Raw genomic sequence first — 144,179 nt, forward strand, 5'->3', positions numbered from 1 at the left:
ACGTTAGATATTCAAGGAAATGCCGTCATATTATCTTATTCATGTAAAATTTCTTCTTTGCCTATGACTCTTGATAGAAAATCATCAGCATAAATATCTTCATGATATTTTTTTTCATTGTCTTATTTTAAAAGTATTTTAATATAATTGTTATCCTAGAATGGGAAGAATCCTACCTTTTTCCAACAGGAGAAAAAAAAAATGCAAATTACAAAAGGAGAGGAAACAGCTAATATGCTGAATTGTCTGAAACAGACCTTTCTAGGCTTCTCAGTGTCGAGTGTTTTGAATTATTCATCATTTTGCTGTTTGACCTGTCTTGTTTCAAAGTAAAAGGCCAACAGAAATGAAAAAGAAAAGCAACAGGAAATATATAACCACTTCATTGCAAGTCACAAAAGTATGCCTATAATGAATTTATGAACTGAGTTAAAGAGTTTAAGAATCGAAAAAATATCTGTAGCTGATCATATCTGCAAAGTGTGAAAGAATTTCTGTGTTGAAAATTGTAAATAAGGTGAATTTGATTTGTCTATATATATTTGTCTATATCGACTATCTTATTGAGACTCTCCCTTGTTGTTTACAATTCATTTCTTAAAATGATCCTCTGAGAATTTTCAGTTTAATTGCTCTCTCTTGCAAAAGGTTTATGTAGTTTGAAGTGACAGGTGGTTATAAGCTAATAAAACACATTCCCTAGACCACAGCTTCTAAAGCTCCATGCAAAATGAAGTAAACTGGCTTTATTTTGCATTTTGACAGTGTTTAATCCTTTGTGGGTCATCACTCACACCAACCAAACAGCCAGCAAAAACTTTCCTAATATCATACAGCTCGGATAAAATTACCCAAGACTTTCAAGACTTCACTGAATTTGTTAAATTTTTCCTTTTACTATGGATATTGTGCTGCATGGAAAGTAACACCAGGAAGTCTTTTCTGATTTCTTTGTGCTTAATACTTTGAATATCAAGGTTGTGTACAGAATGGTTGGATTGGTTCAAGTAGCCAATGATGAAAGTCCTGAGTTAGCTGACATTTAAGTTCTGACAGCAAGACCAGATATTTTACTTAAGCACCAGCACTCTTAAATGGCAACCATTCATAACCCAATTTGTCAGTTAAACTTGTGTTATCATTCACTAAGTTACTAACTTTAAGAGCATGTAACAACTTTAAGAGCACGTAACAACTTTAAGAGCACATAACAAGTTATATACATTTTCTTTTTCCTAAGCATCAAGATTTCTGTTAGCTGCAAAAGTCTGGTGTATAGCTGTATGGTTTCATGATGGATGGGTAGGTTAAAGAAGGTTAAGTAGATACGAGTGTAAAGTAAATAAAAGCTTCTAATGGGAGCATTTCAATTGCAGACAGACATTCTTGATAACTGTTTACTTTAGCATTAACTTTGCCAGAAGTTTCTGTCAAATCTGGCAAATTAGGACTCTAAATTCAAGTGGATAGAAGGAATATATTCTATAATGTCAGAAATTTGACCATTTCTGCTAGAAAGAAGAATTAAAAACAACAACAACAACAAACTAAAAAAAAAACAAACACAAACAAACAAACAAAAAAAAAAAACAGAACTGGTTATAGGTGTTATTTTTCATTGGAGCACAGATGCTATTAGAAGAGTAGAGATGGGAAAATTTTCATGTTGAATGTCTCTGACATGACATCAAATACAACACAGGGCCATTCCTTAGTCGTTATTCCAGTCCTTTGTGGTCTCACTTCTAGTTTTCCTGCATAAATGTTTTTTGAACAATGTTTGTCATTAACTTTACCAGAAAAGTCAGTGATATTCTAAACCCTATGAAATATATAATATTATGTAACTGCCACTTATTTAATTACGAAGGTACATGGTAGCTTCCTATAAGTTTAACTTGCTTCATCTTGAGTGGGATCAAATTTAAATAAATAAACTAAACTAAACAGATTCTGTGCAGCTAAGTGTTGCTATTTTCACTCATTGTTGCTCTCTTCCATCATTTTGTTAGTGACAATGAAATGACTTGTATCTACATAAAGCATTTAGTAATCTGGTTGATTTCTGATGTTACTTGTGGTTTATTTCACGTCAGGACTCAAGCGTTAAGCCTCCGCAAATCCGACCTATACCAGCCGGGGCCCATTTAACTACACATTCACACCAGTATGGTGAATAGCTAAATGGCCTTTTATTGTGTGTGTTAGCAGTTTAAATAGGCCACTATCTACTTCATCTACACCCCCTAGGAATACATCATATGTCAATCATTGGCAAGGGAGGTCCTATCCACGTCACAACTCGTTTCCCTGGAAACGCCTATTACAACACTCTGAATAGTCTAAAATGTGTCAATGTGTCTACACTTCTAATGAGATCTATAAATAAAATCTGTTATCCCAATATTATTCCAGTGTCCTCCCAAATAAATAACTCCACCCCAAAATTGTGTAATTGATGACTAGGAACTTAGGGATTAGAAGTGGAATGTGATATAGGTGCATATAGTTAATCCACATACACTTATTGTAAGTATGGTATTAACTGAATCATTTTTTCCATAAACTTCTTTTTTTTGTTGTTTGTTGGTTTTTTTTGTTTGTTTTTGTTTTTTTTTAAATGCCATTTGCCTAGAATCCTTCTGAACTTTTCAATTTATTTAACAGCATCTTTTCCATTACTTTGAATAATATAGTAGTATAGTTGATAGAATGATTTGTGTGATTTGCGTGATTTGTGTCCTGGTAAAACCAGGACAAGGGGAAATGAATTTAAGTTGAAAGACGGTAGGTGTATGTTGGATGGCAGGGGGAAGTTCTTTACTAGGAGAGTGGTGAGGTCCTGAAGCAGGCTGCCCAGGGAGGTTGTGGATGCCTCGTCCTTGGAGGTGTTCAAGGCCAGGTTGGATGGGGCCCTGGGCAAACTGATCCAGTAAATGTGGAAGTTTGGTGGGCCTGCCAGGCAGGGGGGTTGAAACTTCACGATCCTTGAGGTACCTTCCAACCTGGGTCATTCTGTGATTCTGTGTGTGAGAGACAGAAACTAAGAGATACTGTAAAACTGCTTTTCTTTGTTCCCAGTTTCAGAATAAATGGGAATAAAAAGCTAGCATGAAGGAACTATAAACATAGGGAAATTGTCCTACTAATCTTAAATTATACTCTCAGAATTGTAATAACTGTGAATCCTTCATCTTTTTCCGTTGGTTTCTGAAGGAATTACCGACCTATCTGAAGAACTTCCTTATGAGGGTTTGAAACATCCTGTATTTCAGTATACGCTGTGAAAACTGCACTCACGTTCAAAACTGAAAAGAAGCAAGGAAACCTAGAAATGCCACACTTACTCTCTTGAGCTGGACGTAGGAATCACCATGAACCAAACTCCTTTTCATCATTATTTACTCATGGAACTTTCCATGAGATACTCTTTTTTTCACAACTGTATCTGAGACTTCAAAATTTATACTTTGTCCATGTTGGAGAAAACTGTCACGTGCTTTTCCAAGTCAGAAATCTGATAATACAGTGCTCTTTGAAGCAAAAATGTTGGTATTTCTTGGCTGAATTTCTCTTCTTCCACCTCTGTCTTCACCTTCCATCTCGATGATGGAAACCATCATACTGAAATTTATTAGTTTAAAAAGCACTGAGTAAACAGAGCATTTTGAAGAAAGCAAGTTTAACAAAAATGTTTTCTTTCAGTGTCTGTAGTGCAAATTCAAAGTGAGATATGAATGACAGTAAAATCTGTCATGTAGATAGCAAAAGCAAACTTGCAAATGTATTACCTTGAAGTTGGAACTAGGCTTTTTGCCCCACATGCACGTGTGCTATAATGTGACCATCCAACCTGGCCTTGAACACCTCCAAGGACGAGGCATCCACAACCTCCCTGGGCAGCCTGCTTCAGGACCTCACCACTCTCCTAGTAAAGAACTTCCTCCTGCCATCCAACCTACACCTACCCTCTTTCAACTTAAATCCATTTCCCCTTGTCCTGGTGTTATCGACCCTTTCAAAGAGTTTACTCCCCTCCTGATTATAGGTCCCCTTCAGGTAATGAAAGGCTGCAATGAGGTCACCCCGCAGCCTTCTTTTCTCCAGGCTGAACAAGCCCATCTTCTTCAGCCTGTCTTCATAGGGGAGGCACTCCAGCCCCCTGATCATATTCGTGGCCCTCCTCTGGACTCTTTCCAACAGCCCTCTATTGTTCTTGTACTGAAGGCTCCATACCTGGACACAGTACTCCAGATGGGGCCTCATAAGAGCAGAGTAAAGAGGGACAATCATTTCCCTATCCCTGCTGGTCACTTCTCTCCTAATGGAGTCCAGGATACCATTTGCTTTCCGAGCTGCAAGGGCACACTGCTGGCTCATGTTAAGTTTCTCATCCATCAGGACCCCCAGGTCCTTCTCTGCTGACATGGCATATCTTTCTGGGCTTATGTGTTCTGTGTTTCTGTTACATTTTGTCCAACTTAAAAAGCATATTTGGAACATTTGATGATTTTTTACTTTTTCTAAAACAATCCTTTTAGGCCCAATTCTGCTTAGCAAAATCTCATGCTTTAGCCAAGGTACGTTAGAACATTATGTCCTCAGAGGTGAGAGTTTGAATACTTTCTGATTATCACCAGTTGGTAACACACCTGTATTCAGTAAAGAAATATGGATACAATTATCTGCACTCAAGGAATAAAGCCAGGAGCTTTAGCTATAAATTCTGGTCTCCTAGGGGCATGTAACTCAGTATCTCTCATCATTGTTTCCATATCAGATAGTTATTTGGAGTCTTAAGATCTGAGACGTGCATGCTGTGAGAGGGACAGGAAGGTGGCCATGTGTGGAAAGGTCACCCAACAGGTATTAATGGTCATGCAGAAAAGTGTGTGCATGCATGTTGCCTTATCACGTTTGCCAGCGGTGCCATGCAATATGTCTCGGGGGAGAACTGTTGAAGTAAAGCAGAATGCATCAGTTAATGGTATACTGTGAAAGGGCTGTAGCTCTAATGTCATCTAGTCAGCAGACTACTACTGTGTGAGTCATTGGGGCACAAATGCATATACATATAGGTACATCACAGAACAAAAAAAGTTCTTCAGACATCAGACAGTAAAATGACAACAAACAGAATGTCAGGTTACACTTATTTTATTGTTGCTTTGTGGCAACTACATAAAAAAAAGTCAATTTCTAAGTGAGATTTTAACTCCAAGTACACTAAGCTAAATGCAAATGATTTAAACACAAGCATAGTAAAACATAAGGAAACTAAGAAAAGCACACATCAAAGGATATCACCCACAGATAAGCTACAACTGGGGAAGTTGCTGATTGCTCATATTCTTCATCATAACTTTAGATGTCCCCTTTGCAGCCCTTGATCATACAGCAAAAGCAATCCTGAGTTTTATCCCACTTCTATAGGGCTTCTGCTTTTGTTTGCCTAACCAAATGCTGATGCAAGAACACATTTTGCTAGGAGTTTGCTGGTGCATGAACAGCAGACAATTGTCTACCCTTACTCATGAGGAGGTCATAGATTAGACCATTCATGAGAAGGTTAACCCATCTGTGGCACCTGTGAACACTTTTCAGCAATCATTGTGCAATATATCATAGATTTCTTGGCGCATATTGGCCATGTAAATATGCTACACAAGCATTCTATTGTTTCATTATCCCAAACCATACCTGAGAAAAGGACTATCTCGCTAAAAAAGTACATTCAAGTTGAATATCAAAAGTAGAATTTTGACTGTAGCACATGAAATGAATCTAGTCATGCCTCATATTACATGATTTTACCACTTAACTACTCACCATGCAATATTAGAAACTCCAGTCCTAGTTGCTCATCTCTTCTTGCTCTTTCTGGAAGGAAAATCAGTTTCTAGTCCAGGTTACTGAATCTCATGAACTGAACATTGAACAGATAGATATACCTACATGTTTCCTTTGTGCCCTTTGTCTAAAATAAGTTTTGTGATAGTGCATACTTAAAACATATCTGCATATAGCATAAATAATATGTATAGCATGTATATGCATGTTTGAAATTCACAGTGATCTAAAAAATACCTTGACAGTACATGAAGTTACTTCAGGGACTGTGTTTCTTGAGGAGTTGACAAGATTTATTTATTTATTTAAGGCAGTGAGTACAAAGTAATTTCTTAAGAACTATTTCTGATTTATCTGAATTGTGTGCATATTTACAATGGCACTTACCCTACCATGAGAAAATCAGCATTGTATACAAACTCATGCTTATTAGAAATAATATTCTTTTGTCAGAACTGGAAAGGAATTGAAAAGGAAACCTGTTTATTTGTTTGTTTCATGATCATGTGGATACTACTGGAATCAATTTTGAAAATAAAGTATATAGGTAGCAAACTGTAGTAAGTAGGTCATGATTATTGACAATATTGTTTCTTCATATTCTCCATGGTTGTGTTCTTCTGTCCTTTGTGTATAATGGTTTCAGTCTGCAATTTCCACTAATGATGTTCATTATTTAAATGAGACAAATAGGCTATTGTCAGGGACCATGATCCTGATTACATTATTATTCTGACCTAGTGTAAGTATCATGACCTTTCTTGGAACTCTTGCAGTAAATGAAAGGGTTCAGGCATTCTAGGTGACATCAAACCTGTCCATAAATCAAGCTATCAGATATTTTGATAAGTTTTATTGAAGAACAAATGAATTTCTTAACATTATGACTCGTATACAAGACTCAGGTTAAGATACGAGACTAGTAGAAAATACTGCTGTAGCTTTTATTTACACTTTTTGTTCTTGTTGTTGTTGACTGTAGGGCTTCAGAAGTATCAGAAATGAATGATATATGCAAAAACCTACTTATTTTAAAAGACAGCAGGAACCCAAAATGATAAGCATAGCTACTGGTACAGTTCAGTTGTTCAATTCACTCAGTACTTTAACCCTTTTTATTTGACATAAGGCTATATGAAATTATTTCATACTTCCAAAAGATTCCATTACATCTGGATATGCAACTTAATATGAATTCTAAGGAAATCTTAGAAAATTCTTAGAAAATAAACTGTCGGAAAGATTTTCAAAATAAATTGATATCCTTATTAAAATATATATGAATAATTAAAAAAGTAGGTTATGTTTAAGATAGTTTTCTATACAAAAACACATATAAAAATAGTGCTTTTGCACTAAAATGAATCATTTAGATATACTTCTTTTCTGAGAGAGTAGCCAGGAGCTGGAATAGGCTGCTCTGGGAGATGGTGCAGTCGCCATCCCTGGAGGTCTTCAAGAAACATTTATATGTTGTACTGAGGGATGCAGTTTAGTGGGAAATATTGGTGATAGATGTAGGACTGGATGATCTTGGAGGTCATTTCCAACCCTGGTGATCCTGTGATTCTATTCTATGATATTGAAAAATCACTTTCTAAAACTTTACCTTTGTTGTAACTGTTATTTTTCTGCCACTAGTAGATTTGTATTTTGAGAAATAGTTATGTTGTCCTGTGTTTCACAGTAACTATGCTTTCTACTTCATTTAGTATTTGTGTGATGATCAACAATCAATGTTCACACAAAAACTGGAAAACTGCTGAGGGTTTACGTAAGGCCTTGCCACTATGGATCATTAAGTTATATTAGACAATAAATTAGTGTTAAAGAATAGGCAGCAATTAATGTATGGTAACAAAAGCAAAAGGGTTAAATGTGAATTAAAGTAGCACCTGACATAAAAAACAATAATTTTTACAATATTCATCCTAATACCCTTTTGTCATAGCTCTAGTAGTAAAGTAAAAATTGTTGCCCATCTAGTACGTTAGAATTGCAGACAGTTGCTCATGATTGCAGAAGAAATATTCTGTCAGTTTTCCACAGTCAGATGAGAACAAGACAGCTGGAATGAGTCCTAATCCTAAACTCTAGAATTATTTATATCCAAAAAATAAAAGCCTGAGCTGAATTTCCTCCTTTTTCATCCTCCACTTTGCACCATGTTGTTTAGTCATTTGGACTGGGAATGTAGAATGCCATGATTTTGGTGTAGTCCTTTTTTTTTTTTTTCTTCCTTTTTCATAACAAAATAGAAGGCATTACTTTTGGAACAGCCTACATATATAGTCACCACATTTTTGTTTCCATTTTCCTTTTCTGTCTTAGTAAATAGATTTATCCAGTTTCCTCCCTAATTCTGCTCCCACTTCAGGAGGAGTAAGCAGATGTATTTAAACCTCTCAACTATTAAACCACAAGAAGAACATACCAAGAATCAAACAGACTAAGTGGATAGTGCTCAAGACCACACTTTTGCCCAATTTGATTTCTAAACATGATTTTAGCTGTTAATGTACAAATACATCTTTCTTTCTTTCTTTCACTTTTTCTTCCAATCAAGAAAGATTTTGTTGCTTTTTGTTGTTGTTTCTTTTTTTTTTTTTTTCCAAAAATTTTCATTGTTGTTGTGAATTCCTGCTATTTTTTTTCTTGTCTTAGCAACTTTTGCTGGCCAAGACACTATGAAGAACTGACATTTCAGACCATGAGACTGTACTATAAATTTATTTGGAGATAATAGTCACCCTCACCAATGTAGTGTTAACCAAAGACACTGTCTCATAGTTGTGTGAGAAAAAGAATAAATAATAAGCTTCATTAAAATGTACTTATGTTTCTATATCCATGTGTTACACTGCAATTTGCTTTCATGGATTACATCTGAATCTTGTTTATGTCAAGCATCTCCCACTTGTCATCAATTACAGACAGCACTGCAGTAGTGAGACTATGATGTAAATATGTAATCCTACAAACGTAATCGCTTGTCAACATGATCAGTGCACTGTGCATCACCTGAATGGTGTTCATAGCTCTTGTCACTCCAAATTTAGCAGCAAAAACTTACACATCTAGAATTTCATCTCCTTTTTCTTCCGACATTCCTATTAGAGTCTGAAATATGTACTTTCTCTTTGTCCAGTACAACCCATGTCTTCTCTATGCCTTATCATGTTATTAAATCATGACCTTAAGTAAACAGCACCTGGTCATGAGTATGAAACAGATTTGATTCCTGTGAAGAAATCTTGACTTTTCTGCACAGACTGGCTATGATAAGCCACATAGGGATATGAAAGAAATATCCAGTTATTTGGTTTGTAATATGCTCTATATCAATAAAATAAATCTGCAGTTGAAATCTACTCTAACCTAAATCCTTCTAGATTTTGTAGACTGGTAGTTTACCTGGAGAAAAAGTTTGCAAAATCTAAGAAGTTTCTGACACAAACAGCATTTGAATGATTTTAAAATACTTTAATATACAGGAAATAAGAGTCAAACACTAACAGGGGCTGATTTTAAAATCCTTGATCTTTTATTGTTGCAAATTATAACAAAGTTTATGAAATCCAAAAAATCTTACCTGAATATCTACTTTTAGGACTTAGAAAAGCTGTCTGGAATGGGTAAATTTCTGTTTTCTGATGAAAATAATAGTATTTTTGAAAGTAACTGACTAACAGTTGCATATGCCTGAAATAGTTTTGTGTTTTGTTTTGTTTTTGTTTTTATTTTTTCTGGTTTCTAGAACCCATTGTTACATTTGCAATGATGTCTCTGCTGCAACAAACTTCATCTAGATGCTTATATCCTGGAAAATTAGAAATGCAAAGGTAACTTCTTAAAAAATTAAGAATCAGGAAAGGAAAAAATACACCTATTAAAGAGAAAAAGCGGTGGCTTTTATTTAGCTTCTCTGTCTTCAACCAGAATGCGAGGGAAAATGCCCAGTCTTGATTCTAGAAATTGTTTCTGAGTTTGCAAATGCTTTTTCAGATCTGAAGCTAGTGTGATAAAGTGCTGTTCTTTCATCAGAAAGAATGTTTGCTTACTATTTCATCATCCCCTGGAGGCACAGAGAAAGAAAATAAGCACATCAGTTGTCATTATGACAGGATAAAAATGGAGCCATCATATTTCAATAACACAATGCAATGAGCAGCCCCATCGAGTGATGAATTATGGACTCTCTCTTTCACACTCAACTATAAGTTAATATTATCTCCCCAGGATAATTAGAGTGAAGTTCAATTACTGACCCTGAATTACCGTGTGGGCCACTCCATGGGTTCTGACACAGCGTTTTACACATTTATCTTTTCACCTAATGCGCTAAATCTGCATTGCTCTGGTGATTAATCATACTGGGTCCCATCTAGCTCACACTATTCTTCTTATATGGATTGGCTGGTCCCTGGAGTCCCCTTGAGCACAATATAAGCAGGTCTATTATGCTGTGTTTTTCTACCAATTTATGTTCTTCCTCATGTTCTGAGATTGTGGGCACTTCTGATGTTTGCCCAAAAATGCTAATCATAAAAATAAAGACTCTTTCAGATGGGGAATTATCCATCTCCTTACCAGCAAGGTAACAGATAACTCAGCGAGTGCCGTAAAACAGACCTATAAAATTGCAATTGAAACAGGTCCTTTTATTTCCACGTGTAAAGATGAAAAGAGAAATTCATGATATGGCTCTGGAGGCACTGATCAATTTCCTGCAAGCTGTGTTATTCCTTTCCCTCATGAAGAACAGATCCAGCTCTTGATCTACTTACTCAGAATAAGTATCTTGCTATATTCTCCTGAATCTTTTTTAGGGCTGTGTGTGAATAGCCTCAAATATTTCAAGTAATAAAGGAAAAATTAAGTTTCTCATTTAGAACACAAAAGGGACAAATAAGTCTCTAGAATCAAAACTGCTAGCATGACTTCTCACAAATGTGTTTCTGTCAACATGTTATCTTGCTAAATATATGTTGGTGATTTGAGAAAGTCAGATCCTTCCACTTCACTTAAGGAAAATCCTGTTTTACTCCATGTGCAATCTCAGTGAAATGAAGGAGAAAGGATTATAAAGTGCAAGAGAGTCAGAGGATCTGGATAATCAGCTATCTAAGGGATAGAGATTGAGGTCATATGCTGAGAGGAATAAAAGAGAATGAGACCCTCTTATATCACCACCCGTAATACTTAAATCTCAGGTTGCAGGCTATAGGAAGAAGTTGTAATTCCCTTACCCACAAGCCAAAGAAGTAGGGAACAAGGAGACATGAGAGGCAGAGAACAATTTCAGCAAGTGATAACACATAACAAGACCAAGACATTATCATGAACAGCAAATTTGGGCTACCACAAAAATCTACACTTCAAAGTGAAATAGTAGGAAAAGAACTAGACTCAGAAGTGTATCTGATTACCACATCCTCCCTGGGTGTAACTTTCCAAGGTTTCATATCAATATAATGTCAGTGAACAGCTATGTTTGCTCTTAGAAAGCATTTTTTGCTAACTTAAAGCCTGATTTGTAGCAGCAGTTAAAATCTTTGCTTAGAAGTTGTTTTTTAAGGTCTTCAAAATTTTGAATTCTAATTAGGGTTAAACCAAGTTTTATAGGCATTTATGAATTCTGAATTGGTTTCTGTATTCCTGAGTTGGTCTCTTCAGGTCACAGTTTTCACATAGGCACCATGTGTTAAAAAGCAATAGTATCTATTGAAATGCTTCTACATTCAAAGCAAGAAAAATAAAAAATCTAATGTCTGACACATGAGAAGTGGGAGAAGAACAGAAGAAATGAGGATGGCAGGATCAAACCTTCAGGAAAAGCAAGCTAGAAACAAATTAAACTTATACATGAATGAAGCACTCATTTAGCATTTCTGCTGTGCCTGAATTGTACTTTTTCTTTGTCTGACCCACCTGAATTCTGATATTAAATCCCTAAAATACTTGACATAGGGAAGTATGAGAAATCAAAGCTAGTATTGTGACTAGTCATAAGCTTATAATAGAATCAGTATGATTGTGTGTTGATATATTACACCTGCTGAAACTTAGTGAATTTTCCAAATTACTATGATGGAAGTTGCTGGCATGCTCTGAATTTCACATTGATTTATTTTGCATTCGTTTGTCCTTCAGGGTCAAAGTGAAGTTATGGGCCCCGTCCATAAAAGTATAATCAAAGCAGCCATAAAGGTGGTCTGGATGAAGGAATATGGCTTTCATGTGAGCATAATAACAGCCCGGTACGTGGCAGGATTTTCAGAAGAGCCTAGATATCCTTGTTACTCATCAGTAGTCATTTTTTAATAACTCTCACAGCACAAAACAGTTAGAAACCTGACTATTATAGCATGGTAGATATCTCTCATAGTATTTGCAGTACTTGTGCTAAAGCTCTGCATTTTTTGCTTTCCTGGACTCTCTACATAGGAGCAGGTTCCCTTCCTCCTCCTCTCTCTGCTGGAGAGGAGCTAGCAATTCAGCAGCATCATACAAAGATTTTTGTGGTTCTCATGTGGCCTTGAAGACCGAAGTGTCCTCTGCAGTCCCTGCTCTGCATCAGGGGCAGAAAAACTAAGGAAATGCTATCTACACAAAATGCAACGATCCTCTTTTCCATCTTCACGTAGTAATACAGGAGTCTGCCCATTCCAAGTCACTTGGAGGAACATAACAAGCCTATCATCACTATTTTAGTTAAACATTTTGCATGAGATCAGTCCTTTCTTCAGATGATAGAGGGAATATTTTGAAGAAGTGCCATCAGGTTCTGTACTTCTGCTCGGTCTCTGCATTCCCTAATCTGTATACTGGAAATAGTTGACTCTCACATTTGTTTTCCTCAATATATTAGCAGCCTAAGAGTGGATTAGTCCAGATCTACAATTAGAAATGACAATTTTTTAATCATTTGAAAAGTAACAGAGATTTCAGCAGATAACCCTTTTGGACTTACTTTGATTTCCTGAAGTCATGAACCTCACTGCTGATTTTTTTGAAATATGGACACATAGTTGAGGAAAAAATAAATCCGCCATTCTCCTTCCTTTTTCCATTTTCTGTCCAGCAAGACCATCACTCAAAGTAGACCTCATTACTCTTTTAAACATATCACTGCCTTGAAAGGCAGTTAAAGATTAGGCCTCAACTGTCAACAAGTTAAACTTTCAAGAGCTACATCCTTATTTTCAATAGCCAGAAAAAAAATTAGCAAAGAGCATCTTTTGACTGAGCTAAGCCTGCAGAGCTCTGTGTTAGCTCACCTGACAACATTACAGCTATTTTAGTATATACTATTTTAGGTCTTAGAGGTACTGGAGTGAGCCAAGCAACCATGATGTGAGGAGTAACACTGCAGATCCAGGCACAGGATGAGAGAGATTGCTAATTGGGTAAGTCTGGCCACCATCTGGCAGCTGTAGCCTTTACCTAAACTGTCCAGATCCAGCTCTGAGTAGCTGTAAATAAAGTCTTTCAGCAGTCAAAGGTAATTTATATTAGATATTTCATTCTGTTAGTTAAAGTCCAGAGAATTTTATGTATCTGACAACCTTCTGTGAGCCAGACAGAAGAAGCAGAGGATGGCAGTTAAACCTGTACTGCAGCTATTTTGAAGGCATTTGAATGGCTACACCAACTGTGCAGTTACATTTTCAGCATGCACTTACAAAAGCAGCTGTTGAATTTCATCCAGTATGTGTTGGCATCTGAAAAACATACAGTTTTTATGCTGTCCTCCATGAGGTTGATACAGTTTGTTACAGACTGAAAAATCACAATGCTGCTTTCATAGTAGAGCTATGGACTTTCTTCCGCTATCTGCCTTACCACTTTTCCATATTTTTAGTGTATTCTTCTTGCAGCTGATTTTTTTTTTTTCCCTCACATTGTTTAACAGTCTTGATCATCATTCTGTTCTTCCTTTTTATTCGTTCTGAAAATACTCGCCCTGAATTTTCTTTGTGTCTTCTCATTACTTAGCCTTTTTTTTTTTTTTTTTTTTTTTTGTGCCTCTTTTCACTTGAATTTTTCTGCCTCTTTATTTTTGAAACCGAACAAGCACCTGTAGATCTGAAAACATACCAATATTCACTTAAGAGTACCCACAAACAAGACACAAACAAGAATGATATCTGGAGGCTGCCGTTTCCAAAGACTGTCTTACTCATGTAAGCACCATCCCTTGATAGATTCAATTGTCTACCGGGTGTGGGACCTAAACACACCGTGTCTGCACAAATCCTTGTCTAACTTGCTGCACATTGACTTTGGTCTTCACCCTTGACTACCCAGCTGGTAAATACACGTGGGTTATATTCTTTCCTAAGTCTCTAAACCAGGTGTTATTGTCTTGATTTTACTGAAACTACAAACGCTTTTGCTGTTAATAAGATCAGCAGCTATTCTTTTTCATAAACAGTCCCAAGGGTTTCTTTTAGCTCTGTATAGGGCCACTTGCTCAGCATATTTCCTCTTTGAATTGATCATATACTACCTGGACTGTATGAGCAAAAGTGAAAAACTGCCAAATTTTTACTTATTTATTTATTTTTATTTTGGTACAATATCTGTCGGTTGAACCAATCTGAATAAATATTAGGTTTGCATTTGTATTTCTTTGTGAAAAGGAGTAATTACTGCCTGAGAAAATTCAACTTTTTCTCATGAAAAAATAAAAAAAATAAAAAATAAAAAATAAAAAAAAAGATTTGGAAAAGTAGTTTTATGCTCAGTACCAACATAAATGTGGTTGCATACAGGCTGGGTGGTTCAGGTATTTTTACCCCACTAATAAATTTGCAAATAACAATATTCACTGAGTGTTGGCCGTAAGACTTCCCTTGGTCATTCAACAGAATCTGTGTTAAAATGGCTTTTATGTAGATCCACCATTTTTCTCTTAGTTTTATAACTTGTCAGTGAAAGAGTGGAAAAAGAAATTTTTATAAGCTCAAAAGCCTTTCTTCAAGGTCATTATTCCAATAATACATTTAATAATGCCTTCAGGGCATTTGTTGAGGGTTAGTTATAAAAACTGTTGTGATAACTTTCTTTTTTCAGACCAGAATGCCTGCAGAGAAGTGCTCTTCCTCTCCAGGAGGGATTCACTTTCACTCCCAGGTACAAAGCAGAGCATCACCTCTTAGGATGCTGTAGGGTGCTCTGCAGTCTTTTCTGAAATCTGATGCGAGTGCTCTGGTCTGAACTATTTCTTATGCCCTTCAGATGATGTTCCGGGTAGAAAGAAGAACCTTTTCCACAAAAGCAGGTACCATATCTTTTGCCAGTCCTCTTCTAGGTGCTAGTATGAAACAGATTCTGGTCCTGTTTAGTCACATTGCTGTGCTGAGTCGTACATGTCAAATTTTAATTCTGTAGTTAAGTCTGTTTCTTACATATATGCATACATCAACAGAAAGGAAAAGAAAAACATCCTACAGTCATTTGCTGTATTTTTTTTTTCCCCATAATGCAAAAATGCAGCTTTGAGTATCAGTACTTCCCAATGCAGAAGAAATAAAAGGGATTTTAACTTTCCCATTTTCATACATGTTAGCTTTATTACCAGAAGCATATTTATATTCCTTCACTTTAGGATACACCCTGACACTTCTTCAGTGAAATATAACAGTGAAATGTCTGATTCTTAAAAATCTTCTAAAAGTACAGGAAGTAATTATAATAAAAAAGTAAGTAACATCTAGAAATGCACATATACTATCTCCTTCATCCTCAAAGAATGGATACACGAGTTTGTCAGCTATTCAGATTTATTTTTAACTTTTTTTATTTTTATTCATCTCTGAAGCCGTATCAGGCTGGAATCAATACTACAGCAATTTCTCGAGCACATATTTTAAGAAACATTTATGTCATCATTGATTCTCTTGATTCTTTAGAACCAAGAACTAACCATAGTATACTGGCTTCCAGTAGTGTGCATTTAGTGGTATCTATCTGTAGCATGTTACACTTCATAGGATTCATTAATCTGGGAGAAAGGTTATTCTAAGCTGACGAGATGGAAAGAAGTATTGGAAAGGATTAGATCCTGTGAGATTTCTAAATATTTATTTATGATTGACTCTATGTAGAGTACAACCTAATGGACTTAGCTTAGTTAATTTATTCTTCAGTTTTCCTCAGGCTCTTCTTGTATGGTTCAAAATCTCTGCTAGTTTAAGCTAAATCACATATTACATAAATTGAGAGGCTGGGCTATTTGTTTGTACTATGCTTCATTTTTCTGCAGTTGAAAAGTTTGAACCCCAAACTGATGAATGTTATGGGGAATGAGTTCTATGCTTCCTTTGAAAATAAATACCAGAAAGGATACCATTTACCATCAATTATAATATAGAAAAGATTGTCCATGAAATTAGCCTAAACAATCAAGTAATCCTTTGATATTATTTCAGTACTGACTGGCATTTTCACATTTCAGAAAATTGAATTCAGCTTTATGAAACATATGTTTAAAAGTTGTACCCTTTCAATAATTATGCTATAACATCCCTATTTTATGCAAAGCTAACTAGATATTGTCATATTAAAATAGCAAATCCAATTCATTGCTTATGAAACACATGTTTAAAAAAATAAAAGACACACTTTAATTATTTCAAGAGTGTTCAGACTGGCTCACCAGCCTACTGAATATTGCATTTGTTTAAAACTCAATCATGCAAAATGAAGACTCGATTTGAAAAATTTTAATAAAGATAACCAGACTATCATTATATCATTTGAATGCTAATCGGTGCTTTCATTCAGTGTAGGGAGCAGCGATAGTGTCAACTTTGCTGGAGGCTCTTTATTTTGCAATAAAAACATTTACATTCTAATGATTTTATTAAAGCATAGTAGCTGTCAGCATCCCCAGATGACTCCCTGGCAAACTGTATCAGTTATCAACTCATATTGCCTTTATCAAAACCACCCAGTGGTGAGTCTAGGCCTGCCACAATGAGATGTCTATTGCTCGGAGAGCTGGTATTTAATCATTTCTTCTACAGTATTGTTCTGCTTACAGTGCATAAATAAGTGCTTCAAATAACCCCAGAGTGCTACTGACAATGAAACAAAGTATCAGTCCTATTTATCTTTCCCACATTCTTCAGAAACCTTCTTCACCACTTCTTTTTTTTCCCCTTTTTTATTATTTTGTTGTTGTTGCAGGCACTTTTTTATTCACTCTAACCTATCATCATTCAACAGCACTGAATTTCTTCATGATGAGCAGTAGGACTCACAGATAGAGTCAAGGAAGGTGATATTTTTTTGTGCTAGGAAGTGACATAATGAATACTGGAAACAAACGGATTAGAAGTGATCTGTGGACTCTAAGGCAATGCTGACCTTAACAGAGAAACAAAGGGGAGGGGGAGGACCAGCTAACCACTAAGTTGCTGTTTTATTTTTTAAAACAGAAAGAGTATTCCTGATGTAGAGAGAGAGAAAGAAAGAAAGGAAAAAGAAAAAGAAAAAAAAAAAAAAAAAAAAAAAAAAAAAGGGTGGTGAAGGGAGTAGGGTAGCAATAATCACAGGGTTGTAAACCTCCTCAGCAGACCTTGTCAACTTTCGGGTAAGGGATATTAAATATATACAGATGCATGCCATATACTGTCAGAAATTTCTTTTCCCATCTAAGAAATGCTGATCTAGGGACAGCTCTCTTAATGGTGATAAAAGTGTGTCAGCCCTTTGACACACATACACATCTGCTTTGAAAAGACTTTTTTTTTTTTTTTTTTTTTTTTCCTGTGACTTTTGCTTGCTTTGTTTTTCATATAGGAAACCAGGGAAGACTGGTACTCTGAGGACTACTTCTCCAGCTGGACTAACTAAAACCATCTTCATTTCACTGTGCAAAATATCTCATATTTTGATGATAGTGAGGATCTATCCTTGGATTGTATTTGAATGCCTTCTTGAAATTTTCTACAAAGCTTCAGTAGAGATTAGCTGTAAAAGCTTGTTTTATATTTGTGTTAGCACAGCTCACTCTGACTGATGGCAGAGTGACACTGAGCTAGTTGTGGGTTTTTGAGTTCAGTGTCCTAACATTTGACTTTCTGCTTAAATTGCTGAACACTGGTTCTGATCCCTGGGATATTTTTCTTGCAGAAATGTCATCACATCTTTTGGTTTATGGCAGCTTTTTATCCACTCCATCATATTATTATCCATTCTCCACTAAAATGTTTAGTATCAACATCAGAATGCACCATGCAAATCAATAACATATTGTTGTAATTACATTTTCTGGGTTGGCAAATCAAATACTTTATGCAGTATTTGGCTGAAATGGCATAAATATGCAAAGTCTATTGCTCTGCTGGTCTACTGGTAACAGATCTATTGTAAATCTAGATCCAGATTTTGTTTCTGACTCTGCTTCTGATTTGCTCTGCAGCCTTGGGCAAATCCCACTGCCTCCATCTGTAAAAGCAGATGATGTGTGATCAAAGGCACCATCTTAGACTGGTGTCTGTAATCACAGCTTAAAATGAGGACAGATTTTGAAAGGATATAGAGATAGAGAAGGGCAAAGAAAGTCAGCATTGCTAACATCTGAATGAGGGATGGATATGATGTCAAGACTTGATTGTGAGTGTGTCTGGAGCACTACCCAGGGTGGGAGTAAGCTGTGCCAGAAATATGCACAGTTTTGACCTCCATTCGTGCTCCTTCTAACTTTACTCTACAAATCCACATTCCATGATGAGATTTTAAGACCTGAAAATGTTCACTCTTTGAAATATTTTGCTTCTGCTCCCAATACATCCCCATTTTAGTAATGCGAAAAGTTATCTTCTTTTCTTACTCTAAAAAGAACTATGAAGTTCAACAGCATATACTTGCTTTCAGTGAAAAAAAGACAGTTGGCTCAATTCAAATGTATTTCACATTTTCCCATCTGATCTTGGTACAAAGCTTAGAGTTTCTATCTGACTCTGTCCTGCTCACTTTATACTGAAGTATTACTAACCTCACCTCTTTGATATGTCAGTGTTGGCAAACATGCAGTCTGACAAACAAGGTCCTGACACAGAGTCTTTCAGACATAGCAGTGGTACTTCCAACACCTGTCAAACTTATATTCATATGAAGATAGTGCCAGAACACATTGGGTTTTTTTGTGTGTTTGTTTTTACGAAGTATAGAGCATACCACCATTTTGGAAATAAATACTCCAGAAAAATACAAGCAAAATTTTATCAAAATGCAGAGTTGATTTTTGTTTTTGTTTTGCTTTGTTTTGTTTTGTTTTTACCAGGGAGGACTTTGAAATGTTATATCATTTTTATGTCTACAAAGTAGCACATTTGTCAATATTGAGCATAAGTATTTATATAGTGTTGTATGAAATATATTGTAGAAGTGATTGAGGAAGTACTACCAAACTGAATATCATGTTAACACAAAAATCATTCACTTTATTAATTGTCTTCTTTGCATAAAAGTTCCTATTCCTTGTTTTAATGTAACTTGCAAAAATAAAAATGAAAAATAACCTGCCAATTTTAGCTACCTAATGGAAATGGATCTTGAAAATGGCAATTTTAAATCTGACCACTCAGTGATCCTCAGTTTAGTTTGTCTATGTAGATTTTCTTTGGTGAGGAACTTATGTTATTCATTATGTTTTTAAAAAACAACAGCAACCAAACAACAACAAAAACCCAACACTTTTACCAGACAAGTTCTTTTCACAGATAACCTGACATGTTTCCTTCACCAACCTAAGTGTGCAGAAACTTATTTAAATACTAACCTTTCTCTCCTAGATGTACAATTTAACTTCTTTATCTGCAGTAAAATTTACCGCAGTATGTGCAACAGTGGGATGCAAGGCAGATGTTAAAATGCAGTAATCCTTTCCAACTAAGTTCCAATAAATAAATACATACATACATACATACATACATACATAATAGAAAAATTATAGAAATGTCTGTTAATTTTATAGAAGTCATGCCAAGACAATTCTGAATTTGGCAGTGTACTACTCTTCCACTTAAGCTACAGCCATCCAGCAGAATTGCATTTATATATATTTTTTAATGGACTATGCTTCATTGGCAAACTTCGGACTTCAAAACATGTGATAGGATCTGAGTTCTTGCTGTAAAACACAATGAATAATTGTTTTCTGTTTCTTTCTCTGACATTCATTTATAGAATAGAAAAATTGTAAAGGATCTTTCATAATCTTTACATTAGCAGCAAAATTCTTTCTTTTGTGCAGTCAGTGCAAGGATGGAAGAAATTCCAGAAGTTATATTTTCCTCCTGGGAATAAATCCTAAAGTATTCAGGGAAATGCAGTTTTCTTTGAGGAACGACAGGTCTTCGCAGAAGACAAGGCTGGTAAGACTGATCTCTCACCTCCTTTCTACTTCTGTTAGTCAAACAGACTATGATCAGACAGATCCTTAATAAGGAGGAGAGCCTGTAAAACAAAAGCTGTTCCCACTCTAACATGTAGCAAACCTAACATCAAAAAGAGTGGAATCAGGAGAGAGATAAGAACTGGGGCTCATTCAAGGGATGTCAAAAGAGACCACAACTAAGAGAAGAGGCCAAGTGTGCTATAGATCGTTATCTCCACAAAACATGCAAGTTCATTTTATTTGACATTAGCCCCTTCCTTCTGTGAAAACGTATTGCTTGCAACATGGAAAAGATCCACAGCCATACTAGCCAGTGCTGGATGGAGAAAATGTAGCCCGACACCATCTTCTAGGTGAACCTCACAGATATTTAAGCTTTATCTCTGTGTGATTTCAGAGGATGTAATATGAATAATAGCATTTATGTTTTGTAATCTAAAGAACTGTTTCACATGATGCATGATTTTTTTCTTTCTTCCTTCATTTATGAGGTAGTCAAAATGATGTAATTCAAGAACATGAATAAGAAGTAATACATTTTCTGTCTGTTTTCTGTTACTATTTTGTTACTTGCAGCAACAAACACTTGGAGAAACAAAAGCAACAGCAACAAGCTGAAGGTTTATGTTTTGTTTTGTTTTGTTTTGTTTTATTTACTTGTATTTGAATAATGTAATTGAAAGTAACAATCCTAATGATGCTAACACTATCGTATCTTCTGGAGTCTTTTTTCTCATTTTTGCTACTTTTGAACTTTCAGAAGCTCCTTTGACTTCAAATAGAGATATAGGTATGTCCATAAGTCCACAAGAAATACATACATTAGCTTAAGCAGTTTTGCATGTTTATTCAAAGAAATAGTTGGTCTTAAAATTGGCATAACTGCAGGTAAACATTGTTATCAAAAGCAAGTATGCAGGTATTCATCTTGAGTATTTTTGAAAATTATTCAGCTTCAAAGATGCTACTAAAAACACATCATGTTTGATAGTTGTAGAAAAGCTAGAAAAGCTTTAATTTCTTGACATATATTTTTAAGTCTATACTCATTACCCATATGAATCAACTACAAGGAAAAAAAAAAAAAAACACATGGATAATTAATTCATCTCTTAACAGCAGCCAAGCTATATCATGCTTAGTATTGGGCATTAATAGTTGATTCTTCATTTTGGACGGAGTCATGGAACCTTTCTATGCTGCTACTCAACTCTGAGAGCAAGACATTAGCAGGTAGTGTCTCCATGATCTTTAAGATGCCATGGAGGACAGGTGCCTGAGGACTGGAAGAAGGCCAGTGTTGCTCCAGATTTCAAAGAGAGTGAAAGGGGGAACAAAGAAAACCATAGGCCTGGCAGCTTCACCTTTGTCCCAGGAATAGTTATGAAACAGTTCATTCTGGATGCCATTTCTAAGAATGTGGGGGACAAGAAGGTGATCAGATGCAGTAAACATGGTTTTGACAAGGGGAAAATCATGCTTAACCAATGCAATAACTTTCTGTGACTGAATGACTGGCTAGGTAGATGAGGGGCTTCAGCAAGGCTTTCAACATTGCTACCCATATCATCCTTGAAGATAAGCTAAGAAAATGTGAGTTAGAAGAGTGGACAGCAAGGTGGATTAACAACTGGCTGAATGGCAGAGCTGAGAGTGTAGTGATCAGTGGCACTGAGTGTGGTTGGAGGCCTGTAGCTTGTGGTGTCCCCTAAGTGTATGTTCTTGGTTGGTCTTGTTCAGTGTATTCAGTCAGTAACCCAGATGAAGGCACAGAGTACACTCTCAACAAGTTTTCTGGAGATACTAAATTGGATGCAGTGGCTAACATAACAGAGAACTGCATTGTCCTTCAAAGAGATTTCAGAAGGCTGGAGAGATGGGCAGAGAAAGTCATGAACTTCAGCAAGGGTAAGTTCAGGGTCCTGCATATGAAGAGGAATAACTAGGGCTGGAAGCTCACCTACAGGAAAGCAGCCTTGTGAAGAAGGATACTGGGAGCCTGAGCAGGCTCACTACTATCCAGCAGTATGACCTCGTGGCCAAGAAGGGCAATGGTATCCTGGGGAGCGTTAAAAAGAGCATGGCCATTAGGTCAAGGGAGTTGATTCACCACTTCTACTCTGCCCTGGTGAGGCTACATCTGGAGTACTGTTCTGGGCTCCCCAGTTTGTGAAAGTTAGGGAACTTCTAGAGTAAGTTCAGCAGAGGGCTACAGAGATGACTGAGGGGCTGGATCATCTCTTCTATGACAAAAGTCTGAGAGAGCTGAGCATGTTTATCCTGGAGAAGACTGAGAAAAGATCTTATTAATGAGTATGAATATCTTAAGGCTGGGTATCAGCAGAATGGGCCTGGCTGTTTTCTGTGGTTCCTGACAGGACAAGAAGTAACTGGTTCAAACTAAAACACATAAACTTCTTCACTGTGAGGATGACGAAGCAATGGAACAGACTACCCAGAGTGATTGTGGAGTTTCCCTCTCTGGATGTGCTCAAAAGGTGCCTGGATGTGATCCTGGGCAAAGTGTTATAGGTGGCCCTATTTGAAGAAGGAAGTTTGGACTAAGTGATCCAAAGTGGTTCTTTCCAACCTCAAAAGCCTGTGGTTTCCTGGGAAGCACTTCACACATTCTACTTCCATTCTAAATCAATTCCAATTTGCCTTGGCTTAAAAAGTTTACGGAATCTAATACCAAATTATTAAGAAGGAGTTGCTCATTAGAGTTGACATACTGTTTTAAGCAGTTTTTAACTGAAAGCTGTAGATATGTAAAACTGAAATATATAACAGGGATACACAATTTCAGAGTTGTTAAGTAGTTATTGGAAAAAAAAATATTTTTGATGTTAAATGACACAAAATGATCACTTTTTAAACCTCTTTCCTGTTTCACCAAGACACAAAGTATTCAAATTAGTTTAATATTAAAAATATTTTTGCATGCCAAATTTTTGTTCTGCTGTCAGTGAACAACCACAAAATACTGCAATTCCATTGAGCTCTAGAATGATCTAAAATCAAGTATCTGAAAAAAACAATTTTTTTTACTTTTTTACATATAGTTAAACATCAGATACAAACCTTCCTCTTTCCATTCATACAAAATGGTCTTGCCAAAGTCAGGGAACTGAGCAATGACTGAAATTTGTCCAACCTCCACCCACTTATTATTTAAGTGGAATTATTTTCATTCTGTATAGAAAAGTTTGACCTTTGTATCATAAATACATGTTATAGAAGCAGTGGAGTGGAATAGTGTTTGTGACTGGAAGCGTTATTCATTATTTCTGTTTACTGTTTCCCTTGGCTGGGAAACACTGAAGAGGTAATAGAGTAATTTGGAACCATGTTCCCTCTTCTGAGCCTCTACCTATAGTAGCAAGGGAGTCTGTCATGGTTTTATGATGTTTAGTTACTGGTATTCCTCATCATAACATCATGTACTTCACTGGGAGTTAAAGTGTTAGTGCTCCAGTTCTGGGTACCTGCCTGGAAGGGAAAAACTACATTCCCCAGGGGTCTTTGCATCAGAGAAGAGATATAACTCCTGGCAAGGTCACCTGATTGCTCTTCTTGCTCTCTTCTCCTTTGCCTCTCCTGGCTGCTGCCTGTCCCAGCTGCACACATCACTTCATTGTTACTGTAAGGCCTACAGCTTTCAGATACTCTCTCATTATATTTGATTTGCTTCAGTTCTTATTATATTGTATTACAGTGTGTTATCTTGCATTCCGGTACCATATTTAGTAAAATTAAATTGTTTCTCCTCAGATCATTGCCGCTTCTTTTAATCATTTTGGGGTCCCCTATTTCCCTTTTCCAGAGGCACAGATTCTGTGAAATCCCTCCACCCCACTTGTCACAGAACCAGGCCAAACCAGCCCATAAACCATTTACAGAGCCTCAATGCTAAGTAAAGATTAGGGCATGACACAGAGAACTAGTGTCATGATTACACAGAGAAGCAAAGTTACAGCCAGTCAGGACAGATGTTCTGGGGCACGGTATGGATGGTATGATGTAGATCACACAAGGAGCAAAACGCTGCCTAAGCTGAATAACTACATAAAGCTCCTTAAGTAGCTCTGAGTAACATTTAGTAAATGAAGGAATGAAGAAAGATTTATCTTTCAAGCACAGATTTATCTTACAAGTGTTATTTTTAAGCACTTATCTAAAGGTCTTATTCCGCTAAAGCAGTATTTATAATTTTAATTTAATAATGTGATTAAGGTAACTGTCTCAATACTATATTAAGCCAACCTTAAAAAGACCAAAAAAACCCACCAAAAAAAACAGAAAACAAAAAAGTTTTTCTAGTAAGTTTAATGTTTTAATAAAATAGCATTTTAATGTTCAGAGTAATCACAAGCAGAATTCCAAATATATATGAAAAGCTATCTGTTGAAATGACTTTTTTCTTTACAATCCTTTTATTTTATTTTATTTTATTTTATTTTATTTTATTTTATTTTATTTTACTTTATTTTACTTTCTCTCTAAGCTTTTTAGCATAGCCAGATATGCTATAGGAAGCCCAGAACATGACACTCTAAACACATATAATCTAAATGCTGCTCTTTCACTTGAACTAATGTTGTACATGACTTCAGCAAATAATATTCATTTGCAATAAATCAAAAGATTCTACACTTTATATGATCGCACATAAAAATATATTAAAAGAAGCCATTAAGGTTGCAAAGTCAAGCATTCAAAAATTAAAAAATGCAGAATTAAAACTGCTCATGCAATCTTAATTTATTCCATCAGTGTATATATTTTTATGATGATAATAATATGATAGGATGCTACTTTTTTCTTTTTTTTTTTCCTTTTCTTTCTTTCTTTTTTTTTTTTTTTTTTTCCACAAGACCTTTGCTTCATAAAATGGATAATGTTTTCTTACGAATGACTATTCAATAGGCGGTTTTCCCCTCACCATTCAATGTGTAGTTTCCAGGACAGACACTCAAGGCTGTTTCGAAGATGGAAAGATGAACATCTTTCATGGCTTATCTGTAATGCTGATTATTCTGTTAAATGGGGCCTTACCAATGTGTGGGAATTCATCCCTCTGCAAAAGGGATAAGAGTTAGATTTATGTCAAAGGTACATCCAAATATAGTTGCTGAAATGGAGCGGTTTGTTGCCAGATTTTTTTCAAAGGGCTATAATTAAATAAACACTTCTATGCTGAAATGGTGATTTTTTATTTGCTGCCTCTGCAGCTATGAATTCTCACTGCTTAGGCTAATTGAATCCTTTGGTGTCTAATCATCAAACCAAGGACCTCCATGGAAATCACAGTGATCTCATAAAAATCTTCACATTTCTTGCCCTTGAACATTCAGGATTTCTGCAGCCTCATCAGAAACAATCTCTTGAAATAGTACTTGAATTTTCTACCTGCAAATCAGTGGAGTCTTAAGAGTTAATCACCTCAGACTGAAGGAGATTCCTCATATACTCCTCTGAGTAGCTCTTCAGTCTCCATTAGGTGTATTGACTACTTTATAATTAGCAGAGTACAAGGGGAACTTTAGCAACTAGTTAACATCTAGAAACCTAAACATGACTGTATTAATCTGCAAATTGAAATCTACTCATTTTCTTGCACAGTGCTAACCATAAAACTCTTATTTCTCTAGCTTCTGCAACAAAAGATTTTTTGCTACTCCTGAAGTAAACTTCTGAAAAACATATTATGTTAATTAACAAAGCTGAAGTGATATTTTGGAAACAACATAATGCCTATTACTGTAGCTCACATTTCCCTGGAAATTTCTGTTGTTCTTTTTCCTTCAGACAGGTAGTAATTCCAATTAACCTCTTTGTACTTAGCTAGGCCTAAGGCCTGCCCACATTTTCCCTTAACCTTTACAAGATTTCCTATGAATCTTTCTTTGGGATCCTTTACCAACCTTCTTTGGTCTCCTTTATTCTTCTATATCATTTCATTCCTGATAATTTTCAAAACACAAAATTTCTTATTCTTTTGAAGAAAAGAAAAAAAAACAGCAAAAAACAAACAAAGAAAAAAAAATCAAACAAAAACCAAAACCACCACCACCAACAAAAAATATATACTCTTTTCTCACACTGGAACCAACACATTGTCCTGTTCCTCATACTGGCTTATCAAGCCTTATGCTCTACCAGTCCATCACTATTTGTCATCCAGAAGTCATTCAAATTGTTTACTACTTTTATACTGATTACAGTTATAAGTAATTGAAAGTTCCTGTTATAGAGACAATTCAGAATGTTCTGTTGGTAGCTCTCTGGGTTTTTGGACTTCTTGAGACTGAAGACTGTGCTAATAGAGAAACTGACAGAAAAAATAACCATCACCTATGTGGGTACTTCTACAGGAGTGAGGTGAAGCTTTATGTCAGAAGATGTTGCAGATGGCAGAGGCATAATGAGATGCAGGAAACAGTAGCCCAAATCTACAAGTTCAGGAAAAGTCCATGAGCAAGAACGAGCATGGAGAAAATATATCTTTTCCACAAGCTATGGATAAATTTGTGAAGATTTGAAAAAAAAAAAAAAAAAAAAAAAAGTGGTATGGACTATTTTCCTGCCCTTGTTACCATCCTTACTTTGGATACTGATACGGTGGACTATATGGTTTCCAGTCCACAAGGATTCTATCTTAGGATAATAAAATGTTCCTCCAGTTTTTATAATACTTCTACAGTGATCTAATTATTATGGCTAAAATTTTGCAAAAACTATTCAACATCATGTATTCTACCAGGAAAAGATATTTATATATTTCATCTCACATAAAATTATGAGTTTATTTATATGTAATCAGCTCTCGTCACAGATTTCCAGTAGTTTTAATAATATGCAGTACTATCTACCTCTCTGCTAATTAATGAGTTTCAATGTATATTCTTGGCTTAAAGGTAAATGAAACCTAATTAAAATTACCATCATTGTGACATTTCCTGCTAAAAGTCGGATCCTGTATCTTTTAAAATCATTTACTCCAAAGGGTATAGCAAGTGGTTTAACATGTTCAGAAGTCTTCTATCCAAAGAATGGTTGCAAACAGTGCTGAGCTCTGGACTTCCTCTCTGATTTAAAGCTATAAACCTGGAGGCATTAAAAGTAACTTAATACTCATTGAAAAACAAAACAAAACAACACAACAACAACAACAACAAACCCTGCATATGTATTTAAAAGGTAATTAGTGAATAATTCCTTTTGTTATTTTGCTCCTTTCCTTTCTCATTGAACTTGACCCTACTGACTACAGGAAGCATTATAAATTTTGAAAATCTCCCATGAGCTGGACATTTTAATGAACTACTCACAGCAGTCACCTGTCAGTGGTCAGTGTATTGGAGAGAGTGAATGAAAATTTATCTTTCCTGCACAATATGTAGCACTACTTTTCACAGGAACCTGGACTAATTTAACTCCGCTGTTTTCTGAATTAACAAGGCTTGTCTTCAAACCTTTCAACATAGGAGCATTCTGTTCTGCTATTATTTTAGTGCCTGCCTTCCCACCCTCCCTCAGGACGTGCGTTATTTAATCCATCTGGAAGCTTAGTAACCAAGTTCCCCTGCTCTCCCTGACCCTAGTGATTTATGTTTCATATTTCATGCTGTGGTTGGTCTTTTACCACTTAAATCCTCCCTCCCTCTTTTGGCCAATCTTTTTTTTTTTTTTTTTTTTTTCTTCCTATTTCTTTCTTTTCTGTTCTGTTCTTTTCTTTCTTTTTTTTCTTTTTTTTTTTTCTTCTATTAGCTTTCTTTCTCATTACTTTTTTTTAAGAAAAAGAATAAATGTTTGACAAGTGGACTGTTTGTCATGCAAGCCATAACACAGTTACCGTTAGAGAGGAAAATAATTCAATCTGCCAAGACTTAAATGCTGATAGATCATTGGCTGTTGCTAGGCCAAGGGTTGTGCCACTCATAATTTTTCCCACCGATACAACTATTTTATGGAATATGACATACATCTTTAGGTGTTAAATCATCCTTAGAATAATTTGTCTGTCAGGAATCAAAGTGAAAGGAAATAAAATACCCAAGCTCAGAGTCATATTGCTAAACCTCATATTCCACAGAGGCTCTGGCTTGCACTTTAGTGTGTATCCCTATCTGTTTCTTTAAATAAGAGCAACATGGACAGAAAGGAACAGAGAAAAAAAGAAAGAAGGAAAGAAGAAAAAAAAAAAAAAAAAAAAAAAAAAAGCCAAGAAGGAAGAGGGGAAGAAAAGAATTTGCATTATGGATGCTGGATTCACAATCAGTCTCCCTTCACTCAATGTGTTCCGTACTCCGCATTCATATCTGCCTTATCAGATTTCATGTTTAATGTCCACCCTTAGTCCCCCGTCCCACACCCACAAATCTGAGTGAACACAATAGCACTGATAAAACGGAAGCAAATTTCTTCTATTAGTGACTGACAGCAATTTGAACAAAATGAAGTTGTACCATGATATCGTTATATATACAAGGTGCAAATAACCTAGTTTGAATAATCACAGCCTCTGTCCTTTTAAATGATTTTTCTCCCCCATTTAAAGGGAGGCCTTTGATGTGATAATATTAATTCCCTCTGTGCTTGGAGGAAGGAAAAAAAAACTAGGAAAAGCGGAAATTAAATGAGTAATGCTATGTCAGTCAATCTTTTAAACCAGGGCCTTATTAACAGCTAATCATTTTGTCATTTTGTCGCTCAAAGTAATGAATTTGATAGGGAGAGAAGGGAATGTTTTATGTTTATTTTTATTAGTTTTAAACAGAAACAGTTGTGGAAATATTATATTATTGAAGCTTGCAGAACTTAAGTGGTTTCTGTTCAGCATATCACTATTTTTCTTCTCAGCCAGTATCAGATTGCCATAATTTTGAATAATCTGCTTGTCTTTAAATATATATATATATATATATATATATAAATGAAAAGGATATTCATCTCAGAAATAGCACAGGGTTCCATGATTGGAGATGCATTATGCTTTTGTTAGGTATTTCTTAACATCCTATTTATTCAGAAGTATCTAAGTAATTAATCGCTAGCAGGGTAGTTATGCAGCTGAAAGGAACAATATATGTTTCTCAGCCTTCAGTGTCTGAAGACTGCAAAAAATACAGGGAAAATCCCATGAATTACTTTCTATTTCTAAAAGTGTGATGCGTGGTTTTCTTCTATATTAAAATTCTAAGGGCTAAGTCTACACGTTAAGCACATACTACCAGAACACATTAAAAATCTGGTGCTAAGGATGGATTTGCTATCAATGTCCCTGTAGCATTATCCTTTGAAATGGCAGGGGTGACCTCTGAATTTGAGACTCCAGAGGACTCTCAAATTAACTACTTTGAATATGGTGCCATTATAAGGCTTGATCAAATGTTGATTGGAGTCTTCCATCAGCAAAAATTGCCATATTGGGCACACAGAGAATCTAAGAAAACCACATCTGTAATGAGATTGCAAATTCTGGTTTGCCTCAAAGTTCCCTTTTATATACTTCCATTACATTTATGTACATGCCTACTAAATATATGCTTATATGTTAAAGGCTGAAAAATAGATCATGACTGTAGAGAATCACAGAAAAGTAGTTCCCAATCTCCAGCTCAAGGCTAGCTTTCATTTACTGTGACTTAAGTTTGCAAGCAAATCAATAGCTAGTAGCCTAGTGATATATCTGGTGATTCACTTATTCATTGACGAAAAAGTAATTGAGTGGGTTAGAGTACATGTGAAAATGCTTCTCTTGTACTACTAAAAATTCCATTTCATTTTTGCTTTCCAATATGAATGCACTTCTACATGGAAATTCCCTCTGCCAGAATGGAAGCATTTAACGCTTATTGAGAAACATATAAAAGTGGCTAAAGTAACCATATGTCTTAAAGCCTGAAAAGAAAATGCTGCTTGAAACAAATTATAAAGAAGTATTTCTAGAGATATGCTATTTCCAGACAGTTTGGGAAAAAAAAAAAAAAAAAAAAAAAAATCTGTTGAGAAGGCTGGAGACAATGTGCTGTACCTATTCAACTATTCACTATTTCAAGTAAAGGAAGTAAAGTACGAAGTAAAGTAGGAACAAAGTAGTTCTCACAGAATGGTGCACCAAATGTCAGAGATGGCCTGTGCTTGAGTAGTGGAGTTTTAAGAGTTGCTCTGTGCAGTAAGAGTTCAGATGTACCCACGAGTTAAAGAAATTTCTATGAAGACTGTTCCAAAAGTAATGCCTCATAATTTATTATGTCAGCTAGTAAATGTTGATGGTACATTGTGTGCCCCTGGTGGCGTACAGTGTTAGAACCGCCGCTTGCAACACCGGAGGGCCCAGGTTCAATTCCCCCCTGTGGCACAAGCGGTAGAACTGCCGCTCTGCTGCGCTAGAGGGCTTGAATCTTGGGAGTTGAACTCGATGATCTCTAAGGTCCCTTCCAACTTGCACAATACTATGATACTATGATACATTTTGTTGCCATGCAACAGATGACAGTGAGGGGCAGCAAAGGGGCAGCCTGACAAAATGGTGACTGACGTGGAAATGAGGATGAATCAGAGATATGGAAATGAATTTCACTGTGCAGAAAAAAATAGTACCCATTAATTTTCATTGACACTTCCTGAACGTTTCTGGAGACTAAACAGTGGATGTGAGCACAGTGAGTCTGTGGGTGTTGTGTTTCAGCGGTGGTGGCAACAACATGAAAGAAAAGCCACATTCTGGATTGCTATGTACTGCCATCTCACCATAGAATGAATTGCATCTTGATCAGCACATCTGTATAAATAGGCTAATGACTGTGACTGCTGAAAAAAATAGCATTTTGTAGCTGAAAATTTACCCCATCAAATAGGGGTATTGTGCTCATTGTATCTGTTGTAATGTCCGTGGAAATAAGTAGAAGGTAGTACTTTCAGAGCAATCTACATGTCTATGAGTTCCAGCCATTATGCCTGTGCAGCTTGTAAAAAATCTAAGATAAAATGCATCAAAGTCAGTGAAATAGAAATATATTAACTTGTTCAATCTCCTATTTTTGGTGGTCTAGGTATAAACACAGTTTTCAGAAGTCAGCTGACCGACACTATCTCGGTAATGAACAGGTACGTTAGAGCCCCAAACATGTTGATGTATTTGAACAACAACCCTTGCAGCTCTTTGGGTCAGTTGATTACCAAATTATCTTGTTCCATCAACATATAAAGTGGAAAAGGAATATGAAATTACTCATATCTGTGTAGGAGTAATTTTAAAATATATTGTAATTTTAAAATATATATAATATAAAATAATATAATTTTATTAATAAATATTTACATTATTATTATTATTTAATATTTATTAATAATAAATTTTAAGTATATTGTATGAGAATAAAGCATGAACATATGGTAATGGTTCTGCTATTTTTCATTGAATGTATTACTCAGGAATCTATGCTAAATATACGTAAGACTTTATTTTTATTAACATATTTCTATATCCTTATTGTTACAGAATTTGTGCCTTTGTGGGATATGGTTTCTGCCATTATTTTTTCTTCTGTTAACTGCTGCTTTAGGCTGCTCATTGGAGAGCAAAGTACAAAGTACCTTTCTTTTTTTTTTTTTTTTCCCCATGGGAAACAAAGAACTTTCATGGCATTTTCATAGCATTACAAAACATATCATTTCCTTACTGTATGTAGTGGTCAAAAAATAGCTGGATCCCTAATCTACATTATAGTCAGGAAAAACAAACAAACAAACAAAAAAATAACAACCCTAAAAAAAACCACTATTTTTCAAATTGCTCACTATATTTTTGTAAGTATATATTATTTTTTACATTCTATCATATGTGCATGTAAGTAAGGAAATCTGTGAACAGCTATGCACGTTCATGAGATTATTAGAGGTGCAGAACACAGGCAGGGATAAAAGATGCTACAGGTGCAGGAGTATTAGTTTTGTTTTGTACAGAAAAAATATAATCATTTTTTACTAATTTAATGCATTATTATTATTTTTTTTTAAAAATGTATCAAATTCAGCAAAAAGAAAGATATGTTTGGCATACATGCTTGAAAAGCTGGAATACAAATCTAGAATGGGGATGTGGGAAGCAGTATTAGTTAACTCTCATGAACTATGACACATAATGTGACTGTGAGTGAAACATTTCTAGAATATCTCAGTCAATAGGTTTAAAAACAAGAGATCAAATTTAGATTCTTAGAGTCTATATTTGTATGTATAAATAAATGACTTTATTTTTAAGAGTACTGAGTACCCAAAACAATGTCAACAACAGGTCCTGAGTACTTAGTATTTCCAATGATCAAACTGTTATTTTTGTCATCGAATATTGTTTTTCAGGAGCTTAGATTCGGGATTATCCTTCTGAAAATCTTAACCAATGATCCAAATCTGTGTCTAATAGAAATCAATATGGACTTTGTCTCAGAATATAGATCCATTCACTGCACCATAACATATAGACAGCCTGTGTAAATTTTGAAATCATGCCACTATCTTGTAGGCAAATGACTGAAACACTAAAGTTGATAAATCATAAACTGTGCTTTCTCCTGATACCTAGACACAGATAAAATAATATATATATATAGAGAGAGAGAGAGAATCTTGTGATTCTTTTCTCCAATACACTGAGTAAGTGGTAATACACAGAAAGACACCAAAAGCCTTGATTTTATAGAGAATAGCATTCCAAAATTCATATTCTTTGAATATACATTTTTTAGTCGGTCAGATCATCATTATGGATGACTTTCTGTAAAAAGCTAGGACAGAAGGAATATTTGTTCCCTACACTTCAAAGAATAATAGGACTTTTAATGCATGGAATTTAATAAAGTTTGTCAAACAGTGTCCTCAGGCTGCTCACATTAAATCAAACCCTAAAGATGTTAATGGAAGAAGAAACAAGGAATCATAATGAGTAAATACATAATTTGTTTAGGAAGAACTCTTCTAATTTTAATGTGTATGTAATGTAAATAATATTTCATATGGCATTTTGGGCTCTCTTTTTAATGTAAACAAATCACCATGAAATAATGAGAGAGAAATAACAACCATTTAAAATAATTTTACCTATCTGCAGGCATACCTACTACATGTTCAGACGCTTACCTATGTTATTCTCTAGAAAGCAGGAGGGATGAACTCACATCTGTCTTTGTTAAATGCTTGTTACAGCCTTAGAGTCAGAGTGCAGAATTCTTCTTGAGAACCATTACTTGAAGTGCAGTTCCTTAAAATTCTTTTGTGCACCTGTGTCACATTCAGGACACTCAGAAGTCTGAAGCAGCATCAGTAAGACTAATGTTTTTTGTGCTAGGCTGATATGTTGGTTGGCTATTTGAAGCTGATTACTTATTCTTTCACTAAAGTTGTTTTATTTTCTGTCCCAAACAAACAAACAAACAAATAGATAAATAGTGACAGCACTTATGGCTTTTATTAAACAAAATATATGACTTCCATATACATACAGCTCATTTCTGAGAACAAAACCATTTTATATTATGTTTTAAAAAGTGTGTGACCAAAGACACGTGAAGTTCTGGGAAGGCAATATGAGACATTACCTCTGAATATCTATGACTTTAATCTGAAAACAAGATACATATATACATATACATATATAAATTGAAAATATTTAAGTAGGTTCAGGAAAAAAAGAATTGTGACATTCCTAGTTCAAAATTTAAGATCCAACATCTACTGTTCTAGTATCACTGTTTTATTACTGTTCTGCAAGCCCTCTTTTGGGTGTATCTAGGTGTTGTCTTGAGATTTTATGTTGCTACTTTATTTAATAAAGCTATTAATAAAGTTGAATAGAATGTAATCTTAGTACACTGTTCCAATGGAAAAATAATGCAGTATCTTAAACAATTAAATAAGTAATACTCACACATTTATTTCTATGCTACATGAATTGTTTTCAAAAACATACCGCAGAATAAACATAGGTCATCCTCAAACATACATATTCAGATCATGGAAAGAAGCCATCATCATTAGAAATAAATTCAGGAATTTCCCATTTCTTCAGTCTATGCTAATTTACAGAGTGACCACTGCAGAGCAGAGTCCAACAGGTAAGTACACAAAGACTTCATGCTGACCGAGCAATGCCATAAACAGTCATGTCCTAGTTTTAGTTCATGGTAAAGGAATTCTGGAATGGTTCCTCTTTATTTAAAAAATAAAAATAAATAAATAAATAAATAAATAAAATAGTCAGATTACTTATCTCAGAAGTGGATGCTATTTTGCTTTCTTTTCTATACTTAATGTTATCCCAAAGGGATGCCTCTGTGCTTGTAAACTGAATGAGCGGCTAGCTATTCTTTGATCCCTGAGGGCATGTGACACAGCAGACAGCTTGCTCATACAGTTGAAAAACAAAGCAGTATCATCCATGTTGCTTCTTGGTAACTTTGCCTACATTATTCAGTCTTCTGAAGTATGACTGAGTGCTGTCTGGAAGGATGCAAAATCAAAGTAGGTAGTGTTCAAAACTGCATTTTGCTTCTATTTGGTTTAATAGCACAATGGTAGTAATTTGCACTTGCTAGGTATGACTGCATACATGAATTAACTCAGCACACAAACTGCAAGAAAGATTCACACAAGAGAATCTTTTCAACATTCTTGTTAAGTTCTGAAAATTTCTAAGGAATGTGTGAAGGTGAAGTGAGTCTAAGTGTGAACAAAAATATGTGTCTCTCTCTTTTTTCTGCAGAGAAAAGGGAAATAAATACCTTTCATTATGTTGAGAAGTCATAATAGGTGTTTTCAAACTTGTTTCCAGTATTTTTCCATGGAGCTATAGAATCATAGAATCATACAATGAGCCTGGTTGTAAAGGACCACAATGATCATCTAGCTTCAACCCCCCTGCTATGTGCAGGGTCGCCAACTGCCAGACCAGGCTGCTCCACGTCCTTCCTGTGCTGGAGGCCCCAGACCTGGATGCAGTACTCCAGATGGGGACTCACAGGAGCTGAGCAGAGGGGGACAGTCACCTCCCTCTCCCTGCTGGCCACCCTGTTTTTAATGCAGACTAGAACACAGTTGTCCTTCCAGGCTTCAGGCTCATACTGGTGGCTCATGTCCAGCTTCTTGTCCACCAGGACCCCCACGTCCTCTTCCACAGGGCTACTCTCAAGGAGTTCTTCCCCCAGTTTGTATAAATACCTGAGATTGCCCCTCAAGTGATATGCTATATAGTAACATCACTTTATAGTCTAGATTGAATAGTTGGAGACTTAGGGTAGATTCCAAGAATTAAACTAATTAAACGATTTGAGAAATCCAAAATAGCACCTTGATCATTTAGAAATATCTTTGTAATTTTTTCTCCTTTTCAATATTTATATTTTATTCAAAATTTTAATAGACAAAGCAGTAGGAAGTCCATAGTTGGTTTGGATGATTTTAAAGGTCTTTTCCATCCCTCACAATTCTACAATTCTAATTTAATGTTTAATTCACAGAATCACAGAATCACAGAATCACAGAATCACAGAATTATAGGGGTTGGAAGGGACCTCTAGAGATCATCGAGTCCAACCCCCCTGCTAAAGCAGGCTCCCTACACCACGTCGCACAGGTAGGCGTCCAGGCGGGTCTTGAATATCTCCAGAGAAGGAGACTCCACCACCTCCCTGGGCAGCCTGTTCCAGTGCTCCGTCACCCTCACTGTAAAGAAGTTCTTGCGCACATTCGTGCGGAACTTCCTATGCTGAAGTTTCAGCCCATTTCCCCTAGTCCTGTCCCCACGCACTACTGAAAACAGACCAGCTACTGAAAACAGACCAAATTCAATTAAGCTATTAAACACCTTCCTAAAAAACAAAAATAATAATTACATCTTCATGTCTTTCAAGGATTGCCTTGTATAGGAGCTAGTTCAAAGGACTATCAGAATACTACTAGTCTCAGAATTCTACCAGCTCTTCTGATAGTTCTCTCTCTGGATAAGGGAAAAATTTTAAGTTTGAGCTCCTGAGACTTAACAGTATGTAGTAGCGTTTCAGAGGCTTGGTCTTGAAAATCTCAAAGTCTCAAATTTAGTCTCAGTAAATATATTAATGTTTTTATGTCTTTCTAGTGCAGTTTGCCAGAATAAAGATCCCTATGTTGAATATAGTGATTTAAGGTAAAAAGAAACGTGCACAGACAGTGCAACTAACAGGTAATAAGATGTGCTGTAATAAGAGAAGCTCCTATGAAAGACTTCCTCAGTTTCACTAGTAGAATGGCAATCTGTACAGTACTGTGTATTACTGATTAGGTGTACTTGTTTTCCTTTGTTTTTTGCAAATATAACCCTCTGTGTGATGTCTGCTCCTCATAAGTCCTGAGGGATAAGGAAGAGGCTCCCTGCTACACTATTCTGGTCTGTGAGTGAAGACTGACTCTTAATTTAGCCGTAAACAAGGAAAACTGAATTTTCTGCTTCCCTGCATCAGGCACTTGCTCTTTTCTTTTGGTGTCAACTGTTATGATTACATCAGACAAAGAAATTCACCTCTATCTTTGCTGAGCATCTTGAAAGCATCATCTATAATTGTTTGTCTTGTGTAACTTCAATTGAAATAAATGGGATTTCATCTCAGAGTGGTCCAAGTTTGTGTTCTGTGAGTGTTAGCTTAAGGAGAATATATGACAAAAGCAGAATAAGTTTTTGAACTGAAAAATGATGTTGAATGACATTTGGATGTGTATTGGAGACAATTTTTATCTTAAACTTTCCTCAGAGTGATATTTAAACTAAGTAACACTGATTTCCAGAAGCTCGTTGCTGTTTGTTTTTGAAAAAGAGATCACTACTGTTGTTCTCTTCATAATCTTGCTTTCCTCTGAACAGTTACCCGGGGAATAATATGCAAACTGAAGTGAAATTCATGAACAAGCAATCAGGACCTACAAAATTTCCCTATCCATCTTATTTTTGAGTAGCTGTAGACCGCATGCAGGATGTTTTAATCACATTTTTCCTTTCTTAGAATAGATGACTTTTGTGTTTGGTACACACAGTTGGATTCTACTACAGGGAAGAGGCACCTAAAATTTATATGTTAAATTGCTCACTCAACAAGTTCATAGTCAGATAACTCACTGTCTCATTCTGCTCATCCATTTCTGTCTTTCAGGCAATTTAATCTGCAGTATCTTAAGCTAAAATTTTAGGCTTTACACAGAGCTTGTCTTCACTTGTCACTGCACTCCCCACGTGAAGTTACCTTGTAAAGTCCTGGTCGATTATATAGAATATTTTCATTTAATTATTTTTTTTTTTCTTCCCCTCTTTACTAAGTCCTCAATCTTCTCTTAAAAACAAACAAACAAACAAACAAACAAAAATAATAAATAAATAGATAAATAAATAAATAAATTCAATGTCACTTCTTTCTTGATAACTGCTTAGTAATACTGTCAAAACAAACGGGATTCATAAAATTACTGTATAGTCCAGGGGAAGAGCAGTGTCCCTGTCGGAGTGCACAGTGTGCAGTCAAGCACTGAAGAACTTTAGCCCAAGGAGTGTGCCATGGGCCATTGGCTTTATCAGCATATCTGAGTGAAGAATTTAAGACTCTTTCTATCCCCAGTTCCAGTTGCTTATTCCCACTCCTGGAGTTTATTCTGAACCTGTTTGACTTTGCTTGGCTTACAATGCAGCAATAACATACTGAGATGAGAAGTGGGAGAGAACAAATCATTAGAACAAATAAAAAGAGAAAAGAACTTATGACTCTACAACCTCAGACAATATTTTCTGCATACATAATGCACTAATGATACTCTGCAATATGGAGTTCAAAACAAAAGAAAGATTACTCAGAAAGTCCTGGAAGATTGTACCATAGGTTCCTATAATTCCTTCTGCATGCAGATTAATCTAGGCTAGAGACAAGGATGATGAAAGAAACACACTGTCATGAAATTTGAATGGAAGATTTGAGCATCTGAATGATCTGAGATATCATTTGTTTTTTGTACATGCAAAGTGTTTAGGCATTTTTTTCTTATTTGTTTTTCTTTTTCTGTGTGTGTTTTTTAGAGGGTGATTTTTTTATTTTTTATTTTATTTTTTTATTGTTTGTTTGTTTTATGGTGGTAATGGACTTAGATATCTATCTTTCATTTGCTTCACTTTTCTTAATGATCAGCTCATATATGAGTGAGTATGCGTGTGTGTGTGTCACAGTACTTAGTTAACTTCTAACTTCATTACAGACTAGAAGAAAATAAAGATATTCTACAAAAGCAGTATCTTTGCTTGAACGTGTGACCTTCCTGTTCCTGAATTATTAACTTAATTTGGTATGAGGCACTATCACATTAAAATAACATATTTATCAGACAACTCTTCCCAGTAACTTGTCATGAGCATAAAAAAATGGGATGCATATTCATATGAAGTCTCTGACATCAAGGCATTACCTTTTAAATAAAACTGGCACAGGCACAGTGTATTTTACTATGTCAGAGCAATTTCTTCTCCTCCCATGTATTATTCCTTATTGAACATTCTGCCCTCTCTTAATAGTGAACTTCTGCTATAAATATTTCAAATTTTAAATTTTGGCACTATTCTTATAACGCTGAATATAATGGGTTGTTACTCCTCTTCTGTGATGTAAAGAATGTTGTATCATGTGGTCTTTACTATGCCTGTTAATTAACCAGAAGTCTTTGTACAGCTTTTCATTAAAAGAGAAAATTCACATCTTCTTGTATACACCATTTACAATATTTTGGTTCAATTTAAGCTCTTAATTATCAAAGATGTCAAAAAGAAGTATTTACAAGTCAATCAAAGAATGTATATGGAAAAATCTAAAGTAACTTCATACTAAATTTGAGTCACATTAAGAGTGGTAATGACTTCAATATTTCTTTTTAACTGAAGACATTGCTCTAGTAATTTGACTTGTTTGATTATAGAGTCACCAATCTGTTTCATACACTGTTAAGGATATAACATTCTAGAATTGTATTTCATTTATATTATTAAGATGCTAACAAAATATTTTCTGCTCTTTAGATGACAATTCCCACTTTACAGTAGATGCATCTCAATTATTAATTGCTGTTGAGACCTTTACATGCTAAGCGACAGACCTATCAGACTTCACCCTGGCTTCTATATTTATAAATAATGTTTGGCATATTTCTGACATCAGTTTCTCATTTGCAGAGTAAACTAATAATGTAAGATGGAATGGAAAGACACAGAGATAATCCTCACTGACCCTTGGGGTCACCCTGTGCTTTGCTATAAAGATGAAAAGAAATGAGCTGCAGCTCAGCCCTTTAAATTAACAGTAAAAGATATCAAATCCTTAAACCATTTAACAACTTAATTTGAATTGGTTTTGTTTTTCTTTTATTTCTTGTGGGAGAAGGAAATGGGAAAGTCTGATTAGAGCGAGTTTCCAATTCTACCAGTCTTTGAACTAACATTTGGAAACATGGACTCACTTAATATTTAAATCATTTTACTGTATATTTAGTGAGTTTACATATATTGCAATATGTCAATAGAGCCATTCTGTGATAAATGTTATTCATACTGCAGTTTAGCTATAGATAGGACATTTTAGAACAGTTCAAATATTAATGTCACTAATGACTTCATCCTTTTTGGTTTCACTGCTTTTTCTATGGCCTCTTAAAAAAAGTAATGAAACACCCAGTGATTCTACAACAGGAAATTGATATTTTATTGAAAGACACTTTTCAGCCTTTTCATTTTTGAGCCTTTTCACTGATTCTTGACTATAATTTAAATACTTAGCTAAAAATTTAGTTGTTTCCATCTCTTCTCAGATATTTTTAGTATTGTTGCTCTAAGTCTCTATTATGCTGATGATAATTGAAATTGCTGTATTTCTTCTATATTGGTATGCAGTAAAAACATACTTTGGGATCCAATATAATCATTACTACACAGCATTAGATTATTATGTCACTAGTTTAGGATTGCTTTTGACTTCATTATAAAACCTGACAGAAAAATAAGATGGATTACATGGCTACCAGCTGAGCTAAAGTTTAAATTATTTTACTGCATCCTAGGGAATAAAGCTTCCTGCCTTCACAAATAAAAATAATAAAATAGAATTAAAAAAAAAAAAAAAAAAAAAAAAAAAAAAAGCAAACATCTGATCTAACATAAGTGTGAATAGTAGTGATAAAAGTAATTATTAGAAAATGTACATTGCATCTAGCAGAAGAGGTTGCAGTGGTGTGAGTTTCCAGCATGGAAAGAAGAGAGGTTTGAATATTGATCTCTTGAAGCTCCATTAGCTATATGTTGAGCATTGCTGACATCACAGATTGATGTCTCTTTAAACAGTGCCTCAGATTGGATCACTTGGGGAAACCAGCTATTGACTTTGGATGTTTGTGCTGTTCAGCCACTGGAGAATGCTGTCTTTCCATTTCCCTCTCCCTCTGTCTGTCTGTTAGTCTGTGTCTCACTTGAATTCATATACAAATTCACACACATACAAGCTTGTCCTTTTGTATTAGGGAATATTATTGTTTTGTTGTTGTTGTATTTGTTTGTTTGTTTTTCTGTAAATATGTGTTGCCAAAGTTGCATTAATGATTCCTTACTGTTTCTGTACATTACAGCATGCAGATTAAGATATTCACAATGTAAAGTACTGAGATCACATTTAGGAAGGTCTAAAGGAATGAGCATCATCTTGTCTGCTGAGACCTTCATTTCACCTTGTAAAGTGAGGCGACTGTAATAGCCTCTAGAGGAGGGTTGCAGGAATCAATAAAGACAAAGAAACCAAAGCCCTTCTGAGGTGCTGGTAGTAGTGATGTGTGTCTGTGTGCATGAGTGCCTGTATGCACACAGATGAAGAGAGCTGGTTTCTGATGAAAAGGGATGCAAATGTTAAAGGCATTGATCAGCACTCATCTCCGTTCAACCTCATGCCCTCTGTTACATCAATACATTGGAAACATAATTTGTATCAGCAGTTGTTTCTTTAATTAAGATCTCTCCCAAATCTTTCTCATTGATTCATGCCATTAACTTATTGACCAACTTGCTTATGCTGAGATGGTAGTTTTTGCTGAAAGAGGGCATCTCTCTCAGTTCACAATGCTAGTTTGCTACAGATGTCTTCTTGCCAACTAATTGGAAAATGGGAGCTCACTCAGCTTTGGCAGTGCTTTAACAGCAAGCCACAAACAAACAAACAAATAAATAAATAAGGTTACTTACCATCTCAGAACTTTGAAAACCAATGTAAAGTAAGAAGTATTTAATCTTTATAACATGTCCAATTTTAACAACATTTACAAAATACTATAACTACGGGATACGTGTAATCTCCAGTCTCTATATGCTACTAGCCAATAACCAGGAATGAAATGTTTGAGCTTGAACTGAAATGTTAGCAGGGATTAAAATTAGGGAATTAAGAATAATTTATGACTCATTCCATCAAATAGTTTGTAAAAAGGTGACAGTCAAGGCAGAGTGGAATTAAAATTGGGTAATTTTTTTATTTTATTTTTTAAAGAATATTTCATAAATCTTTCATTGTAATTGTGCATATTTCATCATTTTGGCTCATCCATTTATGTTAGCTTGTCATAAATACTCTAGCAAACAGATTTAGTGGTCAGTATGTTCATAGATACAGAATTTCTTATGGATATACAGAGTGTAAAATTGAGTATTTGGAGTAGAAACTTGACTCAGGCAGAATGAAAATCAGACTGCATAATTTTATCTAGTCAGAACACTCAACTTTGCACAAATTTCAAGTACTTATAAACAGTTTATGCAAGAATCACAAATGATAATTTCTTCAGTGAAATTATTTAAATATAAGACTATCTTATATGGACTCTGTAATCGCTTCTAGAACTTCAGGAAAGTTCAAATATTTTTATAAATGCTTCCTTGGGAGATTCAACAACTCCAGAGAAGAAAGAAGGAATACAGTAATTAGTACATCTACTGCTAACTACCAGATGTAGCATTCCAGGGACAGATAAGGCACACAAGGTACTCATTAAAGAGACATGCCTGATTTAACCTCACTTTTAAATCATATTTAAAGTGACCAGCCAAAAATGGCTGACTTGAGCTTTGTGTTGGGTGAAGGAAGCACAAAGTAGTAAAACAGTGGCAGGATCCCTGGAAGAGAAGTGTAGGAATTTGGGAGATACAATCACTACAACAGAGAGGAAAGACAGTATTGACAGGAGGCATTATCAGGAAATATCAGATGTAGATGTATTCATATTAATGCAATTAATCAAGTAATTTCTCATGTCTCTTAGGAAATTAGTATTTGAGCTGCATTTACCCTCTGTGCCAGAACTTGAATTGAGACTTTTGTTGCTTTCAGAAGTACAGCACCTCCTCAAGGACAAAAATGAATAACACACTGTAAATTTACTCTGGCACAATTCATCACTGACTGCCCGGATGGTCTCTTTTAAACCTGTTTTGTCAAGACAGGCTGTAACATGCCAAAGAACATTTTATCAGTAACAGTATTGATCATACTAGAGATTGATAGAAATACAATATGGTATAGATGCTGTCTTACAGTAAAATCTTTTATTTACCAAACTCAAAATTCTTTGTAGTTTGCATGACTCATACAAGTTAGTCAGTATAATTTTCATAAGTAGTATTATGACCTTCCCAGAACTGAAATTCATCTCAAGGAGATTATACAAAGTGCTGTACATCCCCTCCAAGTGGTCAAGGTGTATGTAAAAAGAGGATGAGATGACTAAACATATATGTATGGAAAAGTGTGACCAACTGAAAAAAAAAGGCAGGTAAGCTAAAATTAACCTTGTGTGGCTTTGAATTACAGAACTTGTATTTGTAAAAGATAGAGCTTTTACAAAAAATTGTGCTCTCCCTTGAGAGGTACTACAGCAACTAGAACAAGTCACGTAAATATTCACAGAGATATATATTTTAAAAGGGGGAAAATATGCCCTCTATTTTACAGAACACCCATTTTCATTTAAAATGTGTATTTACTTGGTTATCGCTAGCCAGACTACTAGAGATCTATGACTATCTCTCTCCAAAAGCAGTAATACCCAAAACTGGTTTTGAATGTTTGATTTAAGTTATGTTGACTGTATCTTTTGCAGCTTCCATGTGAGGGAAAAGCATGAGGCTCTTCTTGTCCTTCTAACCCCATTTCAACCAACTGCACTTTCATGGCTATAAGCTAACGAGTAATGTGCTGACTAGTGAGCTGGAGAAGCCACAGATCCCATAATGGCTGGCGACTGTCTTCTTTTTGGCCACCTCAGAGAACAACACATGACAACACAACTAGGTTTCAGACAGCATACAATTTCAAAAATTCAAGTGGATCATTAAATCTAGAGCATTTGACATATGTGATGTGAGAGTAGCACAAATAAACCTAATTTGTGGTGCACTTTTTTATAACAGAAAATAGATGTATATGCTTTTGGATGAACATTCCTCAGGAGCACTAACCCCTAATGGATAAGTGGCCTGGGATGAATTGAAAATGCTGTGCTCTCTGAAGTAAGGTTAACCAAAATTGCTTTCAGGTCTGTGTAACTTGAGTTCAGATGTTATCAGTGGGAAATCTGGAGGTTTGGCCATTTGCTTTGAGATGATTTCATTTTCTAAAAAAATAAAAATAATTAAAAAAAAAAAAACAACACATAAAATCAGTGGAGTAGTGAAGTAGTTTGGGACTGTAGTATAAGTAACTCACATGAATATTATGGCTAAAATGAGCGGAAGTCAATTCCATGGTAGGTGAAATGAGGCTTTCAGATGCCCTGGACAGAGCTTTAAGGTGGACTTTGAGGAAAATGTAATGCAGATTTCAATTGGCACTGCATTTTTCTATTATTTTAGTGTGTCTACAAATTAAGACAAGGCTTTATCAAATGATGCTAATTCATATTGTCAAAGCTGTTGCCAGAATGGGTGAAATCCTGGCAAATTACCCATCAAAGTTAATTTAGTTACTGGTGGATTCTTCTCTGCTTTCTGAAATAAGTATGGAACACAATTTTCATTGGATTATTTTCTAATCCATTCAGTTAATTTGGTTTTTGAACTGTACATAGGTACAGTGATGGTATGTTCTGTTGCATTTTTCAGACAAAATGGAAAATGCTTACCCAGCAACTCACAGCACATAGAAAAATAAAGGACTGCAAATCCCTCAAGTCAACAGATGAGTTTCCTATTTATCTAATTCTAATATTTTGGACATACAAGGAAATTTGCTATTATTAGCAGTAGTGCTCATCAGCCTTTGTAGGATAGTCCTCTTAGGGTGAGATGTACTAATTGTGATTGACAAGAAAACACCCTACTAGGGTCTATAAGGCTTGCTTTTGTAAGCTTACATAGTATGTTCATATTAACATTTTCAAGAGAAACAAGTCTGTTAGGTAAAATGAGAGTGAACTCTTTTGGAAGTAAGAATGTTCATTCCAAAGAAGAAATGATAAGATTTAAGGTAAACGACCAGTCTTCATTGCAAGGGCTTCTCTGTCAGTGTATCTGTAGGCAATTCTGTCTTGTTCCACCTTCCACAGGAGAGAAGTTTTGTCTCTGTTAAGTGTGCAGAGTTCTAATTAGGAAACACCATTATTTTTCTTTCTTTCGTCTCTCAAGACTATTACCAGTAGTCTGAAAAGCTCTGACATGTATTAATTTATACTGGTTATTGTTTTTCTTGTTAGTGAAGAAAATGTAATGCACTAAAAGCAATAGAAAACTGAAAGGCCAGATTGTAAAATTGGCAGACGTATAGCAAACCTATCATACATAAACTGTACCATTATGCAAACTTCTCAGAAGAGCATTTTCCTGGGAAAAAAAAAGGATTTATTTACTTGTCATTTTTTAGACTGAGGAAACAAATGGTCCAGACTGGCCTCTTTTAAGCATTCTGGATTTTATGAAGTACAATGATGCCATGTTTGCTTACTCTGCACATTACAGAACAAATGATAAGTTAAATATTAACGTGATAATTGATTCATTTGATTTTCACACTGATTGCACTACAGATTTTTTGCACAAATTTTTAAAAGTTCTGAAATATGTTTTTTGCATATTTTCTCCACAAATTTGAGAAAATACTGTGCATTAATATTTCCAACTTTCAGCATTCTTTTACAAAAGCCTTTTTGAAGCCTGCAGGTTGAATGGTAAAATATAGGACAGATTAGAACAGTGGTCCTAACCCTCTGGTCCTCTTGTTATTAAAAATAATCAACACCATCTGGAACATTGCAATGGGCAACAATAAATGTGTTGCTCAAAGGGTTAGCCATGACTTCTTCATTGGAGGCAAAATGCACTGAATTACATAAGGAATATGTTTGGGTAGAAAAGCGCTAATAAATAAATTGAAGATGTGGCCTAAACGTTTTCAAGAAACATTTTCAACATTTCAACGACTAGAATAGTTTAAAGAGGGTAACAGGACTAAAATGAAAAATCTTGCTTAGCCAGGCTGTCTCAGTCCCTTCAAATATACATCAAAGGGCCTAGGGAGTTTTAATGAAGAAGAATCTTCTAGCTGGTCAGGGCCTTGAGGTGTCTGTGGGGCTCCCAGTCTGTCAGTCCATCAGCACAGGGCTCAGCAGCCAGGGCCCATCCCAACATCCCAGTGAGGAGTAGCGCAGTGGGAGCATCAGGGGAGCCACAGCCCCAGGCACTGTGCTCATCCCTGAGGACAAGCACAGGCTGAGGCAGAGCCAGACAAGGTGCCAGTGTTTTACAGGCTGGTTTGTCTGAATCCATGACTAACAGGGTGGGGGCACCCATGGGCCCATGCCCGAGGAAAGGGATAAAGGGAAAAAGGGAAAAAGGGTAGAGATGGGCCTAAAAACAAAACAGCACCAACAATCTGAGTAGAAACAAACTAATTTACTAAATAATAGAATAGAATGCAAGATAACATTATAATACATATATTGAACATTTTCTGATAAATAGTATTTCACTAAAACTGTCCTGCTCTGCTTGTGTTGTAAACTATAAAACTGGAAAACAAAATGCACTACTTACTAAATTAAATAACTTCCTTTTCATATACAATGGAATTTGGTTTTCTTTTTCTAGTGATTAAAAATCTTAAGTATTCTTTATCACATCTTAATTTTTTGAATGAAAATAAAACAAAACCCTTTTTTTAGTTTGCCAAGCCATCATTCTGAGAGCAAAGGACTGCAATGTAAAGAAAGATTTTAAAAAGAGAGAGAGAAAGAGAGAGAGAGAATATTTCCTTTTATTTCTATTCTTATCAAAGGAACACATAACAAATGCTAAGAATTCTATATTGCCCTTGAAATTTATCTATATACTCAGAATAAGATATTAGATTTCCTATTGTTTCTACTGTATAACTGTTGATAATGTAAGCGTACTCAATTGTATTTATTTATTTGTATTTGTATTTTTATTTATTGTTGGACTGGATGATCTTCTAGGTCTTTTCCAACCTTGGTAATTCTGTGTTTCTGTGATTCTATTGTATCACCGTGATCATTTGAACTGAATGCATGATAAAATAGGCTGTAGGTTTTTTCAAAATGAAATAAAATATTATAAGATGCTACTGAATCTCATGCCATATGCTGTGACTGCTCAATTAGACTTCTCATACAAGATTAAAATTTCATTTTGTGAACAACTTTTTATGTAGTGACAATTATTTCAGAGAAGAAGCACATTTGTGTTTTGGAGTCAATGGGTTATATGAAGATGTGATTATCTTCCAAATTCCATATTGATTTTTCTAAAAGTTTTGTATGTTATTGGGATCTAGGAACACTTGTGAAAATCAGTTAATTTTGCAGTATCTGACACTGCCCCAGAACTAGCAGAAAGGTTGGCATTCATCTTGGCTAACATAAATACTTTCAGCATAGACTCTAACAATGAATTATCAAGACTTCATTTAAAGTCAGATCTTTAGAGTTTTCCTTTATAAACTGTAAAGAGAATTTAATCTTCTATTTTCTAAATAAGTTTCTACAGGAGTTTAAAGATAGTACGCTCTGTGTTTAAATTAGCTGTTGTGGGTGCTGGAAGTTTATGGTATGCAAGGGAAGACAAACCAACAAACAAATAAATCCATAAATGAGAAGTCCTTTGAGGATTAGTAAATACATGGACACCACTTTTAGTTCAGGAAATCTCTAAATTGATTTTTTCTGTAGACTGAAAGAGCACTTTATCTTTTTGAAATTTATAAAATTTGTAAAATATCTTCATATCTCTATGAAATTTGTTTATGTATCTTTCACTAGCCATCAACTTTCTGCCTTTTGCAGTGTTTTGCTAGTGAGCTGTTTGCACCCTTTCTTTTATTCTGGTCTCCTGTTAAGGCTTTGCAACAGTAACAGAGAGAATTGTGATTCCATCCTGAAACAAACAGAATAGCTAAAAGCTGGTTCAGGGACTGCACTCAGGGAGAACCAAGTAGTCCAAAGTGAAATTAGTTGAGTAACTATGACCATTATATGCAGAAATTTTATCACTTTAACATAATTTTTAGATTGCACTGAAAAACTTCCACTCTTAAGAGAAATTATTTCTATAAAAATTCAGTTTCTACTCTCTATAAGTAATTAAATATTACTTATTTATTCATGATAAAGTGTAAGTCAGACATACTGACTTAGTAGCTTTAAGGTTAGAGTATTTTTTTCAGATGCATGAGATGGTGCTTCAAGTCCAAATAGCTCTGTAACCTGTGACTAATTTCAGCAGGCTCCATAATGACAGGAAGCAAACAAACAAACAAACAAAACACTGTTCACTCTTAGAGAAATGAAAATGCTTTAAACATTCTTAATTTTACTTTCCTTTTATACAGTGGCTGCTCCAAAAGTAATGCTTCCTATAATTCCTATGCTGGCAACATTGGCAGAGGAGAATATTGTTGGTATGGTAGTAGAGGTTGAACCTTCTGAACAGTATTCCATTGTACTTTGTTGCCATGTGACAGATGGCAGCAGAGGGGCAGTCTGACAAGGTAATGTAAATGAAGCAAAGTTGTGTCACTGAATTCCTCCATCGGGAATAATGGCACACACTGACACCGACGTTCACTGACATTTGCTGAACACCGATGGAGAGAAAACAGGATTTGAGCACAGTGAGGGATGGGTGGTGTGTTTCAGCACTGTCAGTAGCAACAGTGGGTCACCTCCTCTGGTGCAGATATGTATGAGTGTGGCATGCAGACTTTTGTTCATCACTGGTAAAAATGCATAACTAATGGTAGACTATGTTGAAAAGTAGTGCTTGTAGCTGAGAATTTGTTCTATCCTACAGTGTTACTGTGCATTTTTTATCTGTTGGTTTCCACAAAATAAACAGGAGGTTTTACTTTCAGAGAAACCTACATAACTTTTTGATACCTTGAGCTTGATTTTGTTATGCTTTTGTTTGGAAAAATGGTTGTGGATATTTCCTATGATTGCTTCTAAAAGATGATACGTGAGTACTTTTTTAATATGTGATATTTCATTTATATTGTTTTCCAGACTACACGTACTGTGAAAATATGAAGTGGGAGTATATTAGACTTGTGTAGTTTGGATGAACAATTGGATAGAGTTAAAAATAATTATGTATTTTTGTATTACAAGAAAAATAAATGCAGTTGTTTTATTCAAGACAGTTTCATATATTTCATATGTGCTTTACCCTAATTTACTTAATACTAATATACAGATATCTTATACACATATTTGTTTTGCATATGTTTTAGTCAGGGTGATAGATTCTAAAGTCATAGCTACTTATGGCACTCCAGTTCATCTAACACAGTTTGAAAGATGGTGTGTTGGGTAATTAAAAAGGAAGTATTTTTAAACTTATTACTGCATTTTGTTTTCTCTGTGTGATTGGCATTTTGGATATTTTATTGGTCTTTAAATGAAAATATAGTAATATGTAGTAATAACAGAATGAGTTTCAACAGGGCCAAGTGTCAGGTCCTGCATTTTGGTCACAAAAACCCCAGGCAACCCTACAGGCTTGGGGAGGTGTGGCTGGAAAGCTCCCAGACGGAAAGGGACCTTGGTGTGCTGATGGACAGTCGGCTGAATATGAGCCAGCAGTGTGCCCAGGTGGCCAAGAGGGCCAATGGCATCCTGGCTTGTATTAATTATTATTGAATGGTGTGGTGAGCAGGACTAAGGAAGTCATCCTGCCCCTGTACTCAGCATTGGTGAGGCCTCACCTCGAGTACTGTGTCCAGTTTTGGGCACCTCAGAACAAGAAGGACATGGAGGTACTGGAGCAGGTCCAGAGAAGGGCAACAAGGCTCGTTAAGGGCTTGGAGAATCAGCCCTATGAGGAGAGGCTAAGGAAGCTGGGGCTGTTTAGTCTGAGGAAGAGGAGGCTAAGGGGAGACCTTATTGCTGTCTTCCAGTACCTGAAAGGTTCTTACAGCGAGAGTGGGGCAGGTCTCTTCTCACTAGTGACATGTAACAGGACGACGGGAAATGGCCTCAAGTTGCGCCAGGGCAAGTTTAGGTTGGATATTAGAAAGAACTTCTTTCCAGAAAGGGTGGTTAGGTACTGGAATGGGCTCCCCAGGGAGGTGGTTGAATCGCCATCCCTGGATGTGTTTAAGAGCCGTTTGGATGTGGTACTCAGGGATATGACTTAGCAGAGGTTTGTTGTTGTGGTGTTGTTTTGTGTTTTTGTTTTTTTTTTGTTTTGTTTTGTTTTTTTAAGAGATAGGCTACTGGTTAGGCTGCAGTTGGACTTGATGATCTTCAAGGTCTTTTCCAACCTGAGTAATTCTATGATTCTATGATTCTATGTGGCGTTTTGAGGTCTTTAGAATACTATATTCTGCCGTCATGCTTCTTTTACTCCAGATTTAAAAGTCTCTTCATTATATTTGAGACATTTGGGGCAATTATGCATTCGTCCCAAAAGTAAAAAGAATGTTGCAAATATCAGACAACAACATTTCCTTTTTTTCATGAAGAGTAACTTAGGTAATTGATCAAATTTTACTTTCAGTATAGAATTAAGCCAGAAGAATACTAGATTTTTTGTGTAATAACTTAAAAAGGAAGGCTAAAATACATTTCTCCTTTTGTCATTCTGCAATTTTTTTGTTATTCTCATTAAAATACAAGCCCTTGACTTCTTGCTCTTTTTATCCAATTAGGCAATAACAAACAAGAAAGTCAGTTTCTGAGGGAAAACAAACAAACAAAAACAAAACAAAAACAAACAAACAAAAAAACCCTGTGAAAATTAAATAACTTTGAAAATTAAAATTAGTTTGTCAGAAAAAAATGGGGCTTTGAAACATGATAGTAGCCACACTAGCAGGATTTGGAAAATTCTAGATATAGAACTTATCATGTATCTCAAGAAGGTATCATCTACATGAGCATCCTTTAAATGAAACTCCTTAGAGGGCTTTGCTGTGGTATGCTGCCTCAGTTTTCAAGCAGACTGTGGAAGAAATCTATGCATGGCATACTTAGGAATACATTTAGCATCTATCAGGATTGCTTGAGAGTTTCAGAATTGAAAAGAATTCAAAGTTAAAAAAAATAAAAAAAATAAAAATTAGATTCTTTTAGATCCTTTAGATCCTGTGCTGACAGTATAGCTTGACTAAAATAAGCCAAAAATCCGGAAAACAAACAAACAAACAATTTTTAATTTCACTAATGTTGAGTACATACTACTTCAGAAGAGATTTTGAGTGATTGGATCCAAGTTTCTCCTCAACTTGTCTTGCAGTGTCAGATCATCTGCAGTTGACTTGATCTGTAAAGAAAACAAAGCAAAACAAAATGAAAATGAAAATTAAAAACAACAACAACAACAACAAAACAGATTACATTCACAATACATATTTATATCAGCTGTCACTGAAATACGTGTAAGTTTAAAGTGTCTTTTCAGAACAGCAATCATCTACTCAAGAGAACTGCATCCAGGATAGTCAACCTTGTAACATCTGAAAATGCTTTTATCCTACCTATTTGTCATTGGCTAAATAGTAGTTAAAAGGAACACAGTATCTGGAAATGTTGGCCATACACATAGGGATTAAGGTCACTGCATGTGTAGGCTAGGTCATATCAGCATAGATAGCTTCTTGAAAAAGGATATAATATATAAACATTGAAAGAATAACTAGTATTGCACGAATCAATGCAGACAATGAGAGGGGCCTAAACACATAAATTTCCTTGCTGTTTTGACTTTTTGGTGTGAAGAATACTTGGTGGAAGACAGGAAGCAAATGAAAGATCTATTTTTGTCATAGCTTCAAAGACCAAAAACTCTCAAAATGTCTCCTCAATAAATCCATAACTATATAAAAGAATATCTCATAAAATTTATAGAATCATTGTAACTTGAGAACCCTTGCAGAAATGACCTTAAATTGGAACCACAGATTCTACTGAGGAAGCCCAGTGATTTTCAAAGCAGACATAAATACATGTTTCAGAGTTATGGGTGCTCAAATATTTTTAATTTAAAACAGAGAAGTTACCACTCAACTATAATATTATCCCAGCTCAGCAGCTCTTTTACATGCCTAGCTACCACTACACTGAATAAAGCAATTCCTAAAGATAGTTTCAGAGCTGAACTTCAATACATCTTTGTTTGTTTGTGATCATTTGTTGGTTTGTGTCTTAAACTAACAAAAAAATCCCAACTGGGCATGCCCTTGTGCAGGTGCTCATATTTGCGTATTATAAACTTATCTTTGCAGAATTCAAGAATTGAATGCAATATTTACTTTTATTTTTGTATAAATCTTTTCACTTTAAGTGCACAGTTGATCTTGTTTTGTATAAGTTTTCATACCTTTTTTTGAAAGTGCATCGTCTAGTATATTTCCTTATATTTTCCTTTGTGTATTTCCAATATTATAGTTTATATGCTACAATACTTTAGTTAGTTCCCTTGATATAAGTTTAAAAATTGTCATGATCAAAAGCTTATTCTAATCAATGTGATTTCTACCTACTATCTTTTTGGATGGATCTGGCCCTTCATGACTGCTTTGTTCTCACTGCTTGTCTGAGTGTAAGACCATGGGTGGTAAATGGTCTACCTTATGGATTCTGTAGGTAGGCATGTACACATCCTAACAGATTTATTTAGAGTACTATTGCAGATGCCTCTTACGAGAGAAAAAAATATCACTAAATAGTAAAGCAATGCCAGGTCTTATTTGCGGGTTCTTTCTTTATTTTATTTTTTTTTTTTTAATGTGTGTGGTAGTTTTGATGGATCCTCTTACTCAAAATCCATCAGCCCATCTGATACCACTGAAACCTGTGAAGTGTTAACTCTTAACCTCATCCTTTTGGAAGATGACTTAAAATGGGTAAAAGGATGTGTGTTATGTGGAGAACGGGGATATATATTAAAAAATAAATAATAGTGTGATAGGGATAAAGGACGGGGGGGCTGATGGCTTAAATCTCCGTGGGCCTTGGAATCGAGCCTGTTTCAGTCAGATTGTGGCCCTGCTAACAAATCCAATAGCAGCTAATCTGATCATCTGCTCTCTAGTTTTCATGCTGTGTTTTCTTCAGAGTTCCTTCTCCTAGTTCCAGTCTGTGACAGTGTGATAAGACACAAGAAATTTAGTCATCATTGCTGCTGTAAAGGAGCTCAGAGAAGGGATTATGATATTCCATAACCCTTACATTAGACACGGACGGGGCAGCCACTGCTGTGATTACAGACCCGAATACTGCTGTTATTTTTCCCCCCTCCCTCCCGCTTTTCACTTATTTATTTATTTATTTGCTTGTTTGATTGTTTGTTTTGCTTATTTTTTTTTAACTGAAAGCTTTAAAAGATTAGCTGAGAAATAGTCACCATCACAATCATCATCCTAAATCTTGTTGTGCAGAACTCAGAAGTTGTGCATCTCAGAAGGTTGATACCCTTCTCCCCAACATGACCAAGATAACTCTCAAGCAAGTTATCAAAAACATTCATCCGCTATTCAGTCATTATTAGGAAATTCAAACACTGTAAGCTGAACAAATCAACATGGAATGTAGAGATGATGCCACAAGGAGTAGCGATTTGGGAAACACATAGTTTACAGCTGAGGCAAGTCAGAGATTATACTGCTTTTCCTGATTTCTGCACATGGTAAAAAATTTACAAGGAATATATTATTTGTAGCAGTTCTTGCTTCTACTACAAAGAGGCTTGCAGTATTATTGCTAAAGCCACTTAAACTTGTGTTAATTGACATTTCAGCACCAAGTCTTCTTACTTCATGACACTGATCCTTAAAAGATAGAGCTCCCTGAAAACAAAGTAGGAATTATTTTAACAACAAAGTCATACAATAATTTAGAAAATAGGTGACAGTGAAATTCAGATTTCTCTCTTTCACAGAAGTTGTAAAATGGTCTGGAAACACTCTGTTGTTTTTACTTTTGTTCGTTTGTTTATTCTTTAAATCTAAATTGAGAGATAATTCATCTTGGCTTAAGCTGTTTCTGAAAGACTATTTCTTCTATTTCAAACAGAATACTTTCACTGACGTTATTTGCTTTCCAGCATTATTATAAGGAAAGATGCTGTATGGAAATGCAACCCATATGACTCAGTGAGGAGAAGGAAGGACGGACATTCAGTTTAGATTTTCTGTGTCTCTGGACACATGTGGTATGTAGTGCTACACATCCCAATGAGGAGGGCCAGGCTGATCCAGAAATAGAGGCATGTATGTTACCAACTAGGTTCAATAGCTGCTTCTGAAGATGCATCTGAAGATTTCACTGTGGATGAAGAGGATATACCCAGTCACTGCCAAACTCTGAGTGAGGAGGAAATGTTTTCATTACAGGAGTGAAAGTTGTGTAGGCATCTCTCTGGCTCTTCATGGGACCAAAAGAAATGCCTGTTGTGAGCACTGCACACTCAGTGCCTATCACAGAAATCAGATCACATTCAAGGCTTTTGCCCGCAAGCGAAGGCCAGTTGGACAAAGCTGTAAACTCTGCTCACAGTGGAGGCTGCCGGCCAGATGTCTGAGGATGGCTTATACCTTTAGATAATTCAGAAAGGATTTCCACTCTATTCCAAATATGTCTTGCTAATTTGATGCTGTTTATAATAGTTTCTGTGTGAATTAATTTTATTTCTAATTGGAAGACTTATGAGGTACTATTTATTTGAAAGTTGAATGGATATAATTAATTTTGATTCATCAAAGTTTTGCATACAGTTACTGTAAGGTTTAACTCAGCAGCACTTTCTGGAGATAGCTAATACTCTCTTCAAGAAAAAATAAATAAAAATAAAAATAAATTCTGTGTATCTTTTCACAAAGGTTTTCTTCCGAGACACTGGCCGCACAAAGGTAATTCCAAGGCACACTCAGGTTAGCACTAGTACTCACTTTTTGACAAATGCAGAATGGATTTACTTGCATTTTCTTTTCATGGAGAATATAGGAAAGATTAAATAATATCAGAGAATAAAAATGCCTGGGAAAAAATAAACTGTGATAACAAGACTATGCAAACTCTTCTGAAAAAAAAAAAATAAAAATAAAAAAAAAATAAAAAAACTAACAAAGAAACTCCCCCCCAAACAAACAAACAAAAATCCAAAAGCATAACCAACAAAAACAGCAAAAAAAAAAAACAAAAAAAAAACAACTCCACAACACAGAACTGACAGACAGCTAAAATTGATGGCAAGATTTCCTATTAATTCAGGATATTTTCTATTAGGAGATTCAACACACTTTGTGGGCAGAAATGACAAAATAAATGATGTTTAAATATTTTTTGTTAAGTGTGCAATTAAAAACAAAGGAAACAAAACAAACAAAAATCATGGAGCATGTCTCTTTTTTGCATTTTGAACTTCTTTCCTGACATTTATTCCCTTGAATGTGACTTAGACATTTTAATTTTATTAAAATCTTTTGATATTTCTAAAGCATATTTTCCTGTGTTGGCTGTGCCACCTTAAATACTTCTGACATCTGTAATCAAAGTGATACAACACAGCAGATAAACAGTTGGTCTAACCCTTTAAAATAAATAATAACCAAAACTTTATTTTTGTATTTTTTAAAATATTTAATTTGCTTTCCTTTAGCCAAGTGAAAATATATTCCAGAACAGATATCCAGAAAAGACTTTGAAAGTGGCCTTATTTGGTCTTGAGCTGATCAAATTGGGAAATCAGCCTGTCAGAGGTCAAGGTTGTAGACTACTTCCTGTTTCCTTTAAAACTAAAAGAAACATAAAAAGACCCTTAACTTTTGAGCCATCACCATGGGGATTTCAGAAGATGATTGAGCCTGGAACAAAGCATACCCTTTTGCTTCTGGGTATCAGGAAGGACTTTAATGGTACCATGACATTGATCATTGAATTCAGGGTCACAGTCGTGTCAGTGTTAATGAATTCCAAGTATGATTGCACAAAATATTAGTATACAGTAGAAAGGAAGAAGTACAAATTATAAATGCTTTTAGACATTCTTTATAACAGCTCAGAATAAAGCTTTATATTTTCCCCTTATGGTAAATTTAGATTCTTAATTGTTTCTTTCATGTTGAATAAATCTACATGAACAAACAGCACGCTCAAATTCTTCTCAGACTTTTGGTATTCATCACTGTTTTAAGTAAATTTTATAAGATTTCTAAATTTATTTAATCCTAAGTAAAATGCTGATAACACTGTAATCTGCATTGAATTTCTGTCTTGCTGATTTTCTCTGAATGTAGTCAGTTCACATTTGTTTGTGATTTGCACATATTCAAAGTCAGATGAAATTGGGGCAGAGCTGTCTCAGTGAAGCCCACAATGACAGAGATGTCTCTTGCTACAGGAATTTGCAGCTACAACTGCCTCTATTCTCTGTCCACTCTAAATATTTCAGTAGGTCACAAAAGGAGCCAACTACACAGTTCATAGTTACAATGCACTGGAGTTAGCTTGCTTTTTGTTAACTAAGAGAAAGTCAATATTTTTTTAAATTAATTGCTATGAAGCATGTATTATGTATATATTGGTCATTTAAAGAAAGTAGTTTCTGAAAGGCTGTATCCTAAGGACTTTTTTTTTTTTTTTTTTTTTTTTTTTTTTTTTTTTTTTTTTTTGTAGATGACCTAGAACTATAAATCATAAACCCGGAAAACTTATGGGGGATTTGAAATCACACTTGGTCTTGTTGGTAGAATCTGCCTCTTTCACTGTTAAAAGCAGTTTTATTGTTTCTTACAAATCACAGTACAGCTGAGGTACACAATTCAAGGCCTAAGGTTCAAGTTGCTGACCTGTTGGCAGTGTAAGCAATGTTCTGTATCAGAAGTTAAAGAGTTGCTGTCTCTGACACAAAATTGAAATCTGTTTTTTGAAACTATGGCAAGTAGAGACCAAGCCAGTGTGCTAGCAGACGTTTGCTTGTACTTCTACAGATCACTGCAAACATTATCAGATATTCTAACATTTCTAAAGGGCCTGTGTAATTCCAATAAAATCTAGATCTAGAATCCCTCCAAAGAAACAGAAAAGTTAGATCTCTCATCTGAAAATAACTCTAGAGAAATCTTCTCTGCTGAGATTTATCAGATGCAGTCTGAGTAATGAAGTTTCTCCAGCAACAGCAGTCAGATCAATGCTAACTCATGACATTTTAGTTCCTATCTAATTCTATCAGCAGACCAAAAATTAAACATGACAAAGCAGTTAAATAACTTCCATTGTGAAAAGTAATAATTAACTCTAATTATTCTATCTAATTCAGGCCCTTTCTAAAATTTCCTGCTATTTGTTAGCAGACACCAGCTAACAATTTTCAAAGTGCTTTTAATTCCACAAACCAAATTCAATCAAGCCCTGTCAGATTATACGACTGTCCCTTAAGAGCTCTGGGCCCCCCTAGATCTGTAAAGACTACATGGAAGAGAGAAGCTGAGTACTAACATTTGCACTGTTGGTGAGTAGAATACCTGATATTCCCATGCAGTTTTTGAGGTTTTAGTATCATAAATAAATTTAAGAGAAAAGGGGAAGGAAAAAATGTGTTCTTCTAAAACAACCAGGTAGGAATTTAATTAATTTATTTGGAGGCTAAAGAATCAATACAGTAGCATCCCATAATAACTGTTAGATTTTACTGTCAAGTGCACAGCTAAATAGGCAGCACTAAGAAAACAAAGTAGGAGAGTGAATGAAATTTGCAATTTATAAATGTGGTCTAAGACATGAAAGAAATAGATCCACTACTTTTGTGAATATTTCTCTACTCAGAGTGTCCTGACTGTATTTTCTTCATATTTTAAGCAGAACTAAAAAAACTGATAGGTAACTTGCTCAAAAAAGTTATGATTGTAAACTATATATTTTCAGTATTTCACAACAGGAGGTTTGATTGCTATTCCATGAGAAAGTATCTGCACTGAAAGGGTTCTTGGAGCAGCATCTTCAGGTGGATTGGAAAAAACTCCTCAAACTACTATTTTGCTCTACTGGCAGTGACAATACTCAACCACCCTTCACTTAACTACATACAAAATTTAAATAGCTACATGGAACTACATGACCATTCATGCAGCAACAGCTTCTACTGACTATCTTCAGGAGACTCTTGGAGGGCAGCCTTTAAGACACTGACAAGAGAGTTATCGATGGATTTATGCATCTGTTAAAAAAAAAAAAAAAAAAAAAAAAAAAAAAAAAAGGAGAGGTCCTGACTTGGGAAATTTTTAGAACTGACCAAAAATTGCCCTTGGAGCAATGGATGTAACAATGGATTACTTAATTGCAAATGTTTATCCTATTTCTCAGTTTCAAGTTGGTCTTTTGTCCCAAACCAAGCTATTAATTCATCTATACACAATATTTATATCTCATTTATTCGAATGACTTAGTTAACTATTCAAGTGAGATGAGTGTACATACAGGCAACATCCTGATGCAAATTTACATTATAACTGAAGAATAAATTTGATTTTATACATGCATCTCTCACAATCAAATGGCCTTGCCACATTAAGATTGCAAAATTTATCAGCAAATTCTTAGCAAGATGCATGGCTATGGAGAGCTGAAACATTCTTTAGAAAGCATATAGGAATCAGTTCTGAAGATGAAAACAAGCCTATTTAAGCTAACTTGGAAAAGGAAGTCTTAGGAATTTTAATAAACACAATGGCAAAAGACTATTGTAAGTTATTTCTTGCACAGAGATAGAGGAAAAAACAAAGTATCTGAACTAATTATCTGTGAATTTGCATAGAAGAGATATTTGGATTAATTTGTAAAAACAAAGGAAAGAGAGCTTTTCCTGCAGTATATGGCATATAATATTATATACCAATTTTACTCTATGCTATTTCCAACAACACTGTTCCCAGTTTTGATTATTAGCATATTATGAAGGCCACTAGGCCTTCTCATAATGCTCATAATGCCTAAATCAAGCAAGATTGGGTCTTTATTAGTATTTATGGCTTCATAGCATTCATATCATGAAGAATCACATCGGTGTGAGTGAATTGCATTCATTGGATTTGGGAGGTTGAGTAGAGCTCTTGATTCAGAAACTGACCAAACTTTATGATTTCTAGAAACATTAAGTAACTCCTAACATAACTTTCCTAAATTATCATGAGGATTTTCCATCATAATTACTTCCACCAGAGGTTATTTGATGAGTTATTGACTTCTCTATAAAATACTTATGTCAAGAGATGACATGCTATAGAATTTCAGGGTAGTTTTTTTTGTTTGCTGTATTATATTATTTCTGAAGCAGCAATGTTTGCCTCAAAAGTACATTCAAATAAACGAAGTAGGAACATACCTCAGTTGTTTAGACTATCTGATAAGGTATTGAATTTGCATGAGATTTGTATTTAATGTAAATTTAATTAGCTTTCCTATAGCCATATATGATATAATCACTGAGTGTCAGGAAAATTTGCTACCAGAAAGAAGCTAAGAAACATTTTCTCTGTTGTTTATTTTCACTGATCAGAGTTGAACTGAAGACAAAATATCAAAAAAGCATCAAAACGACAGAGAGATGAAACTATTATCTGCATTCTGGTGCAAATACATTTTCAAAATTGCTTTCCAGCCACGGATGTTTAAAGATTGGGGTTCTAAACCTAGAATATATAATTATTTGACATATACTGTAGGAAAGTATGATTTCCCTATATCAGTTGCACAAATTTTACTGTATGTTTTTTGCTATTAGTACAGGTAACTAGGGCCCAGTTTTTATATAAGTTTCCATATATTACCATAATAGCAGTTTTATGCCTGGTAGTTACTTGCTTTGTTTTTCATTCCCATTTTATAACAGCATGCCTAAAGCCCATCAATATTCAAGTTAGTACTTTAAAATGAAACTATAAATTTCAATTTGGAGAAAATAAGCCCTTATTCAGGCTCATAAGTTTTAAATAACACATTACCATTGGCTACATTAAGTTTGCATTTCTAATGTTATTTTATGCATTTGACAATAGATGTTCCACTCTGCTCAGGAGTGGAGAGCAAATGCATGTGAAATGTAAGTCTGCTTAAAATGTAGGAATTTATTAGAGCTGTCAGTCAGCAATGACATGAGAGTTAAATTATTTCTGAAGATATTTGAGTTGATTTTTGCACTTTTCATTGTCTTTATCCTCTGAAGGTTGAGTATAAATAACTCTTTTGAAAGATTTTCTTCCTAGATTGGTTAGAGCTTCCTAATAATAATAATAATAATAATAAAATAAAAAATAAAAAAATCTGAAAATAGAGTACTAGATGCACAAAATTCTTAAGGAAATAGGAAATAGCTAGATAGTATTTGAAGAAGTTTAATTATTTCTTTCCATTAGTCCCTGAAAAGACATATTTTTTTATTCTGTTTGTTCTTGTTTACCTTACTTCCTTTAGGAAAAATAATGATTCATTCATTTTCCCCTTGAATGGTGTGCACTGATGGTCAAGGGGTGTCTTTTACAGCAATTAGAATATAAACTGTTATAGAAATTAGAATAAATTCCTTCTGTTACAATACTAAAAGCACTAAAAGCAAGGAAATTGTGTGAAGGCATTGCTTTTCCTGGCAGGAGTGATTTCTATTCTTCTTTACAACTTTTCTTGTTTATCGTGTGGATGGGCTACGAGAATTGATCTGGAGGAAAACAATTCCTTTTCACTTGACTCATTTTTTGTGATTTTCTGGTGCTACTTAAGCTTATACTGTTCTACAGAAATTAGAATGAAAAACAATTAGCTTCCATACGAAATACTATATCTGTGACCCAGTACAATAATTCTAACTTCAGTCATTCTGGTTCTTAATTTAAAGACTTTTGCATGACTAAAGTAACAAACATAAAGAATGCAATCACTTTGCAGTCTCCTAGAGATGGGGAGCTATCTGCATAGCTACTATGTGCCGTATGCCTGTAAAAAAAAATTATGGCATTGCTTGCTAATTAGTTAAAACAATTTATTCTCAATTCAAGTATCAAAATGTAACTAAAAACTTAGTGAGGAGGTGTAGTGGCAGATTTTGGACTTTTGCATTTGCATAAATATGATCATGCCAAGAAGAAACTTCCACAGTGCTGGCACTATCTGTACTTTATTGCTGTGTGATGACAGGAAATTCCTATGGTAACTTGGACTGCTGAGATGTTTTCACACGCAAAGGTCAAAATTCTGTCATGGCTTGAATAGATGAAACTCCACAATATAAATTTAGCTCGAATATAACCAAATAAAGAAAATGGGTGTATTTTCTTCCTTCAAATGAATATTTTTCACACAGTGAGTTACAATGAATACATAAATTTGTCATGCATTTCTCCATTATAGGCATAACACTGTTGCCAAAAAGGGTATTATAACTAGAAAGCATACAGTAGTAGCTCTGAAGTAGCTAGAAATGTCTTGCTTACAATTTTAATAGAGGAATTCATCAACAAAAATCCATAACAATTTTGAAAATCCCAACTGCTATATTTGCTGTATTTACTGAATGTCTGTATCTTCCCAAGGTCACACGTTTGATTTTCCATATGCCTTGACCATTTAATGACCAGGAGATTCAGGATTTGTGGTTTGTGGCTACAGTAGTCCAGAGTTCCTGAGCAAGACATACAGTCAACATAGTGGAATAATTGCTGTGGTACAGAAGAGGCCCCTGACCTTGTGCAAAAGAAAGTAAAATTTACCAGTAAGAACTTGTATTCCTAGTTCAGCTTCTTCGGAAGCCCAGTCTCTCTGTAAGCTGTTTTTGCTTGCTTTTCCATCTGAGTGTATGGGTGGAAACTAGCAGAAAAGTGAGCTGGCTCTTCAACAACATCGACTTTGGCTTTACGGACTTCAACACAGCTACAAGACAGTATGCGCATATCACACTGGCTGAAATCAAGATCCTCAGAAGAGCTATCCCCTTCATAATGCAGATTCTGTTATACAAAGGAGTGATCCATCCATTCATTGAAATAAAAGGAAAATCACAATAATTATAAGATCCAAAAGAAAGGTTTCTAATAGTAGACACTATTTAGATACAGCAGTGGTCACATCAACTGTTCAGTCTAAAAAGCATCTACAGCCAGTGTCTTGAACATCTGAGATATCATGGTTAAACTGTCGCTCTCTCCCCAAGTCAAAATATGTAAACTATAGAGTTAAACTACAGAGTGCAGGTGAAATCTGGAATGAGGAGCAAGAAATTAAATTGGCAGGCACAAGATAGTGTGTTATGTGACTCAAATATCTACTTATAGGGAAGCTATATGTTTTAACAGACTCTGATGAAACTAAGGCAAAATTGACCAATTCAAAGCTTCATCTTCAGCCTGCCCTACTTGAATCATTCCACCAATTTCTCAGCCAAACCATTAAATAGAAAATGACATTACTCACATATTGTATTGCAAATCCATTGTGTCTGCAAAAATCTAGCTGATTGTAAATCAAAACCCTTTGTCAAGCAGTGGAAACGAGGGTAACTTGCTTCAAGTGATGGAAAAACAGTGTACATAGGAATTTGATAATGCCAGTAGTAGAGGTTACATCCATTAGGATAATTTCAGCCCATTTGAATAAACAAAGCCACTGCTCCAAGGAAAATAAAATAATAGATGCTGCAATGCAAGTCATCTTACATGAATACTCATGTTTTTGATATTTACTGGAATAAAGAAGGCCAGGAAAGCAAACTGACTATTTGAATCTGTATGGGTATTTTCTTTTTCTCCGTGTCTTGTTCAACAATGCTGTCTGTTGTGACACAGTTGATTACTACTATCACTTAGTAGCCCAACAGTACCTATGTTTGCTTTGAAATTTTCCATTGTCACAGTTTCTTAGGATTACTAGTAGATAAAAAATATAAGTATTATTTGGAGAACACGTGTGTTGCTGCAGCAGCAGTTCAGCTCCTGAAAGAGCTCCTGCAGAAGATCTCCTCTTCATCTGAAGCATATTTTTGCACATATTTTTCAGCCAGTCCCCAGATATCAGCAATTTTAGTCACATTAGACTGCTACATGGATCCCAAAATAAGGTCAAGGAAAGTGGGGCTGGTGTCCTGAATCAGTCCTAAAATTAAAATGACACAGTTCTAGAACTAGGGAGAGTCAAAAAAAACCTGCAGAAGCAGAAATGCTGTGTCATCTTTTCATTCTTCTTGCTTAATATCTTTTTTACATATTCCCCTCATAAATGTGAAATATTACACTATTTTATTTTATAAAACTCAATCTAGAATGTAAAAAATGAGAAGACAAAAGCTGGAAGTCTTGTGAGTTTTCTGCAGGTTTGAGAATTACTGTGACATGGAACAGCTGTCTGTGATGAACATGTCTATGTTATCTGGAAATACAGTGTGATACATCATTGGTTTTAAATGGCCTCATATATTAAATTTAAAATCACAGATCTCTGCAATGAATGAAGCACTGGAATATAGATATTTTTCAAGCACCCTTTGTTATTATTTTGTCATCCATCGAAACAACTAAGATGTGTAGATACAACTTTATTCTACAAACCATTCTTAATTATTGTATCGGTGACGGTAAATTTTATAACAATAATTGCTGTGGAGAAAGAGGAAACAGCACTTCATTGATATCTCTCCCTAACCACTTTCCTGAACAACACACTTCCCCAAATTATGATATCTGATCAGTCTCTGCATCTAGATAGACGTGCAAGTATGACACTGTCATCTTTGTCTTCCTCACTGTGTGCTGTTACTTGTCACTTGTTAATAGCCTCATTTGCCATTCAATTAGCTTTTCAGAAGCTTTTGTTGTTGTTGTTGTTGAGTTCTCACCATTTAAGCAAATAATTCTGAGTTCAAGATTTACCTTGTACTGTGTATCATACCTTCTTCTTCAGTCCAAGAAGCCTCTTGTGCTCTTAACAAGTTTACTGCTATTCATTTTAAAAGGAGAGTGAAAACTCTGATTTTTTTTTTTCTTTTTTATTTTGTTTTATTTTGTTGTTGTTGTTGTTAGGGTTGCTTTGTTTTATTTTTCTTTGTGATATACCAAAATTGAAATAATGCAGATTTTGTTGTTGTTGCTTGAATATGTTCTCTTGGGCTGCAGTTTTCAGAAGGGAAAGGTTTAAGAACAGACTGAAGTGACATATTTACAGTGACATATTTCATCTAAACTACAATAGGGAAATGATCCCATTAGGTCACTTCCTACCACACTCTTTCTTACATTGGAGGGGTGTTGCCAGGCAAAGTGAAGATGTAATATACACAGCTCCTAATCTACACTGTGTCTATTATTTGAATAAATGACATACATGACCCAACAGGACTTTCCTTGTACTGAAGCAAGAGATACTTTTTTTGGAAAAAAATACCTATGGACTAATATTACATTTATAATATAAAGGAAAACAACATGCAGTAGCATTAATTTGGCTTTATTATGTTTTCTATTTCCACTTTGACATGGCTCACTACCTTATTAGCAATGTAAAGATAAGAATGCCAAAGTGCTCATTTTATCATGACAACATTCAGTTTTGAAACTAATCTAAAATAAAACCCAGGGTAGGCACAGAAAACTCAATTATGAAACAAAAGGCATCCAGTATGAAATTAAGGTAGTACATTCCATGTTTTATGCTCTGGCATTGTGGATTGTTACAGGGTTTTTTGCTGATAAACCTCAAAAAGATCACATAGCCAAGAGCAGCTCTAATGGACTGAATCTAAAATTATTCACTTTCATCTACTGAAACAAATTGGTTTAATATACAGTTGTTTGTTCTCAAATACATTAAAAACACTCGTGCCAAACAAAGTTATATGCTGTGGTTGTTTGCCTGGTGCATTTTTGGGAGGTGGGAGAACAGGAGAAAGAGGAAAGAAGGTGGGTGGAGTTTTCCCTGCACTTGCCGACATCAGACTAGATAGCATTAAGAAGATGTAACATACACAATATGCATGCAGTGTGTCTGAGTTACACAGGCGTAAAGCTTTTTCCTTCCATTTTTTAATGTTTGACCATGTGTAACTAAAATGTTCTAACCTGTTGGGCATTGCAAGATAGTATGCAAATAGGCCAGCTATTGACAAAGGACTACTGTAATTCACTTTTTTGTTAATCAGGGTGTGATTATCATTCAATTCTTTTGAACTCCATCCAGCTTGCTATTCTGTCTCAACTTCAAGCAGGTGTTTTGTTGTTGCCAGTCCATGAACACAGCCCTGCGCCTGAGTCTTTCAAGTGTGCTAGCTGTGCTGATGAATTTTGCCTGCAAACTTTCCTCAGGCAATGAACTGACTAGTGCAACATGCTCACAGCAATGTTAATCTAGCTCAGGGACATGCACTACACATGAAAGACTATTTTTACCCTAATTTTTAATTGATATATTTTGCCCACTGCAATTCCTCCTCTCCTTATCCCATCCTTATTTCACTCTCTCATGCTATTTCTTTTGTATCTGTTTACCTTTTCTTCCATTAATTTTTTTTTTTTTTATTTTATTTTTTTTTTTTTAAGATAGCAAATGGATTGGAGTGAAATGAAACTACAGTAGCTGGCAGACACAAAGCAGAAACAAGGGGGAAGCTAAATAAAATATGAGAGTGTGGATGCTCAGCAAAGAATTCACCTTTGATTTTAAAGATTAGATAAATTGGAAAAGTAATAATCAGTAAATTGAAAAGTGTGGACTATTATGAATTACTATTGTGACTAGCATAACAAATCACTTTTATTTATTTATACTCTCTAGATGGTGCAATATTTTATATTATGCAGTAGCTTAGAATGTCTTCCAGAAAAGGGTCATAGTGATACATTTTTACACTGCGGCCCTAGTAAGAAATATGTGTAAAGTAATACTATTTGATGATATTTAACATAAACTGTTTTGAATATCAGAATCCCTCATACTTGTTTGGAACTTGCCTCTTAAATGCAATTTGATGAACATTTGATTAATTTATTTATATTCTATATATTTACTTCTATATACTGATTTTTATGTCTAGATGTCTAGGCACATTTCCCTTTGATCTGCATAAGTAAAATAGAGAGCTCCCTCATATTCTCTGCTTCCTTGAAAAGGAAATTTGCCCCAGACATTCTTATTCCTCATCCCAGTTCATGGCTGTCATTTCTCTCCTGGTTCAAGAAAAGAACACAACTGGCCCTTCCAGACCTTGCTGCATAGAGAACACTAATGCACATGCAGAAGAACCTCTAGCTCTCTCTGTAGGCAGTAAGGTGGGAAGTGGGAAACCTAAAGTGGAGGACCACTTTCGATGTGTACTGTTTGTGAAGGTCAAAAAATAAATCTGCTTTATGGAGAGGATCAATAGGAGGGAATGATTTGTAATACAGAAGACGAGAGAAAATCAGTGGAAATGAAGTGATAGCACTACTAACACAGGCAGCACAGATCTTTCAAAGAAGAATGATTAAGTATGAACAAGGGAAAAAAAAAAAAAAAAAGCTATGTATTATGTAAACTCAAGAAATAAAAACTTCATAACCTTTAGATACTATCCTAAGGTTTCCTGAAATGCTCGAAGAAGGGCTATTTAATTCTTTGTTGAGGGCTGTTTGTTTTTAAGATATCTCAAGAGCCCTATTGCTGGAGTGATCATTTAATCCTTTGCTTTTAGGGATATATTCAAAAATACTCCCTTTTTTGTTTTTTGGTGTTTGTTGTTGTTGTAGCTTTTGTTTGTTTGTTTGTTTGTTTTTGTATGGTTTTAGATGTGTCTTCTATATTTGAAAAAAGTTAAATGCTTTTGAGTTTCTCAGGTACTTGGAAAATGGTTCATTTCCAATGAATTTTGGACCTGAATTGTTAAAATCAGTCAGAAACAGAAAGAAAAAAAATATGCTTAATCTGACACTATTTGGATGATATTTTAAAATGTTTTTCATGATTAATTCAACAGAACTCATTATATTTACCTTCACATCATATAAATTGTTATACATTGTATAGTGTTGTCTATGCTGTTGAGTAGAGTACATCATTGCTGATGAATGTCATTTAGTGACTGATCAAAGTACACTTTGTCCACTAGTGTCGATACACGTCTTTTTTTCAATTGAAATAATTTATATAGTGACTTCTGATGAAGTTTCTATTTTAATAAATTCAGTCAATTTCATGAATTGTTTTTCAAGTGTAGTATAATTTCAAAATATAGTGAACTAATCCTATATACGTTAATTGTGATAGAAACATACTCATGATTGAGTAAGTGCCATTGTTAGAGAGTGAACCAAGCCTTTTTTTCACTTTAACAGCAAATGAAGTCAGCAGGGCACTTAAACTTCACTTTTACAGTACTGAGTATCTGATAGCCAGTCTGCTGGAAGGCACCTTTGTCCACAACTTCTCATGCTTTGTGCCATGGTGGTACTACATCAGGTAGTGAAATAAAAGGTATCAAAAAATGAAGTGTTCAAAACAGCCACTCTTTTTGCATGTTTTGTTTTGTATTGCTTTGTGTTGCATATTACATAGATCGTCTCACTAATCCGCCACACTGTGGAATCACGGCCCAAATGTCAGAGCATACAAATAAGCTTTCTCATCCCATTCAAGTGCTGTGGCCCTGGGTTTATGTTGGAGTGATGCCATAACATGCTGTTTTATGATGCAGCTAATCTGATCTGACAGCTAACTGCCACCAAACAGAGCAATCTTCCCTCTTCCCTGCCTTTTTCTCCCTGGCAGTGTGTGCCTGCCTCCTCCTCTATGCTACCAGTGGTGCCCAGCCAACTCCCCAGAGGGACAACTCAGTACAGTAAACTGACAACAGAACTATTCCTTCTTCTTTGCTTTCATCTTCTAAGTGTCAGCCTTCTGACAATGCTCCTGTTTCCCCCTAGACTGGCTTTCTGGACAGTCAGGTGAGCAAACCTTCCCACCAGGGGCAGGAGACAGGAATAAGGGGAAGCAGGTGATCACCAGCACCTCAGTGTCTCCTCTGTACCTACAGTCTTCTGAGAAGTATAGACACTGTTGATCACCCAGTGCCTGTTGTGGAATATTCACTGTTTGTACAGTGAAAAAAAATAAATAAAAAAATAAAAATAGCATTTTAAATGCTAAAGAGCACAATTATTAGTTGTGTGCAGCAGAGTGGTCCCAGCATGGATGTGGAAGAATCAGACTACTGTATCAGCTACAGTCTTAGCTATTATAATCACACATGCTCTTTATTGTTTTGAATTAAAATCAGTCAATCAGTCAATCAATCAAGAATTGAAAAAAAAAAAAAAAAAAAAAAGTTTAGAACTTCTCAAATAAATGTTTTCTTCCACTGAGTGCATTGTTCTATGAACTAAGCCCCAAGTTTATAGACATCAGCATGGATTTGCTTACTCTGAGTATTCATTAGGAGTTTCTCCAGAGGTCTAAGGTGGAACAGCCCATATATGAAATTGCCTCTCATTATGCATATAATTACTACAGGTCAAATTTCTTTCTGTTTCTCTTTCATGAAAAAAAAAAAAAAAAAAAAAAAAAAAAAAAAAAAAAAAAGAAAGAAAGAAAGAAAGAAAAAGATACATAGGTTTTTCAAAAAGTTTGCTTTCACCTGTTTCACTTTGTACTTAGCTGATTTCTGCATCTATCGAGATTTCTTGATCAACACTCAGGACTTCCAAAGCTTACCATTGGTTTACTTAAGGTTTCCTAAAGATTTCTTCAGAGAACTCAAACAGAATCCCAGTTTGAATGGTATACTATTTTTTTTTTTGTTTATTCAGAAATAGAATTTTATGCACTTCTTGGAGGAATAATTACTATATACAAATGCCAAGGCTTTATTTTTGGAAGAGTATTGTGGTAGATGTTAGTATTGTTTCTTATTTCTATTTTCTTTTTTTTTATTTTCCTTTTCTTTTCTAAACTCTAATACTAGAAAGTTATCCACAGTGACTGGGGTCACAGACTAGCCGATGTAAAGTATAAATCAGGAAAGCACAGATTTTTAGACTTTTTCAGGGAAATGGAGAAAATGTGTCAAAGTGGTTTGCTTGTGATCTTCATCCAACAGGTGGAAGCAGAGTTGTTGCTAATACCTAAACAAACAAGAAATTATATAATAAGTCATCTAAACAAACAGTGACTGAGAAGTATATTTAGTTAAATGAATATTAGTAATGTTTGCTGGAAAAGCTTTCATGATAATAAATTTCACAAATTTAATTATATGTCTCACTGGTCTCATTTCTATAACCAGGATCATTAGGAAGCACTGGAGAATAACAACAATAACAGTAATAACAAAAATAACAATAATAATATCATAAAAATATATCTCATTGTCATCAATGGATTTCTGAAATGGTTATTGGAAAATTCAGGAGGTTATTTTTTGTTGCCAGTTGTTGCTACTAAAACAGTATTTCTAGTGCTCTATATTCAAGGCAAAAAGAAAGAAAATCAAAAAGGAAAATGGGCAGAGAAAACAGAACAGAAATTGGAAAGAGTTTCATAAAGAGAGCAAAAAAGTGTTGGAAATTTGGAAATATGTACCAACTTCAAAACCTGGTTCAACATACAAAGAGATGTGCATTTTGAGCAGTGTAAGGCCCTCAGAATTACATATAGTACTGTCTGTGATTAACTTTTCTATAGTATTTTATTATCTTCAGTGTTCTAATGTTGTTATAATTTTAATTACATAAGAATGGGATTTTTTCCAACATACATATTGCTAAATATTAATGTCTATATACATAGCTCTGATTTTTACAGATATATCCACCACACAAATTATTTTGTGTTTTCATTATTAAAATACAGCACAGCTATGTGAGAATGACTCTTCACAGCACATTTTCTATTGCTTCTTCATATTCTGCACATCTGGAATAAACAGTTTGTGCAGGAACCAGAAATCAATCTCTTTGTATCTTTAATCTTTTTAAAATATTTATTAATTACTGAGTTCACTTACTGAACAATATTGCTAAGATGTATTTACTTAGGAAAGATTTAGAACTACCATCATTTTAGTGCTAACTTGTGGTTAATAAGCATTCCTATTTCTCTAAATAAAGACTAAGAAGTACGATGGGAAAACAAATATTAGCATATCTAGACTGAACATGGCTTGTAGACTCCCTGGTGAGTAGTGCTTCTACAGCCAAGGATTATTCACACCATATACAATTAAGTTTTCCTTTAAGACTGATTCTTTTATACTGCAGATAAAAATGAAAAACTACACAAAGTCTTCTAAAGAAATATTCATGTATCTTCAGCAAAGAAAAGAATGTAGTTCATCTCTTGCAAGCTAGCCAAACCTTGGGAGTTTTATTTTATCTGTAAATGTCTATGAGCAGAATTTGGTATACAGTTTGACCTCTTTGATTGTATTTTGAGGTTGTTATTGTACTTTGCTGTCGGCTCTTTAATTAATCTTGCCAGCTCTGTAGTATCACTGGGGCAGAAATAATTGCTTAAATATAAAAGGACCTGTTAAGGCAGTCACATGGGAAACAGTGATTTGGTGAAAGAGAGCATTTCTAAGATTTACTTATTGACTGTTTAGTAAATAAATCGCATGTTTTAATTGCTCTGTCAGAAGGATCCTTCAATGAGGGAAAGGTGACTGGAGCTGAATATGGGAACACCACAGGACAGCTGTTTGGTCTGGCAGAGGGCTCCCTGCACTTGTACTATATATCCAGAGCGACCTTTCAGATTCCATGTACATAGTAACAATTAAAAGTACACAATGACTTGACAATGTTCACGGTGACAGACTGCAGGTTGGCTGCTTCCCATAACAGCCTCCCAGGCAGAGAGGAACAAAGAGCCCGGGCCCATCTGTACGCCGCACTGAATGCCTCATGTTCCAGAGAGCGCTCTTTGTTTCTCCAAACGCCCCAGGAAGCTCTTCAACAAACAAAACTCAGAGGTCCAGAGGAGCCCAGTCAGGACATTAATATGATAATGAATTCCGGATTACTCTGACAGACGTGACAAAGAAATAGATCCTTTTGATAATAAGTTATCGGGTTTATTAGAAGGAATTTGTCTGACTCCACCACTGTTGTAGATATTTCAACAAAGTCAACAAACCCATACGGGACATTGTTCCTGTTATCTTCTCTCCCTCTCCTTGGAGCTATTCAGAAAGTCTAGTCCATGCTACTGATTTAAGGATTCTTCCATTGCTACCTGTCTGGGAAGCTGTTGTAAACTATCTCCTCTGTGGTACCAAACAATGGGAAATGGCTGTATTTCACAGGCAGTTCAGAAGAAAAATTGTAGTTAATTCAGAAGTATGACTTTGCTTTTCAACTAATACTCCTGTGCTGAATTAGGCTTGGTAAGATTAATTTCCAGTCATTCCACCCAATGCAGTAAAAAAAGCTTCCTTTTTGACCCATCAGAATAAATCTGATCTTGATTAAAAGAACATTTGTGTTGATTACTGCCAGTGGGAGATTAGGTGAAACTTTACGTAACATATAGCCTCTTGATTCATACAATCTGAGAAAACTGCATGACATTTCTGTAATTTTCAGAAGTGACGTTCATTGCAACTCTTTTCTTCCTTTGACTTTAGCAGAGATTGTCATAGCTTTTGGAATGTGCTTCTACACTACATATGGCTATTGATTTCTACGGTAATTATTATATCTTCTTGGCTGAATTCTCCTAAAGGCTCTACGATAAACTTTTGTTGTTGCACAAAAGATCAGCAACAAAGGACATCAACTAGCTGCAGATAAAGTAGATGGCTAAGGTCAGCACTGTGTCACACAAAGTACCAAAATCGGGTGGCACCAGCCATCTGTAGTTAACAGCTATTATATAAACATAAAGGAATGTGCCTTGTGTTCTGAATGATGGAAAAAAATTGGTCATTAGCCACTCGGGAACTCCTGATTCCCCCCACAGCTTTCCAGCTGCAATCCAAGTGTATTTAAATAAAACTTAGCGCACTTAACAAGAAGTTTGATAGAGTGTTAACAATCCTCAACTTCACGTTGAGCTGTTAACCAACAAAGTAGTCATTAAATGCTGGTAATGACTGGGTTTCTTGGGATTATTGCTTAATTATAAACTTGATAGAGTGGGTCCTGCCTTCTGACTTGGGGGACATTTTCCATTGCAGAATTTTAATGACACTCTTTTCATAATATACCATCTCATTTATAAACCCTTAAATATAACATGAATATATGTGTGTATATATATATATATAAATATATTTAGCATAATGCTGCCTTTAAAAAAAGTTTATTTTCACACTTCACAATTATGTTCAAACAGTAACCAGTCTTGGATTCACCTCAGACAGTGGAATAGAAAAGCACAACTGCTGGTAACAGATGATTTCTCAGGGAGTATGTCTTTCTCATAGAAAAAAATAAGCATTTCTGAAAAGGAATTCTGCATTTTTATTGACTGAGTCTAGAATTTAGATAGCAGTTAATTCCAAAAAAAAAAAAAAAAACAAACAAAAACAAACAAACAAAAAAACAACAACAAAAAAAAACAAACAAACACGAAAGTGTTGTAAAAATTCAATAACTTTTTTTTTTTTTTTTTTAAATATATCTCTTATTCTTCTTTCAGAAACAGCTAAATAGTATTCATGATGTACAAAAAAATACTTTAGCAGCCATGACCTTGAAAATTCACTAGCTTTTCTGGCTACTGTGCATTAAATAATTATTTCGCAAATCTGTAGATTCCATGACCTCATGTATACAAACAATCATAGAAATATATTCAGGGAAGTTTTCTCCTCTGGGCTGGTATCTAAGCATCTAAATATGTATTATCCCAGTCCACAAGGAAAGATAAGGAGTGCAACGTGCGATACACGGACTTCAAGTCCCAGTATGTGAGATGGCTGTGCATAGACAGAAGGGGTCCAGGGAGAAAAGCAGTCTTATTTTTCATTCTTTGTTGGTTTCCTCTTTGATTCAAGTCATCATATCTCACTAATACATACTAGATATGCCAGAAGTCACTGAGTGGCTCTATTTTGAATGTGTGAGTATACTGAACTTATTCATTTCCCAATAACAACAACAACAACAAAAAAAAAAGGTTCAAAAATATTTAACATTAATATAAAATTCTTAAAACTTTACAGCCACTTAATATTTTCAAGCAGGGAACCAACTATTTAAAAACAAACAAACAAACAAACAAACAAAAACGTTTCATCCTTTGAAAAGAGTCTTGTTCTACAATTCACAAAATACTGAGTCCTCTAATGCTAAGTAGCTAAGCAAACACATACATCTTCAGTCTTTTTCAGACTGTTCATTTAGGTATTAAACAACAAGGAAATCAAACAGGATTCAGTCTTTAGAAGCTATTAGATCAAACATTCTTTGAAAAGAATAACATGTAGAATATATTTATTTGTACAAAATTTTAACTGTATGTTGTACTGATAGATAGTTCCACAAGTAATTTGTCTGCAAAAATGCATTTATGTATTTTAGAATTGTTTAAAAGATGGATAAAAAGTGATTATTCAAGTTATTGTATTAATTAATTATGGAAGGACAGCATTAAAGAAGAATAGCATTTTCTGCCAGGACAAATAATATAACTGAGAGAGATGGAGAGGACTTGGAACATGAAATTTTGTTTCCAATTATTTCCAATTAAAAAAGGGTTTTCTGGAAATCTGAAAGGGAAGAGACACAAATATCTTTGCATGTGTAAATAATCTTCTTTCTTCATTCATAAACTCAGGCTTGTGTCCACAGTGGCTTGTTGGCTCAGTTCATCAGAAAGCCTGCAGCAATTCCCTGAGCCCTCATTTGTAGACATCACTTTGGCAATGGAACAATGCAGCAGATTCTCATTCTAGGGATTATGATACTGTATATAAAGAAAACATAAAAAGATTTACATATATTCCATGTAATTTCCCCTATTATGTTTTAAGCATGAAGCAGATTTTTAAGCTTTTCTGTCAGTAGATGTGTCACAAAGTATTTTTTTTAAGATCAAAACTTGTGTCATATTTTGTTTTCAGAGGTAGCATATATCTCAAGTATCACATCAAATAGTTGTCCTAGAAGCTGCAGGCTGGGAAAATTGGAAAAGGGGAAGCTCTTCTTTTGGGGCAGAATTACTTATCCTACTGAGTGAATTGGGATAAAGTGAATACTGTCCCAACTTATTGTTTACATTAATGACACACTTTAAATGGAGCACAGCCTAGAGGAGGAGTGCAATCACTGATGCTTGGCTTTGGGTCATGAAGGAAAAGGAGCAGCGGTAATGAAACTGTACTTTCACTATCTGTGAGCCAGGCATGGATAAGGAAATACTGTCCATTTTTCAAAGACTTTGAACATGTTATATTCCTACAGTTCTCCAGATGTTTTGAGATAGCAGAAGCAGAAAATGAGAAATATATCTAATACCATAGCTCATAACCAAAAATATCTATGCTTAATCAAACAAATGTGCTAGTACCATTCTGCTCCAGATGAGAACACAGTCAAAGAGTTCATCACATAACAATGGGCAGTACCTGATCCAAGACAGACTGTCATAGAGAGCTTACTGGGGAGAACCAAAGCCCTGTTTACTATATTATTGGCTGAGATCCTAGCAAGCAGTTACTCAATTTTTGGGAATCACAATTTCTGGGTATCCAACCACTGTCTCTCTACCCATGTCTTGCTCATGCAGGCATGATTAAACTTAGAAACAGCACAGTTGAGAAAATTCCCAAGCAACAGCTTAATTTGAGACCTTGACTTTAAATTGGAAGATCAATAAATGCCTCAATAAAACTTTGTTTCAGATTCATAATGGAAAAGCTACAAAGAGAAGGAACCTTAAAACATGTTTCTGTCACCAGCAAAGTGTGAGAAAAAAATACCAGTGTGTACCTGAATGACAAAAGACGATATCCTGGCTACTCTGTGATCTAAGACACCACAAAATCATTAATTTAAATTAAGTAAGTTCCATCGCATTGTGCATGAATAACTCTTCTCTGAGAAGATTTGAGATCTTTAACAGAACCTTCTGTTTACGCAAGTGCTGTGCACAAAATGCAAATTTCTTGAACATGACAAGACACAATGTATGTTTTCATGCACATTTTCACAGACTAGTATGGATCAAGAACACTCTAAAGGAGGAGAAAATACATCTGCATCTGAGATCTGGGAAATCGTGGTGAAGTGAAAGGCACTACCTGGAGCAAGCCCGATTACCCCTACCAAACACTGTAGCACTAGATTTAGGAATTAAAATGAGGTAAGTCTTCAGAGCCTGATCCTGGATGAAAACAGACTGCTTTTTTCCCAGAGGGCCTACAGACTCACACTGAGGGTAAGAGGGAGCAGCAACAGGGCTGGCAGTTGTGTCTTGAGACTTACAAGAGAACCGCAGCTTTCTGGAGCAGAAACAGGAAGCCTGGAAATTTACCCTAAATATCTGAAAAGGCTACCATAAGGCTGATTCAACCCACCATGCTGCTCAAGTACTTTGGGATGGAATTAGTTGTTCTTTTCTGCACCTGTTGGCGCCATTAGGTTTGGCATGACTAATTGATCCATTTGTAATAGGAAAGTGATTTTCAGACAACTATAGTAAAGTGAGATTAAATGCCATTTAAGATAAATCATGGAAGTTCTAATTTGTCTTACAGGATTTCTCAGAAGATAAAGTCTCAGAAGGTAATGACAAGATCATTTTCTTAAACATTTGAGTCAAATAAGGAAATCTCAAAAGTATCACTCACAAACTCTATATTTACAGTAACAGATGGAGTTGTACAAACGTGACAGGGTACTTATGAACACGCATTTTCTATAAAATCAGCTAATGTGGTAGAGTTTTTATTTACTCCTCTCCTTTGTGCTGGTACAGACAATTTATCATTCAAGCATATTAGTTTTGTCACCTTAAATTCAAACTGCCAGAAGTCCTGGAGAAGTAATCAAAAAATTGTGTTCTCATTTAAGTCTTATGTTTCACATTACATCCAGCAGCACATGAAATCTAAATTAAATAATCCAACTGCAACTATAATAAAATAGGTCAAAGGCAAAAATAAAAATGTTCATCCTTTCTACATTGTAGAATAAGATGTGCACATCTTATACATTCCATTTTAAGAATTTTGTCTTGCATGTTTTTTATTCTCAGTGAAATACTAGTAGTACTAAATCTGGGCCAATTATAAGTACAAGTATCTTTAATGTTAACTGTTTTCTAGCTTTGTCTGAATGCTTAGAATCATTATTTAACTAGATCTCAAAGAAAAACAGTCCTACGTTTTAATCTTCTGTAAAATATATATATATGTATTTTTATTTTTGTCTTTACTATTGTACCATATTAACAATATATGTCACATTTTCCTATCATACACAAAAGAATATGTTAAGGGGCATAGAAAGGAGAGGAATAGCTTTGTTTGTTACCTGTGTATTCAGATCTTTATGAAAGCATCTCCCAAAGTTGCCACTTCTCCCTGCACCATAATGATATTGTACAGTGCCTTTTGGCTCTAGCACAATGTGTTATGCATCAGTGTTTAAGAGCATATTGTGCACCATTATTGCCCTCTCTCTAGAGGACTACAAACTGCATTAGTTTGAATTACCAAATCAAAACTTTATGTGCAGCAGTTCCCCCACAAGGGCTTTAGCATTTTTATGTCATAATCCCTCTATTATCCCCCTCCTCACATGCTTTATAACCATTAAGTTATTGAAAAATTCTCAACAGATGTCATCTTAAGATGAATGTTGCTGTGCCGACTGGTATCAAGGCTGGAATCTGGATATTGCTCAACTTTACTAAAAATGTCAGGGAGAGAATAGTCAGCTGTAAAAATACAAGATATGCCAGCAATGGTTGTTTTCATGTCAACTGCAACATGACTTGTAGTGTTCACAATTTTAGCTTCTAGAAGAAGCAGTTTTCATTTGATGGGTTGGCAGTAATGGCTTTAGATATGTAGCACAGAAAAAAGAAAATAATTCAAGGGCTTTTTTCCCCCCTCCTTTTATGATAAAAGCAGATTCATGCTTTCGTCTGATTTAAGACTCAGGCCTTACCTTTTAGCATATATTGTTCACATTGACAATTTGGTTGAAACTCTTTTTTTTTTTATTTATTTTTATTTTTTTGCATATTACTGATGATTATATTTTCTATTAGCTCCTAAAGGATTGAAATAAGAAACCTGAATGCTACCATGGCAAAAATAACAAGCTATTATTATCTTTCCTCTCATTCTGTAAGGGCATTTTTAATTTTAAACAACACAAAGACATTAAAATATACACTGTGACACAATTTTGACTCACCTTAAATTTGAAGCAAACATTGCAGAAGGCATTTATCTTTCAAAGAGGTGGCAGTATAGTATTTAAATAAAAGGAGATACATGCTGTTTAGATATCTATCAAAATGTGACTCAAGAACGGAGCCAGGGCTCACATTAGTAAGAGTTTTAGAAGATAGTGATGTTTTATAGTAAATCATGTGCTTTGAAAGTAAGAGCTGTACCAAGCAGAAGAATGGCAAAATATACTTCCAGTTCATTAGAACAGCCTAGCAGTTCAGCTCTTATATTCAGAGGTGATGTGACAAACTTGATGAGAGATTTTAAAGAGATATAAGAATCTCATAATAAAGCAGGTATACTTTGCTACAGATGTGCAGATGATGGCAGGATGCACAAAGCTGCAGTCAGGCAGAGAACCTGCATATTGCCTTTCAAAGGGCAAGAACCATGTATTCCTGAAAGTTTAAACAATTCCTAGCAGGAATCCATTAACCTGCACATTCTTTGACAATGGAGAAAACAGCAGTTTTGTTGCTGTGGTAAGAGACTGCTTCTGGAGCAAGTCAGAACTGATTGTTCAGGTTGTGCATGGGCAATATAATTCAGTTAATGAAATATTTTTCCACAGACACTATGATATGATAAGCACTGCAAATATTCTTCAGTTTCACAGCATTTCAGCTGTCTAGACTACAATTACTATGCAAAGTTTGATTTCTGGATGTTTCTAGTTTTCCACTTACCATGGTGTATCCAAAACACTCCTCCCACCAATGGGTTAGCTCAGAGCTTCCACTGATGCTAAGATCAGAATAGGTGATGGGATACATCAGACAGAAGCCTGATCAAGCCAATCTTGCATGTAAGTAATTAAAGTGAAAATGCTGAACGAAGTCTGCAGAAGGCAGCACGAATCTGATTGTTCTCTGTTAAAATGTTATTATGAAAGATGATGCATTCAAATTGCCAGATATTCAGAACCCTCAGCAACTCTCAATTCCCAGAGTTTTGATAGGATTTGCTGGCTGCTGTATACTTTTAAAAGTCCACATACTTTTAAGTAAATACTGAACGGGAAGTTCTGGAAGTAAATGGTGCTGAACTTCTATTTTTCAAAGTGTTTAATCACAAGAATCCTATCTTTTATTTAACTCTTCGTGGTCAGTACACAATGTATAGTACTCCTTTCTGTTTTAGAAATATTCTAGTTCATCTCAATTACAATGTGTACTCTGCTTTTGTTCTGCATTGTTATTTTAAAACTTATGCCATATGAACATTTTTGGATCTTCTGAATATGTATTCTACCTGAAGCTCAGTTCATAAATTGAGCTGGTTAGTGTATTCATTTATATGCTGTGATACTTTTCCAGCTCAAAGCTTAAATATTTCATTGCAGTGCTGGTATCAGATCCGAGGAAATACATTTCTGTGTATTTTGCAAGAATCTTCTAAGATTTTCTCCACATTTATTTCCACAGTGTTTTTGCTACAAGGATGGACAAGTTCTGCTTCTCTCTCACACACTTCCTGCACTGGATTTCGGTAGTATATTTTGGTACATTAATCTACTGCTAACCTCAATAATTTCTATTAATTCATTTTATAAAAGCTCATTAGATCAGCTGCACTGAGGAAAGTGATTATAAAGACGTTTGTGTTACTCCAGTGCCAATGAGAATTAGAATAAAGGTTATATGCAAAAAATGTTGATATTACAATAGAATGTCCTTAGTTTAAAGCCAATTAGAATGTATTTCCTATATTTCATTTACACCACCTTCTGTGACACTAAGGAAATGTACTTTTGCCGTCAAATGACTCCATTTACTTCCTATTTTACCTGCACCTTATTAGGAACTGATCTATCTTTACAAGATACACATTTTCTCTCCCAAGCAGTTTTCTATCTTCTTCAGCTGTAATAACAGGAGCTAAATAATATTTAGAAAATTGCCATTTCCTTTTGTTATGTCTTCAGTCCTTTATCATTGTTTTTAATGGGACAATTTAACCTTTGAACTTGTATCTCTATTACAGATAGAGTCAAAAAGCCCTTAATTGAAATATTCCATGCAACTTGACATTCAATATTATTTCTCTGCTCCTCTAATTATCCTTTTAACTTTCTTCTGCTTATTTGTACAAAACCTCCTCAATCTGTCTTTTTACCAGACTGTTTATATATTTTTCAAAAGCTTTTCAATTATTTGCTCATTCTACTCTTTACATACTACATAACTACATTTGACCTCTGTAACCCTCCTCCATGTTTAGATTTAGCTGAGATGAATTTAAGTTGCAAGCTTTGCAGTCATTTCTCAGATTATTTCCCACTGCTCTTCAGTAGTACTTGTCTCTCCATTGGAGACAATCCAAACAAAATCTCTTTGGAAATGTCACACAACATCAGACTTTCTAACAGTGAAAGGAAAGTGCAGTTCTAGAAACAGAAACATGCTGGTTTGTTTCAATACAGGTTATGAGAAATTAAACCTAGAAACATGTATTCCCAATGGTGAGATGGTCCCTATTTTCAAGCTGGGTTGAATACACGTTCCATAAAGTACAAAGTAAAATTAGGCAGAATGATTTGAGCACAGTCCAGAAAGCCACTACAGGCATTCTGTGTAATAAATTTCAGTTGTTACTCTTCCCCTTCATTGTCAGAAATTATGCCCCATCTTTCTCTGAAACAGTTCTTCATGCTTTCATGTTCCCAATGACAGGAGCAAAAGCAGCACCTGCTCTCAAATCTACACTGGTCACTGGGGAAACCATGTTTGACAGTGACTCATAGTGAGGATGACTTGAGCCACCATCCCTGCCATTCTGCTACTCGATTTGCAGATAACAACTGAAATTTTGTAACTTTTTATCACATATTCCTATTTGACATTTCTTTCCAGTATCTTACAAGTAAATTTCTTTCTGTAGATTGTACGCATTTTCTCTGGCCAAGAATAGATTTGGTTAAGAATGGAGACTATGGGTCTTATATTGTTTACATCTAGTGCACTTCTTTGAGTTGCCTTCTCATCAGGTGTCAGTACAAAACTTCTGGATGTTATTGTTGTCCATGGTGCAAGTACTTGAAAGCCATCAACTTTACTGGGTTTGTGAGGTGAAGATATTAAAGTTATTATCTAGAAGCAAAGAAGTTCTACAGAAAATATTAGACTGTGAGAGGCATCTAGGATCTTCTCCAGAAGACTAGTGTTGAATCATGGAATCATAGAATAAACAATGTTGGAAAAGACCTAAAAGATCATCCAGTCCAACCGTTCACCTATTACCAATAGCTCCCACTAAACCATGTCCCTCAACACAACATCCAATCGTTCCTTGAACACCCCCAGGGTTGGTGACTCCATCACCTCCCTGGGCAGTCCAATCCATTATGTGACCACCCTTTCTGAGAAGTAATGTTTCCTAATGTCCAGCCTGAATCTCCCCTGTTGCAGCTTGAAACCATTCCCTGTAGTCCTATCACTATAGAATCATAGAATCCACCTAACTTTAATAGCTGTCAAGATTTCCTATGCTATGCAAAAAAATAAAATAAAATAAAATAAAAATAATAATAATAATAATAAAATTTAATACTTTCATATAACATTTTCTGCGCAACCTTATTCTTTAAAATGACAGAATTCCTATAAACTCAGTAGTATTGGGTCTTGTCCTTTAACTTATCCTGGTTTCCACTGGTATAGAGTTGACTTTTATCACAGTGGCTGGTATGATTATTTTTTGGGCTGTAGGAGAAAAACAATATCAGTAACACATAGATGTTTCAGTTGTTGAGAGTGCTCCATAGAACCAAGGACATTTCAGGCTTTTGTACTGTGATGACAGTGAATGAGCTTTGGGTGTGCAGCAAGCTGGAAGGGAACTGAAACAGAACAGCTGACCTAAACTGGCCAAAGGGTTATTCCATACAATACAAAATCATGCAAAACTTAAAAACTGAAGAAACTGACTATTGGGCACCTGTCATTTTTCAGGGACTAATTGGGTGATTGTGTGGTACATCACTTATTTTGTAAAGATACACTTATATATAATTACTATTATTTTTCCTTTTCTATGTTAGTAAATAGTTACTATCTCAACCCATGATTTCTACTATTTATTTATTTATTTATTTATTTATTTATTTATTTATTTATTTATTTTCTCTCCAGTTTCCTCCCTCATCCTAGGGGAGTGAATGAATGCCTGTGTGGTGTGTAGCTACCTGCCAGGTTAAACCAGTCCTTTTAGCTCGCAGAATGGGGCACAAACAGCAGATCTTACTAGAGTGTATTAAAACAAAATTGCTGTAAGCTGGTCACAAGGTTAAAGTTTTAATTATTTTTTGAGATCTTTCAATGTTTTTTGTTTGAACTATATTTAGCATTTTGTTTGCTATATATGTTCCCTGTTCTGTTTACCATCTATGGTGGGTGGATTAAGGTTATTATTTTGCTGTACTACGTAACTGTAGTTAATGATATGATAAAATTACTGCTCAGGAGACTACTATTTGTATTTGTACTCATCACTGCAGTCATCTTTGTACTTTAGGAACAATCTCTTGGAAACTATTAATAATTACATTCCTTACTTTGTCTCCCTGGGAAGACAGGCTACGGGAGATATAAAAGGGAAGCTTTCCACCATTTCCTCACTTTTCTCCTTCATCTTCCACTTATCCTCCAGTCTAGTTACAATAGCTCTTCAGAATTTTGAATATCCTTCGGATGTTCAAAGCATCATGTTCCTATTGCTATGTTTCTGAATGTGTTTCATTTTTTATTTAAGGTTCATCATAGTATCATAGTATCATAGTATCATGCGAGTTGGAAGGGACCTTAGAGATCATCGAGTCCAACTCCCGGGATTCGAGCCCTTCTGTGTAGCAGAGCAGCGCTTCCACCACTTGCGCCACAGGGGGGATTCGAACCCTGGCCCTCCGGTGCTGCAAGCAGCACTTTATACCACTGCGCCACCAGGGGCACACAAGGTTAAACAACTATTTAAGTATATCACCCAGGGATCTGCCTGAAGGCAGAATAGTTATGAGTGACAAGGAGAGTGTGATGGTATGGGCAGGTACATAGACAGTGGGCACCTGCAATGATTTGCACCTTCCTCATGAATCCTGAAAAACTAGTGAAATATTTGGAAAAGGTCTGCTGTTGTCCAGGCAAGTCTAGAGAGACACAAATCACTGCAGCATGCCAGGGCCTGTTCCATACCTACTGAGCCATTTTCAACACTATTCAGCATCCTCAAGGGGCAGAGATCTCTCTGTGTGATGACAGTGCAGCAGGCCCTGATGTTGCTCTAACCCCAGTGATAAGCCCTGTATTTGCTCCAACCCTTGTGACAAGCCCTGTAGTCAATCCAGTCCCTGCAACATGCACTACAGTAAGTCCAACCCCTGAAGTGGCCCCTGCTGCTTTTTCAGTCCCTTTGACAGCCCTTGCAGTTCAACCAGAGAACCAACCTGTGCCAATGTCTGTTACTCCTCTACATAAAGCAGTACATAAAGACCAAAGAAAATGTCTATGAAAGTCAGTTTGTTTCATAAGAAACTCCTCCTAAGGAGTAGAAGATGAAGATGAGTGCAAGTATGAGGGTAAGGATGAGACTGAAGATGAGGATGAAGCACAGCCATCAGAAGAACAGAAGAAGGTAGAGCCAGAACTCATAGAGGCAATAACCATCCAGCCTCTAACGTGGTGAGTCATGAGTTATGCATAAGGATTTCAACAGTGGTTCAGATGAGCACATTGCCACCTGGCTTCTCTAATGCTGGAATGGTGAGGCCAGCAGTCTGAATTTAGTGGAAGCAAGGAAACTGGGATACCTTTTGAGGGAAGGAGCACTGACAAAGGGGATGCAATCCTTCACCCTCTAGAGGTATCAGTCATGAAGGAAAGGTATCCCCTCAAGGAAGATCACCCAGGAAAGTGGGCCGCTATGGAGAAAGGTATCCAGTACCAGAGGGAATAAACTATGATGAAGATAATTCAAGCTGACCAGGATAATATGCATTTTTCCCAAGATACTGATGATGTCAAGTGAGTATGTGGAGGAAGTTTGTATGGAATGCACCACACTGTGTGCCAGCTCACTGGCAGTAATGACCTGGAAGAGCAGAAGAAAGATGGAAGAAAAACAGCAATGAATGAATTGGCTGGCCAATTCAAAAATATGAGGAAACTCTCTTCTTCCCTATAGGCCTCAGTGTCAGAAGTGGAGAAATTTTTGCAAGATATCCCACAACTCAAAAAGAATATATCTTCCTCTCTATTTCCAGGCCAGGATTTCAGCTATTAAAAGTTAGTGTTTCTCTGCTCGAGGGGGAGGTACAAACCACAAGCCACCCTGTGGTTTAATACCTGCATGACCATGGAGAACGTATGAGGAAATGGGATGAAAAATCTTTGGTCTTAGAGGTTCAAATACGTGAGTTGCAAGGAAAAAAAGTCAAAAGGAAGCTCTTCCATGAATATAGCTGCTCCAGTTTCCAGTGGGTAGTATCATAAACAAGTTAGACAGGCCAACCTTAGTTTTGACCTTAAAAAGAAGACTTTTAGTTCACATTCACAAGAAATGAGTAAAAAATAGTATTATCATTACTAGAGTGGCCCTGCCTCTGGATAGAAATAACTGGGTTTATTGAATTGTGTGAATTTGATGGCCTGGCACTTAGCTGCCTGCTGGTCTAAACCACAGCAAACTTCATATTAACTTCCTTGTTTTTTTGCATAATTGTTCTGCAATCAGTAATTGCAGTAATACATGGAAAGATTAATACAAATATTTGAAATTTTTCATTTTTTGTAATGAACAGCAAATTTTATCACTGAGAGCATCTGAACATCTGTGCTTGATCAGACCAAAAGCCTGTTTGGTCCTGTATAGTGTCTCTGACAGAAGGCAAAAACAGATGCATAAAAAACCAAAAGTTTTCAAGTATTGTGAAATTCTCCTGAATTTTCTCCTCTGACAGTTACATTCTTGGGAAACTTTTGGAAGCAAAGATTATATCTTTATTTCTTACAGACTCCAGTGAACTTTTCTTCCATATCTCCTTCCAATTGCTTTTTGAATTTGAATGAACAGTTGAGTCCCATTGACTTTTGAATTGGCTACTATGACAGTTAATTCACATATTGTGTGATCACTCAGTTTTTTTCTTGATTTGGATATGTCAGATACAGGTTTTGTTTGATTGCTTCTAGTCCTTGAACTGAAGGGGAAGTGGCTCATAAGTTGTACCACTTCTGAATTTAGAGATAACATCCCACCTCCATTCTTGCACTTCAGCTTGAAGTATCCTAGCCTACTACGTATTTCCTCACTTCAAAACTCTTACACATTTTTCAGTAGATAGCAATGTGTCATAAATTGTTCTTGATTTATTTATTTTTTTAATTTCTTCCCAACTTTCTGGCATATATCCTTTAGGATGAAAGTTGCACCAGAGATTTGCATGCAAAATTACGCTGTCCGGACTTGTTTTCTATTCTTTACTTATTAATTCCTAATATTGACTCCTTTTCCTTTTACTGAACACTGAAATGATAGTTCTGTGAAAGTATTTATTATAATCCATGATCTGATTCCTGAGCAGAAACCATCACCTTAGAACCCATCATAATAGAACTCATTCTAAAATTAGGTGCCTTTTTCCACATGTGCATCATTTCACATTTCTATACATTAAATTCCATCTTCCAGATTATCACCCAGTCCCTCAGTGTTGTGTAGTTCTTCAGCAAGTCTCTGCAGCCAACTCTCCTTTTTATGAACCAAAATAACTCAGCACAACCAGCAAGCTTGCACCATAATTATTCATGCCATTTTCATGACTGTCTATTTAGAAATCCATTGGCCATTTTTCTCTTTTGAAAAATAACCATCCAATCAATCGCAAGCGAATTCATAATTACATATTTAGCCAGACTAGACTCTCCTCTCGTATCATGGCTATTTATTTTCATGACATTTTGTAGAGGCTCCAGATTTTGTCATATTTTCTATCAGTTTCTCTCAGAGTATGGATGCAAGACTTATTGATCTCTGGTGCCCTACATCTCCAGAGAAAGTCTCCTCCTGGCTCTTATGTAGGTAAGGCAATTTTAAGAGTGCAGTCACATACTTCAGACAGTAGTTCAGTCATTTTTGTCTCAAATTTCAACAGAGCTCTTGGATGCATGTGTTTAGCTTTGGTGATCTAAAATCTTTTATTTTGTCAAGTTGTTCTATAAGCTATACTCCCAATATTGGAACCTGATATTTGTATTGTCTTTTATGTTCTCCATTAAAAACAGTTCTGGCTTTAAAAAAGCTTCAAATTTATCTGATGTAGAGACATTTAAAATAGTAATTTAGGTTTTCTACTATGCTGTTGTATATATGTAATCATCTCACTGAAGAATTTATTCTATGCCTTGACTGTATGCTTATAGGCCCTTTAGATAGTTTCCACCCCTGATAAGATTTTAATTTATTTCTTTTTTCTGTCCTTTCCATGTTTTCATATTTATGTTACCAAAGTTCATGTTCTTTTCTGTTTTCTTTACTCAGTTTAAACTTCAGATTTTTTGAAGGATGGCTTTTTATATTTAGTAGACTTTTTTCTCTACCATTATCCATGCCAATTTTATTTACTTCCAGCAAATCTTCATTCTTACATCTGCTCCTTTTAGTTGCTCTTTTGTTGTTGTTTGTCTGTTTAAATATCCTCCTCACTTTTTTTGTTATTTCCTTTTTAAATATAACATGAGAGTAGAGATTTTTTTTCAGCTCTTGTTAAGCCTGAGAACACTGTAGTTATTCTAGATCTCTGGCAATATTGCTGTCACATAACTCAGGACCAGGATAATTATTTCTTCAACCAGGGATTTCTTATATAGCTTGGCCCAAGAACTACTGCTAGTAACATTGGTTATTATAATAACAGTTTCTAAAATGCTGCCTTAAGATCCTTTCATGGTTTTAGCCAGCCTTGTATAAATCAGCTGATTTTTCATATTGTTATTGTGAAATTTGCATTTCTGCTTCTATGATATCCCCATAGTAAATGGCAATCACATTTGCTTGCTTGTTTTGGCATTCTTATCATTAGACTTTCCACCACTATAAAACACCTAAACTCCATTGTTTTCCTCAGGACTTCAAATTCTGTTTTACAACATCCTGCTGATAGTTTATATTTCATGTTCTGTAGCATATATTCCTAGAATTATACAAGTACTCATTGGTTAGATCCATGGATTTAATGGGACCTTAAGTTAACGCCACATATATGATTCCACAGTACTCTATTCAGAAGCATCAGTGACAGACAGCTTCAGTGCCCACAGCATTAGTGTACTGTTGTGGTTTTGGTGTAAGAACTGTAACAGCTGTCCAACTCTGTGGAAAAGACTACACATTAAAAAAAAAAAAAAAATGCTCCTAAAATGAGAACAGACACATATAACAGGGAAGTTATTAATATTAACTGGGACATATGCTTAATTTCACTGCAATAGAAACTCACTTTTGATGTTCACTTTCAAAGTATACATTTGTATATAATTATGCTTAGTGTATATCGTGCTCTTCAGATTCGTTATTTTACAAGTTGGTGGATGTGTTTTTGTTTTTCATTTTCATTCTTTCTATTTGCATTGCAAAATATTTATTTGTCCATAAGGTTCTTATCTTCTGAAAGTAACTTTATGTTTCATGAATGATATGGTTAACTATTTCCAAGAGTCATCTGATGTACCATATTTGAAAAACTAGGAAATACTCCTTACTTTCATCTAAGTGAAGCATTGCAGTACACCACAAATGCTGATGCAATTTAGTCTAATATTTATATGATTTAGCAACATGAAAGGAAAAAAAACACTTGTTATAATGTAGATTAAAAAGAGAATTCTGACTACAGTCTTATCAAAAGTAATTTTAGACATATTTAATTTTCTTTTCCAGTGATTGTTGTCACAACAACTATTGTTTCCAGTAAGCTTCATATCACCCAGTAATAATAATGCAGTTTTAATCTTGTAATGATGTGTCTTCTCTAACTGAATTAATAAGGTATCCAGCTAAAAGATAATTTGGGATATCTCTGAAATGTTTCCTAACATAAAGGGTACGATCAGTTCTACTACATGTTGTTCTTAGTAGTATTATGCTAATAGTAGTCTTTCTTTTATTTATATCCTTCTTCCTTTTCTTCAGGGAAAAAAAAAAAAAAAACAACACAGTGGCATTTGCATGGATTGATACCAGTGGCCACTTCCGTCTGAAGTTTAGAAACATAATCCTGCTAGGCTGAACAGTGCTGATCTTTTAGCTGCCAGTTGTATAACACAATCTCTGCAGTTTTTCAATACCTCTCTTCAAATGAAGTTTCCTTTCATGCTATAGATTCCAGTGTGATGAAATATGTAAATGAACATATTTCATGAACATAAATGAAAAAACATAAATAAAAACAAAAACAAACAAACAAAAAAACAGTCACAAGCTATAGATCATCCGCATGGTAAAATGTCTCTTTCCGCATGGGATATGGATGCTTTTTCATAGAACAAGTCAGTTTTGCATGATTTTTGGAGAACGAAAGCATGTGTATTCTACCCATTGTGTATGAATATTTACATATTTCAGTCCAAATCTTTCTGTCGTATATTATTATATATGGACAAATGATACCTACTTTTTCATTACATAGACTACAAGGTGATGTTGAAGATGTTGTTTTTATTACTACATATTCAAATGAAGTGTGTTTGGAACCAACTCTGCAATGATCCCAGAGGGCCACTGAAATTGTTCTTCTTTTTGGTCAGGTTGGGTGCTCTATAAAATCTTCACCACCTGCATTTTCGGAGTTGACTGACATAAGGAATAAACATACTGAGCTGACCAGGAGATGCTTCCACAAGGGACTTCCACAGAGTTAACCTGTTTGTTTTAATATGAGAAGTGGTCTAGATATTAGGAACAGGAGTTGTCTGAAACAAAGTGCAGGTTTAACCATAGCATAGCATATTTTTAATGAATGCTAGTGCTGCCAGCCACAAAACAGGGTATTTCACTTCATGAAAGGAAGCGTCTGAGTCTGACCATTAGCTTGTGGTGTGAAGTTGTAACTGCACCTGTATATACTCCAATGAAAAAAATCTTATCAAGTTGATATGTTTATTCTTCGCTTTCCTAATATACTATTTTGTTACTTTAAAGTCAAGGAGCCGCAAAGAGACCACTGTACGTAAACAGATTCTACTGTAAATATTTTATGTACTGATCAAAATTTAAAAGTATCAAATGTCTATAGCATATTTGGCACAAATAATTCTAAAAGCACAGTTTGTTTTTATTATATTAAGGTAATTCCTTAGCTATCATACAGAAGGTTGCCAAATCCTTTAAATCATGGCATTATTGAAAAAACAAATGTTAGATGGCATATGGCAGATTTATTATTTATTTTTTCTGTATATGGAAAACAGAAAAGTAACAGTATGTGCTTTTTAATTTTGCACAGTCTCTTATTCTTGTATAAAGAGGATATGTCTAGGAAGACAGCACAGTATAAATAGGTAGGGGAAAAAAATCATTTTCTGGAGGATTAAAACAAAAAAAAAAAACAACAAAAAAAACAACTGTTGTGTTCTATTGTTTGTTTGTTTGTTTTTTACTATGTATATCTTCTGTATAAATGTGCGAAACTACCCACTGCAAATAGAGTATTTATAATTTTTTTTCATTCCACATCCTTCTGGAGCTTTCTTGTTCTTTAGACTGCTTCCAAATGCCAATTTTAGACTAAGTTTTAGCACAGAATGAAAACTTGATCCAAAAAAGCATTAGATCTCATTGTTGGCAATGTATTACCAGACTTACATGGCTTGGTACTGTGCAATATTGCATTATCTAATCCTCTAGCAAAATAGACCCTCTTCTGAGTATATAACTTCTCTTAGAATTAGAAGAAGCTTCTACATGAAGAACTCAGGAGTTCTGAGTTATTGACAATAGTAGTCCACACACATGCCATGCAGTTATTGTGTATATAAATTTGAAAACAGTGAGAGGTCAAATAAGCCCTGATAGCACCACTTATGATGCCTATATTATGGATATCCAAAACAGTGCTTCTCTTTGAGACTTATTGGTTTGCTCACTGCAAAGAGCCTAAATCAAGTAGCTCTTTTCAGTAGTCATTTCTCAGACAGAGTTCTTTATTTCCAGAAACTTTTGTGCTTCACATGATAGCACCAGTTATCTTTCAAATAAGCTGATTTTTCATCAGAATGCACTACTTTGGGAAGAATATATTTTTGTAATTAATTGCACTGACATATTGTCATGACTGCAGTGAAGAGTATTCACTTGGAATGCCTCCAACTCCAAATTTTAATCAGACACTTCATATTATGATTATTAATATTGTTAAGGCTATACACAAAATCTAGGTGTTTAATGTAAATGATGCTTTTGCAATAGTAATGTGGTTACTCACTGAGTACACAGCAAGTTCTCTCAAAGTTTTCAGCTGTCTCTAAGTCTCTCAAATTAGAAGCCCATCTGCAGCCTACTTAGCTTCTATCTTTCTATGTAATATATCATATTTTAATTACTTTCCACTTCCTTTGATCCACTTGTGAAATAAATTCTTGGCTAATCCCAGGTGAGATCTATAAATAATCATTCATATAGGAAAGTAGCTTGTTTTTTATCCCCCTAGATAGCCTTTTCATATTTATAGTTGTATTTAATAGTTTTATCTAATTAAGCAACCAATATATCTACTAAGGAGTTGTTTTCATAAGGTGAATAAAAAAGAAACAAACAAACAAAAAACCCCTTATCTCTTCTATAGTAAATTTGAGGGTCTTTGGTTCATATCAATTGAAATAAGTTATAAAGCATTACAATCATACACATAGAAGTGCTTACTTGCAAAACTTATTCTGACAGAAAAGGATGCATGAGTCCTAAAAACGCTTTAACTATGGTTTAATTAATTTTTTTAAATTATTATTATTAATGTATTTTTTGTATTTCCCAGGATGGGAAGAAGAAATCTGTAGGAATACTAACAACAAAAGACAATGTGACCAACTAATTAAGGCACTTTTCTCAATAAAATAAAAGATCATTGCTTCATTAAATTATATTAGAGAAGCATTCATGAACAATTTTATGATACTGTCTGTCATACTGGACTCTCATAGCAGAGGATACAGCTTGCTGTTTGTCTCACAAATTTTACCAAATCTCTAAATGCATTGGCAGGATGCAACTTGTTTACCATTTTGTGATTCAGTTTCCACAGTGAGAAATGTGGGTAATAATACAATAATAAAAGCACTCCGAGTTTTACAGATGTAAAACACTGAATAACAGCTAAATATTCATCTTCAAGTTATGTGACCAATTCTCAGTAGACTGCTTTATTTTTCTGTTGTTGTTGGATACACTGGCCCCATCTGTATACACAAGATACATTTAAATATGTTTAGGAAGATGCTTGCTATTGGAAGGAGTTTCCGAAGTCCTTGAATCAGCAGTCCAGCAATCAAATAAGTAAGTACATATTTTATCAGAATCCTGGCAAGTATGTTCCGCACAGTTCTGCATTCCTGCTTGGGACAAATAGAACTAAATGAATTCAGAAGTTAAAGAACAGCTTGACTTTAACCAAGCAAGCTAAGTACTGGTTGTAAAGTGCACATTATTTCCATTTCTGTTCTGAGGCTATACACAGATATTTTATGCACTAAGTATGTGTTGTGCAATAATTAGCTATGCCGTTAATAGTTTTATAATGAAATATATATGGCACCAGGAAAGCACTTAAGAGTTTTACACATGAAATAATAGGGTATGTTTCCATAAAGTTTTAATGACAATTCTGCCCTGTCCTGCAGAGTACATGGCACATTTGTGAGGTTGTCCTCTGAGCAGGAAGTCTTTAAGGAACACTGGAGTAGGAATCAACTGTTTTGTACATGACACAGAAGGCTAAGAACAATCATAACTTTGTGTTACAAGAAAACAAAATCTCTCCAGAGTAATTTCTGGGCAGTACAAATTGTATTTTTCCATCATTTAAGCAAAATCCACAGTCCGAGCTACTGATCCAAATAAATAAATACAAGATAAAGAGGCAGAAACTTTCATGGACAGGATACAAGTTTAACAATTATGAGTGTATTCTGTTTTGTGTATTGCTTGTCAGACTAGAATGTTCTTCAATAATCCATACTCCAGAGGAGCTTGATAAAGTACTCTGTGTATCCCAAACTCTTTTTCCTGGTTCTGTGGGAACAGGACAAGGGGAAACTGCCATAAACTGGAGCATAGGAAGTTCCACACCAGTATGCAAAGGAACTTCTGCACAGTGAAGGGGATGGAGCACTGGAACAGGCTGCCCACTGAGCTTGTGAATTCTCCTTTTCTGGAGATATTCAAGACCTGTCTGGATGCCTACCTGTGCAGCCTGCTGTAAGGAGCCTGTTTTGCTGGAGGGTTGGGCAGAATGATTTTTAGAGGTCCCTTACAACCCCTACCTCTCAATGATTCTGTGATTCTGCATACTATGTAATAAACAGACAATAATAACAGTCACTCATGTGGAATGAAAGATCCATTGTCCTGTAATGTAATGCAACACAGAGGACCAAGTGCATGAGATGACAGTGGACATCTTGAAAACAGAAACACAGGAGACTCCAGAGCTGTAAGTGACTCGTCTTAGCCAACTGTTGCTCATCAGAGAAATATCACCTTGGAAGCCACCTAAAACCTGGTTTAGTTATAAAAGAGAAAGAGAGCTAAGAACAAATACTTCATAAATGCAAATCTATATATGTATAAATGTGATTTGGATATGTCAAGGACCTTCAGAATAATGAGGAAAGAACAAGGTGCAGAGGAATGAAGATGCTAATGAATTAATGTAATGCCTTCCCCCCAAAAAACTGAAGCCACTGGACTTTGGGACTCGGAGGAGCAGTAGAAGGGTGAATGTAACATCTCAAGAAAGGGAAAACATTTGAAAATTTGTATGTTTTCAAATTTCAATTCTACACAATTGGAAGTATGTTAGTATATGTGCAGATAAACAGGCTAAGATATTTATTTGAATAGACAGGACAAAAAGCTTTATTTCACTTTTTTTTTTTTTTTTCAGCTGAAACTGTGATGGATATTTTCTCTCCTGTTCTGCTAAAGTTATTTCCTAAATGACTTTGTGTTTTTGTTTTGTTTTGTTTTGCTTTGTTTGTTTCTTTTTGTTGTTGTATTTTTTTTTTCTTTTTGTTTTTCTTCCATGTTCCTGAAAGTTTTTAAGATCTTCCTCAAAATATCATAGCCAGAAATGCGGACAATATTCCGTGTGTGCTACCTCTGCTTTGTATAACACATAAAATATAAGAACTTTCTTAACAACCAGCAGGAGAACCAACAATTTCTTGCAACAAATGTCTCTAAGGCTGTGGAAAATTAACAGAAGCCAGAATGATTGCATCACTAAATAATGTGTTAATAATTTCCACTTTTAATACAGAGAAACACAATGTAGTCACTCCATCATTCCTAGGACTCCTGACATTTGTTGTTATAGCTTCTTAAATCACATAGTAGCAATCAGTAATTGGAAGTACTTTGTTTTCACATATACATGCCCCTCAGAAAACTGATGGGACTAACATGGCATGGTTTTACCCCAGAAGGTAGCCAAGGACTAGAGAGTCATTCTGTCATTAGAGACAGTTACATATTACTTGCTGTGTATGACCCCTATCGTACTGTTTACTGTTCTGTGAGGCTGGATCACAATTGTCATTTTCCACAACATTCGCCAGTTGTCATCATGGGCAATACAGAAACTGCATAGACTAGGTTAATTTAATTCATTGACCACTGATAATAGAATAGTGCAGTAAGAAATAAAAATTTTGCCCCATTGTGGATCCCTCCCCATGGACTGTAGCTCTGGCCCAGGGCTGCTCCTGTGGCATCTCTCTAGGGGCTATGTCTCCTTCAGGCCTCACCCACTGCTGCACTGTGGGGTCCTCCATGGCTGGACAGGGAGACCTGCAACAAGTGGTGCCCATGGCCTGCAGTGAGACATTCCGCTCTATCATGGGCTGCAGGGAACATTTGTTCAGCATCTGGAGCATCTCCTGCCCTTCTTCTGCACTGACCTTAGTGGCTGCAGGGCTGTTTCACTCACATTTTCTCACTCTATCCTAGTTGCTGTTGTGCAGCAGTCTTTCTCAAATATGCTTCCACAGTTTCACAACCAGCACTGTTCACCTGCTTAGCTCTGACCTGCAACAGGTTCATTTTCGAACTAGCTGGATCAGGCTGTTTCCTAGCTTGGGAAACTTCTGGGTTCGTCTCACAGAGGCCACCTCTGCAGTACCCCCATGCTACCAAACATTTACCGCAATGAACATGATGACTTTTTCTTGTTAAAACTTTAGCCAATACCATCATTGCAATTGAAGAGACAACAAAAGAAATGTATGACTACTTGTGTATGAACCTCAAGTAGATAATTCAGGAAATGTGAATTATACTTTATTTCTTAATAATCTGCTTATGATTTTGCTTCTCAGCAAGCAAAAAAGTGGCTCACAAAGACTTACATCACAGTGAGAACTATTTCTTTGACCTTCAATTCTGACTTTCACCACGTATCTGCCATTTAAATAGGAAAATAGCAACTCAATCTAACTAGATAAAGCATATACTGTAGTTGATTCCTGGAATAGAAAGAAGACAAGTATGGTGTTTGCCATAGGCATATGAAATAGATGAAGGAAAGATAAAAGATAAAAGATTAAAAAAAGAAAAAAAAAAAAAAAAAAAAAAAAAAAAAAGTGAACAAAAATGAATATATAGTAATGGAGAAAAGAAAGATTTTGTTTTCTTTTCCCCCAAAGTAAAAAAGGGGGGAAAAAAAGAATCAAGAAGAAAACATTTTTCCCTGAGAAGCAGCAATCTGGTATACTTCAATCTTAATAAAGCATTTAGGCTGAGGGAGCTCTCAGATGCTTGAAGGGAGGAGATACAGAAATGTTTTACCTCTGACATACAGTCCTACAGTAGTGAGTTTTTATATTTAATGGTATGCGAGGTCATTTCCCGTGGGCTATTTAGTGGACCTTTGTAGCTTCAAAATGTGATTCTTCCTTCACAAGGGCCTAAAGCTGATTATTAACCATGATACATAAATTCTTCAGAAGACGATCAAGTTAGGTTTATGAATACAGGCTGGGACAGAATGCAGCCTTCTTTTTTCTGCCTATAAATATGAAGAAGAATTGCGATTTACTGCAAAATATCCTTTTAAAGTCTATTTTTCTTCCTCATTGTCCTTTTCCAACAGTGAAACAGCTGTTTACATGATTTTTTGTGCTTGTAAAGAGAAAAAAAATGAAAAGAATGGAAAAAAAACACATATTCCAATTTCTCATTAGAATGACATATGTTTAGTTAGTTCTTAAAATAATTGCAGATTCTAAAGAGAAAACACAAAATAGTGGAAGGCTTGGGAAATGTTTGCAACACTGTATTTGGCTGATTTGCCAGTAATCTGAAAACTATATTGTACTTGATACGTCATACTCCAAATACATTGAGGGAAACTAATGTTGAAATACTTCAAAATTCATTACCACATTGAAGGGAGGCCTTGCCCATGGAATGTGCTTGGAGAGAACTACAAATTTTTAGGCCAAATACTGTAAGTAAGTAAAACCTCGGATAGAATGTATTGACATCTGCAAATTTTCTGCTGTTTTATCTTTTCCAAAGGTAGTAATTATGAAAGAGGAATGTACTACTTATTTCACCACAGATTTCATGATATTACAAACTAGACATTTAACGCTGCCGTGCACAGAAAATGCCATCGGGGTTGATAGCACTGTTTCTAGTCTATTATTATAAAGGCCTTTTGTTACACGTAACTTAGTAGAACTCTTCTTGTTAGAATGGTTGTCTTGTTTTAAGTGTTTACTTCTAATCTTAAGTGGTTTTTCACTCTCCTATGGTTGAAATCACCTCATATTAACATTGTATGTGAAAGCAGCTCTGTTTATAGTGTTCTTTATAGTGTTCCTTATATGTAAAGCTGAATTAAGATTGTCATATATGTATCAATAAAATAACCACCTCTGTCCAGTAAAATAAGGTCTAGGTACACATTAAGGGTACTGTTTTCTAAATACAATAATTGTTTTCTTTAAACTGTTGATGTTAGTACTGGTAGCTACTTCAATACAAAGATTCAAATATGGGGGATTTTAATTCAACTCTTTCATTTGAGTGGTGTTTTAGATTTATTTGATCAAATGTGTGAAGGAAAAGAGAGAGGAAAGAAGGGAGGGAAGGCCATTTTCTTGTCAGACAGGTTTTCTTAATGGTTTTCTGTTTTAGCAAATGATTTGCTATATTTGTTTTCATTAAAAAAATGTTTTTTTATGGTTCATTTAACAGCAAGTTATTACATCTACAAAATGTAACCACAAGTTTATGAAAATTACAGTCAGCTTATGGAAATACATTGTAAACATATATGAGATGTTCATTTATAGAATGTGCATATATATGTATATACATGCACATGTGCCTATTTACAACTGTAGATGAGCTGGTTCAAGAAGAATGTAATCTAATTTTTTTGTAGATAATTCTATTCAGTACTTTTTACTAAATCTATTCCAATGACAATTTGTAAAACAGTTTAACCATCATGTCAGAAAACTGCCATATTTTTTTCTAGCAATATTTTGTGTCTCTAAAGGTACCTTAATAAATTGTTTTTGAGCATCTCTTTGTCCAAGGAGGCAGAGTCAGCAGTTTTTACGATAATTGGTCTTCCCTGTTTTCCTTAAGTTTATGTAGAACTTAAGGACCTACATTGGTCCACAAAGTACAGGATTGAGAAGGAAAGACAGAATAAATTCTGGTAAAGCTTCATGTGGAATTACGTGAGGGATAGTAATAGTTGCTCAGCAAAAAAAAAAAAAAACAAAAAAAAACAAAAAAAAAAAAAAAACAAAAAAAAACACCACTTTAGTTACAATTTAGAATCTTGGAATTTTAAAGTAATCACTGACAAATTTAGATTACTTTAGTCTGCTACACTGAAAAAAAAAAAAAAAATGAAGGGACTAAAAAACAGTGCATATTAATCATACAGTTGCTAGTGCTGGGCTGGCAATTTCTCACAGAGGGACAAACAAGACAAATGTAGCAACTACTTATTTCATCTCGTTGGCATGTAGTTAAACTCCAAAAGCTTGGGCACCAGCATGTTTTGAACTGTTCTGGCTTTTCGAAATTTAAGGCAGAATGATAACAATAGTAGCATTACAGCATAATATTTTATTTCATGAGAAATTAATCTACTGACGGAAAACTCGTAGAAAACATGGAATCAGAGATTCTTGGAGTGTATAATCTTTGTGATGATACATCACAAATCATCCATGAATTCTTGGTGTTTGTGCTTTGGTCTTACAGTGCTCTCCATGAGGAGCAGACCTCAATTCCACTGAGTGTCTGTAGTAGAACAAATCCATGGAGAACGGGCAATGAAGCTGTTAAATGTTTCTTCACAGAAGTCTTAGCTGGTGGAAAGAAGATTTCAATTCATATAATTTATTATAGTCTCACATCCTCCTTCCTGTCTCAATAGCAAAGCTGCCAGTTAAGATCACACTGAAAGATTGCTGCAGTTTTTACAGTTTTTATTTGGTATTAAACTTGCATTTTCTTCTTATTATTATTTTCTATTAAACTAATTTATTACTAAGCAGTATTTTCATTTTGATTGTCTCCACCCATGTGCTGTTCCAAACCTTGTCTTTTCTGTGCATAAATATTTAAATAGAGATTTAGCAGGATTTTCAGAGGAGGTTAAGGGAAGCTAGGAATGGGAATTAGATGTTTATATTTTCATTGTTTCAAATCAATATTTCTTTTCAAGTGGAAGATATCTGGAGATTGTCATTCCAGTGTACCATTTATTAAAGCTCAGCAAAAATAACCTGCCAAGTTTTTTTTTTTGAAATCTGTTATCTATGTCTGCTTCTCTCACTAATGTTCTTTTCTCTTCAGCCTGCAGATATCAGTCTTCTAATTATGCTTATGTAATCTAATTATATTAAGACCAATTTTACTAGTGTAATCGAGTACATTGTGGATTAAGGACATTGTTTTTTAGTGCGACTATGGCTTTTCATGCAATGTTACGAATAAAGAGTAAAGATATTTTGAAAACACGTAGAAGGTATCCCAATATCTATATAGTATGATCTTAAGCAAAAATTTGCTCCATGTGTAGTTTTAATAGCTATAAAGGGAGTTAGCTCTCCATCTCCAGAACCTTTCTTTTCTGATTTCATTTTCCTAGTCTTTTTCCCCGTTTTGATGATCACATCACTTCCTGCCTCTGTTCTGTACCCCTTTCTGCTCTTTTTACTATTTTTTCTTTTGTTTAATTTCTGTTTGTTTCAACCTTGCACATTCACCCTTTCGAGGACTCCCTGTGCAAATGCAACAAAACAGAGAGGAAGAAGAAGCAATTTTGTTACTTACAGTTTCAGGAGAACCTTGGCAAAAAATCATTTCCTATCACTCAGGACAGAGAATCACATAGGAAATTTTGTGATTGTGAAAGTTAATTGGGTTGTACATGCATGTACACACCTGCAGGAAGGGTGCAAAGAGGATGGATCCAGGCTCTTTTCACTGGTGCTCACTGATCATATAAGATGCCCTGACCTCTGATCATCTTTGTGACTCCTCCTCTCGACCATCTCTAACAGTTCCCTGTCTTTCTTGTATTGGAAGCCCCAGATCTGGACAAAGTATTCCAGATGGGGCTTCAGGACAGAGTAGAGAGGGACAATCACTTCCCTCTTCCTGCTGGTCACTCCTCTTCTGATGCAGCTGATTTGCTTTCCAAGCTGCCAGTGAATGCTGCTGGCTCATGTTAAGTTTCTCATCCACCAGGACCCCCTGGTCCTTATCTGCAGGGCTTCTTTCAAGGATTGTTCCTCCTGTATATATGCCTAGGATTCCTCCCACATGGACTTTTTCCAAATTCTAAGATTACAAAGACTTTTTGAAGAATCTTGAGGTAAAGGTGTAAAGCCTGTGTAAAAATGTGAAAATGTTAATGTCCTGGTTTGAGCTGGGAGTAGATTTTTTTTCTTCATGGTGTCTGATATGATTATACATTTTGGATTTAAGAGAAAAACAATGTTAATAACATACCATTACTTTAGTCATTGCTGAGAAGTGCTGTAGAGTCAAGGATATTTCAGTTCCTCACTTTCTTGTGCTGTCCTGCCAGTGAAGGGAGCTGAGGGGGCACAAGTATTTGGGAGAAGACAGAGGGCCTGGACATCTTGATAGTAGCTGGAGCCAAGACAGTTGACCTAAACTGACCAAAAGGATATTCCATGCTACATGACATCATGTGAAAACAAACAAACAAACAAAACCAATGAAAACAAGCAAACAAACAAACAACAACAACAACAAAACCTTGAAATAGGATGGGAGCTGTCTTTGGGATAAGCTGCTGCTTAAGAACTGTCTGGACATCAGTTGGTGGGTGATGAGTAATTGCTTGTGCATCACTTGTTTTGCATATGTAGAGCAGAACATGCGAGGTGTAGACTCAGAAAGACGATCAGATACCATTTTAGTTCTGACTATAAATGATGCCGACTCGTGATCCGGCAGCGTTATTCCCATGACCCGCTGGGCACAAACATAAAATTAAGACAAGCTAAACTTTCAGATGAACATCATAAGTATTTTTTTTTTTTACTGATCAACCTAGAAAATCTTGAATATTTAATTAAAAAAGGTTTTGTTATTGGTCTCTCTCTCTGAATGACACTTCTGATTAAGGAGTAACCATTCTGTACTATATGTACTATTTCAAAATGATCACACAAATGATCTTTAAATATCTTTGTCAGCTGCCACTGATTTAATTAGATTAATAGGTAAGTTACCATATACATAATTTTATATACTGGAATTTTTGAACAGCTGGTATTCCTGAGAAATAGATAATTAATTTAAAAGTTTATGAATTTCAGTACAGAGATTTGATAGGATTCCATTTACAGTTTTACTGTTTTGGTTTGATTTGTTTCTGAGGGAGCAATATCTTGCTGAATTTCATAACTTATATATATACTTGGTCTAGGTCATTCAGTCTCAAACTTATTTTGATGATTTATTCCAAAAAATGGATAATCATAAGGATATGAAAAGAACTAAGCAGACTTTGAAATAATGTGCTTTAGTAAGTAATCAGCAATATTTTTCTTTAAAGCTACTAATTCATATACAAGCTCTTCTTTAGCAGAAAATAGAAAATGTTCCATATACAAATTAACACTGTGAAATAAATACTTGATTTAGAATAAAGGTTAAACAACTAATGATCTCTTTGTTTTCATCGGCAAGGGACAGTCTATCAGGATGTAAGTATTCCAGTTAGGTCCCAAATCTGCAAAAACAAACTTCTGTTACAGTGCAGCAAGAAAAAAAAAAAATGTACTTGCTAATTGTAAAACTAAATTCTGTAACACTATAGTTTTGCAACCTATTTTTCAAATGTTTATCAGGACTTCCTTCTTTAAATAGGTTCATATGAAAATCTGCTTATTACAAATTAAAGGTTTTAGCTTTGCAGAACTGGGGGTGTGAAACCAAGCTATTCTGGTCTAGTATGAACTATACAGCCAAAAGACAGCCTTGAATCAAAGCATTTGATCTGAACTTAACTGTGCATATGGGGGGTGGGGAGTGCATGAGTCTGTGTATTTATGTATGTATTTATATTTATATATTGCAACTGACTGGATGTGTGGTTTAATCTCTCCATCTTCATGCATTGTATAGCTTTATTTGCAGTCCACAAGTCATCTGAATGATGAGTTGAGAATTTATTTAGATATTAAAATAAATTCTAAGCCTCAATGATTTTTTCTGCATCGACTGAAATTACGTGAATGCCACAGCAGCTGATATTTGTACAGAATTTAAACATCCAAAGCATAAAATGTTATTAGTTTGTGATGCAAATTTGATTTACAAAATGCTTATTTTTCCCTTTGTTGCTAAATCTAAGCTAATTCTTTGAACTATAAGTGGAAAGTAAAAGAGCAAATTCTTAGAATAATTTTTGAAATATGCAATTTTATTTTATTTTTTCTAAATGGGAAGTGAAGTGATGGGAGAAAAGATTTTTGTTGTTATTCCTACAAAAGTAAAATTAATCAGTGTCACAGAGTTTCTATTGTTTAAGTTCTCCTTTGGTCACTTCAGGCTTTATAATTTCATATATAGAGGTGGTAAAAGTCAGTCATGTTTTGATCTTTATCTTAATAACCTGTATCCACAGTTAAAATTCTAAGAGGCTGGAGTCTTATCTATTTTGTCCCTCCTCTTCTACCCCCACCTCTCCCCAGCACTGAATGTAAATTGACCAACAGTACATTTGATCAAGCTTGGATCTCAATTTAGATTTAAGCACATTCAAACTTCTTAAAAATATGCATTCCATTCAAAAGTGAGGTGTTTTTCCAGTGCCCACAGAGCTCTAATCAAAACTAGAGCTGTATAGAATGGTTTAAATTTAATCCAGATCTCGGTGAATTTCATGAATCTGACTACTCAAGCTTTACATGAGTGGGCTCATAAATGTTATTTCTGCTTTTATGCATGATAGGTTGCGGGTTACTGCTGCTTCTGGGCTTCACAACAAATGCCACAAGCCAGAGTTCATCTCTACCTTCATGCATTTTTCATAGTTCCAGCTAAAAAGTAAAACTGTACTGATTGATAATAGCTAACGAATGTGTAAGCTGTTAGTGAATGTTTTCCACAGGTTACTAGTTTGGGTCACAGACAGTTGAACTGGATAACTGATTATCCCTAAAGATCACATTTGTTATTCAGAATGTTTATGTCAAAAAGAAAAAGGAAAAGGAAAAACAAACAAAAAGATATTATTTTTCCTACTCATGGTATCTCTACACACTCTAAGAAATAGAATTGTACAGGATTTTAAGAAATGGGGATTTTTCTGTTGTTCTTTTGTAAATATTCCCTGTGGTTTCTTCTTCCAAGAGAAAAAGTATAGAAGAATGTCTACTCTAAATGAATTTCCAACTTGAGCAATGAACACTGTAGGCTGATGTACAGATTTTTCTTCATCCTTTACTTGTAATAATGACAGAGATCTTCATTTTCACAGAAAGGTTGGAGTTTATTTATTAAAACTGACAAATTTGGACAGAATTTTGTTAACATATATTTCTGCACATAATTCCCTTATCTATTTGCCTTTGTACAATGATTGTGGGGAATGCTGTATCTGTTTTTCCCCTCCAAGGGGAGGGAATTTTCTTGCCATACCACGTTAAATGTTTCCTCTGTCTTTATGAGAACAACGTTTTGCAATTTACAGGTGATGCTGTTTCGGAAGCAGCTGAATTTGTATTATGAGAATATCTGAAAAGAATAGGGTACTAGAGCAGGTATAAAATATACTCTCAAGAAATACTGACTTACCTTTTGAGAAGTTTAGCCAAAATTAACATGTAAATCTGTAGCAAATAAAGCAGTTCATGCTTTTTCACAAGCAATCATTTCATCCCGCTTTCAAACTCAGGATACCACATCATTGTTTTGTTGTTGCAATTACACGATTAAGGAACTTGATGAATTCTTAAAGTTAGGTGTTAAAGATAACAAACTATTCTTATTTTCTGATCTTCCATCACAACTGTAGTATTTAGGAATGTGATGAGTGATGTCAGAAAGTCAACGATATATGCAATTTAAACCATAATACCTTAGAAAGCAGAATTCTGATTAGAAATATCCACCACAAATATTTGAATTGTATACCTATAAGCTACAGAAATCATAGCCTCTCTCATTCTGTGTTGGAATGTGGTATCTGATTACTGTAGAGCTAACTGGATGCCACACCACAACTTCACAGTATGATCATTTCTTATTGAAGAATAGGGATGCTGCATGGGATGAGACCATGAAAATAATGATGAAGTTCAACATTGTATTATATCTCCAGAAATCAGCATGAATAAGAAGGCAAGCAATTGCTTAAATATGTACCAGATACCAGTGAATTCATTGGGTTTGGTGACTAACAAAGAAAGATTTCCATTTTATCATGTTAGTCTCATGCTTCATTCCATTGCTCTTCTCAGTGATGTTAAATTGTTTGCTAACATATATACAAATATGGATAGTACTGTGAAATACATTTTCTCCAGTGTGGTCTGAGAGACTGGAAGAACCTACTTGATATGCAAACAACTACCACACCCCATTTTGCAGAGGTCTGAAGGAGAAGGTCAAAAGACAGTGAAATTTCAGTACTAGAAGAAAAAATATGATGGATGGGTATGTTTCTTTCTTCTTATCACTGCCAAAAACCTTTTACTGAATATCTAAGAAATGACTGAATTTCCCAAAAAGAAATTTCCTCAAGCATTTTCAGAATTGTGTATGTACTTTTCTGCCAGTTGGGAATATCTCAGGCCAAGGCTTGTCATGATAGATTGCCACTAAAATATTACAAGTTTTAGAATCTTATTATTCTATTTAAAACAAGGCTTATGCTGCTTCTCCATTAGCAATTAATTTGATTTGAGTATATCAACAGAATAAAGGAACTGATGATGAGATACTTGATTTTAGTTGGGTTATTTTTGTACAAATTTAGTTGGTGCTTAAAAATAGCAGGCAGCTTCACTAAGAAATAGTTAGCAAGTGTGTTTCATGGGTCTGCAGGTAGAGCAGCCCACACTGGTTCTGAACTGAATTAGATAAAAGCAACAACAATAACAAATCAAACATTTTGAGACACTTTGCAGTGCAGCTTCTGACTTTATTTTCTGAAGAGAAAAACAAACAAAAAAAAAGGATTCTATTTCATATCTCAAAATTCATCCAAGAACTGACTCAATAGGTGACTGATAGGAAAAATAAATAAATAGAAAATTTACTTCCAAACCATGGTATTGCTTTAATTCAAAATCTCAGATATTAACAACTTCATAATCAAACAGTGACTTATTGCTGTTTACAGTATATAGCTTTGAATGTAATTTTGACCATGTGTATTGAATAATCAATTGAAATATATAAGGCAGCACAATGGAAATGACTTTCAATATTCAAAGTTACAATAATTTTTTTTTTCTTGTCTTACTTGTTTTTCCTCCAAAATGAAAATTAGCAGGTGAGAAGGAAGATACAACTCATCTTCTACTCAATAATAGTCTGTGAATGTGATCTCCCGTATCTCCAACTTCATAGTTACAGATTATCTCTAGCCATTGACACGGTCTCACACAGTATTCTCCTGGGGAAACCGGCTGCCCACAGTCTGGACAGGTATACCCTCCTCTGGGTAAGGAACTGGCTAGAGGGCCATGCCAGCGGGTAGTGGTTTATGGAGTTAAGTCCAGCTGGTGACCTGTTACAAGTGGTGTCCCCCAGGGGTTGGTACTGAGGCCCATCTTGTTTAATATCTTCACTAATGACCTAGATGAGGGGATTGAGTGTACCCTCAGTAAGTTTACAGATGACACCAAGGTGGTGTTGATCTGCCTGAGGGTAGGGTGGACCTTCAGAGGGATCTGGGTAGGTTGGATAGCTACACTGAGGGGAATGGGATGAGGTTCAACAAAGCCAAATGCCAGGTCCTGCACTTTGGCCACAATAACACCATGCAGTGCTATAGGCTTGGGGTTGATTGGCTGGATGACTGTGAAGAGGAAAGGGACCTGGGGGTGTTGGTCGATGCTCAGCTGAACATTAGCCAACAATGTGCCCATGCGGCTAAGAAGGCCAACAGCACCCTGGCCTGTATAAGAAATAGTGTGGCCAGCAGGAGCAGAGAGGTAATCATCCCCCTGTACTCAGTCCTGATGAGACTGCATCTTGAGTATTGTGTTCAGTTTTGAGGTCTTCCCTACAAGAAAGACATTGAGGCCCTGGAACATGTCCAGGGCAACGAAACTGGTGAGGGGTCTGAAGCACAAGTCTTATGAGGAGCAGCTCAGGGAGCTGGGATTGTTTAGCCTGGAGAAGAGGAGGCTCAGGGGAGGCCTCATCACACCCTCCTTTCAGGTGGAGGGTGAGATGAAGAGGGGCTTGGCCTGTTCTCCCAGGCAACAAAGAGGACCTGAGGAAAAGGATACAAGTTGTACCAGAAGAGGTTTAGACTAGACATAAGAAAGATCTTTTTCTCTCAGAGAGTGGTCAGGCACTGGAATGTCTGCCCAAGGAGGTGGCGGAGTCATGGAGTCACCTTCCCTGGCAGTGTTAAAGAGGTGTCTGGACGAGGAGCTAAGAGAGATGGTTTAGTGGCTTGCTGTAGCTACGGTAATGGGAGGATGGTTGGACTAGGTGATTTTGTAGGTACTTTCCAACCTCGTGATTCTATGATTCTGTGATTCTATGATCTAGAATGATTTGAATATGTTGGAGATTCAGTCTGGAAGTACGAAGGAATGCTGGAGCAACTGAAATTTTGTCTGTGTAACTGAAACAAAAATCCACATTTTCAGAGGTTCAGTAGTCTTTTGCTTTGGGAAAAGCAAATGTTTTCACTATGAGTTATAATGTTTTGAATTTAAGGTAATCCTGTTCAGGATGGGCCGCTAAATATCTCTGAAAGATTTTTAACCTCAGATCTTTTATCGGGAAGTAATTTAGAAAAAATGGTCAGATTTCAGGAGTCTGTGGAGGAGTACCAATGAGGCAGGTATTTTATCTCCCTGAAATATCTAGATTGTAATTTAGGGAGGATTCAATGAGTTGGTTTATTTTGATCATATCATGTGAAATTTTGATGATGGGTGCTGAAAACTGTGGGAGAATTGGCTGGCTGAGGAAGGATATGACTTACTAATCATCACTTACGTTCTACTATTTCTTACATGTTAATATTTGTTTTTGAGTATACACTGAATTTATTTGATGTATTTTTCTCATTGCTTTTCTAATTTATACACATAAGTGAACCTCTTTTGAAATTATAATATGAATCTTCTGGCTACAGTAATTAATGCTAATTAATTAATGTTAACAGGCTAAAAGAAGCTTTCAGATCCGTTTGGAATTACTGGCTTTCCTTTAGAGTAGAATCATCCAATTAGACTATGTGATAATGATGTAATGGTAACACCATCCTGCTTAGTCAACTGATATCCTTTGGATAGGGATTGAGTTATCTGGAATACCCAGATTTGCTCTTTACCCACCAGCACATTAGTAAAATTACTAATGAATGCCTACCTGACCTTCCTCCTAAGTAAGTTTTCCATTCTGTCTTTTGCAAACACATTAGTAAAAAAGTGAAAAAAAAAAAGTGACTAAAAATATATCTTCCAACATATGGAATAGCTAATGAATATGATTAGTTTAATCCACAAAGATTACAGACCAGGAGGGACAACAAAGAGCAGAATAATTGGTACTCAGAAAGAAGTATATCTAAGAAGGAGCTGGGAGATTGACACCATTGAAAAGAAAGCGTTCTTAAATGCAAGCATTAGGAAAACAAAAGCTAAAGAACAGAATCCTGTGCTGCGTGCAAGAAGAAAAGCTGTATGCCTAACAACTATTCTGATGAAAGCAAGCAAAAGTCTACTGATGGGTAAAGCAACACTGCAAACATCACAGAGCAGGAACAGCTGTGCTAAATTTGAAAAGATTCATAAACAAATGGCATATCATGTGATCTTTTTATACATAATGAAGTATAAGAATTGTCTTTAGCAAACAATGCTTTGTCTGAGACTCCTTCCAGGAAAAATAATTTTTCTGGCTGAACTATACCACACTACTTGGGATGAGAAGCTGAACAGAGATTGAATCTTCTACCAATTATCTGTTCAAGTTAAGACAGGGGGCAGAAACCATAATCATTTCCAATTTTGTGTAAGGATTCTGATCACACAAAGACAAACCAATACCTGAAATCCCGTTGTTGTTACAGGCCAGTAAAAGATAGAATGATAGTCAGACAGAAAAAATAAAATAAAATAAAATAAAATAAAATAAAATAAAATAAAATAAAATAAAATAAAATAAAATAATAAAAAATTATAATGATAAGAGCAAGAGTTAAAAAAATGAAAAAGTTGATGATAAGTGATCAAATAATCATTGACAGAGGATGTCAAACTGTCTCTGATTAAATGTGTGAAAATAAATGTTTAATGTTCTGGGTTTGTTTTCCCCATATAACACAGAAGCTGACTGTATAACAGAATATCTCTAGTTTTATGGAGCTATTTTAATCCTAAACACAGTATTGACTCTTGGGAATCCTTGACTTAGATCCTGTGAACATGCTTTAAACATGCATTGGCATGACTAAAGAACCACTAAACTGTTGAATAATTCATTTTGGAAGGAATCTCAAGAGGTAATCTAGTCCAACTTCCAGCTCAGCAGGAGTGTCAGGAGAGTCATCTATGAGATCAGCCCTCCTTGTTCAGGACTACATCCAGCTGTGTCTCCAAGGCTGCAGACTGCATATTCTCTCTGTTTCTCTGTTTGACTAAATTTACAATGGAAATTTTTTTCTTATTTCAAGAGGGAATCTCTCTTGTTTCAAAATCAACAAATTAATTTAATGCATCAAGCTGAAAAGAAACATCTAAAACTGAGAGCTGTTAAACTATGGGCTGGAAGTCCTTTTGGAACACATTTCTGGACATCTGAAGGAGTTAAAGATGACTGGGAATTGTCACAACATATTTGTCAAGGATATATCACACCAGGTCAGCCTAACTACATTCTAGGATAAAATTACTGAGTTGTGGACAAGAAATTTATGTTACTTACCTTACTCAACTCAGAATTAGCGAGGCATTTGACACTGTGTCCCACAGTGTTCTTGTATACCAGTTGGTACCTAAATGTCTCAGAGGGTACACAACTACTAATCGCCTGAGAGCACTCAGAAGGCTGTGGCAAGTGGAATGTCACAGTAATCTGACCTGGGATATGTCCACATTGGCATCTTTAAGTGATCTAGAGGAGGTAATGAAGTACTTGCTCAAAAAAATTTGGACATTACATCAATTGGTTAGGGATCTGGATAATTCTATGATGGGGTAAAATTCACTTTGAGGAAGTCTTGAAAGCTGACCTTTACTGAGGCCTGTGAAAGGTCTGTTATAGAACCATGGGATTTTATTTGGATTTGGTTAGAAATTTCTGGGATATCATTAGAGAAAGAATTACTAAGAGAACTTTCTACATGGAAGAGTTATTGAATCAAGATATTAATATCCTCTGTTTGTAACGAAAGAAAGTGTTATAAACTATAGACACATTTCAGAAAGCACACTGGGATCAGCTAAGTGTCAGAAAACTAAGGTTTCTCTGCTGTAAGACTGAGGTATGCTTTGAAAATCCTAATTGAATACATTACTGTGATTCTCATTAAAGACAATCACAATGAATAATAAGCAGTGGCATATGGTTAATGAGAGTGAAGGTACAGAATTTAAAATTCTATATCCTTGGGTGAGGAAAATTCAAAGATTAAATGTGTTCAGTAAAAAGGATCTGATCGTTTCCAACTCAGAAATATGGGAAAAGTGAAAACTTGTATATGAAGCAAAATGCACCCTGAAACCTGCAGACCACAAGTTCTCAACATGAGTTCTTGTACTCAGTGCATAAGCTCCTGATAGCCCACACTATGTAGGCATACAATGTAGATGTAGCCTTGCTATTTACTCATCTATTTCATCATAGAGCTATAAAATACCTTATTTTAAGGTAAAACTAAACTGAACCCTGAGCTCAATGAGGATACCTAACACAATCCAGCCACTGATGTTCACTGCATAAAATCAGACTAGGACTAATCTTAATGAAAACCTCAGGCATGTATCTCATGTAGACAGTGGATTCTGGACATCAACAGTTTGCGATACAAATCCATTCCTATTGTGGAGTTCTACTCTCTAAGGTAGCTATAGCCTATCAGATACTCAAAGCTTGAATAAAGAAGAATGACAGTGAAAAATAGAAGCTCTTCTGTTAGAAACAAATCAGAAGGAGATACTTTGGTTATATTAATTCATCACAGAATAATATAAACCAATCCAGTGATGTGATTATGGAAGAAGGAATGTACGTGAAATATTTCCCTTAATTGACATTTGAAAAGAACAACTATGTAATATTAATGCCTATATATTACAATTTCAAGATCATATTTTTAAAAACTAAAAATGCCTATAAATGTTTCATTTTATTTCTCTATTGTTTCTGACATTTCTTGGAACATCTGATTTTCAAATAACAGCTGTTCTTCAGGTTAGCCACTTTCAATAGCTTTGAGATTGCAAAATGTAGATATTCAGAATCATGTTATTTCCTTTATTTGTGCAAAATTGAAATTAATTTCAATAGGCAGGGGAAGAACCCATAGAGATAGAGATTGCTCTAATTTCCTATGGAATACAGGTAAATAATGCTCAAATAATTCTATAATAATTAATATAGAATGGTCTGGATGTGACTGAGGGCCTGGAATCCAGCAATTCCTCTGACATGCATGCAACCATGGATGAAAAAAGAGTGAGCACCAAATTACATTTGTGTTAAAATATTTGTATATATGTGTGATAACTATCACATTATACATGGTTTCATTCATTTTCTTATGATGCTTTCTCATAATACATTTGGAGACATTGCAAGAGACTGTTTTGATTGTCAATATTTTTTATGATTCAAAAAAACTCTAATGAACTGCAATGAATCTTTTGGAATTCTTGTTTTAAACTCTTACTATTGATTATAATGAAATCAAGGGAACATAAAAATGCTAGGAATTAAATTAGTGGTATTTCAATCTTCATAAGTACTCACTGGATGCAACATCTTGTGGAACTTTAACATGGGAATGAGGTTCTAGTTTGGATGCGAGACAGCCAAGACAATTGCTTATGCTTTCCACTCAAGGCAGAGAATGATCAATTTCTATGTCCTTTTTTTTCTTCTGTATAAAATCTGGTGTTCAAGAAATTGCTCAGCTTTACCAGCTTTTAAGGTTTTCCATGAACACCTCTCATGTTAGGTACTTTGAAATTCATATATTCTTTATGATGTTTTGTACAGATCTGTGTGCTGCCCTTTTGTTGACCGTAAAACCAAATGTGTGCAGTGCCTTATGCTTTTGGAAGAGTCTGAGTTGCTTTGTCTCCTTATTGGTTATGAAATCCTGCACAGACATTTTGTTTAAGGTTATCATTAAAGATCAACAATTTAATGTCCTGTTTTGTACGTCAATTGCTTTGTTTTCCAGGTGTGAAATTTCATAAATATTGTTGATGTTTTGACACAGGTGAGGGGAAATTTCTTGAATAAGACTGTTCCACAGTACCTGCTGATTATAAATAGCTTGCCAGTGTTTTGAGGCAGTTACCCTTTACAAGTTCTGCAAACATCTGTTTCTTTCAAAAATAACAGTAAATGGTGCTCCAAGAAAACATCAGTGCCCTGTTTTAAGACCTATTAATTGTGTATTGCAGAGTACTACTTACCAGGTATTTCTTAAGACCCTCATCTTCTAAAGATATGGTCGTTTGCTCAATTTTATATATGGTGAATAACTCCATTAAAGGTAAGAGGTTGTTCACTGAGATTAAAAGTAAAAGCACATGTTAGTCTTCATGAGATGTCTTTGGAGCTGCTATTATTAGCCTTGATTTATTTTTTGTCCATAAAGAAATTTGAATTGAGTAACAGATAATCATTTATCATACATTTTAAATCTCAATAGAAAATGTAATCACCAAGCCATTCTTATATTACTCTTCTGAAATATAATGAGCTACTAAAGTTATTTCTTGGCCACATTACTATGTAATCTCAACTTGGTTTTGATGTATTTTAAAATCAGTAGTCTCTCCATACTTCTGCTGTCTTTCATGATCTGTTAAATGCTATTTGTAGTTGTCAGAAAAACAGTTGAATTAAAGATTCCAAATGAACTTAAGAATATTTTGGATGAGTGAGATATTTTTGAATTGTATATTGTTTTAGCTCATATGTGAAGCTCAAAAATAAATAAATGATAAAAAATAAAAAATTATATATATATATATATATATATATATATATATATATATATATATATATAAAACACCTACAGAATACCGATCCTACTGTTACTGAAAAGAGCAACTTTTATTAATTCACCAGCACTGGACCTAGGTTTTGCACAAGAGTTTTTGAGGGCTTAGTTTTATCCAGTATTTATATTGCAGAAAATGTACTTACATTAACCTAGTCTGCCTTATGCATGTGCCACATGCTGTATTGATGTCCATCCAAAAATAATAAAACACTCAAAATGTGAAAGGAAGAAACTATTATGCATAAGTCACTGTAAGTACAAAGCCAATTTTGTATTGTGGGATGGTGTCCAGAAACATGCGCAAAGTGAAGAAAGAGTTTTCTTACTCTAAAAACAAACCTGCATTTTAATTTAAGCAAAGTTTAGTAGAAATTATTTTCTTTGATTTGTTTTCCCTGAATAATTCAGTTCTCATCTTAATACAGAGATTCGATTTTCTTTCTTTTTCTTTTTCTTTTTTTTTTCTCTCTCTCTCTCTCTCTCTTTTTTTTTTTTTTTTTTTTTTTTTTTTTTCCTGTTACAGTTCTATTTACAGGTTTTGTTCTTATTTACCATGAAACAAAATTTCTCTTAAATGTTTCCAGGCCTGAAATGGAAGAAAAATATTTCTTTGATTATCTTGATCTGAGAAGCTCTCCTGCTGGCAAATCATTCTTTCTCCTTTATGTTTTCTTCCAGAGCCAAAGGACGTGGTAAATTCTGAACTGCCTGAACCTTCCCTGCTCTAGAGAAACTGCTAGTCCAACAGTTATGACATGTGGTAAACATGTGGGAGACTAGTTTTTAGCTGCATTTTGTTGAGAAAAATATACTTTCTGTTCTGTTCAAGCTGTTCCACTTCCTATAAATAATTAAATATTCTGTATATCAGAGAATGAAAGGGAAATGTAAACTCAGTAAATCAGTGGTTTGATATTCAGATAGCAGATAGAAGATGTAGATTTACATTACTCCACTTCTCAGGTGAGGAATTTTACTGTTTTAGAAAGTTAATTCATATTTTTAAACAAATGGATTGTCTTCAGAAATCTAATTAGGTTTTGATTGTATTTTGATGAATGAACAAAGCACTCCCAAGAGATAAAAGACAGCAGCCACTGTAGGACAGGCATCCAAATTGTTCCAAAAATGGATTGTTGCAGAAACTTAAGCCTGTACGAAGATGACATTCTAAATGAAAAAAAATAAAGTACAAAAGATGATTTTAAATGTTTCCTTTCTAGCTCCTCATCGTGTGCATGTGCTTCTTTTTCTGGGGAAAAGAAGGCTGTGGGGTGACCTCATTGCAGCCTTTCAGTACCTGAAGAGAACCTATATCCAGGAGGGGAATAAACTCTTCGAAAGAGCTGATAATAGCAGGACAAGGGGAAATGGATTTAGTTGAAAGAGGGAAGATTTAGGTTGGATGTTAGGGGGAAGTTCTTTACTAGGAGAGTGGTGAGGTACTGGAACAGGCTGCCCATTGAGGTTGTGGATGCCCCATCCTTGGAGGTGTTCAAGGGCAGGTTGGATAGGGCCCTGGGAAACCTGATCTAGTAAATCTGGAAGTTTGGTGGCCCTGACAGGCAGGGGGGTTGGAATTTCATGAAGCTTTCCACTGAACTGGCATATATTTTCTCACTGGTGGTGGGTTCCACTGTCATTTATTACTGATGAGGCTACAGAAGTTCATGAAGAGACTGATGTTAAGGCAAATATGGGGCACTGTACACATAAAAAAGAAAAAAAATTACACTTGTTCTCTCATGCATATTAAAAATATTTGTAACTGAATACAAGTTGGTTGGGATATACCTACAGTTAATGGAATATTAAATATTTCTGACATAGTTAGAGGACATAATTCTTTACTATTTTTTTCCGTCACTGTATTTGTATCAGCAGCACTTTCACTCAGTGATTTCTCCTTGAATCAGTCCTGCCAATAACAATCCAAAGTCCTTGCCAGGGATAACAAAGCCCTGAGGTTTAGGAGAGCAAGTGGATGAAATACAATTGAGAGGGCTGAGGGGGTTTTTCAGTCTGAGTAGCAGTGACCAGCACTCCCACATTGCCAGCAGCACAGTTAAGGCTGCCTGGGCCTCCCATCTCTCTCCAGCTGCCTCTGTCTGGAAAGAAGGCTGCAAAATTGGCTCCTTTCGAATATTTTAAGCTTTCGGAAAGCTTCAATAGGTTGTTATTTCCTTCTGCTTCTAGTTAGCCCTTACAGTTGTGCTGTTTTGATGTGAGCTGACTTTGAAAGGTCAGGCAGGTTAAATGGTGTTTGATTAAAATCAGAACACCCAACAACTACTGTTTCACAGTTTGACTTTGTTGGCCTCTTCATCTGGGAATTCAGGAAGATACCTTCAGCTTCAAAAAAACCCAAACCAACAACAACAACAAAAAAGAGGGGGGGGGGGGGGAGGAGAGGAGGCAGACCTTTTTTTCCTTTTATTTTTCTTGTGCCTTGAAGAGAAACAAAGAAAAAAAGCCACAGTGCGTATGTTTTTCTGGCAATAGGCCTGCCACTGTTTATCAAACCAAGGCAAATCCAATTAGCCTGTGGCCTGCCTCCCAACCTTATTAACCTGCTCAGCTGTGAGAAACTCAACAGCCCCTGCCAATATCTCATTTCTCCAGCAGCCGATAAGATCAGTTAAAGATATTCAATGGGGTTTCCTTTCACTCTGGTTTCATCACAGTCACTGGCATCTTAACCGCAGTAGCCGGATCTTATTTTCCTCTCATTTACTACATGAAATAGGATGGCGACTCCGAGGCCTATGCAGCTTGCTGGAACAAACACTGATCAGGCCTCGGCGGTGTTTGACAGGACGGGCTGATTTCCCTTATCACGGCTTGCCCACAAAGGCCCGGGCCAGGCCTGGGTTATTAGCATTCCTCGGAGAGGTGCGTCAGGCCTATTTCTGTCACGCAGACAGATTGAGCCTTTCACTCAGGCTTGCGAATGAGTGACACATGGCCTGACTGGGAGGACAACATTGTTATTTGAGTTAAGAAATCAATTTGTATCAAATGTACACTGTAATTTATTTGTTGGCTTTGAAGGGAACCTGGCTGAGATAAATGGGAATGGGCTTCTTTCTTCCCCCCTATGCTGAGCTGATAAAGTTCTTGTGAAGCTCCAGATAGCTCCAGTCAGAGCCAAAGTGACAAACATGTTTAAAGTTGCACAGTGATCTTTAAATCTCAAAAAGAACACCTTGTTGGACATGATAGAACATTTTTTACCTTTTCCCTCTATCTGTCAGAAAGCTGCTGTGACACATTGCTTTAGTATTTTTGCTGACATTTTCTTTATCAAGCACATCTGTTTGTGGTCGAAAGATGCTTATTCCTATTTTCTTCAATCTACAGCAGCCTAGGAAACTGCCAAGAGGAAAGAAGAAAATGAGACATTCTTTCCAAGAATAATGCTTATTTAATTTTAATTGTAACTTCTCCTGATCAGATTCCAATTTTCTTTTTTTACCTTTTTAATATAAGAAAATAAAAATATGGGGAAAAACTTTCATGAGATCTCGTCTATTTCAAGAACTTTGGTTGGGTTTAGACTGACTGTGCATTAAGGTGTTGATATAATATTTTAAATTGTAAGTTATGATATTGACATTCTCCTCTATTATAGTTATAAATATGATGCTAAGAAGTGTCACCCTTATGTGGCAGTGTTTTTATCTTTGAAATAATATGAATAACCAGAAGTTATATCTGTGGTTTAACATATGCTTGTAGTTATGACTCCATAATGAAAAAATGCTAGCTCATGGGCATTTCAGTGCAATAACCTGGTTGTTTAGTTTTGCTTTCAAAAGGGATCTAAACTTAATGTCATATTAGATGAATACATAAGGTATACTATCCTTCCTCTGCATTATAGCTTTCCTCCTATACATAGGATCCATTTTTTTTTCTTTTTTTCTTCTTTTCTCTTTTTCTTTTTTTCTTTTTTTCTTTTCTTTTTTTTTTTTTTTTAAAACAGATGCGTGTGCATATAAATGTACAAACACAAAAATATTATAAAGCAGTGCAGACTGCCATGGTCTGTTCAGTCTGCACAAAGTAGCAGAATGAGTCATCCGCAAAGGAAGGTTAAGTTTGAGATAGTGCAAAGTGTGCAACCAGGGTTAAACATTTTTCCTGTCCTTCCGGAAGCTAGATCAAACATGATGATCAGTACAAGTATTTTTAAGATAAGTTTGCTTCAGAATGTGTTGAACTTATTAATGGCCTAATCGTACCTTCACTAAAATGGTCACATCATTCCCAAGAATATTAGGAAAGGCCATGCATCAAGATTCCTCTTCTGTCTGTCTGTCCAACCAATGTATTATACTCTCCTTATTTCTGCCTTTCCTCTGGGAGCGTAGCAGTCCTTTAGGCTGTGAGCAGCCTGCCAGCTTTAGATCTTGTTATACCTATGAGTACTGACACTGTAATAGTCTTAAGCTTTGCTCTCAGGTTTCTTCACTGCCATGCCCTTTGGGTAAGGGCTTGCCCTTTTACCTTTCTTGCCCAGGTGCATAAAAATAGTGTTGTTACTTTGACTTGTGCAACATTCTTTAATGTGATGTTTTTAAATCCTGTTTTCAGTTTTAGACAAAAGCTTCAGATTTTTTGTCAGTTTAGCAACTGACTACATATCATTTTGAATTCCTAAAACAGTGTATGACTGTAATCCAGTAGCATGGTATTTAGACATGACTTCTGATTTTGAGACTCTCAGAATAGGCAATACTGCAATTCAACTCTAATTATCATGAGTAAAATGCTCCCTACTTATGTGCATTCACACTTTGACATAGGCACATTCCATAAAACATGCATTTTCTCAAATGAGATCTGTTTTTTGCCATGATCTTTCTGCTATATTCATGTATTACAGCCTAAGCACATCCATCAATTCACTGTCAGATCAGACTTTTCAAGAAATCATACCAAATATTGTTTTAACTTCATTGCCTTAGAAATAACCATGGGCAGTGGAGTAATTTAGACCCCAGAAATGGCAGTGCAAGATAAAAAACCCTCTAGCTCTGATACAAGAGCACTCTATCATGTCTTCAGTTTTGCTCTATTAAAATAATACATCCTCCAAAGCAGTTATTTTGGCCTTCTGCGTTATCTTATAGTCCTTAATGACAGAAAATGGAAAGCACTTAATTTCTCTTCCTAGTTTGCATTAATTCATAATGAACAATGTCATTTTTGCTTCTGTAGTGAAATCTCCTGATGGTAATATAAAGATGAACACTTAGCATGGAATTCAAAGACAGGAAAAAAAGAAGCAGATGTAATGATGTGCCAGGTTGATTCATGATTTACTGTGCATTATGTTCTTTAAAAAAAAAAAAAAAAGTTTGGCAGCAGGTGTATGTCGCTGCCATTTACCTGGCATTCACTATCTCACCTGAGACAGAGGGAATGCTCTGGGCCAAGGAACACTCATCTACTTCTGAGTGCACAAGTGAGTGTCCAAAGTTGGGAAAAGCCTTCAAGAAAACCTGTGGGGGAAACCTTTTGAGGAAATCTGAAAGTAACTCAGTAAGCAAAGAGCCTGCAGCAGGAGCAAAGGTTCCTAGGGAGATCAGGGAAAAACGTATAAAGGAACAGGAGAAGAGAAAAAAAAAAAAAAAAAAAAAAAAAAGAACGAGGACAGCAAGCAGTGACTTTACTTCAAGAAACTTCTGAAAGTTGCTGGATCCAGAGCAAAGCTGGAGAGAAGAAAGAATACCATAGACAGCAGAAGATTTATTTTCATATTCTTTTACTTTTGTTGTCTTACAAAGAAAGCCTCACTTAGCTATTTAAAAAGCTTCATTGTTTTACTCTAAGCTAAAATAAATGCTAACTTCAGAGTTCATTGAGTGCTTTTGGCGAGCAAGCTGTAAGAACAGTATCTATCTCAAAATCCTAGCTGGATCAGGGTCCCTTCCATGAAAATATCTCTCTGCATCCTGAAAGCTGCAAAAACAGCAAACTTGGAGATGGCATACAAGAATTCTGGTTATTTCACAACTGGTTGTTATAATCTACTTTCACAGCTAGAAGAAGTGAACTGTCATTTACATCCACTAATAAAGCAAAGAGTGAACTTTTAGAATAGAATTCTGATCCTTAATATAAAACAAAACAAACAAACTTCACTGTTCTCTGAATGAAAAATTTTCTAATGTAGTCAAATCTAAATTTCCCCATTTTTAGTTTAAAATTGCTTCCCCTTTTCCTGTCATGATCCAGTCATATAAAAAGTTGGTCTCCCTCCTGATTATAAGCTGCTTTTAAATACTGGAAGGCCACAATGAGGTCTCCCTCAAGTCTTCTCCAGGCTGAACAAATACAGTTCTCTCAGCTTGTCTTCATAGGAGAGGTATTCCAGCCCTCTGATCATCTTGTGTGCCCCCGGTGGCTCAGTGGTATAAGGTGCTGCTTGCAACACTGAAGGCCCGGGGTTCGAATCCCCCCTGTGGCGCAAGTGGTAGAAATGCTGCTCTGCTACACAGAAAGGCTCGAATCCCGGGAGTTGGACTCGATGATCTCTAAGGTCCCTTCCAACTTGCATGATACTGTGATACTGTGATCTTCCTGGCCCTCCTCTGAACCTACTCCAAAATCTCCACATCTTTCTTGTGTTGAGGACCCCAGACCTGCATGCAGTACTACACCAGATTGTTCCCCAGACAGGAACAATCACTTTCCTTGCCCTGCTGGACACCCCTCTTTTGACACAGCCTTAGATACTATTGGCCTGCACTGCACTGCACTGCACGTGCAGTGTTGGCTTACATCAAGCTTTTCATCTACCAGAACCTAAAGTCCATCTTCACAGAGCTGCTGTCGACAATTTCTAGTATGTATACATATCTGGGATTGCCCCAACCCAAGTGCATCACCTTGTGTTTGGTCTTGTTGAATCTCATTACATTTCTGTTGGCCTGGTTCTCAAGCTTGTCCAGGTACCTCTGGATGGAATCCCTTCCTTCTGTTATATCAACTGTATCACTCAGCTTAGTGTCATCAGCAAACTTTCTGAGCATACATTCAATCTCACCATCTATGTAATTGATAAAGATGTCATTGATAAAGAGCACCAGTCCTAAGACGATCCCCTGGGGGACACCACTCATGAGAGGCCTCCAGCTGGACACAGAGCCATTGACAGCAACCCTCTAACTGCAACCACCCACCAATTCCTTATCCACTGAATAGTCCACTCTTCAAATCTATAGTTCTACAGTTTAGAGATAAGAATGTGGTGTGGGACCATGTCAGAAGCCTTCCACAGGTCCATCTAGATGACTTAGGTTGTCATTCCTTTGTCCACTGATGCCATCACTTCATTGTAGAAGGTCACCAGCTTGATCAGGCATGACCTGCCCTTGGTGAAGCTTGCTGTCTCTGTTCAATTCCTTGTCTCGTGTGTGTCTTAAGTTATCTTCCAGGAGAATCTGTTCTGTGATCTTCTGAAGCATAAATTTGAGGTGCACCAGCCTGCAGTTCTCTGGGTCTTCCTTTCTACCTTTCTTGAATATGGGAGTGATGTTTCCCTTTTTCCAGTTACCAGGGACTCCTTCATACAGCCATGACTTTTAAAATATGATAAGTGACTCAGCAACCACATCAGCCGGTTCTTTCAGGACCCTGGAATTCAAGTCATCTGGCCCCACAGACTTGTACACATTTAATGTAATCACATGGGCTCTGACTTGCCCTTCTTTTACCATGGGAGGAATTTTGCTCCCCTGATCTCCATCTAGAAGATGTGAAACTTTATGTCAGAATACCCATGTCACTGTCCCAAGGTCTCAAGCATAACATTGCTAGATATGATTATCACTTTTATAACTGTATCATGTTGTTTCTAGAGTCAACATTTCCCCAGACTCCTCTAGGGAAAGAAGAAAAAGCAGCTAAAAATACAATACTGTACATTAACTCACGATGCTGCTAAAGCTAATATGGAAGTAACATTTCTGCATCTGTACTTTAGAGACTTAACCACAGTATCCCTAAAAACTCAGGATAAAAAGACAAAGAAGTCTGCCTTTTCCTTTGCCATTGCTCTGACTTCTATGATGACATGCAGCAAGGTGAAGGGCAGCTGAATACAGAGCAGTGCTGAGCTCTGTGGGATTTTTTATTACTTTTTATTATTATTTTTATTTTGTGGGTTTTTTTTCCACATATATTGCTTCTTTCTGTATGGGAGGCATACCTGCAAAAAAAGGAGGACATAGGGTGAGAAACCACTCTAATCTGAAGGCAGTAGGATGCCAATTTGAGGCACAAGACTTAAAGCCCCAGGAAAAAGTAAACAACTTCCCCCGAAGAATCTTTTGAGAATGGCAATGATATCTGTTTGCCAGTCATCTATGTCTAGTTGTCTGCATGTGACATCTTCTCATTGAAAAGTGGAAGCAGTGAAACTTTAAGCACTCTCAGTAAAACTACAGAACCTAATGAAAGCTAAAACTGGGACATTCATTTTGCGAGAAGGAAAAGTGGAAGCACTAGAAAGTTCGGTTTCACTTCCCTCATTTCTGAATGATGATTTGAGATTTATTAACTAATTGAGTTTTGAATTGGCTCCCTGTTCCTGACAGTCAAGTTCTGGTTCATGAAAAGGTGGAGATAAGAAGCAGATCTGTGTATATCACTATAGACAGAGAGCAAGACCTTCCAGATACTGGGTATCTTCAGCTCAGCTTATGATGCCTTTTCAGACTGAAGGCATTCACATAAATCTTTGCTTCATACTGAATTATTATGGACAAATTCAGCCAAAACAATTTTGGCAAATGATACAGGGCGAAGTATGTTGTTTTGCCTGTGCAGAGAACTCTTATGACCTTTCCTTAATTCACTGCGTATTGCAGTAAATATAGCCCTTTGAAAAGAGAAAACTTGATGGAAGGCAGACCACTTGGCAGACAGTTAGCTTTCACCAGTTTTTGATAAAAAGAAGCAATTGTGACATGAATATCTAATTAAATAAATGCGTAATAATATGCATATATTAGATGGCAAGATTAAAGCTATAAATAAACACTGACATTTTCCTAGCTGTGATAGTGTTATGTCTGTAATTGTATATGAAATAATCTCAAAAATGTTTTGTGTGTTTATATATCAGATTTTGTGCAACTGCTCTGAAAGATCTTCTGAAAAAATTCCATGCAGTAGAACAATCATCCTTAGACGTGCAAGTAGATATAGTGCATGTGTGTGATATGTGTATGATCATATGTTCATCCTCCTCAACTCCGCAAGAGTTAAAGCTGTTCTTATCTACCTGAGATGACCTTGATGAGAATCATCTTCCACTGTCAAATACAATCTTATATTGAGGTAAAGAATACTGTTTCTCAACTGTAGTTCTTCAGGTTCTTGAGTAACAGAAAGTTTGATTGCTGAAGAACCTTATGGCAAAATCCTCAGGATGCATCAAATAAATCATATTACTCACTATGATATAATAATAATAATAATAATAACAATAATTATAGTAATAATTATTATTATTATAGTATAGAAGCATTGGGAAGGTGCTTTGTGGGAGCAAGCTGTCAAAGATGAGAAGTTTCCAAAACTGGAGTGTCCAAAACACAAAAACACATCATTTTATTTTTATTATTTCATTGGCATCACACTTTTCTGATTATTATAATCAAACCATGTAAGGGAAGAGTTGTTACTCAGTCTCAGTTTCTCCAGCTCTACAGGCATTCCGACAGCACAGGAAAGGGAACTGAGAAGACTCCTTCACAGCAGTTCGAGGCAACTGCAGGCTAGGGCCACAGCTTTCTGACTGCCCAGCACGTTGTTCACAGTATCACAGTATCGTGCGAGTTGGAAGGGACCTTAGAGATCATCGAGTCCAACTCCCAGGATTCGAGCCTTTCTGTGTAGCAGAGCAGCACTTCTACCACTTGCTGGAGGAGCATCTCTAGGTGGAATATTCCCACTGCAGGTTTATCCAGCCCATGGATATCATCAGCTAAGCAGCTGATTGCTGGAGACTGGACATAAAGCATAGCCTTTGTATCAGCCTCAGCGTCAGACCCTTTTCTTTTTCTTACTGTTTATCCCTAGGGAGAAAAATTGAAAGGAAATAAAAAACTTCCAAAACCCTGGAGACTGCAAACTATGAGGTGATCTCATCCAAAACTATTCCATAATTTGACAAATGCTACTTGGGAAACCATTACATAGCATTGTATTACCTCTTTGTTTTTTAGCATAAAATACTGATGTAAACGCATTTCAGATTTCCTTCATATTAAGAACAGACTATGTTACTGGTTTAATAAAACTAAATACAAGATGCCTGCTGTAAATTCAGAAGTCAGAAATCCACCTCAGTGCTCCTTTGTAAATTCTTGCTTTGGGAATATCTAAGGTATTGTAATATCTAGCTTCCACTTTGGGGTAAGTTTAGTTAGATCTACTTGTATACAACAAGCACACCTTCCAGTGGGTAATGCATTTCCAAATGTTTTCCATGAAAATGCTTGAGATATGATGTTATGAGACTTTTAATAAAATATTTGGTTTTAGTTTAAAATGGCAATGGTGAACACACTGCTCATTATTATGAGGTATGCTGTAAATGACAGCTTTCAACAGAGTAGTAAAGTACTACAAAGAGGAACATACGTAAGTAAAAAGGAAATAATTTTGAAACTACTGACTAAGATGCTAAAGTAGTTTGCAGTGTTTATCTTAAAAAAAAAAAAAAAAAAAAAAAAAAAAAAAAAAAAAAAAGCTAATTAAAGAGTTTATATTTTATCACACACGGTAAAGAATGCCTGACAGGAATTGTTATAATATGAAATGCTGCAGTTCCAGTAGAGTTTGGTTTAGAATAACAACAAAAGAGGTGAAAAGAAGAAATAAAACAATTTCAGTGTTGCAAGTGCACTGCCTTAAGCTCAGGGGAGGCTTTTCAGAAAACTTTGATAGAAGCAATGCAAACTAAGATACTGCCCTGGGAATAATATTTTTTCTGAAATTGTTTCAAGTTGAAGTGTTTAAAGGAGGCAATATACAGTACATTGTATAAGTCACTGGCTAAGAAACTGAAGAATTATAGCTTTTCATCAAAGGCTACTCACTGTGATTTTACAAGATGATTCAAAGATACTGGTGTAAATCTTCATTGGCAAATTAGTGATTCCTGCATCAAATCAACAAAGGTCCATATTGTTAATAGTTACCAATACTAAGTTAGTAGTAAATACCATTATGTTTGCTAAACATATTCAGTTTTAACATCTTGTTCAGTTGTGTTAATTTCATCCAAATATACAAAGGATGTTCCAAAAGTAAAGTCTGCTATTTTATTATGTTGGCCTTTGACATCAGAGGTGGTTGATTACATAGAGGTTGAATCTTCCACCACTATCTACTAAATTGACATTGAGAATATTATTGTACTTTTGGCTAGTAAATTTTTTGCAGGAGATATGAGAAGGCAACTTTGCCATTAGCAGCCCTTGAGATCTTCATATTTTACTTTCTTGGCAGGTAGATGTATGAGCTGTTACAGAGGACAGGGAGTTGAGCTATAAGACACTGACTACACAGAAGACAGACTGCACTGTCTCACTTTTTGTCACCAGTACAATGGTATGATTTGCCTTCCTAACGTTTGAATTTGTGTCAGAGTTGAAGGAAAATTAATTGGCAGAGAACCAACTCAGATAAAGCAGTAGCATGAGGAAGGGACACAAATGCCTAGTAAGAGTGTTTCTTGCCATGTATGTTGAGCAGATATTTTCCATCTTTGTTCAACATATTATAACCATGGAAGTCTGGCACACTAGTCTTCTGATGGAATGTACACAAAGTCCAAACACATATACAGTTGTGGCCATATAATATATAATCCCACATATACCACTCTTTCTTTCAGGTTCTGCATTTTAAATTAGTGAAAATTAGTCACTTCATTATTGCTTGCAAGGCACTAATACAACTTACTGCCACAAGAGAGCATTTACACTTGGAACACATTGTATTTAAGGCAACATTTTCTCATTTAAATCATTTAAATGGAAAAGAAAACACAGTGATTTTTACTATGCAGACTTGAAGTGCAGACAGACTGCTTCTGCAAGAAGACAATACAAATCTCTCTGAATCAGGGTACAAATCTACATTTCCAGCAGCCAGACATTGCTGTTGTAGGTTGAATTATCAAATGTGTTCTACACTAAGAACACTTGAAACAGCTGGCTTGTCACACGGGTGCTTGGATATTAGTCATATCATACTATCCCAGATCTCTCTCTGAAAATTGCAGTGGTTTTTTTGTTTTGTTTTTGTTTGGTTTTTTGTTTTGGTTTGGTTTGGTTTTTTGTTTTGTTTTGTTTTGTTTTGTTTTCCAGGCACAACTGTTATTTTAACTGTAATCTCAGAACTGGTTTCTTATGTGTCACCTACTTTGTCTACCTTATTCGTGTTCCTGTATGGAGAAGATCCTCTGTTTACATTTTGTTAACTGTAGAACAAAATATTTATTAAAATGAATTCACTCCAATAAAGCTTATGTAAGTGGACATTCACAGAGGGTGCAGTCAATTCGTCCATGCAGTCTTTTGAATGAATTGGTTTTGAGGTTTTTGTGTGTGTTTTTATTGAAAACTAAATGTTCTCCTTACAGAAAATAGACTCATATCTCCGAAAAAGCCCTCCACAAGCTAGTTCGCTCTGCAGATACGTTGTGTTACCCATTACCCAGTACGTACCAGCACTGCCCTCAGCATTTATGTATATCATTGTCCACCAGCAATGCCAGAGTTGATTGACTCATTGTCTATTTTTCTAATCTCAACAGAAATTCAGTTCCATTATCCCAAATAATTTCATGATATTTTAGACAAAGGTATAGACACTACTTTTGAAAGTTTGCCTTATCTCTTTGTAACTGTAGGATATAAATAAGCTTTTTATTAGTCTGTGTCTTTATTTCTCTAAGGTTACACAGGAGGAAACTAGGAGGAGTTCTTATGCAACTCTGAGCTTAAATGTACTCATTGCTAGGTTGCATTTCAAATCACAAGTCATCCTCTGTTTCTCTCCATTCTTGCTGCCTGTTTCCCTGCTTCTCTATTCACATCTACCTTATCATCATTTCACATGAAAGGAAGTTTTCCTTTTAGCACAGGGCTCATAAAAATAAAAGATAATACAGTGTATGAATATCACTGAGAGCCAATTTTTCCCAGCTAAGCTTTAATGCAAGTTCAGGCTACCTAGAGTGTGCTGTGACAGAAGACAGAAATAAGACTTCAGACAGCTACCTAAAGAATGAAAATCATTCCTCACTTGCTGTATTGTTGTTGCAAAGGGCCAGCAGGTTAATGGTAAAGGAACTTTATAACATACAGAATGCACTGGCTTCAGAGGGCAGAGAGCCAAATGGCCTGGGTTGTAGACTATGTGCCGGTGTTAAATGTCCACAGCTGTGTTATTCTGCAGCAGAGAGTAGTGGCAGGTGCTGGTGCTAGTCTGTGCTGGAATATCACAGTATTTTGCCTCCAATAGTGTCTGTGACCAGATGTGAATTTGCTTGGCAGTTTTGGAGAGGAGGTTTTGTAAATTTTAGCTGTCTTTTTCTCTCTAAATTATAATACTGGATTACAGTGAAAAATAATCAAGTCTAAAGGCCACTACCTAATTGATTTTTATATTAGATCCAATCAATTTGTTTTTAGATACACTAGTAAAAATTCATAACTATTAGCAGCTGCCAAGTGGATATCCATTCCTCAGCACAGAATTTGTTTAATTTATTCTATTTACTCAGTGTCTTTCAGAAAAAGGTATCATAGCCTCTGACTTTTCATATGTACATTTTTTTATTTTTTTTTTTTACTATGAATTGCAACCCGAGCCAATGCCACTTTGATTTCACTTTTATCTTTCATTTCAGTGAACATTCTCACAACCTTTACCTCTCATCGCACATAGCCAGGCACTCTGAGGCATGGTGTCAATCATTAGACAAAAAAAGATATGCCAGTTATTTAAAAGCTGGAATATTTGTTGCAGGCTCAAAAAACAGAGATCTAATGACTTACCAGGGGCTTTGCTCATAAACACGCACCTATGCTATACTCAGGGCTTGGTATTATTATTATTATTTTTATTCTTTCCATTCTCACACTTAAAACACAAACACATTTTCTCCTAGAATATGCTGACAGCGTGTCTTGGTATCTCAAGGCAGAAAGGTTGCTTTCCCCCAGGCAGTGTGCTGGCAACTTTCACATGGACACACATGACTGAGCTGCCTATAGGCATCCTTGCTTTCATTGTTTCTATAATTCAGTATGTTTAAAAACAGCCATGCTAACAAATACTAGCAAAAAGGAGTAGGAAGTGAAACTCTATGCAAGTGAACTTCAGAAATGTAGCACAGATAACTGAATAAGGTGTTCAGAGTGAAAATACGAGAGGGATTTGTTATGCAAGAGTAAGACCTCATTGGAAGCTAAAAAATTACTACATGTAATAAAAAAAGGGGGAAAGTGGTGCATAACACAGTAAAACAATGATTGTACTAACATTCTTTAACATATTGTTTGGAAGAAAATTTTTAATAAATTACATATTATCACAAATAATTCACTGATTGCAACCTTTTGCTTCATCTTATTAATTCATTTACGACATGTGAAAACACTCCTGAGTGAGCTACCATAATTATTTAAAAACATTTTCTGAGCCTAAAATATGTAGCAAAATTATCTTATCTCTTAAACTAGTTTGGTCTACAGGAAAAACACAAAAATAATTACACATTTCCAACCTACAAAAAGTAAAATTCAGGAAAAATTGCATATATTAGATGAAATAGTATATACTCCTGCTTATGACAAACAAGAATTTGGACCTTGCTGCAGGAGAAAAATTCATAATAAATATGGCACTTGGTTTGAATTTTGGATCCTATGTGGAGCCAGAAGATGAACTCAATCATCTGTGAGAGTTCCTTCCAACCTGGGGTATTCCTTGATTCTATGACTATAAGTGCACATTTTTAAAAGCTAGCCAAAGTCCTGTGAGATGAAATGTGTATGGGCATAGTTCTGTACAATTCCTCAACCACTTATGAATGAACAGAGGATATGATAACACAATGATGAACAGAGATGCAGAGATATTAGTAGCCCCTTTTCAGTATTCAGCAAGAAATGATACCAATCCCTGAGGTGGTTTTTAAATGATTAATGATGCAGTATGGTAAAGTAAGCCATAAGAAAGTGGTGCTCCCTCTCACTATATACTTGGGTGAAGGGCCAAAGAAAATGAAAAATTGTAGGAGATGTGAATCTCCACATACACTTTTACTTTCACAAGATTAAGTCTTTTAAGACCTTTTGAATGAGTATGTAATATGTAGATGACCTGAACTTGAATGGATTTGCATTCAGTTTTCCTGTATCAGTATTGTTTTCTTATAGACAAATGTTTGAAAGCACAACAGAATCACATCCTGGGACAACTGCAAAATTTGAGCCTAAATTGAAAGTTGCAGCTGATTATTTATTTTACTGCAAGAGAACTTGTTCTTTTCCTTCATTGTTTGCCTGTGCAGAACATGATACTAAGACCTGACAGCCTTTCAGAGAGTTCTGTTCATCCACTGAGAAGACGGAAGATCACTAGTGTCTGTGGAATGTACTTTTCCAGAATCATCATAGAATCATAGAATTAGTCAGGTTGGAAAAGACCTTGAAGATCATCAAATCCAACCACAGCCTAACCATAGTACCCTAACTCTAACTCTAAGAAAAAACTAACTCTGCTCTAAGAAAAAATTAAATATCTTAGATGCACCAAAACATTATTTCCAATAGTGTAGCAGCACTACGTGTTTATAATTTTATGGTTTTTTTTTTTCCTTTGCTAGCATGGAAAAAAAAATAAAAAAAGCTTGATAAAAAATGAACATGGTTTAGCACATAAAGTTTTAAATATACTTTTAAATGTATCTGCAGGAAATAGCAATTTATGGGAATTACAATTGGAATAGTGCAAATACCATAAACTGCAAAAACAACACTGGTCTTGCTGTTTCTTATGAATGACAGTTGAAAACAGGTCAGCTATGAAGAAGTTTTGAGCAGAAATTATGGTATGCAAACTTTGAAGACATCATCTCATTTTTCCTGTGTAACAGCTCATTGTAGTGAGGAGAAGCTTTCAGTCGTCAGATGAGCTCAAAATGTAACACATTTTGACTTCACTCCGCACTAGTATCAAATGTATGGATATTGCATTTTTTTAGTGTGTTTGCTTGCTTTTCACTTGGCACAGAATGTGTCTACTGATAAACAGCCCTTATATATTACTAATATACTCTAGTATAACACCAGGAAAGCATGAGACTATATTCTGTCTAATTGTTTTGATCAAACATGACATAGACTTTGTACTCACACTAGACATATTTCTGTAAGTTATAGCTTTCACAGTACCTGCTTTCATTTTTTTGTAATCCTGTCTGTTTCAAACCCTAAAGAATGCAGCACCACTATTTCAGTTTTCAACTTGTCAAGACTTTGCACAAATGATTTGTCAAGAAAAAGTCTAATTATGTCTGGCTTAAGGCTTCCATGTTAAACAGGAACAATTGTGGTGACTGTGAAAGAACCGCCTCCTGGCGCTTAAGCAAAATGTGAAGGCAGCATGATTGTCCTGCCTTGTTTCTTTCCATCAACACCCTGTGGTCAGAAAAAGAAACCACCAAATACTTCACTTCCATTTCTATCAGTTTCTTGTGATTGGCAGCACTCTGGCATTTGCCTTTTACTGTATGTGAGTCATACTGTTAGGGCAACAAGAATGCCTGTTGAATAAAAAGTTTGAAGCTAAGCAGACATCTTGCCAAGAGCTGCTAGCACAGCAAGCAAGTAGATTAGTTTAAGTAATTCCAATGAACATATTTAAGCTCAAAATTAATGAGGATATTTGGAGGGAAAACATAAATCAGGCCAAGTGTAAGTGACCTAGCACTGTGAAATGGTTTATAAATACATAAATTTTGCTATAGATATTTTTCAAACGTTTCAACATTATCAGTAACTACTTACCTTACTTTTTTTTTTTTTTTTTTTTTTTTTTTTTTTTTTTTTTTTTTTTTTTCCCATTTCAGAAATATATATTTTCTTTCCAGTAGGGTCTACAAACAACGATGAAAATTTTATTCTTTACTGAGGACCTGATCCAACTTTTTAGTGGTGTCATTAGTATCAGTGGAAGGCTTCCAGAAACACTGTGGCTATTTGTTTTGAGGTAAAAATCCTGTAAAAACAATGCTGACACATAGCAAGTAAGGAAATACATGGCAAAAACAACAACTGAGGAACTAACAAGCAATGTTCAGACAAGTCACAAACTAATAATGATATCAGTACTTGGCTTCTGCATCTTCTATGCAGAACAACGAGGCTAATCATGATTAAAAAGCTAATAAAAGTCTGTATTAGTCTTTCAGTGTTATGAGTTGGTGTCTGGTGACAGATGAATAGATTTGTATGCAACCACATATATTAGCCAGAAAAGCCTTCATCAATGTAGCATTCTTGTTACATAATGACCAGCAAGCATGTTTGTTTCTCACCAGACCTGTTCTTCCATTTCTCTGGCTAGGTATCAATTTTATTACTATGGTAAATCTGAATTGTAATCTCATTTACCCATTTAGAACACATGATAGAGCCTTCACCTCAGAGTTTCAAACCATCCTGTATAGAAACTGGTTTTGGATTTAATGGCTTTGATTTTACCTTAGGGAATTAAGATTCTGGGTTTCGATGGACCTGAGTTATTGTTTGAGGTCCAATGCATTTATGCAAAGTGCTAGACTGGTACTCTGCTTCAGGTGATAAAGATGCAGATACATCAAATTCAGTCCTATGCTTAGTTGCTCAAGATAAATCATTCCTTGTGTTTATTTTAGGAATAGGATAATTTGTAGTCAAGGAAGGTATCAAATTACATAGCATAAATTAATCAACATTTCCAAGTTGATTATTCACTTTGTAAAGTACACTTTAAGACTTCATAGAATGTATTTGGTGGACTTCTTTACCTGATGTACTCTACTAATTTCCTCATGCAAGAAAGCCCTTGGGGTAGAAACAGAAAGAATTATTCTGGCATCAGACCTACAGTGATATCAAGGAAACATACAGATTCACATGCTGAAGATGAAGAACATATGGTAGTGGCTCAGGAAAATGCTGGCTTCTTGGAGAACAAAGTAAGCAAAGCCTATGATTTTTTTCTTCAGAGCTCACCTAGAGATGGAAGGACAGATCACAGACTGTGAAGCTACCAAGTAAAGCTCTTTGCAAGTTTGGCGTGTTAGTCAGGTACACATAGAGGGAGAAGAGTGAAGCTCACCTCTGTCTTCTGGAAAGGAAACAAGGCCACTAGAATCACTGAAAGGGAACTACTGTACCTTTTTACGTCTGAAGGACTGCTGAAACAAATACACTTACTACACTCAAGTCACAGTAACTAATAAAAAATCAAGATTTATTTTCTCAGAAATATGAATTCCCTTTCTAAATTTAAGTTGCAAATAGTACTGTAGTTTCTTACAGAAAAAAAGGATTCTCCAATTTCCAGATGACTTTCAGCAAAAGAAATGTGGGAGGCCCATTTATTTCCACCCCATTTACAGACAATTTAAGGTTATTTGGCATTTTATCCATACACATAACTGAAAGTGTATATATAGAGAGAGTTTTTCAGTTAAAGATTTTGAGTTTCTTCTCTACAGTATCTTACATGACAATCATTAAAGCACATTATTTTTCATTTTTCTTTCTTTACTGAAGTGCAAACATTTAATTATTTTATTTTTTTTTTAATTTCTTGAAGGTGTTTTAGTTAAAAAAATGTTACCTCCATGTTTAACACCTAATTCAGAATTACTGGGGCTAGTAACATCATTCTTAAGAAGAAAATGTAGATGTTCTGAGTTATTTCAGACTATTTGCTATTGTCTCTTGATACGTTAGACTAAATAGTTGAAATAAACATAGGAACTCCCGGGAAAGAGGACCTGAAGTTCTCCAAATTAATTGTCTATTTTACTTCAATTATTTTCATAGAATCATAGAATCACCAAGGTTGGAAAAGACCTAAAGGATCATCCAGTCCAACCGTTCACCTATTACTAATAGCTCTCTCTAAACCATGTCCCTCAACACAACATCCAGTCTTTCCTTGAACACCCCCAGCGTCGGTGACTCCACCACCTCCCTGGGCAGTCCATTCCAGTGCCTGACCACCCTTTCCGAGAAGTAATACTTCCTAATTTCCAGCCTGAATCTCCCCTTCTGTAGCTTGAAACCATTCCCTCTGGTCCTATCACTAATGACACGAGAAAAGAGGCCGACCCCCAGCTCACTACAACCTCCCTTCAGGAAGTTATAGAGAGCAATGAGGTCTTCCCTGAGCCTCCTCTTCTCCAGGCTGAACATTTCCAGCTCCTTCAGCCTCTCCTCATACAGCCTGTGGTCCAGACCCCTCACCAGCTTTGTTGCCCTCCTCTGAACATGTTCCAGGGCCTCGACGTCTTTCTTGCAGCGAGCGGCCCAAAACTGGACACAGTACTCGAGGTGTGGCCTCACCAGTGCTGAGTACAAGGGAACAATCACCTCTCTGCTCCTGCTGGAAACGCTGTTTCTGATGCAAGCCAGGATGCCATTGGCCTTCTTGGATACCTGGGCACACTGTCAGCTCATGTTCAGCCGAGCATCAATCAATACTTCCAGGTCCAATTCCTCTACACAGTCTTCCATCCACTCCACCCCAAGCTTTCCTCTTCTCCTTCTGCCTCTACCTCCACATTTCACAATAATCCCACTTGTAGTTCTTGTCACAGTCTTATAAAATAAATTAAATATAATTTAACAACAGGAAAGACTGATATGGGATTCACCACTGCATAGAAACTAGAAAGAATGAGAGACAAACGTCATAGGACATAAATTCTGATAATTACTTTATTCAGAAAAAGCAACTGCATACTGTTCTTCTCAAGTTATTCTAGGGAGCATGGGAATTTACATAGTGTGTCTTTTTAAAGAAATGTTTGTTATGAAGCGTGGCTTGTCTAATATGAAAAGAAAGAGAAAAAGAGTTTTATATTTATTTGTTTTTTTAAAAAATTAATCTTGATCTATATCAAATTTCACTCTGCTCTGATTTTTTTTGGAACAGAAGGCTTGCATGACTTGATGTACTATTGTAACTGTACAATATCCAGAAAAGTTGATCACACTCAAAAAAAGTACTCTAAAACTCAAAAATGTTCAAATGTATATTTAAATATAGTATACATCATAAACACATTCTTCTATGTGAAAATATTTTAAATTAAAATGGAAATTATTAAACTAGAGTGAAACAGTGTCTGAGGGGATAAGAAAGATTATACTATATTTGATACTGTAAGTAGTAATGATTATCTGAATATAAATGGTCTGTTATTTTATGCCTAAGTGGAAGAAGAATGTTTTGGAAATTTTGCTTAGATTTTTCATTGTTCAAGATTTATGGCCAGTTTCAAATTCACATTGCTCAGCACCTCCACTTGCAAGACCTATCAAGCTTGTGTAACATCTTCTTATCAAAATCATAAAACACAGTATTTTAATGGAATAAAATATGTTTCTTAACCTGTCATTGCACGACAGTGCCCTCAACTTTGGCTTAGTTATATAAAATGTTTAAAAACAATGGAGTGAAAATGGCAAACAAGACTCAACAAGTGGGCACAACAAGTTCCAAGGTGCAGATGTTTATCTTGGAAATGTAGTTATCTGAAAAGGTTCTTCTTAGCAACTGAAAAGATAAATGATCTTACTTGAGAGCTTTCTAGCCATTTATCATTTAGATAGTACTGGTCACCTTTTTTGAGTGAAATGAACAGCTCATGAGCATATGGTGCACAGTCCTCAATTAAACAAGTAACTTAAGGACTTGCTTAGCTTTCAGGGTGTGAATGAAGCAAAAGATAGAGATGGCCTCTGACAAAACACACAGTTTGATCATTCTTCTTTGTCCATTGTTCATGATTCTGGTTTTAAGCAGAGATTTAAACACTGAATTCAGTCTTACAGATGAATCAGCTATGGATGTAAGCAGTACACAGAAGTGTGGGCTCTGCAAATGTGTTCTCTTTACAATATTTCACAAAAGGTAAAAGCAGTCAATAACATTAGAAAGCAGAAGGGGTGGGAGGGGAGGATAAAGAAAGCTTTACCTCAAAATTTTCCCAAGATAGAGACTGCCCTTATCTATTCCCTCAAATATGGCCTTGCCTAAGCAATGTATTTCCAAAAAGAAATCAGGTTTAATGTAACAGAATTGTTCATGTCTCAGAAATTCTAGGCCACAGCTACCTGTTTCATGCAGTGCAATATCACTGGAGTGGCTTTGCGCTCTGCAGTAAGGGCTGAAGACAACTGAGAAACCTCTAAACATAGATGGGAATGGTTCAGCCTAATAATATCTTGTCCTTCAGTGTAGCATGCTGACATGTAATTTCATCATTTTTATTGTGGATTACAATGTTACTGCATTTCAGATGGCAAAACACAACAGTATCACAGATTTGTCCTTTGGAGAGATCCTAAGAGACTTAAAAACAGCAACTGAATTTTTCCCACTGACTTCATTGCTCTGTGCAAGTTAGTGAGTTTTGACTGCGGAAAATCTAGAATAAAATTGGGTAACCACGTGAAAATCTGAATATTTTTTTTTAGTAACTACTTCATTTTGTATAACATAGACTTACATAAAGACTTGAGGTGTTACACAGAAAACACAAACTTTAAGACAGGATAACAAAATCTGTGAAAAGCCTTGCTAACATATATCTCTCATTCAATATTATAAAGTTTTAAATATTAACTAAAAATGATTTACAAGGGAAGCCAAAGCAATTCATACTCTAAAAAATAATTTCTTTACTAACCATACATTTGTATCTAAGACATATTTGTGTTCAACTGATCAGTGAAAAGAACTACTGTCTGATGATGAACATGTAGAAATACTAATAAACGCATTTCTAAGACTGTGTAGAACATACATCTCCATTGCTGGAGGAACTCAGCTATTGACTGTCTACTCTGTGGTCCAAAACATATACATAATATTGATATGGTCAGGACTGGATGTGGAAGTGCATATGATGAAAAGGTATGGAAGTGAATTCCTTCATGTGGAAAAAATTGTACTCCTTTACCTTCATCAATGCTTGCTGAACGTTTATGGAGACCAAACAGTAGATATGAGCACAGTTAAACATTGGGTGGTGTGTTTCATCAGTGGTGACATCAATGTGAAAGACAAACCATGTTCCAGATGGCCATGCAGATTTTTATGAGCATGGCATGCAGGCTTTTGTTCATTGCTGGCAAAAATGAATAGCTAATGGCAATGACTATGTTGAAAAAGAGTGTTTTTCAGCTGAGAATTTATCAAATATTGTGTTATTTGTATCTGCTGTAATTTCCATGGAAATAAATAGGAGCCATTACTTTCGGAGCAACTTATGCATATATTTTGAATTTCTTCCAGGTACTCTATAAATTTCACACTCCTTGAGCACTACATTTTATTTTAAATATAGCTCTGCTGTCCCACAAGAGAACAAAAATCTGTATCAATCTGGGAAAGACTGTTATTACAGCAGGAAGAAGGGTGATTTTCATTTCAGTATGTATGTATTTAATGGTGTTGTTCCTTGTAATGTGGCAGTTTGGTTTCTCCTGAGATGACCAGTGTGCTGAGCCTTGGCATGCTGAAAAAGCATTTTTATCATTGTGTATCTCTATTGGGATACAACAATTTATTTATTTATTTATTTATTTATTTATTTATTTATTTATTTATTTTTATCTGCAGCTATCCTTCTCAGCAATTTGGTGAGAAAGAGAACATTTGTGCTTAGACCTCCATGTATATCCATGGGGTACTGCTTGCTACAGTGGGAGCTGATAATATTGTCTGTGAGAAATTAATTTTCAAAAATATACAATTAGAAAAGCATATTCTTTTTTGTATGCTTTCTTACCAGGATCCCAATATCCTTATTTATGTTTCAGGCAGAACATACACTGTGTATTTTCTTTCTCTCTGCTGGGCAACATCCTGTCTACTTTTCTTTTTCCTTAATAGTTTAGCCCTTTGGTATCAACATCTTATGACAACATAAGAAGAAAAGAAAAGCTGATTCCTGTACAACGCAAGCTTAGCTAGTCTCCTCACCTTTGTGTAGATGTCCCTGAAGACTGCTCCATATTTGAGATATAGACATTGAAAGGAGGTTTCTCAGCACACTGCATGTAATCCAGTGCTTTTCAATCAGTGTTTTTCCTTGTTTTCAGTACTTTCTTTCTGTCTCTTTTGAACGTTCCAGCTCACTCCTTTTCTATCAGTTTAAATCCTTCAAAGTAGAAAAAATAATTTGTAAAAAAGGCATTTAAATGTATATGGGAGTTTACAGAAATAAGGGACAAATCAATGACACATTTTATATTAATTAATGTAGCAGTTCTTAGGTCCTACCTTGCTTGTCCTGTTTGGATAACAAAGGAATTGCATACAACCCATTTCTGAATATTAAGCAGAAAATAGTTCTGAGCCACCACATAAAATACTATTATGAAAAAAAAAAAAAAAAAAAAATTCTTTGCACCACCTTTTGCATGCATATATAATGGGTTAAAATTCCCCTGGTTTTGCTTTCTTTCAGTAATATTGTGTATTTTGAGCTCACTTACAATGTCATGCAGTAGCAATCATTATGATTTTTTTCATACTTAGTCATTTTTTGTTTCATATGCTTTGAATTTCTACACCATTTTGTCCATCATCCTTTGTTGTAATTATCATGAAGTACTTCTGAGGCTGGCTTGGTCGCTTAGGAGAAGAATCTTATTGTTTTGCTTATCAAGAAAGTGGATATTTCTTAAAAGCTGGGAAATTTCATAGCTCTATCATTACTTTGAGCACTCATATTCTTGTTAAAGGAGAGAAGTCCTAGTTTTGTCATCACTGGTAGGTGACCTAAAATTTTCAGACTGACTGCATCCTTAATTTATTTATTTATTTATTTATTTATTTTTAATTTGTACTGAACTATGTATGTTGCAGTAGTCCTCAGAACACTTTCGGGATTTCTGCTCCTGTAAGTATGTGTGAAGTGTGTCATTGTTATTGTCCATGCCTTACTTCCCTTTTAGTACCTAGGAGTCATGTGCATTCTATCTAAATAATTATTCTGGGTTACCGTTGTATTTAGAAGGCCATGTTCATACCAACCTGAGTTATATCTTTACGTTGAGTTACTGGAGATGTTTTCCACACTCATGATAATTCAATCAGGTTTCTCAAAGTGTCAATTTTCATGATGTCAGCTGAAACTTTCTCATAACTTAAGAGATAACATTAATTTTGGCAAAATCAGTGCCCTAACAAGAATTCATTAAAAACATATGTATGCTTTTCTGGGGTAATTCATTGAGGAAACGTAACAACAATGGGATCATTAATTTCACTATTTCATCAACCTCAGTCTGCATCATCCTGGAAGGTTTGGCAGATTTTGTAAGACTTTGACATCCCCAGTGTAGAATGGAAGAAATAATTGTTATATTGCTTCTGGCACAAAAATTAATATACTTGAGAATAAATAGAACACAAAATTTCAACTTAAATTATCTTGTAATATTTTGGAATGGTAGGAGCAGTAAAGACTGAAAAAGCATAAGAACTTTTAACCAAGGAATCAAACAACTACTGCAATTTGAAAGTGCCTCCTGACTCATACAAAACCAATTCAACTACTCAAACAGGGTCAGCTTGAGCAGGTTACTCAGTCAGATCCTAAATATCTCAGAGGATGGATACACCACAGTCTCTCTGGATAATGTTCAGTATTTGACTACCTCAGTTAGCACAGCAGTGAAAAGTTTCTAGGAAACTTATCCAAAGCTATGAAGCTTTAACCTGTTTTGAGAGAGAATTCAGGACACGACTGACTGGATATACTGATCTAAAGAGTCATTTCCAGTCCTACCTTCCTCTATCATCTAGTCTACTTGCTCATTTCTGGAGCTAAAGGACTGCTTATTTATTGTCTTCCCATTGTCCTGTTAAATTTCTGGTATTGTTGCCTGGGGCCTCCATCTGTCATTCACTTCTAGTGTGAATGAATGAAACCCCTGGTAAGTTTTTCAAAGAAGGGCAACGAGGTTTGTGAAGGGCTAGGAGAATATGCCCTACAAGGTGTGACTGAAGGAACTGGGGCTGTTTAGTCTGGGGAGGAGGCTGAAGAGAGACCTAATTGTTCTTGTCAAATGCTTGAAAGGTGATCACAGAGAGAGTAGGGTTGGTCTCTTCTCTCTGGTAACAGGTGACAAGAAAGGGGGAAATGGACTCAAGTTGCACCAGGGGAAGTTTTGGTTGGATATCAGGAAAAACCTCTTTACAGAAAGGATTGTTAAACACTGGAATAGTCTCCCCATGGAGGTGGTTGAGTCACCGTCCCTGGATGTGTTTAAGAACTGTTTAGATGTGATGCTTGGAAATATGATTTAGCAGAGGATTGTTAGAGTTAGGGTACTATGGTTAGACTGCAGTTGGACTTGATGTTCTTTAAGCTCTTTTCCTACCTGAGCAATTCTATGGTTCACTGCCTAGAGACTTGGTCACACAACCACATTTATTTACAGCCTTATAATGCAGTAATTAAAAGATGTATTATGCTCAATATAAACACATGATCTTGCATGCACATAGGCACATGTCTCCCAAAGTTTGGCAGCATTTTTAGAGTAAGGATTGCAAAAGTACAGGAGTAAATCTCAGAGAAGGAATACAAATGTGAGAACCTAGTATCAGAATAATAAAAATGTGGTGGTGGCAACAGAGGGTATATAAGAAAAAAACTAGTTACTTTTTCTTGCTTTCTAATAATCATATTGTCTTTCCTAGTGCATCTGTAGCCCTCTAGCAAACTTCCAAACTTTCAAGTTCTTTAGCTTGCTACCTTAATATCTCTCAAGCCCTACAAACCCTTTGGGCATTCTTGCAATTCTTTCTTTGCTCAAGTAGTTGTGGTGCATTTGATGATTTTTAAAAGATTTTAGACTTGGGCAAAAAAAAAATCTGCTTCCAAAAGAAATCCCATCATTTCAGGTGATCATTTTGATCATTTTGCTTTCTTCCTTTCCCCTCTTTCTACTTCTGCAGGCACACAGTACCTAGGAATAAAAAAAAAAAAAAAAAAAAAAAAAAAGGAACAGTCAATCCTTCAACACTGAGACATTGCTTTGAAAAAGAAGCCAGATGTGACTGTTTGAAGACAAAGCAATGAGCATCTGCTATACTTTGGAGGACACTGGATCTGTAGACCTATATTATATCCAATTATCATCAAAGAGCTTGAGAACGTATTATTTTTCTTTCATACACAAAATGGAGAAAAATTTCTGAGAGTAGTTCAGTCTTTCCCGCCTACATTTAATTGGCCAAAACATTTAACAAGTACCAAGCCTGTAGGCAGGAGTGCCATGCTTAGTATTTTCTTCTTTGGTCCTCAAGATAAAGGCCAAGCTCTGCACTTTTGAAAAGCAAACGAAAGAAATGGAAATACTTTCCCTTTCCAAAGATCTGCAGGTTTTAAAGGATACTGGGATTAAAAAAAAAAAAAAAAAAAAATCCTCAAAGCTGTCTGCATGGTGGCTAAACAAGATTAGGTAAAACACATCCTCTCCAATGCACATGCAGAATATAAAACATCTTAATCCCTCTCCAGTAGGGGTAGCATAAGCAGTTACTATGCAGAAGAAACTTGCATACAGTAAACAGGCCAACAAATGCATCCCCATTGGTCAGGCATTTTTGTTCTAAAAGTGCATTGCTGGACTCCTAAAGGAACTATGTAAGACTACTGTTAGAAGAATTACAGAAAGGAAAGTAGTTTACTCCTTATTCTGCTAAAATTAAAATAAGAGACTTCAACTGATATGCTTGTTATTAAAATGCAGATATCAAGGAGGACAGATTATCTCCATCATATAATTGTGAAAGATTTTCCTTTTTACCAAACTAGTTGCAAATGTTTTACCAAACTAGTTTTTAAAGAATCCCAAAGCCCTGGATGATGTGAACACTAAAGCTTTTGTGAAGTGAAGGAACCTGGCCAAGCCTCTTCCCAAATATGCCTGCCTCCCTATCAGCTGAATTAACAAGAGAGCTAAATCCCTTCACTGCAAGCTACCACTGTTAGTTCCCAGTGAGTACATCATTTACATGTATCACCCTGCTCTTTCTTTTATTGTGTTCTTGTTTTGGTTCACTGTTCCCCTTAATTTGAAAAGCCACTTTCCCTTGCTGTACATTTGGAGGTATTTGGTAGCAAGACAGAAAAGGCTTGTTACTGAAGCTGAATTAACCTAACAAAGAGAAAGAGAAAAAAAAAAAAAAATAAGAGCCGCACACAGAGCCACTAAACTTCAACCACAGTTTCAGTATTTAAACACCATAAACATAGAGATGCATAAGGCTTCTTTAACTCATTTGTTATTTTCCTTCAGTGTACAGCATACATCTGTGTCTGTGGAATGGATATGTTATAGGTATATGGATATGGAATGGATTAAGTTATTACAAATGTGTAAAACATGTTATGAAATATTAAATTACATATTATTCTGGTTTCTTATTTCTAACTAGAAATTAGTTCTTCTATGCCTGAAAAGGCCATTACTATCACTGTAAGGATACATCTACATTACTTCAAGTGCAAGGCTCAAATTTTACAGATTCCGCATATACAGTACAGTATTTGTTTCTTCAAAACCCACTGGGATTTCAAGTCACCAAGCACTTATTATGCTGAAACAGTCCTTTAAAATGGATTATTTTGAAAGCTTACAAGGAAGAGCTCCTCCATCTCTATTAGCAAGCTGTGGACTGGTTCCCTTTGTGAGAAGCTGCAGGGGATGGAAATACTTGGCATCACATTGCAGTTTGCTCAGGAAAATGTTCAATATCCTAGTACAAAATGCAATAAGAGAGCTATTTACTATGGTGACTATCACAATATCTGTTCAGTATCACCAAAAAACAAGAGTCTTACAACAGAGATAACAAAATAGCCAGGAAGACAAAAATCTACTCAACGCTTGGTTTAGAGAATTTCTGTGGGAATCTGTGGTTCATGCTAGAGGGTACAATGCTTCTTGTTTAACATAGTTAATGTCCATTGACTATTCTGTGCACCACTACAGTTACACACATATTGTACACAGAAATAGGACTCAAACACTGTGGATTACCACCTATGGTTTTATTAACTGAAGAATAGATTAGTGGTGAAATATAATAAAGGCTTCTGCTAGCCCACATAAATGGACTTTTTAAGAGCAGTGAGGCAAAATGAGAAGCCTTGGCATTGCAAGGTGTTACAGAAACTTAATGCATTCTAGAAAAAGGAAAGTGACAATTTTCATTAGGGATCAGTTTTGTTTCCTGAAGATTAAAAATCAAAAGGAGGCAAATCTCTTAATTGTCTCATATGCCAAGTTCTTTTTAAAGCTTAGTATAACAATTCTGAGATACCCCATCTTCAGAGCACCAGCACAAGGAAATACTCCATCCCTCCCTCCCACTGACTCTCATTTAACATACATCTCCCTGTTCTTAAAATTTTGGCTTTAGTAGCAATATTTTGGAGTGAAATCAAATGGAAAGTAAATTTAAAAAAAAAATCCAGGTATCACTTTTTGGGATGGTGAAGAAAAGCTTTGAAATATGCTCACTTCATCTTTCCCATCCTCAAAAACTGAATAAGATGGAAACTAATGCTAATACTTAATGATGGATATTTGAACATATATTCTGTTTGTTTTTGTATGTACCTTTTATCTTTTTTAAGAGGCGTTATCATTATCTTTCAAAAGCTCTGAGAACTCCAGCATAATAAAATGTCTTTCAGAGATCTGAGATATTTCAGGAATCATTCTATGGGAAAGATCTCATTAGACTCACAGTTTGTACTGTGTTCTTCAGTGTTACTAAACACCAACTGAGGTTGTAGACATTCTCATAATAGAATGTCATCTAATTCCAGTTCCTCTGCTATGAACAGGCTTATCAATCTCTACATAAGGCTGCCCAGGATCCCATCCACCTCACCTTGAATGCCTTCAGATATGGGGCATCCACAACCTCTTTAGGCAGTTCTTCAACACCTCACAACCTTCTGAGCAAAAAATTTCTTCCTAAGATCTAACCAAAATTTCTTGTCTTTTAGTTTAAAGTCACTCCCTCTTGTCCTGTCACTATCAGACCACATAAAGGGTTGATCCTCCTCCTGCTTGGAGCATGATAAAAGACTCGGCATAATCTGCACAAGCATATCACATCTGCTTTTGCAAGAGAAAATTCTGCTCTACTTAAAAACTTGTGTAAGTATTATTGTGCATTATTTTCATTTGTATAATTTTATCAAATTCCTTGATTTCTATCTTCTTTTACTTTGTAGGAGCCTGAAAAGAAACTCAGATGTTTATTTTATCCTTTTCCACATATAATCAGTAAGGTAGAAGTAACATGCTTCACAGTGAATGGGCTAAAACCAGCTCATATTCCCTATGACCTTACTACATATAATCCAGCTACAGAACTTAGAAAGAAAACCAGACTCTCATTATTATTTCATAGTTTGTACAAATTAGAAAGGCAGGACGTACTTCAAACTAAATTTCAAGTGATGACTTGAAACACAGATCATTTAGTCTTGCTTATAAGAGTTAGACAGTCACTACACATCTTTCCATAAAATATATGATACAGTGCAGCTCTTTGTTTTTACAGACATCTATAGTTGATCAAAACAGAATTCTTACAAATAAAGGCAAGAAATCTATATACAATACAAGTAATAATGGAAATATTGCTCTTCACCCTAGTATTCAATAAAAATCTTCCGTTTATGAATAAAAACTCAAGTGCCTCAGAATTCAAGCTAATGCTCAGTTTTGCCAATGAGATTTGCTATTTTAGCAGCATTCCTAGTAGCCTTATAGAAAGGAATTGTCATAGGTTACCCTAAAATCTACCGGCACCCATGACAGGGGTATAGACGGCCTGCAGGGCCGCTATCCCAAAAGGAAAAGAAAACAGGGAAAAACAAAATAAATGCAGCGGCAACAATCTAAGGAGGCACACTTATTTACTAAATACTATATCGGAATACAGAATAACACAATATAATGCAATATAATTGGAATTAAGGCTAACGAATCAAGTAAAATAAGAGAGCGAGTCCCGAAACCCAGAGGCCTACTGTAACTCTAGGCGAAATGGCTGGAATGCTTCCACACACTCCCCCATGGCTGGCAGGATCCAAGAGTGCGAGTCCAGCACTGAAGTGAGATTATATAGTCCTGGTCATATGACTGACCGTGGTGTTCCCTGGGACATTCAGTCTTCTATCTGTGAGCAGCAGATTCGTCAAAATTATCTATGCTTAACATGATGTTATGATGTGGAATACTGATAGCAGAATTACAAAATTACAAAACCATGACAGGAATAAAACTTGAGTAGTATAAATATCTTACAGATACGCTGTTTCTCTGAGATTATATTCATCTCTTGAAGATAAGGTTTCTCTCCAGTTGTCACATAAACAAAGAAACAATTATTGTTTGTTTAAATAAAATCTATTAGACTGAAGAATTACACCTGCAAACATCACAACTTGTTAAGACTGCTGTGGGCCTTGTCTAGTAGTTTTTCTTTCTGGTGATGTATAATGCTGACGTAAATAATTGCTGTAGACTGTCATAGACCATTGTAGATGTTGTAGATCAACATGCATATTTTGTTCAGAAACACAGTCTGCAGAAATACATTCCCCATTATATGAAAATAAGAGTCTTCATTAGGATCACAGAAACTTTTTTCCAAGAGTCTTTGAGCATAACATTGTAGTTCCCAACAAGTTTATGCTTCTTTTTCTGCTATTTTCAGTTATTCTGTATACTAAAGCTGAAGACTGTAAGTGCTGCTGTGACCCCTGAAATACTGATACTTCAGTTTGTCTTCCAGAGGAAAGAATTTCAATATTTGGGAAGACAGTTACCCTAGAATTATCACCATCTATATCACACAGAACCATCTGACCAACTTGTGAAAGCTGGGCATAATGCCACTGCAACAGATGGGCATGGATACAGTGAGCCAAGAAATCATGTGTATGTATCAAATGTGAGAAATGAGGGCAAGACTCCAAAGACAAAAATATACAAATGTCAGTCTTCATCTGATACAGCTTCCATTCAAGAATGGTATATTACTAGGGTCTTGGCAGATTAACTAAAAGAAAAGATGCTCAAACTGTGTAATAAAATAAAATAAAAATTAAAAAAAATAAAAATAAAAAAAAATGTCCCACTGTAGAACACTGTAGAAGCATGGCAGTAAACACTGAAGTCTACCATTTCATCTTCCCTTAGTGACTACCAAGGAGCTGTCAGAAACAGGGGTAATAAATTAACAGACCTAACCTCTATATCTTCATCTGTCTTTCACTTGTATAATGTTATATAGTCAGACTTTTAAGAATTCAGTGAATCACAAATATCCTAAATTGGAAGAGACCCATAAAGATCATTGAGTCTAACTCCTGGCTGAAAAAGAACCACCCAAAATCATACCAAATGACTGAGAGCATTGTCCAGACACTTCTTCTTGAAATCCGTCAGTCTCAGTGCCATGATCACTGCCCTGGGGAGCCAGCTCTAGTGCCTGACCACACTCTGGTGAAGAATATTTTCTTAATATCCGACCTGAACTGAATAAAAAGTTGTGAACTGAGGAGCAGAGGTGAATCAGAGGGCTTTGGACAACCTGATCTAGTGGAAGGAGTCCTTGCCCATGTCAGGAAAGTTAGATATAAATGATCTTTAAAGGTCTCTTCCAACCAAAAGCATTAAATATTTCTCTCAATCTTATCCTACATAGAGTACTTCTGGGCACTCGTAGTTTCCTTCTGTTTTGTGCAAGTGAGATTTATGAAGGATCTTATTAGTCTCATGAAGACATTTGCATCTAAGCTCCCAGTTTCAAGTATAACCATTTTCAGTCTTTGAGCTGGCCTTGTCCTAGACAGCATTTTACAGAGTTAAATAATGCAAAAGAATGAGTAATATTTACCCATACTCTTCTTCCTAGTGTGTCTTTACTTAGACATTGCACCCCAAAAGCAACATTTCATCAGCTGCTACATATGCTTGTCAAGGTCTTGAAATATCACAGCCTTTCTATGCAATACTATGTTTTCTCTAATGTCAATATACTTTTTTAGAAACAGTGATCACAATAAAAATGCACACACAGGAATAATAGAATTCTGTGCAGAAATAAACCTTTGCAGATATGCATATGAAAAACTGGGATGTTGTATTCAAGTCAAATGAGAAAAAAAAGTAAGGGTGACAAGGACAAATAAATCCACTTTCCTTTCAGAAGACCAATTTTTGCCTATCCAAACTCTGTTTTCTTCCTAAGACCGCAAATGCAGCAATTCCCTTTTTTCTTCATTCTGTTTGTTTTTAAGAGTTTTCCTGATCAAAATGTGAGACTGTTGTACAGCACCTATGACTGAAGGTAGTTAGGGAGGAAATCTTTAAATCTCAATTTTCTTTTCCTGGTGTACTTATTCCCCCTATATTTATTCCTATTTATAAAGCACCTGCAATTAGGCCCATGGTGACACTGGGCTTCTGCTGAGCATCACTAAAGTCAGTGCAACTCCATGCAGGTCACCTCTCCACTCACAGATCTTTCTGAAATATTAAGTTCCAGTGGTTAAAAGACCAGGTCAGAACTGCAAAATAACTATCATAAAAAATGACCCCTGCAAAGTTCACAATTGTTGTGAAGTTCAACGTAAGATTAATGAAGCACAATGCACAAAAGCCCTGTGCCTCCTTCAAAGCACAAATTATAGAACTGTGTCTATAGATAAAAGGCCTGGTAGAGGAAAATTCACAATGCCTGTGAATGCTTACACTATTATGGCATTAGGAAGGGACTGCAGATTTGGCTTGAAACTGTCAGACCCCTGTAACAAAGCTTTGCAGAGCCCTTTCTTGGTGAATAATTCATAGAAATTATTTTTATAAGTACATATTTTAGTACACGTCCATTTATTCAAAAGTCTTATTCTTTTAAAATGAATTGTCTTACTTAAAATCGGAATGATATTGCATATTCAGAATTAGCTCTACTGTTTCCATTTGGGAGGATTAAAATTTTTTAACAAAGTTTCTGTTCTAATTGCCTGCAAAATGCAATAATGTTTTTCCCACTTCTGTCAAGCGCTCATACTATAATTGGCCTTCTGCAAAAATAGCTACATAACTCAATCATGATCACCTGACAAATGGTTTAAAAAAGATCAAAATAAAAGGCTAAGATCCAGGTGACTTCTTTTTAGTAAGAAATTACTTTTCAATATTTGCTCAAAAGATACTCAACATATTAGCCCAGATTTTTTTCAGTGCTTGACTTATACCATCAGGAATATCAGAAACTGCTGAAAGACTTCCTAAATTTTGCTACAATTCCTAAGCATCATTTCTATGCAGAAAGGTATGAATTACCTTCTGAAATATATGAAAAATATTTTTAATTCTCAAAAT

The sequence above is a fragment of the Excalfactoria chinensis genome, chromosome 2 (assembly GCF_039878825.1).
Source record: "Excalfactoria chinensis isolate bCotChi1 chromosome 2, bCotChi1.hap2, whole genome shotgun sequence".
Lineage (NCBI taxonomy): Eukaryota > Metazoa > Chordata > Aves > Galliformes > Phasianidae > Excalfactoria > Excalfactoria chinensis.